Raw genomic sequence first — 144,179 nt, forward strand, 5'->3', positions numbered from 1 at the left:
CATTATTATTTTTCAGTTTCCAAAATATTTTTTTTTGTTGCTGGTGGTGCACCAGGCCAGCATAGCTACCCCTCTGAAAGTTCTGGGTTGTGTCTAACCAGGTTCTACTCAAAGTAGAATCACTGAAATGATGGACCTGCCTTAGTCATGTCCATCAATTTCACTGGGTCTACTCAAGAGTATGACTAATGTTTTAATCAATTTGTGGTTCTATTTTTCATACAATTATAATACACACTGTGAAGTATCTTGGATTGAAGAGTAGGCCACTAAGCAGGAGAATAAATGAAAACAGGCTAGGGACTAAAATGGCAAAGGGAACTTTTGGGTTAAGGGATTCAAAGCGGCCATTAGCCACCTTGCCTGCTACTCTAGGGCTTATTGATTGCAAACATTAATTTTCCAAATTACAATTTCTGACTAGGGGTGGGGATCCGTTTCCCTTCCACCCCCCAGCTTTTGCAGAGAAACATGTACCTTTTTCAATATTTACAGAAATGCTTAAAATAAAACAAATAGCCAACTCAGCTTTTATGATGCTTTACGGAAAAAGGTTTGCTTTTCATGGCTGCATCTGAAAAAAAAAAAAATCAGTTTGACCAGGAAGAACATTGCAAAGCTGAAATAACTAAAATCCATGAGTTGGTTTTTGTAAACTGGCTATTAGGACAACTTTCTTTCAGCAAAGAAACCAAACAAATTAATTAAGCATTTAAGACCCTGGGTTTTACAAATTGAAGCATTCCAACTCCCCTGTTAAAATTATTCTGTAATATTTTCTTTTTCTTTTTAAATAGAATGCATGAAATATCTTCCAAGCCAAAACTGTCTTTATTATTTGAGGGAATGTAGAAAAGTGGGGCATTTGCCTTTAAGAGTTTCTCCCATTAATGGAAGGGAAAAGAGCAGTGAGATCAACAAGCAAAGTAGCTAAGTACACTGAGGTCATTTGAAAGCTATGAGTTCTATAGCAGCGGTACAAGACAAACCTGTCAGCTTCCATCCCATTAAACAAGCTATGAGCCATGTGTTAGGCACGGCGTGATTATGGGCAAATCTCGACCGAGCTACACCCAAGTGTCTGCTTCTCTATAAATTATTCAATTCCTTTTATGCAAATAATGTTTCAAGGAAGCAACGGGGATCTCTAATGGCTGGGAGAGAAACATCCATTTAGAAGAATTAAAGACTGGGCGAAAGGTACAACCTTTTTATAGGCCAAGGCTTCTGAAAACTCCGCAAAATCGGTACGTTCTGAAAGGTTTTCAGCAGGACACAGGAGTCTACATGAAGTTACAGGTTTTGCTGTCCTTCTCTCCCTTTATCCAAGAGGAAACAAAGGATTGATGCCAGCAGACATCATCCTACTGGTTTTTGAAGACTGGGAGGAAGAGGTTTGTGTGTGTGTGTTTCTCACACACAAATGCACTGCACTGTATCCAGGAAGTTTGGATAGATGGGCTTTCATTTGTGCCGCCGTGAAAAACAAACCGTACTCTTTTCTGAAAAAGTACACCATTCGAATTTCTGAAGAGGGAGGCATTGCAACAGCCACACACACCATGTAATTATTATCTTCTTTAAAAAAAAAAAAATACTTGGGGAAAAATAATAAATAGGACTTAAAACGAGAAAGCAGACACCAAACAGAAAGAGGATTTGAAACAAGAGCTGAAAGCAGAGAGGTAGAACCGGACCAGGAAAACAGAGCTTCACACACAAAATAACCACATCATCTGGGCTTGATCAGGAATTAACGGAGGAAGTATTCCCCCCTGTATGTTCTTCCCTGTCACATCGTATCTGCAGATATTGCTTCGTTCCAAGTCCATACTTTCTGGAAACGGGAAAAACAACAACGAAGCAATGCGCAAGTGTGAATGCAGAGGTAGGGACTCGCGGGGAAGAATTGTGCCAGTGGCGTAGTTGTTTAACCCCTCCCGCAGCCGTCGATTCTTTTCCCGCAGATGCACCCAGCCCCCTCTACTCGACTTCTGATTTCAGAGTCCAGGAGAGAATTAAGTCAACATTGGATATCCTCCACCTCCCTGCCAATTCCCTCCCGCAGTTATCTGGTATCTCTGAACTAAGGTTGGGGACCACATCTTCTCCTTGGTCAGCATCACGTTCCACTCTGAAGGCACTTTGGTATGACTTGTTTATTGAACGTTCATCCCGAATGGTTACCAGGGAGGGTAGAGAATATGGGCTACTTGAAGAGGATTCTGATTTCTGTGCGCGGAGGTTAGATGCTGCTGCAGAGTGGTGCATGCTCTAGTTATCTCCCGCTTGGACTACTGCAATGCGCTCACTCTGAAGGTGATTTGGAAACTGAAGAGCCTAGGACTTGCCGATCAGAAGGTCGGCAGTTCGAATCCCCACGACAGGGTGAGCTCCCATTGCTCGGTCCCTGCTCCTGCCAACCTAGCAGTTTGAAAGCACGTCAAAGTGCAAGTAGATAAATAGGTACCGCTCCGGCGGGAAGGTAAACGGCATTTCGGTGCGCTGCTCTGGTTCGCCAGAAGCGGCTTAGTCATGCTGGCCACATGACACAGAAGCTGTACGCCGGCTCCCTCAGCCAGAAAAGCGAGATGAGCGCCGCAACCCCAGGGTCGGCCATGACTGGACCCAACTGTCAGGGGTCCCTTTACCTTTTTATTAAATAAGAAACATTTCAGCCACAGTGAGGAGAGGTCCGGTAAATGCCACCCCCAGGGATCCCTGGCTGGATCGCAAACACTCCAGCAGTGGTCTCGGGTATGGCTGCACACAGGTTGAACATTTCCTGACGCACCAAGTCAGCTTGGCTGGTTGGTTTGCTCCCTCAAGGATGCTCTACCAATGTTTCCTTTTAAAAGACCACCTCAGCACTCAGCACCCGTAGCCTCGTGAGGGCCAGCAGCTCCAAAGAACCCAACGCAAGCTCTAGCCCATCAGCAGTTGGGTAGTGCAGGGAAAGGCAACCCATTGCTCCCTTCTCCTGATATCGCTGGACCAAAATTCTCATCATCCCTGACCACTGGGCCATGCAGGCTGGGGCTGATGTGAGATGGGAGTCTATAATCTGGAGGGCTGCAGGTTCCCTGCCCCGAAGACAGAGGGTCAACTGGTTAATGGCCACAAAACGGGGCTCTTCAACCTGCCCCCCTATTTCAGATGGCCATCCACATTCCATACACTTTCCTACTATGTGCCAGTGCCATTTCCAACATGGCAACCCCAAAATTTGCCAGCTTCTATGGTTCCACTGTGTTGCCATGCTGTGCCCCCCCTTGTGAGGACTACCCCACCTGATTCCCCCCCAAAAAAATACATATATGCAAGGAACACCTTTCTTCAGTTCCACAGGAAGAGCACTTCTTGTTTTTCTTTTGCATAATGCCAGAGGGTTTAAAGTGTTTGGGGGAAGTTATGTTTGGAGCTGAGTTGGCAGAACATGAGACTCTTAATCTCAGAGTTGCAGGTTTGAGCCCCACATTGGGCAACAGATTCCTGCATTGTTGGGGGTTGGACTTAGAAGGCAGTCCTGTTTAGGGACGCTTTTAATGTCTGATGTTTTATCGCTTTTTTATATTATTTTCATTCATTCTGTTGGGAGCCGCCCAGAGTGTCTGGGGAAACCCAGCCAAATGGGTAGATTATAAATAATATTAATATTAATAATAATAATAATAATAATAATAATAATAATAATAATTATACCCTTGGGGTCCTTTCCAACTCTATATCACCAACTCACATTTTCTGCTCTCCGATTATATTATTTTCATTCATCACTTGTTACAAGGACAGTCTCCCACATGAATTCCATATCCTGAGCCGACGTATTTTAGGAATGGATGTCAACTTCAATTTATTCCTTGCTATTATCTTTTCTCCAAAGCTGCCCCTGCCAACAATGCTTCCATCAGAATACCCTTATGCGACCGTAACAGTTACATCTTGTACTCAACCCCAAGTCTAATTAAAACGGAACAACACCATAAGGTCAGGTTAAGGGGACGAATGCTAGTACGGCTATCCATCCGCAATCCGTCAACAGTTATGTATTAAATCTGGAATAAACATGGGCTCCCATGGAGCCTCATCTTTCCCATTGATAGCTAAGGCACACCCCTGATTTGCAGTACAACAGTGCTGAGGCTAAAACTACACATGGAGGTCAATTGTGTGGTTGTTTTCATAAAGGTATAAATTCCAAATCAGCCTGGGGAGAAGAGTGAAAGTGTCAGAGGAGCTGTTAGATCTGTTTTCCTTCCTGTTGTTTGCCCGTCTCCTCAATATGTTTTTCCGGGGAGCGAAAATATAGGGGAGAAAACATAGTTTCCAGTAGGGGGAAGCGTGGTGCAGAGGTAGCGCTCACGTGACCTCCTGACCACAGAGTCACCGCTGCTTATCGGGAGGGAGAAGGGTCAAGCACCAGGGAGGTTGGCTCACACCAGCAGGAGCACAGGATTAGCTCTGCTGCTCTATCTGCATCACACTGACTTTCCTGCGACTTCTCTGTCTCTAGGTAAGCAGCAGCAATGCAGCTGTCGGGAGGTCAGGTGAGCTTCACCACTTCCATCCAGCCACCGTCTGCTGCTGGTTATTTTCTGACACAGGTGGAAGAGGGAGAGGGAGGTGCTTTTGAGCAGACAAATGAAAGAAAGGGAGAGGGTTAAGCAGCCCCTCTCCCTGCCATTCTTCCAGCTGTTAATGGCCTCCCCGAAGGCTGATTTGCATTCTGGTTGTTGGTTGTTTTTTTATGGGCAGAACTGATTGCACTACCAATAGTCACATGGTAACTGGAGCCTAAGAGTCCCATTTGGTCCAGAGTATCCTACTCAGTCCTGGATCTGAAAAAAAAATCAGGCATGCTTCATCAACCTTAAGAAACTTAAATCAGTTAATTCATTTCAGTCTCTGATCGAAGATATAAAATGTGAAATTATGGAACAAATTCTCCTGGGATGTAACTCAAATTGGGAAAGCAAACATCTGGATACAAATGGAAATCAGTGTCAAAACTAGGGGTCGTTCCTCTTGCAGCTATTTACAATTTGTTCAATCCGAAAGTGCAACTGCACCGTTTCTGAAAGGAAAAGAAAGGAAGTCAAATGAGAAGGGTTATGTTAATTCAAAACAGGGATGCTACAGGAGTTTCTGTGACACAGGTGATGAACAGGTGATTTTATTTATTTATTTGGTACATACTATTTGGTACATCTTGTGTAACTGAAGGCAGTGTGTACAAGGCTCTGACCAGACCCACCTAAACCTCTTTAGCTTATGGAAGATGGTTATATTATGTACCCTCCAATAAAAATAGGCAAATCTGTCTTTTTTTGGATTCCCTGTGTTTCTCATTTTCCTAACCTTAAACTCTGTTTTTCACATTTCCATAACAATCAGTGATTTAAAATGAAATCCTCATGAAAATTCACCAGCATTTTAGTGCAAACTTCTAATAATCACATTTTGGTATGCAGTTTTATCTAATCTGCACATATAATATACAGAGCAATTACCCCTCATATATTTTTTACACACTGGTTGCTTGGAGAACTCCCATCACAAAATCTGGAGAAATGCGAATTTCAAGGGATAGCTGTTTGAGTTCACATATCAATTTGAGATAAATTAGATAATTTATCATTAAAACTCAAACAAAACTACATTTCTTCCCCATCACGAACCACAGACTATGTCCCAAGTTTCCAGAACTTATTGTCTACAAGATCATTCTTGCCATCTACCCATTCAATTTTTATTCCCCCATCTAAGCAACACAGCTTAACAACAACAACAATAAAAATAAACGATGCCAAGGACTGAATTCACTAAGAATTCACTTCATTCCTATCCCACTTTGGACAAGAACTGTTTTCTAATGCACCATGCATGGAGGGGAAAAGGTGGAACCCAGAGCCACTTTTAACATCTCGTATCAATGATCCGAGTGCAAAAATATGGAATTGACACAGTGCCAGATCAATTTGGTGGTTAGAGTGCCAGGCTGATCCAGTTTCACTTAGCATTAGCACTTAGTCATGGAGTTCATTGGGGCAACCTTTGGCTAGTTGCCCTCTCTCAGTCTTACCAACCTCACAGGGTTGTTGTGAGCCTAAAAGAGGAGGAAAAGAACCACACATATCACGCTAAGCCCTTAGAGTAGGGCTTGACTGCAGCCCCCATCATCCCTGGCTGACTGGGGTTGATGGGAGTGAGGTCCATTTAGCCCCCCACCCCATAAAATATTTGAGGGAGCTGGCCCCCCTCAAAGTTGATGGGCATTGCCTTTCAGATGGTGTGCATGTGACTGTGGTCCTGTGATTATGTGGACTGTGGGATACCTGTCGTCCCCCATATTTTATTCAAGTTGGCCCCCCTGGCCACACGTTAGGCAACCTTAACTTAGGAGGACAGACGGGATAAAACCACTAAAACCCAGGCAAAAAATGGAGAGCTATTGTTGGCTCTTTAGAAGTCTTCTTTCCCTGCTGCTACGTGTATTCTGTGTTTGGTCCTTTATTTTCAGCCAGAGGAGTGACATAAGGGAGTCTGCAAAACGTAGCTTACACCAAGAGAAAGAGAAAGAGAAAGAGAAAGACAATGTGTTCAGTCACATACCTGCACTCTACTAGCTGGGTGGCAGGTTTACGTGGTTCGAGAGGGGCCGCTCTGTGGTGCCCCGTGGGCTGGAAGGTTGGCCGAGGCAGCTCTGACTTGCCTGATGGCGACCTCCGCATGGATGCTCCGAGGGTTACACACGCCCTGTGTGGCGTTCTTGGATTTCTTACCTGAAAGCGGAACTGTAAAATTGGCAATTTTCTAACTTAGGGTCGCCATTGTTTTACACCAGAGGTCAGCAACCTAAGGCCCGTGGGCTGGAAGCAGCCCATGAGGGTTGTTTAACTGGCCCATGAGCTGCCCCTGAACCAAGCCGCCAGCTTGGCGAGTCCATGCGCGCTGTGCTAAACCGGTGTGGCATGGCAGGGAGCAGGGACTCGCTTCCACAGCTCCAGAAATTGCTTCTGCGCATGCCCAGACGCTGGAAATCGCATCTGTGCATGTCTGCGGTGCCAGAAATCGCATCTGCGCATGTCCGCGGTGCTGGAAATCACTTCTGTGCATGCCCAGATGCCAGAAATACCATCTGCACATGTCCGCGGTGCTGGAAATCACTTCTGTGCATGCCCAGACGCCAGAAATAGCATCTGCGCATGTCCACGGCGCCAGAAATCACTTCTGTGCATGCCCAGATGCCAGAAATTGCATCTGCGCATGTCCGCAGTGCCGGAAACCACTTCTGTTGACATCTGGGCATGCACAGAAGCGATTTCTGGTGCCGCGGACATGCGCAGACGCGATTTCCAGCATCGCGCTGCACCTGGCCCACGGAGGATCTCTGCAGGAGTGATCCAGCCTATGCCTGGTAAGCCTTGCCGACCCCTGTTTTACACCAAGTGAGATGAGTCAAGTTTATGAAAGGGAAAACAAGGCTGCAGGCAGCTAACTGAACCAGGCTGCTTCTTTGGGTGATTCTGCCTTTAGATGATGTTTGGCTCGGGACAGGTCCCTGGCGCTGGACCTCAACTTGACCTCGACATTGCAACGCATCGTTAAAACTGCAGAACTCCCTCTCACAGGAGGCTGGGATGGCCCCCAACTGGGATGGCTTTAAAAGGGGATTAGACAAATTTATGGTAAGGTAAATGTAAATGACCCCTGGACGGTTAAGTCCAGTCAAAGGCGGCTATGGGGTTGCAGCGCTCATCTCGCTTTCAGGCCGAGGGAGCCAGTGTTTGTCCACAGACAGCTTTCTGGGTCATGTGGCCAGCAGGACTAAACCGCTACAGGTGCAACAGAACACCGTGATGGAAACCAGAGCAGACAGAAACACCGCTTACCTTCCCACTGGAGTGGTACCTATTTATCTACTTGCACTGACATGCTTTCAAACTGCTAGGTTGGCAGGAGCTGGGACAGAGCAATGGGAGCTCACCCCGTCGTGGGGATTCGAACCGCCGACTTCCAATCAGCAAGCCCAAGAGGCTCAGTGGTTTAGACCACAGCGCCACCCATGTCCCTACAAATTCATGGAGGAGAGGGCTATCGCTGGTCCTGATGGCTTTGCTCTGCCTCCACAGTTGGAGGCAGCAATGCTTCTGAATGCCAATTGCTGGAAACTGCAGGGAGAATTTTTCTTGCGCTCTAATCCTGCTGGAAGGATTCTGGTTATCTAGTGTGAAAACAGGATGCTGGACTAGATGGTCCATGGGCCTGATCCAGCAGGCTCTTTTCATGTTCTTAAGTTCATCTAGACTCCCCTTGACATTTCTCGAGGTGCTTATGTATTGGACCAGAGAACTTTTAGGGGACCCTGTTGTGCCATCTTCAACCAACCAAGTGGAAGACCTGAGACTTAACCCAGAGAAAAACAAAGAGCATCATGGACCATTTATGCTCACCTTTGACGGACTCGCTCCCAACCAGCTCATCCACAGAATGAGGGACGATAAAGTCGCCCCCATATAAATAGTTGATACCCGCGTTCAGGTTCACGTTGGCTATCTTCAGGGGACAAGGCTTGGGGAAAGTAGTCTGCAGCACGGGGAATCCACAGTCTATTGGAGAGTTGGCAAGAGGAAAGACCTATATGGTGAGACATCAGGGGTATTAGTAAGTCTTGTCTCTCAGGCTTGGAAATGCCACAAAGAAACAGGGAGGGAAAGTTACTTACCCCAACTACTATGGTCATGTGGGCCCCCCCCAAAAGTTAATCGTTCTACCCGGACACTGAGGTCCAGCGCTGAGGGCCTTTTGGTGGTTCCCTCGCTGCGAGAAGCCAAGTTACAGGCAACCAGGCAGAGGGCCTTCTCGGTAGTGGCACCCGCCCTGTGGAACGCCCTCCCAGCAGATGTCAAAGAGAAGACATCTGAGGGCAGCTCTGTTTAGGGAAGCTTTTAATGTTTGATGAATTACTGTATTTTAATATTTTGTTGGAAGCCGCCCAGAGTGGCTGCGGAAGCCCAGCCAGATGGGCAGGGTATAAATTATTATTATTATTAATATTATTATTATTATCATCCTCCTCCTCCTCCTCCCCTGGGCTAAAAAGGGTTCCTCAGTCCTGCTCTTATTTCAAAGCAGGACACATTTCCATTTGCCTTAGAAAAATATTCTACTATGTGCAAGACTGCCTTTCAATTCAGAAGTTTCCTCCCAGTGTCCAGTATGAGGCTGTGACAATTTTATTTCTGCTGGTTAGCGCACTCACCCATTTCCCCCAAGCTCTCAGTCCAAAGAGATCTGCCTTGACTCCATTTCCCTCCCTTTCACGATTCAATACAGTACAGCCTGCAAAACTACAATCCCCATCAGGCTTTGCTCCTCTCCTCTCTCACAAGATTCCACCGCCAAGGGTCAAGGGCTACGCGTTTGCCTCAATGCCCTCTGTAAAAAATTTTTAAAAAATGCACTTCCCAGCATGTTTCTGCCTTTCCCTGTTGGATTTTCCTGCAAAGTTCAGTGGATTATGTTGGCTTTGCTTTAGCACGAGCTGAAGCCTAACTTAGTCATGCTCATTAATGTTAGTGGGTCTACTCTTGAGTAAAACAAGGTTGCATTGCCACTCCCCAAGTTTCCACCATGCTCTGCCTTTTTGTGAAAGATCACAGGGTGGAATTAAATGTCACACTACGACGGACATCCCACCTGCGCAAGCATTTTGGCTTGCCAGACTGAACAATTCCCCTTCTTCCCGCACTGTGTGCTGTTTTGCAGGCTCCCCCAGTGTTAACAGAGAAATCTGAGGGCTCCCTTGGACAAAAAACAAGGAGACCAGCCAGGAATACCAGAGCAAAACAGCAGCCAGTAGGCTTGGCCTTTATTGAAGACTGTCGCGACAGGACTCCCACTTGCCACCAGGTGAAACAAGTTGGAAGTCCTGAACAAAAGGAGACCCCAACTTTTATTAGCTACTAATCCCCCAAGCTACACCCCTAGAACTACATCACAACTACATCATGACTGCATCATTGACACATCACAAAAAGGAGGGGTTGAGGGAGGAGTTGTGGTGGTAACCTGAGTGTCTTGTCACCTGGCCGGTTCCACCTTTCTCCCTCCCCATGAGTACTTTCCAGAGGACAAAGAGGAGTGTGCAGTATCCTGCCCCCAAAGGGAAGAGCTGATCATTGTCCTTTGTCTCAGTCCGTGCTGAATCCACTCCCATATGCAAGTTCTTTGATGGTCTTCTGTCTGGGACCATCATGGCTGGCATGCCAACTGGGTAGGGGTCCTGAGTACGTCTTGGTACGCTCAAGGGATTATGGCTGCCCTGTATCAAACCTTCCCCCTTTGATAGTCCATTCTTAATGGAGCAAAATAAAAGTGGAATGGTGTAGATCCGATGTACGGTTGATTTTCTACGAATTTATTACAGAGACATCGCGTATGTCGTGTGTGAGTGTGTGTGTCGAGTTTGCACAAACTAAATGATTGGGGGGGGGGTCCTGCAGCACCAGCACAGATTTTTTCTTTGGTGGGGAGGAAGGAGGACGAGGCCCCACTGTGCAAATGGAAGTTCTTATGCTGGGCTTTTGCTGATGGGCCTCTTAAAGTGAATCCCACCTTTAGACTGTGACCAAAAGACCAATGAATTTTAAAATACCGTATTTTTCACTCTATAAGACGCACCAGACCACAAGACGCACCTAGTTTCGAGGAGGAGGAAAACAAGAAAAAAAATATTCTGAATCTCAGAAGCCAGAACAAGAGGGATCGCTGCACTGCGATCCCTCTTGCTGTTCTGGCTTCTGGGATAGCTGCACAGCCTGCATTCGCTCCATAAGACGCACACACATCTCCCCTTACTTTTTAGGAGGGAAAAAGTGAGTCTTACAGAGCAAAAAATACGGTAGTTAAACCTGGTTGAAATACGAACCCTAAAAAACGGGCAGGAGATTTGAGAACTGGTGCATCCCCCTCCCCCAGGTGAGCTCCCCCCAGGATCGCATAAAATTGGTTTGCAAATGAGCTGAGCTATATTTTCCCCCAAGGAGGAAGTAGATTGGCACATTTCTAAACGTCCTCCGCTAATATTTTCTGGGTGCAGCCTCTGCAAGTGGCAAAGCAAAGAGATGAATGGGATCCTTCTGAGCAGGAGGGGCCCTGTTGCATGCAGTTGGTGCTGCCTCCCCAGTCCTCCGCAGCTGTTTCCCTGCTAAGGGAAGCAAGGGTGAGCCACAATTTTTTTTAATGCTCCCCCTTTCCACTGAGCCGAGCATAACTGGGCACCTACAGCTTGCTTCTGGGCCTGAGCCCAAGAAACTACAGATGCATCCCTTTCTGAAACTGCCGCCAGTTTACGTCGATTGTGTTTAACACCAGCGCTTCCTTCTCCGCCTTCGGCTGCAGGGTTTAAAATTCGTTCCCACTCTTGCCGATACCGTTTTTATGTGCTTCTTAATATTCCTAATCGGCCTCGGTCCAGTATATCTGAAGGAGCGTCTCCACCCCCATTGTTCTGCCCGGACACTGAGGTCCAGCGCCGAGGGCCTTCTGGCAGTTCCCTCACTGCGAGAAGCTAAGTTACAGGGAACCAGGCAGAGGGTCTTCTCAGTAGTGGCGCCCTTCCTGTGGAACGCCCTCCCATCAGATGTCAAAGGAATAAACAACTATCTGACTTTTAGAAGACATCTGAATAAATTATTATTATTATTATTATTATTATTATTATTATTATTATTATTATTATTTTTCCACACAGAAGCACGTCCTGCCCGTGACTCATAGAGGTAGGGCTGAAGGAATGAGGATATACAACAGGCCCCATAGAATCGGGGGGGGGGGACTCCCAGTCTATAGAACCTTGGTTCCTGGAGCAGTTTGATGGGACTGCAATACAGTCATACCTTGGTTTGCGAACGGCTTAGTTGTCGAACAAATCGGCTCCCGGACGCCGCAAACCCGGAAGTAAGTGTTCTGGTTTACGAACGTTTTTCGGAAGCCAAACATCCGTTTCTGCTGTCGGCGTTGTTTCCGGGGCCAATCAGAAGCTGTTGGATTTCGAATGGACTTCGTTCTGGACTTCCAGAATGGATTGAGTTCGAGAGCCAAGGTACCACTATACCTGCTAGGACTTCAGCCCAAAGCTTGAATTGGATATGCACTCGGCAATATCTTGCAGGCAGGCAAAGTTTGCAGGAGGTAGAGCAAAAGACCAATATTCTCCCGCATGACGTCACCATGTCCCGCCCCGTTTTACCAGCCCATCCTTGCTTCTCCAAGGGATGCCATAAACTAGGGGTGTCTCCAACTTATAAGAGTCAGGCAGGCCCAGGAAATGCATTCGGCAGTAAAAATTTGCCGTCAGGGAAAGATGTCAATCAAGGCCTGCCGTACCAGTGGATTGATTCAGGGGATTTGGGGAACAATCTGTACATTATTTGGCTCATCATTATAGCGTTTTTACCCTCATGTTGGGGTTTGGATGGGGGCTAATGTTTTGGTTTTCTGCTTCCATTTCCAAAATGTTTCCGGAGCACCTTGGAAGAAAACAAGGCGCTAATTAAGATGCTTTCTCCTGTGCGAAATTTCCTGTGACATTTAACACCAAAAACGTACTTTTCAAAGAGAAACGACAGAAGAGCTTGCTTCTCAACTTTCTAACAAGCACTTAGGAAAGAGCAGCTTTGATGTCGCGAAGGAAACCGAGAAATCGTTTGTTGTTCCACTTCGGTGGCCTAATGAGATAATGCCTCAGTTCTGTTCTAGCTAACGAGGCAGAGCATCTTCACTGAAGCTTTCTGAAAAACCCAGAAATCTCTCTCTCCTAAGAGAGGGGAGGCCTTAGCACTCTTTCGGCAGCTGCACTAATACGGCCATGTTTTTTATTTTTAAGTGATGTCCAACGTATAAAAAGCATAGGTCAGTTTGGAAATAAAGGCATTTACAACGTGCTGCAATCCGCTTCACAGCACTTAGAAGCCTTGTATACAAAGCACCACATCTTCAAGCAGCAAAAAAAACACACACACACGCACCAGTGTTCATTTTTGCAAGGCAGCCCGCTGAGCTCTTGGCTCTACAAAGAGGCAGGAGCTGCTTCTGATACTGTAAACACGGCAAAGATGTCGCCTAATGTGTTTGTCGGACTGGGGCTTGGGGCATCACAAACTGAGCGAGTTTTCACGCAGACTAGAGCAGCCTTCACCAACCGGGTGCCCTCCAGATGTTCTGGATTATAACTCCCATCAGCTCCAGCCAGATTTGGGCGTCGTGGTTGAAAACATTGAGGGCACCAGGTTGACGAAAGCTGGGCTAGAGACTGTGGGTGGACACCCCTAAATTACACCCCTAAAAGGCTACCAATAGTGTTGTAGTCAAATTACATATGCACAAACATGTATCACGGAATGGTACTCCTCCTGCAAAGGAATTGCTAGAATCACAGAATTGTGGAGCTGGAAAGGACCCCAAAGCTTATCTAGTCCAATCCTGTGCAATGAAGGAAGAGGGATGTAAGGCCATTAAGCTCAGAGTCTAAAATAAGGGTGGGAGCCTGTGGTCTTGCAGGCGTCAATGGGCTCCAATTCCTACCAACCTCCAGCCAGCACAGTCAATGCACGGGGCTAACATGATGTGGGGTGTAGCTCAGACCATCACTGGTCTGAAATTAACTGCTTGCATATATACAACTTCTTGTGTACACACACATGCACACCCATAGAAGCTCTGGAAGCACGTTGCAGCGTACTCAGGGACCGACAGTGTAATTATATTGCATGCACTTCCTGACGCGCGTATTGGAATCACAACAGCTTAAAAATCTGGTGTGGTCTTGTTTACATTACACAAGCATACAAACCTCCCGCAGGCAAGTGTGAGGATTTGACCTTACACTGAAAGCGGCAAGGAAAGCTTGTACCGCAAATCGTTCAGTCTTACCTCTCAAAGCCTCACTCGATCGATCGCATAAACCAGTCCGCCATTCTGCCACCCTCCTCTGCCATCCTCCTTTTTCCGAACCCCATCCTTTCCCCAGCCACTTTCAATCTATCCTCCCAAAATCTCTGCCAGAAGTCACTTCTTGGCTGTACCCATCTATATGTCAAGTAAGGTTGATGCATGGAAGTGAGAGCTGGACCATAAAGAAGGCTGATCGCCAAAGAACTGATGCTTTTGAATTATGGTGCTGGAGGAGACTCTTGAGAGTCCCATGGACTGCAAGAAGATCCAACCTCTCCATTCTGAAGGAAATCAGCCCTGAGTGCTCACTGGAAGGACAGATCCTGAAGCTGAGGCTCCAATACTTTGGCCACCTCATGAGAAGAGAAGACTCCCTGGAAAAGACCCTGATGTTGGGGAAGATGGAGGGCACAAGAAGAAGGGGATGACAGAGGACGAAATGGTTGGACAGTGTTCTCGAAGCTACAAACATGAGTTTGACCAAGTTGTGGGAGGCAGTGGAAGACAGGAGTGCCTGGCGTGCTCTGGTCCATGGGGTCACGAAGAGTTGGACACGACTAAACAACAACGAGGTTGGTGGGGACTAATTCGACTGTCCCCCGATATCGAGGGTGGCAGCGGGGATGGTTCACCCAGAATAAAAAGTGAATTGCAAGCATACGTTCAATGTCGTTTGGTGCTGCAGGAAGGTGGTTTTTTTAAAAAAAGAAATAAAGAGAGGAATGAACTGACTTTGCAAGCCCCGTCAGAAAGTGTTATTTTGGTTCTTTGGGTGCACAAGGATTATCGTTCGGGGCAGGTAACAGGACCCAGGGGGTGGGTGATATGTGCCACTTTGGGACTTGACAGTAGCTCAAGGTAGCTGTGCCACTGTGTGGAATTAAAGAGCCCTCGTTACTGAGCTGTCATGGATACCAGCACCCAAACATGGCTGCCCCTGAATGCGACTCAAAAACAGGCTGGATTTTTAAAGAGGAAAAGAAGACACCAAAGGCAATTTCTGAGCTGACAGAATCACACCTGCCTCGGTCAGAGGCCTAAGCAGATCTTAATTATAATAATTGTGCTTTACTTGCTGTTCTAGCAAATGGACTTCAGCCCTTGCCCTCTCTTCTGGAGTGACTGTTACTCCATCCAGCACCTGAAGGTTAGGTAAGTGGAATACGAGGAGCGGGCGGTGGCAAATCTTGCGGGACACCTGGGATGTGGAGAGGAAAGAAGACAGTGGTGAAATCCAGGTGTTAAATCAAGTGCATTTTGCTCACATCCCTTCCAGAGTTTCAGGTTCAGGTTTAGGCCCTACAGTTAGCTAACAGATGTAACATAACACAGCGAAGGCAGATGTAACAAACACAGTGAAGACAGATGTAACACAACACGCCAAAGACAGATGTAACACAACACAGTGAAGACAGATGTAACATACTTAACGGTAAGCACCCATGGAGGGAAATCTTGCTTCTAAACTTGCCATATGCACACGCATATGTCCAAGACAAACTCTGGATCTGCTTTCAGTCTTGTCCCACCCATTGTGCTTTCTAGAAGACATCATTTTAGAAGAGGCACATATACAATTGAATGACTACTGTCTTGCACGCAAAACATTTCCAGGCTTTCTCATGGATATATTTACTGTCAAATGGTATATGACCTGTTTGGGGATACCAAAACACACACACAAAAACCACTGTACTTAACATCATGGAAATGAGTTCCGAATATTCCAGAATGAGATCATAGAATCACAGAACTGTAGAGTTGGAAGGGACCCCAAGGGTCATCTAGTCCAACCCCCTGCAAGGCAGGAATCTCAACTAAAACATGTCAGGCCTCTCTGCGAGCACTTCAGCCTTAAGGCAGCATCCTGCGAAGCACTCACTAAATAGATTGTGCATAGTTAACGAGATGAAGGTAAACCTCAGCTTTACTCACCGGATTTCCATATATCGAGAGTTCTTTAATGCATGGAAGACAATCCAGCTTTTCAAGTTCTGACAACTCCTGTCCCAAGATTAAAAGAGGTTGTATTCAAGAGCCATTGAAAGCTTTCCTGCGGAATGCAAGCACTGACAGTCTTATGCAGGAATCTTCATACAGCTTTGCTATGGAGTCCTTCAGGGATCACTTTGGGTAGGAATGGGGAGCCTGTGCCCCTCCTGCTACTGGAGGACTGCAACTGCCATCAGCCCTAGCCAGCCTGGGGAATGGCCAGGGATGATGGGAGTAGTGGTCCAAAATCTGGAGGGCTGCAGATTTCCCAGTCTATTCAAATCACGACCCCTAATTCCCAGTTGACCATTTGTTGGCTCAATTGTTTCTTGACTGATCTCCCGCTTGGACTACTGCAATGCGCTCTACGTGGGGCTACCTTTGAAGGTGACCCGGAAACTGCAATTAATCCAGAATGCGGCAGCCAGACTGGTGACTGGGAGCGGCCGCCGAGACCATATAACACTGGTCTTGAAAGACCTACACTGGCTCCCAGTACGTTTCCGAGCACAATTCAAAGTGTTGGTGCTGACCTTTAAAGCCCTAAATGACCTCGGTCCAGTATATCTGAAGGAGCGTCTCCACCCCGGACACTGAGGTCCAGCGCCGAGGGCCTTCTGGCGTTTCCCTCACTGAGAGAAGCCAAGTTACAGGGAACCAGGCAGAGGGCCTTCTCGGTAGTGGCACCCTCCCTGTGGAACGCCCTCCCACCAGATGTCAAAGAGAACAACAACTACCAGATTTTAGAAGACACCTGAAGGCAGTCCTGTTTAGGGAAGCTTTTAATGTTTGATGTATTACTGTATTTTAATATTTTTTTGGAAGCCGCCCAGAGTGGCTGGGGAAGCCCAGCCAGATGGGCGGGGTATAAATAATAAATTATTATTATTATTATTATTATTATTATTATCCTAAGAGATAGCGGCACAAGATCCATTGCAATTAGGGATGGAGCAGAAATTTATTCCAGTCCCCATTCAACGGCAAGCCTACCTAATTCACCCTTCCCAAAACAGTGAGTCAATCGAAACACAACCATCCTTTCATATCTGCACTTCTCCAGATTTTTACAGTTCTCCAGCCAAGCGTACCAAATAAAATGCATATACCAAGGTAAAGTATGCAATCAAATGCTCACATAACACAGAAGCATGCATTGCATTAGGAAAAATTCATTTGCAAAAAAGGTGTGTTCTAGCCAAAGCTGGATACAAATATGTGATTGTTAGGAGGAATTTGCTGATGAATCTTCAAGAGGGTTTTTTAAAACAAGAATTTACAAACTGATGCGGAAATTGAAGAACTGCACTTTGGAAAAATGAGAAATGGAGAGAAACCAAAATGGATAGATTTTTCTCTTTCCTAACAGCAAACGACAAGCTGAGTGCAGAATTCAGCACTGGAAACTTTTGCATCCAGCCTTCCCCAAGTTGGTGCCCCCCAGCTGTTGTGGACTGCAGCTCCTACACATCTGGAGGGCACCAGGTTGGGGGAGGCTTGCTCCGCTCTCTCCCACCAGATCCACTGTACCTGAATTCTATTGAGGCCCAGGAAAAGCTTCTGCAGCTTCACCAAGCAATGCAAATTGTTCAGTTCTCTCAGGCGGTTCTCCTCCAGGTGAAGCGCCACTAGGGAGCTCTGCTTAGCAAACGAATTCTCATGGATTGCTTTGAGTCGGTTATGATCGAGCACCAATTCCTGTAGAAGCTGCAGGCCATCAAGCCCCTCGATCTGGCTGATCTCGTTGCCTGCAATGGAAAGAGCAAAGGATGTGGGGTGTAGCAAAAGCAGTCAAGTACAACACTTCCTGTTTGCCCAGAGCGGACACACAGGGGGATGTTACTCCAGCCAGGAGGACTTCCTGTCACACCTGGCCTCCCCCTGCTTGTGACCAGGTAGATGGGCGTGACCCTGTGAGACCCTGTAAAAAGGGCCAGTCACGCAGCCATCCTCCACTTGCTCTGTTGACTTCTTCAACTCTTGATGTATTTTGCTGTCTGCTGGCTTTTAGCCAGCAGCACATGGGCTCATATTCCTACATGGGATGAACCTACTCTCTTTCCTGTAACTACAAGCTAAAGCCTGCCTTCAGGGAACCTACTGTGAAGAACAAGAAACTTCTTGTTATACTTTTAAAGAAGACTGTTGTGTCTTTGTTCTTTTGAAGAGGGAACAAAGGGGATTTACCAGGATCAAACCCAATCTGGACAAGCCAGATTGGATTGCTTAAGTTAAAATTTACCTACGAAAAAGGACTTCGTATTTTTATTTTTAGTTTGTTGTTTATTGTAATGTATTATGAAAAGTCTTAATGAAACCTTATAAAATACAACAGACACAGAAACACACCTATGCACAGTGCTATTTTTCTAGAAAAAGAGGTGCCGGAACTCACTACGAATCCTTGTTCTCTTATATTGGCAATGGCGCCTACCTGAGAGGTGCTGGAACTGAGTTCTGGTGAGTTGTGGCTGGAAAAAAGCCCTGTATATACACACACACACACACACACACACACACACACACACAACCCCACAGATCAACTGGTTTACCTCTGGCCTTGTTTAGAAGTCTGCAGTGGCTTCTGGGAAGCGAATGGGAATTAGTTGGGGATTATATATACTACAAGCTGAGTCTGCAACCAAATGTTGCTGTGCTCCAACTCAGGGTTCCAGCCCACCCCCCAGACCTTCTTACAGACCTTTCTTCCATCTCCCCTCCCCCCAAAAAAGGTATCGTGTGAACACGTGATAATGACTGTTTATACTACTGTTGTTACTTACCCTGTAGGAACAGAAACTTCAGGTTTTTTAGCCTGCTAATCTGCAGCGAGGCCAAACTGGCAATCCCGTTGTAGCCCAGATGGAGAACTTCTAAGCTCTCCATGATGGGAGGCAAGCTTTCATTGGCTCCCATGTCCCTGAAACAACAAGGGGACCGTGTCAGGGGACAGAGGTCAGCTGCCAATGGCCAAGAAAGAAATTTACGTACAGCTTCCCCCGACCCCAATGCACAGAGTTTTGCTAGAGCTTTGCAGCAGGGCTGGGCGAGGACACCATGCTGCTGTTAAAACAGCAGCGCTGGAACCCCCACCATGGACTTCGGGCATTAACATGGAAATCCACTCTTCCCCCAGCAAAATGCCTGACAGGAGGAAAAGTGGAACAGCTGGAAACCGCTGTTTGCTTCTATTTAGTAAAAGTTTCATGACGACCCCTTGGCAACAGCCCTTTGCTGCCAGGGCAAAGTGGAGCAAGACATCAGAATGCAATACTTCTGCCACTCTGCATAGGAAAAGTCAGGGCTCGGCCAAATGGAGGTTACTTCTGAGGTTTCGGCGCACTTCCTTTTTATGGGTCTGGCATGCCAGGTTATCCTGCCAACCTAGCACTTCGAAAGCACATCAAAGTGCAAGTAGATAAATAGGTACCACTCTGGCGGGAAGGTAAACGGCGTTTCCGTGCGCTGCTCTGGTTTGCCAGAAGCGGCTTAGTCATGCTGGCCACAGGACCCGGAAGCTGTACGTCGGCTCCCTTGGCCAATATAGCAAGATGAGCGCCGCAACCCCAGAGTCAGCCACAACTGGACCTAATGGTCAGGGGTCCCTTTACCGTTACCTATGCCAGGTTAAGTTAACTGAGGTCTAGCGCCGAGGGCCTTCTGGCGGTTCCCTCGCTGCGAGAAGCCAAATTACAGGGAACCAGGCAGAGGGCCTTCTCGGTAGTGGCACCCGCCCTGTGGAACGCCCTCACACCAGATGTCAAAGAGAACAACAACTACCAGACTTTTAGAAGACATCTGAAGGCAGCCCTGTTTAGGGAAGCTTTTAATGTTTAATAGGTTATTGTATTTTAGTGTTTTGTTGGAAGCCGCCCAGAGTGGCTGGGGAAACCCAGCCATATGGGTGGAGTATAAATAATAAATTATTTATTATTATTATTATTATTATTATTATTATTATTATTATTATTATTACACAGCAGTGCACCCAGGGGAGTGTTCCTGGGTGCATTATCAGCAGGAAACTACAGCCATTCCTGGCCCCTTGACAGGCGTACCTGGAGAATGCGCGTTTGTTTGCAGACTCACCGGTCATATTCCTACATCACATTTTTAGGTGTTGCAAAAGTTGGGTGCCAACCCTGCTCTCTGCCAAGTGGTGGCAAGAGACTATGAGGTTCCAGGAACTCACCCAGGGTTTTTGTTCCTTTGGGGAACTGAAGACGTAGCAGGGACTATCATAGCTTTAAGAAATACGGGTTATTCACCCATTTACACCTTCAGTCTGCGTGGAAGGAGTCCAAATCACGCCCCTTAAGAGGTGCCACCCGAGGCAGCTGCCTCATCCGGCCTCACGGGCAGACTGTCTGTGCTCTAAAGCACAAAGAGCAAACACTTCCGATGGCCATTGCTATGAGAATACTCATACACAGAAGAGGCCTGAGATGATTACTGAAAGCAGGCTGAAAGGGAGGACTTAATTGCCTTAAGAAGGAAAGGTCGTACTGATACCCCGCGAATCAGACAGTGGAATTAAGCAGTTTTTAATTAACTAAAGGGTTCAAGGACTTAATACCCCGACTGATAAGCCTGATTAAGGTCTTTCGGAGATATCAGACCTGTAAAACCCATGCATATCTTTTGCCAGATGTTTCTGAGAAAAGCACAAAAGCCTCACTGTACACCTGGACCAAACTGACCAGAGGAGGAGGCTGGACAAAGCAGTCTGATTTTCATAGATTAAGCAGATATAAGGGGCTCACGCGTCTGGAACAAAAGGCCGAGATGCAAGAGAGATTCCATTTGTTTTCTCTTCCTGCCTCTGCCAGGAACTTGTCCACAGTATCTCAAGGCCTTCGTTTACCAGTCTGGGTCATTCACACACCAGTTCCACTCCTCTGCACCCCCATCAGAATGTGTCCCAGAAAAGGCTCCAAATGGAGCTGTTGACTAGGGGGACCCAGGGTGTCTGACTTGGGAAGCAGGTAGCCCCCACTGCAAATGCGTAGAACTGGTTCTCCCTCCAGAGACCAACCTCCCGAAGGGGATGTAACAGCTAAAAATTGGCTGCTGTTTCTTTAATGCTAAAAGAACTAAGTCAGCATGAGTCAGTGGCCTACAATGACTCATGCAACCTTTCACCAAATTGTACCTGTATAGATAGAGTGGTCAATGTTAGTGTTGGGTTGGGTTGGCTGGATGGTAGAAAGCTGGTTGCATTTGATGTGTGTAAAAGCTGTCGGTCGTGGTTGTAGAAGACTTTTTAAGAATAAAAGCAGCAATACACTGCAAGAATACTCTTTCTCAAAGACTCTTTTGTGCCAACTAAGGTCTGAGGACTAGGCAAAGGAGTACAAAGGAGGTCAGAACCTTTTCTTTTTCAAACAGGGGAAGCACCATCCATCTGGGTTTCACAAAGCAACGGTGCTTCTAGATCGGCGTCAGAACACCCATCCATCTTCAGCAGCTCCTGCTGGACTTATCTACGACATACCTGTTGCCTTTGGAAGATCCTTGCTGTCCGTAGCCGCTGGATGTCACTTTCTGGTACAGCAGCTGCCTGTTGGTTAAGTGATTTGAAACCTTCTGCCTGGGAAGGATCGACTCGATGTGATTGTAGTTGAGGCAGAGAACCTGCATAAAAGAAGGGAGTCGGAGGATATCAGGTGAATTCAGTTTGGCCATGTAAAAAGGACCCATAATTGACCCTCTGCATTGGGTTGGACCAGATGACCCCTGGCATCTCTTCCAACTCTATAATCTTCTATGATTCTATGACCTAGGATGGGGCAAGTAGCACAAACAGGGAATAAAGACAGATCCACAGTTCTGACCTGCTTAGTCCTAGGATGTCGTGGACTGGTTAGATGCAGAAGAATGGTGAGAGTGACCAGCTGGGGAACCCCCAAGGGAAGAAGGCTCAGAACCCAGGGAGTGGTGGTGGGACAATGATGAGGGGGCAGAGGGAGATGGTCTCCCAGAACCAGAAGAGGCAGGAAAAGGGCGGAGAAGAGACATGCAGGCATAGTCTCCAATTGCTTGGGGGAAATCATGGAGTGGAGGGGACTTGGTAAAGGTAAAGGACTCCTGGACGGTTAAGTCCAGTTGAATTTGACTATAGGGTGTGGCCCTCATCTCCACTTTGAGGCCGAGGGAGCTGGCATTTGTCCACAGACAGAAGCCAGAGCACACAGAAATGCCGTTTATCCTTCTGCCGCAGTGGTACCTATTTATCTATTCACACTGGTATGCTCTTGAACTGCTAGATTGGCAGGAGCTTGGACAATGCAATGGGAGCTCACTCTGTTGCATGGATTCAAACTGCTGACCTTCCGATCAGCAAGCTCAAGAGGCTCAGTGTTTTAGACCACAGTGCCACCCGCATCCCTACAGAGGGGACTTAGGCAGCTGTGAGGAGGTGGGAACCTTCAGCCTCAAGAGCTGCTTAATTAAGCCTGACACTCCTATGCCGATCACGTTTTGGCTAATAAAGAGTTAACTTGCACAGTGTGATTTACTGCTGCCTCACTCCTGACAGCAGCCTTTTGAGCCGGGGTGGGAAACCTGTGGCCCTCTGTATCCCGCTCCCATCATCACTGACCACTGGTCCAGGCTGGATGGAGCTGATGGGAATCCAAGAACGTTTGCAGGGCTGCAGGTTCCCCATCCCTTCTCTAGAACTTCTGAGGCTACTACCCCTGGCTGCTACTATCCTTGACATTGCAAAGCAATGTATGAACTTCACAGCATTCACCCTTATAATAATCTGTGGAGGAGGAGAGAACGAAGACTGAGACGCAGGACTGAAAACTGGGGCATAGTTGTAGTAAATGGTAATAATTTTTTTAAAAGTAAGTCTGAAATAGCCCTCGCACACCCACACCAGGGCCATCTATATCTGCACTCTATTCCCTGCGAATGAGAGGGGAAGAATAGGAAGCATAGATGACTCACTTTGATGTTAGGGAGGTAGACCAGACCACTGAAAGAGGTGAGGTTGTTGTTCTGCAAATTCACGCTGGTGATGTTCTTAAACTGGTCTGCTGGCGCAAGATCCACCATTCTGAGTCAGACAAAGGAAAGAAAGAAGACATTTAGAGAGGGCGGATGGTAAATAAAACTTGATGCTGTTTCCCGCCCTGAGGCATGCTCTAAGGAATCACCAACAGAGCTTTTCTTTCCCTTTTCAAAGCAAATGGAAAACATTTTGGGAATTATAGGGACAGAACTACTTAAATCGTACAGAAATTTATTTATGTGTGCTACTACAGCAGCAAGAATGTTACTTGCCCCAAAATGGAAAGAAGCAGAAGTCCCAACAAAGGAAAAATGGATACAAAAACTTATGGAATATGCAGAAATGGTGAAACTTACCGAAGAATAAGAAATCAAGATAACAAACTTTTTATAAAAGAATGGAAATGGTTTATTGAATATTTACAGATAAACTGCAAACAAATAAACATTATTATACTAACCTGCAGTTATAGCAAGGTAAAGGTAAAGGTACCCCTGCCCGTACGGGCCAGTCGTGACCGACTCTAGGGTTGCGTGCTCATCTCGCTCTAGAGGCCGTGAGCCGGCGCCGTCCGAAGACACTTCCGGGTCACGTGGCCAGCGTGATGAAGCTGCACTGGCAAGCCAGCACCGGTGCCGCACACGGAAACGCCGTTTACCTTCCCGCTATAAAGCGGTCCCTATTTATCTACTTGCACTTAGGGGTGCTTTTGAACTGCTAGGTGGGCAGGAGCTGGGACCGAACGACGGGAGCTCACCCCGCCGCGGGGATTCGAACCACCGACCACCGACCGGCAAGTCCTAGGCACTGAGGTTTTACCCACAGCGCCACCAGCGTCCAGTTATAGCAAGAGTATATATTTAAAGTAGATAAACAAGTGAGCAAATTAAATGAATTTGGATATGCAGAAGATATAAAAAACAATAATAACTTTAAGGAACCGCAGAAAGAGGGGGAAGGAAGTCAAGTTTTAAAATGTTAAAATGACTGTAAAATTAAGGAAAGGTATAAACCTGAAAAGCATAAATAAAAATTAAAAGAGAGAGACAGAGAAAGAAAACATCGGTCTAGGAACATAGGAAGCCTCCATACTCCAGGTCAGACCAATTGGTACAGCTAGTCTTCTCTGACCAGCAGCAGCAGCAGCCACTCTCCAGAATCTCAGACAGAGGCTTTCCATGTCTTCTACTCATTATCTATTTAACTGGAGATGGTGGCGATGGAACCTGGTACCTTCTGTGTGCAAAGGCTGTGCTCCGAAAAATTTCTTGTCACCCTCCCCCACATTGAATTTTTTAATATATTTTTTTTGCCTGCAAAAAATGGTTTGGCTTTATTTCATATTTTTGGGGGGCGGGGAGACAGAGTTGTTGAGCTTTTTTTGGGGGGAGATCACATGCCTTGTGACGACGAGTCTACCTGCCGCCCTACAGCTGAGGCCGGCAGGCGGAGACTTGCATGTGCCAAAGCCACAGCATCTCTCACAAAGTGCTGCACAGCATTTTGTACACCCTACTGGACTACTGCAACACGCTCTACGTGGGGCTACCTTTGAAGGTGACCCAGAAACTGCAATTAATCCAGAATGCGGCAGCTAGACTGGTGACTGGGAGTGGCCGACGGGACCACATAACACCGATTCTGAGAGATCTGCATTGGCTCCCAGTACATTTCCGAGCACAATTCAAAGTGTTGGTGCTGACCTTTAAAGCCCTAAACGGCCTCGGTCCTGTATACCTGAAGGAGCGTCTCCACCCCCATCGTTAAGCCCAGACACTGAGGTCCAGCGCCAAGGGCCTTCTGGCGGTTCCCTCCCTGCGAGAAGTGAGGTTACAGGGAACCAGGCAGAGGGCCTTCTCGGTAGTGGCACCCACCCTGTGGAACACCCTCCCTTCAGATGTGAAGGAAATAAGCAGCTATCCTATCTTTAAAAGACATCTGAAGGCAGCCCTGTTCAGGGAAGTTTTTAATATTTAACGCTGTACTGTCTTTAACACTTGATTGGGAGCAGCCCAGAGTGGCTGGGGAAACTCAGCCAGATATACTCAGCGGGGTATAAATAATAAATTATTATTATTATTATTATTATTATTATTATTATTATTATTATTCTCACCCCCCTCAGAGGTGACACTTGGGGCAGACCGCACCCACCTTGCTCCGCCCCTGTGTGCAAGTCCAGCTTAGACCAGTCCCAACCACTGCGTGTTTCATACACACACAAATCAAGGCACCAGCCCTTTCATTAAAAGCAGCCAGTTCCCAAAAGCCTGCTGGAATAAGGAGGTCTTCTTCACATACCAGTGGAAGGACAGCAAGGAGGGAGCCAGGCTGGCTTCTCTGGGGAGCTCCCCATCCCTAGCCAGGCATGATGGGAGCTGTACTTTTTAAAGGGATTCAAGGACAATTAGTGGTAAGAGCTGATGTGCGGTTTTAGGAACTCTGCTGACAAACAGAGCTGGGCAGCTGCCCACATTCCTTGTCACTTGTGTTAAAATTATTACTGACCTGATCATAGAGGCTGTCCAATTTAATTCTTGCATTTTGCTGAAGTTGGAATGGCCCAGTCTTTCCGCAACCATATCCGCATTAAGTTTGCCCCCAAATAAATCTTTAGCGTTTTCAGTTTCAGCTGCTTCCTGCATTGAGGACATTAATTTGTTTATTTTTAACTGAGAGCCGAAATGAAAGTTAGAAGATTGAAACGGGATGTTGGAAGATTCAGATGAGAAGATGAGATGAGAAGAAAGTCGTTACTCGCAGAGTGTACACAGCACATCTGTATTCCGCTCCTTCCTCCTGGGCCGTGTTCAGAAAGTGGTGTTGGGGGGGTGAGTGTTCAGACCCCTGGCTCTCACTTGTGGGGTGCCTCAGGGTTCTGTTCTCTCCCCCATGCTTTTCAACATTTATATGCAGCCGCTGGGAGAGATCATCAGGGGGTTTGCGCTGGGTGTCCATCAATATGCGGATGATATCCAGCTCTACCTCTCAAATCAGAACCAGTGAAGGCGGTGAAGGTCTGAAGGCGGTTGGAGGATGGATGGCAGCTAACAGATTGAGGTTGAATCCTGACAAGACAGAAGTACTGTTTTTGGGGGACAGGAGGCGGGCAGATGTGGAGGACTCCCTGGTCCTGAAGGGGTAACTGCCCCTGAAGGACCAGGTGTGCAGCCTGGGAGTCATTCTGGACTCACAGCTGTCCATGGAGGCGCAGGTCAATTCTGTGTCCAGGGCAGCTGTCTACCAGCTCTATCTGGTACGCAGGCCAAGACCCTACCTGCCCGCACACTGCCTCGCCAGAGTGGTGCATGCTCTAGTTTTCTCTTGCTTGGACTACTGCAATGCGCTCTGTGTGGGGCTACCTTTGAAGGTGACCTGGAAACTACAACTAATCCAGAATGTGGCAGCTAGATTGGTGACTGGGAGCGGCCGCTGAGACCACATAACAGCGGTCTTGAAAGACCTACATTGGCTCCCAGTACATTTCTGAGCACAATTCAAAGTGTTGGTGCTGATCTTGAAAGCCCTAAACGGCCTCGGTCCAGTATATCTGAAGGAGCGTCTCCACCCCATCGCTCTGCCCAGACACTGAGGTCCAGTGCCAAGGGCCTTCTGGCGGTTCCCTCACTGCGAGAAGCTCAACAATTTTGGGGGTGTCCTGGTTTTTCCTTTTTGAAATATGGCAGCCCTACATTCACCCCAAGGTCCCAATATTCAAGACAATATTCAACAAAGCACAATATTCAACACTGACTCTGTATTCTCTCCTTGGGGCTGGCTGCCTTCCTTGCTTATAAGACATAAAAGTTTTATACATATCCTTTATGTAGAAAAGGAGCTCACCACTGCGGTGCCGTCCAAGGCTTTCAGGGATGGGATATGGAAAATTACAAAGAGGCGGTAGTTATCCTGCTTCCAAACGATCAGGTTTCCATACATGTCCAGGATGACCAGATTGTTGAGACCCTGGAAAAGAAGGCTGGTGTTATCAAGTGTCTGGTTCTCCCACTTTCCACCTTTCCACAGTGTGAACCCTACTAGTAAGGAGATGGATGCTCCAAGCTTAGACCACATGGCTTAAGAAAGCCATCTTTGTGTTTCTATACAATTTAGAAACTAAGTCTTACTGCCTGTGTTTTCTTACTGCCGTATGGAAAAGCACATGAATCTGACCTTTGAAGAGTCTGTAAGCAAACCACTTTTAACCTACCAAACATGTGATTTCTTTCTACGTTAAGGGAAGTAAGGGGAACTTTGGAAGCAACATAGAAGGGGATATCTTTATTGTTGTAACAGCTTATATTTCCAAGCATTACTTTGCTGTATACTTTGTGATTTTAAATCTCTACTGGGGCTCTGTCACCAAAGAGCACTGGCCCCAAACCTGGATCTAGCCATCAGAGAATTCTATTTTTATAACACTACCATATTTTATATTTAACCAAATACCAAAAACAAGAATTTCAAAGAATAGCTGTGTTTCCATTTGAGGGATAACAGACTCAGTGGTTCACAATCCCTTCTCTTTGGCATGAAGCTACACACTCACAAGAGTTTCATTCAGGTAGGTAGCCGTGTTGGTCTGACGGAGTCGAAATATATAAAAAAATTGTCCAGTAGCACCTTAGAGACCAACTCAGTTTGTTATTGGTATAAGCTTTCATGTGCATGCACACTTTTTGAGATACACTGAAACAGAAGTCACCAGACCATTATACAGTGGTACCTCTGGTTACGTACGCTTCAGGTTACATATGCTTCAGGTTACAGACTCCGCTAACCCAGAAATAGTGCTTCAGGTTAAGAACTTTGCTTCAGGATGTGAACAGAAATCGTGCTCCGGCGGTGCGGCGGCAGCAGGAGGCCCCATTAGCTAAAGTGGTGCTTCAGGTTAAGAACAATTTCAGGTTAAGTACGGACCTCCGGAACGAATTAAGTACTTAACCTGAGGTACCACTGTACATAGTGGGAGGGCGGGGTGGGGTTTTTCTCAGGAGGGTAGTAGGAGATGGGTGATTGACTTTCATTCACGCTTTTAAAGTGGCGGTGTCCCCCCCTTTACCTTCAGCTGATATATTTCTTGGTTGGACGAAACGTAGTTGTTGCTTATGTAGAGTTCAATGAGCGCATAGGCTTTTTGCAAGCCCGCCAAAGAAGTGATCCGGTTGTTCTCCAGAGAGAGATAATGGAGGTGAGACAAGTTATCAAAAACATTCCTCTCCAGGCTGGTGAGGTGATTGTTGTTGGCGCTCAACCTCATGAGCTTGCAGAGCTTCGAAATGCCTGGGGAAGGGGAAGCAAGAATGTTTCTGACGAGAGCAGTGACACAAGGGAGAGAGCTTTCTCCGTGGCTGCTCCCATATTATGGAACTCCTTCCCTTAACAACAACAACAACAGTTTGGATTTGATATCCTGCTTTATCACTACCCTAAGGAGTCTCAAAGCGGCTAACATTCTCCTTTCTCTTCCTCCCCAACAACAAACACTCTGTGAGGTGAGTGAGGCTGTGAGCAGCCCAAGGTCACCCAGCAGCTGCATGTGGAGCAGCGGGGAAGCGAACCTGGTTCACCAGATTACGAGTCTACCGCTCTTAACCACTACACCACACTGGCTCACAACAACAACGATGGTGTGCTGGTCCCGGGGGGAAGGTCACCGTTGGCGTAGTCAAAGTCCGGTCCTGGGTCACTAGCCTGGAAACAGTTCACAAGGAGCGGGGCGAGGTCCGAAGCAGGAAGCCAGGCAGGGACAGGAACACTGGAGGGTCAGGTCTGGGTCCGGGCAGGAACAGGTACTCAACAACGACATTGCTCCCGCAACCTGGGACCGGGCTGACTGGCCTTTATCTTCTCTGAGGCCAGGGGCGGTCCCGGCCCCCAGGAGACCCGCCTCTCCTGGCCTTAAGGCGAGCACTCCTCCTGGGAGAAACCAGTTCCCTTCGCCTCTCTGCCCTGAGCGTCTGCAGTTCAGGAGAGGCTGAAGGGTTACTGGGCCCAGGGGGAGACTCACCTGTAGGCACTGAGTCCTCAATCACCTCTGGAGCCAGAGTGGATTCACCTGGTGCCTGCTCCTGAGGATCCGGCACAGGTGCAGGCGCTTCAGAATCAAGGCCCTGCCCCAGTTCAGCCGGCCCTGGAGGCGGGGACTCCTGTGCAGGCTGGGATTCCTCCAGTTCAGCCTCTGAATCGGATTCCCAGGCCATCACAAATGGTGATGAAGGCCAAGTCCTTCCTGTTCAGACAGGTCTTTGAAAAGCAAAGTGCCGATCACTGGGCTGCCGTCAGGGCGAACTATCTTAACTGCTGGTTCTAAATGTATTTTGGTGTATTTTAACTCTTCCTAGAAATGTGGAGTCAGAAGGTGTCCCATGAGTCATCTAGACCAACCCCCTGCAAGGCAAGAATCTCAACTAACCAGAAATATTGCTCTTAACCAGTTTTTCGCTATGCATTTGAGAACAATGTTTTGTAGACGTTGGAAGTCACCTTGAATCCTGGCTTGGGGAAAAGGCGGTACAGTCGTATCTCGGAAGTCGAACGAACCTTTTGGCTCCCGAATGCCGCAAACCCGGAAGTGATTGTTCTTTGGAAACTATCATGGCTTCCGTGGCTTTCGATTGGCTGCAGGAGCTTCCTGCAGCCAATCGGAAGCAGCGCCTTGGTTCCCAAACGTTTTGGAAGTCAAATGGACTTCTGGAACTTTTGGTTTTCTATGGAAGCCGCCCAGAGTGGCTGGGGAAACCCAGCCAGATGGGCGGGGTACAAATAATAAATTATTATTATTATTATTATATGGAACGGATTCCGTTGGACTTCGAGGTACCACCATATATTTAAGTACAGTACAATAAGTAACTAAATAAACCGACGACGACGATTATTTCTCAAGCGGAGGCAGGCAGAGAAAGCAAGGCAAAGGGGCAAAATTGTCTGCCTCCCCCCCCCCGGCAAATTAAATAAATAAATAAATAATAAAAAAACTGGCAACCCAACTGAGCAATAGGCGTGGCTTCCGCGAATTGACCAATCACATCGCAGGGAGCTTGGTTCTGGAAGCTTTTCATCGTTTTCAGCAAATCCGAGAAAAGTTAAGATTTTTTTTAAAATAAGATAAAAAAAAGGTGTGCTCTTTTTAATTTTGCAAAATATTCTCTTTAACCACATGAAAGGTACACCCTGGTGTTAATTATTAAAAATTTAACTAGTTTTAAAATGACTGAAGGTCATAATTTAAAACAACTGTTGTTCCTAGGAAACTGGGAATTAAGTTCACATGTGGCGGCGGTGTAAATATGTACAATTTTTCTAGCAAAGGGTGTTTAAGAAGATAACAGAAAAAGTCCAGAGGTAGCATTATTATCAATTTACCATGGGGTGAAAGGTTCACAGGCTATGAAGGACCTGCTCACAAATTTATTGACAGCTGCACAAATTATTATATGTAGGAAGTGGAAGGGGCAAGCAGAATATAAAATGGAAGAATGGTATAAAGAGGTGTGGGATATAGCTATTAATGATAAATTAACGTGTGCCATTAAGGTAAGATGGGGAATACGCAGGAGAAATGATTTTGAGGAGATATGGAGGGTGTTTGTAGAATTTGTAAAGTGCTAGCTCTAGTTACGGACTCGATCCATTCCGGGGTGCCATTTGCACCCCGAAAAGTCCGCAACTAGAGCACGGCTTCTGTGCATGCGCATGGCGCGATAGAGTGTTTCTGCGCATGCGCGCAGGGCAAAACCTGGAAGTATACATTTCCGGGTTTGCCGCGTTCGTATCCTAAAAAACACAACCAGAGACTGACGTAACAAGAGGTACGATTGTACTGTTAAAACGGAAAGGGGTCAAACAATCGCAAGAGGTGCTGAAATTTTGGGAGGTTGGATAGTTGCAATGGAATGGTCTCGGTGGTGGGGTGCACATTTTTATTCTTATTTATGTATGATTATTACTTTGACAAAGTAAAATGATAATAATAATAATAATAATAATAATAATAATAATAATAATAATGATGTCTCAAAGCCTCACTCGATCGATCGCATAAACCAGTCCGCCATTCTGCCACCCTCCTCTGCCATCCTCCTTCGTCTGAACCCCATCCTTTCCCCAGCCACTTTCAATCCATCCTCCCAAAATCTCTGCCAGAAGTCACTTCTTGGCTGTACCCATCTATATGTCAAGTAAGGTTGATGCATGGAAGTGAGAGCTGGACCATAAAGAAGGCTGATCGCTGAAGAATTGATGCTTTTGAATTATGGTGCTGGAGGAGACTCTTGAGAGTCCCATGGACTGCAAGAAGATCAAACCTCTCCTTTCTGAAGGAAATCAGCCCTGAGTGCTCACTAGAAGGACAGATCCCGAAGCTGAGGCTCCAGTACTTTGGCCACCTCATGAGAAGAGACGACTCCCTGGAAAAGACCCTGATGTTGGGAAAGATGGAGGGCACAAGGAGAAGGGGACGACAGAGGATGAGATGGTTGGATGGTGTTCTTGAAGCTACCAGCATGAGTTTGATCAAACTGCGGGAGGCAGTGGAGGACAGAAGTGCCTGGCGTGCTCTGGTCCAGGGGGTCACCAAGAGGCGGACACGACTAAACGACTAAACAACAACAATAATAATAAACAAACAACTGTTGTTGAGACACTTCATTCCGAATCTGCGAGAAAGAGACAGAGGATGGTTACGGGTGGCTGTCCTGCCCACCCTCTAACTTAAATCCTGGCTACACCCATGGACCCAGAAACAATTCAGAAGCCAGTGCCATCGTGTATCAAGGGCCCTGAACTGAAAGTGTTCTGCACCAGCTGCCCTTTCTAAGCGCCGCTTCTCCAAGGCGGACGATCATGTGACGCCCGTCTCCTCCAGGAAATGGCAAAGCTCTTGCAAAAGCTGCTGCTGTGCAGAAGTACTCCTGGCCCTGGCCTCCTCCCTGGGAGCAGAGCCAAGTCCAGGAACGCCCAAAGCTGTGGATATTCAGAACGGAGCATGCAAAATACCTTACCCTCGAGGGTTGTGATGCAGTTTCCATCTACCGTGAGCTCCTCCAGATTTTGGCAAGTATCCAGCCCTTCTATTTTAGTGAGGTTATTGTTGCTAAAGGACGCCCACCGCAAATTCTCCAGTTTGTCCAAGCCACTGATTCTGCTGAGATGTTGCCCGTCAAGGTCTAACACTGTGATCTGTTAGGGCAGGGGGAGCGGGGGGAGAAAACACAATCATAACTGTATAATTCTGCTCAATCAATGAATTCGGGATTCTAGGTATGAGAGTCATCAGTGCACATGATGTTTGGTGCACAGCCTATCCTACCCTGAACGACAGACAGGAGCATATTTTATCTCGTTGAATTTCACTGAGTCTTTTCTTCTTGTATAAAGCGACTAACAACTGTAATAAATAATAATAGAGTGGTACCTCTGGTTGCGAACAGGATCCGTTCCAGAGGCCCGTTCGCAACATAAGCAGAACGCAACCCGCGTCTGCGCAGCTGCGGGTCGTGATTCGTCACTTCTGCGCATGCGCATATCGTCATTTTGCGCGTCTGCACATGCGGCGAAACCCGGAAGTAACCCTTTCCAGTACTTCTGGGTCGCCGTGGGACGCAACCTGAAAACATTCAACCTGAAGCAAACGCAACACGAGGTACGACTGTAATGATAATAATAATCACTATTTCTATAGTTCAGTTTCTGTGAGTGTGTGTGCACATTGAGCGCTGCATTTTAACAATAATGTACAGAGGCTAATACCTGCCTAAATTCCGACTGATCGCCAACATTTTAAAATTTCTTATTGACACTTTAAAAAAGGATAAACCACAAAACGCAGTCCTGCCGTGCTGAATCATATCTCATTACTTGCTTTCATCTTCACAGTAATGTGGGAATCTAGCTTCCCAGGATTCCCATTTTACAGAGGTGGAGACTGAGGCAGTGAGACTGTGGCTTTCAAAAGATTCTCCCGTGGACAGGTAACTGAGGTGTGTTCTGGACCCATCTCTCTGAAACCCAGTAACTACCTCCCCGAGAACCCACCAGAGGTTTCTCTTTTCGCCTCTTGTTGCAATGCATATATGTTTTCAGCAAAAATGCATCCTTCCCCCGATACGAATCACCTTTGGCACCGATGTCACACAGTGTAATGTTGACACCATGGGCTGAAACGTCCGCCTCTCTTGGCAGCCTCTGTGAATGCGCTTCCCTTAATGTACAAAGAGCAGAACGCTATGCTCATCTGCCCAAATGTGTTCTCCTCTAGCTATGCTATGCGCCGCGCAACAAATCGAACTGACAGAGGAGCTTTTAACCTTTTCTACATGGCAAATTAACATGATTCTGGATGATGGGCCGCAACACAGACTGTGACAGGTCGGGGTGCCTGAGGATCTCCCTGGACTGCCTTGTCCAATGGCCTTATTTTGTGGAACGGACTATGAACGGTGGGTGGTCATTGAGGAGGGAGAATGAGAACTGTGCCCCCGTGCACTATGCTGAAAGGAGCTGGACCTGAGGTTTGTCCAGAGAGCTTGGGAAATGGTTGCCTATCGGTCAGCTTGATGGACCGTTAGCCTGACTGGTCAGAGGAAGGCAGCTCCATTATAACCACAAACTGCTTACTCTGAGATGGAGCCACGGAAGGGATTTTGGAACAGTCTGCTTTTATCTTATCTGTCAAACGCAAACTTTTCCGTTCCACCTGCTTCGTTCCAAAAAATCATTCCCCGTGCCCCCTACCCTTATTCAGAATAGCTGTTTCCACGAGCCACTAAGGTAAGATAACGACCCAATAAAATTCCAAAAAAGTAGCAGCTAACTGCACACTTATTTAATTAAAGCTAGTTCATTTACCGTATTTTTCGCTCCATAAGACACACATTTTTCTTCCTAAAAAGTAAGGGGAAATTTGAGTGCGCCTTATGGAATGAATGGCGCTGCACAGAGAGAGAGAGCTGCGCAGCACCCCTTCAGCGAAGTGGGAGGAGGAACGGAGCCCCTTCTGTTCCTCCTCCTGCTTCGCTGAAGGGGCGCTGCACAGCTCTCCCTCTATGCGCAGCGCCTGTCCTGGAAGCCGAAGGAGGAACAGAAGGGTCTCCTTCTGTTCCTTCTCCAGCTTCGCTGAAGGGGTGCTGCGCAGTTCTCCGAGGGAGAACTGCACAGCGCCCCTTCAGCGATGTGCCTGTCCTGGCTTCTGCCTTAGCCGTGCGCAGCCTCTTCGGGCAGGGGGAGCCTTCATCCCGCTGCCCCGAAGAGGCTTGGCGCGGTTATCTCAGAAGCCAGAACAGCCACACAGTATCCCAGAAGCCAGATCCCTTTTGCTGTTCTGGCTTCTGGGATTCAGAATAATTTTTTCTTATTTTCCTCCTCCCAGAACTAGGTGCGCCTTATGGTCTGGTGCGTCTTTTGGAGCGAAAAATACGGTAATTCAACAAAACCTTATGAACTTCATACAGTGATGCCAGCCTTCCAAAGGTTGACAGTTGTCTACACCTCCAGCAGCCCCCTTGCCTCTAGCACCCCCCTAAATCATCCTACTTAACCCCCTGGGGGGGCAGTATTGCCCACTCTGGGAGCCACAGCGTTAAAGAGACCCAGCTATCTTTTTCTCCTATGGAGTGGAGGAGAATCTGGTTCTAAGAGGCTTCTGCGGGAGAGTCCTCTAGAGTTAGAGAATGGCAATGGGAGTGGCACAGCAGGCCCAGAAGTGGTGGACCCGCTCACAAAATTTCAGGAGATCTGCTTTGACGAGCATGTGGTATTTGATAAGGTTTTCCCCTTACCCGAGAAAGCCAGTTGTTCTGAAACACGTCCACTCTGTTCTTGCTAATCTGGGTCAGGATCACGGCCTGAGGAAGGATGCTCAGTATGCGAAGCCTGTCTTGGTCCGTCCGAGAATTCTCCACCAGAGACGCCTGGAGGAACGAAACCACCAAAATGAAGGAAAGCAGCAGACGAGTGCGCAGTTTCGTAACCCAATCGAATCACCTTTGGAGACATTTTTAAAGCAAATGTGTGAGTGGGGATTTCTCCCCCTCTCCCAACCTTGCTCGAGCAGGCTCATTTTGATCATTTCTGCGTAGGCCAAGCATACTTTCGGCTTTCTATAGAAGAGTTTGGATTTGATATCCCGCGTTATTACTACCCGAAGGAGTCTCAAAGCGGCTAACATTCTCCTTTCCCTTCCTCCCCCACAACAAACACTCTGTGAGGTGAGTGGGGCTGAGAGACTTCAGAGAAGTGTGAGCAGCCCAAGGTCACCCAGGAGCTGCATGCGGAGGAGCGGGGAAGCGAACCCAGTTCACCAGATTATGAGTCCACCGCTCTTAACCACTACACCACACTGGCTTTCCAGTGTGCAAAGCTTGCAAGGTGGATGAAGAAACTCACTGGTGGAGAGACCATCAGCTTAACAGAAAACCAGCTCTGCCTACCTCAAGGGTGGGGAACCTGTGGTTCTCCCAGCTGTCACTGGACTGCAACTCCCATCATCCCTCGCTATTGGCCCCTGCTGGCTGGGACTGATGGGAGATGGGGTCCAATAGCACACGGAGGCTTCCCTACCCAACCAAACTGACAATTGTTCTGACTTCTCCCCCACTCTGTTTATGGACCCTCTAAAACAAAAAGCTGTTCCTGCAGTCTGTGGGTCTGCAGCTCAGAGTATGGGGTGATTGCAGAAATCCTGGTGGACATACGTACAGGACCCAAATGGATCTCCTGCTGCATATCCTTCGCGCATTCTCTCTTGGGAATGCCCACAAAACAAAGTCTGGTCAGAATTGAGTAGACACTTCCAGACTTAACGCTAAATCTTGGCAAATGAGCCGCTCTAGCTGCTAGAGGGCCTTGAAAATTTGTGTCCCGGGCTTCTTTTACTCGTCTACCCATGTACTGTCTGAAACTCAAAGGGCACATGCGTTGTCAAGCGTGAAATATATCGGCATTATTTCCAGTTCTGCTACCCCACTCAGGGCCGTCTTTACCCGGGGGTGCAAGGGGTGCGGGGCACCCAGGCGCCAAATTTGGGGGGGGGGAGCCAGGCGCCTGCCGCTGAAGCCGCCTAAGCTCTTAACTATCTACCTGTTATGAAATAATAAATAATTTTGATGAAGCTAGAAAAACAAAATGCATATATATCTAGGTATTACTGAAATGTATACCTACTGTTTCACTAAAGGACTTTCAACTTTGTGCACTCATTTACCAAACATGTGCTGTGCCAGCGGTGGCGCCTGTCATTCACAACAGCACCGTGCACGTGAAATTTGGGGGTGCTGGGCGGATCTTTGCCCCCTGGCGGCACATAGGCTAAAGACAGCGCTGACCCCACTACGCCTTGCTCCCCTCCCTCTAAAGGTTTGCCCATGAGATGCCCCACTTGGGCCGAGAACCCTTTTTAATGTTGTACTTTAATCTAGTTTTTAAGTTGTGTTTTAATCAATTGTTTTTATACCTGGTGTTAGCCACCCTGAGCCCGGTCTTGGCTGGGGAGGGCGGAGTATAAATAAAATTTATTATTATTATTAATTATTCCTTGCTGCTGCCTTAAATGAGCAAACAAACCCGGGCTGTCTAACCTGCGTGATTTTCGAGTCTGCCATGAACTGGATGGCAGCTGCTGCCTCGTCCTCAGTGATCAGAAGTCCATCAAGGTGAGTCAGAGCCCTCAGCTGGCCAATCACACTCAAGCGTACGGAGGCTGGCTGGGGGGCGGGGGGAGAGAGAAAAACAAGAGTGGGATGACTTTGGACGCAAGCATTCAGTGTTGCGGGATGTATCTTCACTGAAGCAGTCAAGTACAACATTTTCCTGTTGCCTAGAGTGGACACACAGGGGAATGTGGCTCCAGCCAGGGAGGACTTCCTGCCATACCTGTTCTGGAGCCACCTTTCCTTGTGTTTGACCAGGTAGATGGGCATGACCCTAGCTGACTCTGTAAAAGGGCTAGCCATGCCGCCATCTCCCCTTTTTCCATTTTCTCCTTTCAAGCTTCTCTCTTTGTGATGGCCTGGGAATCGGATTCAGAGGCTGAACCTGAGGAATCTCAGCCTGCACAGGTGTCCCCGCCTCCAGGACCGGCTGAGCCGGGGCTGGGACTTGAACCTGAAGGGCCCTCACCTGCGCCGGATCCTCAGGTGCAGGCACCAGGTGAGTCTGCTCTGGCTCCTGAGGGGGTGGAGGACCCATTGCCTGCAGGTGCTCTACTCTCAGCCCCGTCAGAGGAAGATGAGATTGCCTCTGGATCCAGTAACCCTCCAGCCTCTCCTGAGCTGCAGAGGCTCAGGGCAGAGAGGCGGAGGGAACTAAGTTCCCACAGGAGGAGTGCTCGCCTCCAGGCCAGGGGAGGTGAGTCACCTGTGGACCGGGGCTGCCCTATGCCTTGGGGCAGATAAAAGCCAGCCAGCCCCAGTCCCAGGTTGCAGAAGCAACATTGTTGGCAACCTGTTCCTGCCTGCACCCTGTCCTGCTCTTCTGCCAGAGTTCCTGACCTCACCTGACTCATTGCCTTGGACCCCGCTTCAGCCTTGACGGACAGACGCCATACCACACCCTCAACCTCGGACTGGACTCGGACCATGCCGCACGGTAACCCCCCGGGACCAGCACACTCTTGGACCTCCTCTTCTGGCTCTTAGCCAGCTCATGGCTCATCCTTACAGAGGATGGAAACCACAAGGCAGAAGGTCTGAGGCCCAGCTCAGATTTCTTTTCTCTACAAATGTAACTGTAAGCACAAGATAAAGCCTGCCTTCAGATTACTGCTGTGAACTGAATGTAAGGAAACTTTACTCTTACTTTTAAACAAGACTGTCATGCTATTATTATTTTAAGAGGGAAATAAAAGGGGAAACTTACCAAGAACAATCCAGTCTGGACAAGCCAGATTGGATTGCTTAATTTAAACGATTCTAACGAATCCATCAACTTGCTTCCAGGAATCTGCAAGGGAATGTGCTCCTCTGCTTGCTCACTAGCGTGAGTGAGGAGGGATAATATTTAATCCATGTATCCTCTCCTACTTGCCTCAGGATTCCCGCAGGTGGTGGCTCCTACCCCAAAGTACAAGTTATCCCAGGCCCTGCATTGGTCACCTTCCATGGACAGCTTAAGAACATTTGTGTTTACCAAGGCGTAGGGATGGAGGAAATATGCGACGCTGTTTGCATTTTATTGAGAAGCTACCAGATTTAGTCCTGCCTTATGGCTATATTGCTTTTAGTTCTGAGGGCCACCAGGTGGCGCGTTGGAAGATGGCCGACAATAACATCTCTCTGACCCATACGAGGTAATTAAGGGGCTGCTATGGGAAGTAGGCAGCCTTCCCTTCCCCCTAGGATGTAGGGGGATTCTGTCCTGCCAGCGGTGTTCATAATGCACCCCCTGATCCGAGAGATGGGGGTGCCGAACACTTGGCACGAGCCCTCGGTGAAGTCAGCTCTTCCTGACGCCAATTCCAATCAGGTTGCTTCAGCTCGGAATTATAATTGGAAACATACGATTGGAAATGAAGCTGAAGCACATATATCAAGTAAAGCTCGACAGATAAGGCTGCTGAGTAATGGATCTCTGTGACCGGGAGCGACGGATGGATAAGTAAATCTTCTGATGAGTCACCACCAGGAGACTGTATGTTTGGAACAAAGGGGGGGGTGGAGGAAAAACCCTTTTCTTTCTTTGTACGATGTGATAATAATAACCCTCCACCCCAGAAAGAAACAAGATCGTCGCGTTTTTAATAATCATAAGCAGGATTTTAAGAACTGTGTGGGGATGGATTACAACAGGAGAGAAGATTGGTGAACGGTGAGAAAGTGGAAAAATTTTATGACGCAGTTAAAAAATGGCGTCTCGCCAAGACAGGCTTGCCAGAGAAAGAAGGACAGGGGGGAGGAGAATCAGGATTGTTCGAAAGAGAAGGAGTGTTGGAATTGAAAGTTTGACCTGACAGAGCCCCCTGATCTATTTGATTTATTTGGCTAGCCTGGAAAAAATAAAGGACAGACCGAAGATTAATTTTGTTTATGGAAGCGTTGAACAGAGGCCGTCCCGGAGTGATATAGCTTTTGAAGAGTGCAAAACCCACACAGAGACGCCAGCTTTCAGTCTGCTTGTGAGAATCATCAGAGATCGCAAAGAAAGGAATATATGACTACAACAAGATGAGAAAGAAAGTAATAAAGGACTATCCAGATCGAACTGGATAGAACTGACTAATTAATGCAGTAAAATGAGTGATGTCTGGAGTTATCCGGAATTTTGGACTCGTGCGGAGCTTGATGAATGGGTACCCTCAAAAAAATTTAAAATTTGGCTGTATAATTTGGAACTAATGTGATTTGAATAATGTGATGTGATTGGCCTGTTAATAAAAATTATTTTAAAAAAATAATATTGCTTTTAGTTCTTTTATTAGTTCTTATTTATGTTTTGCTGTTTATTCCTCTTTGGCTCATCTTATTGGGAAAGCAACGTATAAACGACTGAGGGTGCAATGAAATTAAGGGCTACTATCTGAACAATAATCTTGGTCATTTGATTGCCCTTTTTGCCCATTGCTGTCTTTTTACTTGTATATATTGCTTGTTTTATGTTGCTATGGCCATTGGCTAATACGAATAAAGTTTCTCCTAATCTTAACGTATAAACGAGGCAACTGAATGGACAGCAAATGAAAGGAACAGCAAATGAAATTCAGCACAGCCTTCTCTAATGCACTACTATAATTAATAATAATAATAATAATAATAATAATAATAATTTATTATTTATACCCCGCCCATCTGGCTGGGTTTCCCCAGCCACTCTGGGCGGCTTCCAACAGAATATTAAAACACAATAACCTATTAAACATTAAAAGCTTCCCTAAACAGGGCCACCTTCAGATGTCTTCTAAAAGTCTGATAGTTGTTGTTCTCTTTGACATCTGGTGGGAGGGCGTTCCATAGGGCGGGTGCCACAACCGAGAAGGCCCTCTGCCTGGTTCCCTGTAACTTGGCTTCTCACAGGGAGGGAACCGCCAGAAGGCCCTCGGCACTGGACCTAAGTGTCCGGGCAGAACGATGGGGGTGGAGACGCAGGAGGGGAAAGTAACTTCTGCAACAGCATCATATCCAACACAGAAGTAGCTGCAGGTTGTGGGGAACCTCTGGCAACATCTGCAGGCCAGAGGCTCCCCATCGCTGCTGTCCTATAACAGCACTCACAGCAGAAACAGGGAATTGTCCTACTAGCGTTAACGAAGAGCAGTGGCAATGGGGCTCACTTGAAAGGTAGCAATGAAGTAAAAAAAAGACCGCTAGTCTTGGTTTTTTTGGTTTCGTTACAAGTTCAGGAGGAGATCTACCTTATGCCATGGATTATGACGGATATCGAGACTGAGCACCATGGGGGTATGTTTCCGTAAGACGCCAATTTCCTCCCCGGCCTTCTTCAGTTGGTTCCAGCTCAAGTCCAAATACTTCAGTTTGTTTAGGCCTCTGATGCCCTCCAGGGTGATCACGTGGTTATGGCTGGCGTCAAAATATTCCAGGTTTGGCTGCAACGGAAGTAAGAAGTGTAAGGATGACTTGAAAAGCAAGCAGCTAAGAAACTACCGTATTTTTTGCTCTATAAGACTCACTTTTTCCCTCCTAAAAAGTAAGGGGAAATGTGTGTGCATCTTATGGAGCAAATGTAGGCTGCACAGCTATCCCAGAAGCCAGAACAGCAAGAGGGATTGCTGCTTTCACTGCGCAGAGATCCCTCTTGCTGTTCTGGCTTCTGAGATTCAGAATATATTTTTTCTTGTTTTCCTCCTCCAAAAACCAGGTGCGTCTTGTGGTCTGGTGCGTCTTATAGAGCGAAAAATACGGTAATTTGTTTGCAGAACAATGTGCATGGTATTACGATTGTATTGGGTGGTTTGACAGTGGAACTGCACTTCTTGGTGCAGAAAGTACTGATCTGAAGTGTAGAGATCTTTCCTATTCTATTCTATTCTAGAGCATAGCTGTTTCCTTTTTTTTAAGGGAAATTCCCTTATTCTGAATAGGATTCCTCGCAAGAAAAGGGAAAAGTTGACAGCTGTGTTCAAGAGGGTTCTGGAAGCTTCTCTGTGTGAAAGAAACAAGCAGAAGGTTGATGATGTTTGGGTTATTCCTTCAGAGAAGCTGAGTACAGCTGGCTTAAACTGGTTCTGTTATCTCTTCTGTCAAGGTCATGGAGACTATAATAATGCCAAAAGGAGCCTGGGTTTCACTTTCTTTTTCTATCTCTTTTCCTTCTGGTGTGGTGTTCTGTATATAGCATGCTTAGTGTTAAGACTTATTATAAGTTATTGCAAATTTAAGTTAAGTCTGCTGCAACTGGATTTTTTACGGACAGGGCCAATCCTGAATGTATTGGATTTGTGACCATTATGCTCATTTGCCTTCAGTGGCAGTAGTAAACTCGGCTGAATGAAATATTAATTGCCTCTGGTCTATTTCTTGGGAATCCTGCAGCAGGTTTAAGTTTTTACTCTGCTAACTATACATCGGATTTCTGCTCTGGATCAATATTGAGTAGAATTTCATGCCACGGTCTCCCTCGGAAAGCAGTAGACTCTCCTTCCTTGGAGGTTTTCAAGCAGATGTTGGAGGCCCATCTGTCAGGGATGCTTGAGCTGAGATTCCTGCATTGCAGGGGGTTCATCTAGATGACCATTGGGGGTCCCTCCCAGCTCTTCAATTCTATGATCTATGAAGTCACATCAAAGGTTTTAAGCAGATAATTATTATATCCAATGATGTCCAAAGACTTGCGTTTCCCCATGAAAAGCTCCCTTCACTCCAGGGCTTTTTCACTTTGTGCCTTAAATTTAATTTTTACGAACATACCCACTCTAATGAGAAAAAATGTAGCCGCGTTACTCTTACCAAGTGGTAAACGTCATCTAAACAGGTGAATTCGTTAAAACTAATAATGAGTTTGCGAAGCCCGGTGAGCTTGGAGATGTCTCGGAGTTTGCTCAGCCTGTTTCCATGCAGGTTCAGAATCTGCGTTGAAAGAGAAGAGGGGATTGGATGATCTTCTGCATGCAAGGCAGCTGCTACCCTGCCACTGAGCCACAACAACATCTGGAGGGTATCAGATTGGGACTGGAAATTTTATTATGGGGTTGGGCTTCTGCATTGGTCCTTTTGCTTTCTTAAAAAAAGAAACAGAAAAAGAAAAAACCCAAGCTCTGCCCCTTTTCAATATAATTGGGACAGTTCCATGTTTAGTCACATCTGGCCCTAAAAGCCTTCCTGGAAAAACTGTCCCCTCTTCACCATTGCAATGGAGAGGCAGTGTAGCCTAGTGGCTAGAGTGGAAGCCGGGAGTTCATACCCCCACTAAGCTCCCTGGGTGACCATGGCTAGTCACTATGTCTTGGCGTAACCTACCTCCCAGGGATGTTGTGAGGATAAAATGGAAGCCGGGGGGCGGGGGGGGGGGGGAGAACCACACATGATTGTTTGAAGAAATGTGAGATATAAACGCAACAATACATTAAAAGACAATGAAGCTACATTCTCTTCTCCTTCCACCTCCACTGCCAGGAGATTCTTCAGTCTGACTCCCTACCACCATGCACCTGTGAAATCCTGACCTGTCTAGAGAGGTGCAAGGAGACTGTGGGGTTTTTTTAAATTTATTCCTTATTGAAGGGGGGGAAAGAATTTTGTACCCAGTATAAAATTAGAAGTGCACAAGGTAAAAAAATAAAGACGTGCAAATAACAATGGTTCAGACACACTCGTGTAAAAAAAAGAGACACATACATACAAATTTATAAGCTTACAAGGTATATATCGTATTTTTCACTCTATAAGATGCACTTTTTCCCTCCTAAAAAGTAAGGGGAAATGTGTGTGCGTCTTATGGGGCGAATGCAGGCTGCACAGCTATCCCAGAAGGCAGAACAGCAAGAGGGATTGTTGCGCAGCGCAAGCAGCGATCCCTCTTGCTGTTCTGACCGCTTCGCTGGAGATGCGCTGAGCAGCTTTCCCTCTCTGCTCAGCGCCCCTTCAGCAAAGCGGGAGGAGAAACGGAGCCCCTTCCATTTCTCCTCCCGCTTTGCTGAAGGGGCGCTGCGCAGAGAGGGAGAGAATATTTTTTTTCTTGTTCTGCTCTAAAACTAGGTGCGTCTTATGGTCGGGTGCGTCTTATAGAGCGAAAAATATGGTAAGTGGTGTAGCAAGACAAAAACAAAAGTCCCCCCAACTTCAGGGAACGGGAGGAGTTTGCGGTCTCCTTTGGAACCAGCACCGTGTCGCTTCGATTCTGCAAGAACACCGAGTAACAGAACCTGCTCACCATTATCTGACTATAGATGTTGGCCTTGGCTACCGCCAGCACCGTCTTTTCATCCAGGCAAACGATTTTGGGCTTGGGCTTAATGATAGGCTTCATGCTTAGAACTTCGTCGTCGCGTTGCAAATCCCGAGAAAGCACAAATCCTGCCGAGTTTCTCCTTCCTTCCTCCCCGGTCACGTTGCTGAGCGACGAGAACAGAGGCTCCACTTTGACCTAGGCAGGAGACCCAGAGCTTTCTCTTTTTGCCACAGCTTGTTACTGCATTTCCTTTGTTTAACTAAACAGATATGTAAACGAGCTAAGCGAGAGTCATAAAGATGCTTCGGTGCAACACCCAGCACGGGGGGCGGGGGGAAGCCTGTGATTCTCCAGGCGCCGTTGGACTATAGCTTTCATCATCCAACATCTAGAGGGCCAAAGGCTCCCAGCTCCTGACTTAGGAGGACCAAAAAAACCAAAAAGCCTGGATCTCCTCTGCACTGGATTTGACCCTTTGCAAATTAGCTTGGGGTCCAACCGCTGAAGTGGGGGTGAGCCCCTTTAATTAAAGGCAGAGCTTGCTAATTGAGAAAGATGTAGCCATGCATAGGTGGTGCAATGAGTGTGTGCTATCTGTTAGAATTCTTGCTCCGTGATTGCAGTCATGGGATTGCTGTCTGTCACATGAGGGTATATGTTTTGACTCCACAAAGTGGGAAGTGATGGAGACAGGATGTTTGTGTTACTGTGTTCCGTGAAGTGGGACTATTGTCCTTTGTTCTTTTTCTCTTTGCTGTCTGATGCTAAAGAGAGAGGGAGCCATATTGCAGTGCTCCGTGTGTGTTTATATGAAAATAAAGTAGATTAGCCAAAATGCTGAGTTGCTGAGGTCTGTTATGCGAACTGCGCAAACTCTGCGGATCCCTAAGTGTGCCAGTGTCGGTTGGCATCGGTCGCTGTGATGTTTGGGCAGAAGAAAGCTTATGAAGCTCCCGAACGTTCGACCAGGAGGGAGGGAACATGCCAGTTGGGCATGTGTTTCTGCCAGGGTCCTACTCAAGTGTAGGCTGAACTCCTGACACTATCTGTCCATTTCAGTTTTGTAGACTTGGAAAGTACCCCCAGTTATCATCTAGTCCAACCCCTTGCAATGCAGGAATCTCGACTCAAGGATCCCTGACAGATGGCCATCCAACCTCTGCTTAACAACCTCCAAGGGAGGAGAGTCCACCACCTTCTGAAGGAGCCTGATCCACGACCAAACAGCTCTTACTGTGGTGTGGCATACATTTCCGTCGTGCGGCCCCTTTAATTGCAGGGGCAAGCTGCCAAGCCTGTACCACAGCTAGCATTGCCACTGTTGCAGTAGCAGCAGCGGCAACAGCAAGCAATGCATCCCTGTGGGACAGATCTGCTGCCCCGTAGATGCTAGCGCCTGAGGCAGCCAGGTCACCTTGCCTCATGAATGGGCCGGCCCTGACTAAATGGCTGCAGCTTCTCAGGATGCATGATAACTCTGTAGGTAAAAGTTTAAAATGGTAAAGGACCCCTGGGCAGTTAAGTCCAGTCCAAGGTGACTATGGGGAGTGGCGCTCATCTCGCATCAGGCCGAGGGAGCCTGTGTTTGTCCACAGACAGCTTTCCGGGTCATGTGGCCAGCAGGACTAAACTGCTTCTGATGCAATGGGACACCGTGATGGAAGTCAGAGTGCACGGAAATGCCATTTCCCTTCCCGCCGCAGTGGTACCTATTTATCTACTTGCACTGGTGTGCTTTCGAACTGCTAGGTTGGCAGGAGCTGGGACAGAGCAACAGGAGATCGCCCCGTCGCAGGGATTCGAACTGCCGACTTCTGATCGGCAAGCCCAGGCACATTTGCTGAGGGGCTACACTAGCCCCTCCGCGCTGAAGGCATTGCTAGGGAGCAGGAAGCGCGTACCAACGTGATGTACTCAAACTCTACGATGTACTCGGGCAGAACCAGCTCGTGATCGAACACAAACCACTCGCACTGTCGCAGGTTGCAGTCGCAGTTCTTGTAGTCGAGGGAAGAGCAGACTTCTGAAGCTGAAAGGCAAGAACAGGAATGGCGGATTCTCTTACAGATTCCCCACCCCTCCGGTTACTGAAGTTTTGAAATTGTAAGAACAGGAGACATTTCCAGAAGGAAAATAAGAAAGAGAGGAGAGAAGGAGAGCCCGCAGGATCAGGCCAATGGCCCACCTAGTCCAGCATCCTCTTCTCACAGTGGCCAACCAGGTGCCCAGGGGAAACCCACAAGAAAAGTTCCTGAGCACAAGAGCAATACTATCCTGTGGTTTCCAGCTGCCTCCAGCTCCACCATAGCTAGAAGCCATCAGTAGACCTCTGCCCCACACTCCACTTAGATGAGCTGCCTCCCTGGGTGGACAGACCCTATTTGCCCCTGCACAGCATGTGCAGAAACCACCTTCTCATTGTTTATTAGATTGATATGCCGCCCTTCGTTGTAAGATCTCAGGACGGTTCACCGAATAAAAGACAGGATGAAAATGAGGAAGTCGTTAAAAACAAAGCAACAACAAACAAACCTATGGTCATGTAAAGCATCCTCAATAAACACACGAGAAGTAACCGACTGTGTTGTTAGATAAATATGATATACAGTGGTACCTCGGGTACATATGCTTCAGGTTACGGACTCCACTAACCCAGAAATATTACCTCGGGTTAAGAACTTTGCTTTAGGATGAGAAAAGAAATTGTGCAGCAGCAGCACAGCGGCAGTGGGAGGCCCCATTAGCTAAAGTGGTGCTTCAGGTTAAGAACAGTTTCAGGTTAAGAACGGACCTCCGGAACGAATTAAGTTCTTAACCCGAGGTACCACTGTAACTCATAAAGTTCAACAACCAAACAAAGCAGAAGACCCAGTGGATCAGATCATTTTCTAGTCAGTTCATGCATAAGGTCCACCCGTGTAATGGTGTCTATTCCACCTGTCTGTTCATAAAGTCCAAAGAATCCACATGAAAGGTTGTTACAGTTCCACAAAATCCTTTCACAGAGTCTAGGCAAGGATTTCCAGAATATTTTCCTTGTTTTGCCATCCTGGGCTTCTTCAGTGTGATTATACCCCCCTTTTTGCCAAACGACGCACTAAGTCACTAAAAGATATATTGGTGCATATGGATTTAAAACCAACACCCATACAACGTATGTTGTCTGGTCCTCCACGTGGTTTCTTTAAATGTGGGCACTGTAACTCCTGCAAATACGCTCTGCAGGTAAAAGAGTTTAACAACAAAGAAGGTTTTAAGTTCTGATCTGATCCACTGGGTCTTCTGCTTTATTTGGTTGTTGAACTTTATGAGTTACTTCTGTTGAAATTTGATACAATAAAAAGTATACCTTATTTATTAAGAACACAGCCGGTTACATCTTGTTAAAAACAAAGCAGCAAAAACAGTAACCTACCCACCTCCCTTCCTGCAGAAACATTTAGAAAGGCTGTAGAGCGTTAATCAGCCAAAGGCCTGGTTGAAGAGGAAAGTTTCCGCCTGGTACCTAAAGGTGTATAATGAAGGTGCCAGGCGAGTCTCCCTGGGGAGAGCATCCCACAAACGGGGAGCCACTGCGGAGGAGGCCAGTTTTCCCGTTGCCCATTGCAGCCTGTCTTTGCATGCAGGGGGAGCCCCTAACTCACTGAGGATTTAAGACCAATCGAAGTCATTTCCTGGGGTGTGGCTGCTGCTGCATGCTGACAGCTTCTGAGAGCCACAGGTGAGAGCTGAGTGCAGGGTAGAGACCAAAGATGGAAAAACTATACAACATGCCTCCCACCAGAGGTCCTACCCCTCCCTTAACACACCCCAAAAACCCCATACCACGTATGCTTTCGAGAAAAATAGAATTGTAGAGTCCAGTCCAACCCCCTGCAATACAGGAATATGCAGCTGCCCCGTGTGGGGATCGAACCTGCAACCTTGGCGTCATCAGCACCATGCTCTAGGCAACCTAGCTATCCAGGCTGCCCCAGGAGGGTCAGCACTTGTCACAAGAGCTCTGCTGGAACAGGACAAAGGCTCATCTAGTCCAGCAATTCGTTCTAAATAAGGTTACCAGACGTCCCTGTTTCCCGGGGAAGATCCCGGATTTACAAATCAGTCCCCTGACAAAATCCTATCATTCCTACTGAAGTTGAAAAGTGTCCCCGGATTCACTGAAAAAAAATCTGGTAACCTTATTCTAACATTCACCAGCCAAACGCCCATGGGAAGCGTGCAAGGGAAGCTCAGGCGCAACAGCCCTTTTGCCCCGCTTGGGATTCCCTGTGGCTCATATTCAGAGGCATATCTCCTCCGACAGCGGAGGCAGAACATCGCCACCATCGCTGTGAGCTACGCCATCCCAAGCGCTTACTTCCATCTTCCCGCTTTCTCTGTACTAGGGCAGATCACGGCTTTTGGAGCACACCAAAGCAGTAAAAAAGAATGCAAAGGTTTCAAATAAATGCAGAGGCTCCATGTGTGAGGCTGGAGCTCCCTCTAGCGGCTACTCGCTGCCTTGCTACTTTCTTCCGGTAGCAGTGGGTGGGCGGAAATATCTGCTCTCTCCTGAGCTTTTTCTAGGCCCTGTCTCGCCTTCTGCACCAGAGTCCTCAGACAAATGGAGACTTCCATTCTTTGCGGCGTTTGGGGGTGTGTCCAAATAGCTTACAAAAGCTGACTTATTGGAACACATCTGAAACAGACTGGATGGTCAAAACACATCTATAGCCAGTTGTTCTGCAAGAACTGGAAATCATAGAATTGTAGAGCGGGTCATCTGGTCCAGCCCCCTGCAATACAAGAATCTCAGCTAAATAACCTCCTACACCTGGTTTACTGGTAGTACATGTGAAAAGGACCACAAGCTTGACATGAGTCAACAGTGTGATGCAGCAGCAAAAAAAGCTAATGCTATTCTAGGCTGCATCCATGGAAGTCTAGTGTCCAGATCAAGGGAAGTAATAGTAACACTCTGTTCTGCCTTGGTCAGACAACACCTAGAATACTGTGTCCAATTCAGGGAACCCCAATTTAAGAAGGATGTTGACAAGCTGGAAGGTGTGCAGAGGACGGCAGCCAAGATGATCTAGGGTCTGGAAACCAAGCCTGATGAGGAATGGTTGAAGGAGCTGGGTATGTTTAGCCTGGAAAAGAGGAGGCCGAGAGGAGATACGACAGCCATCTTCAAATATCTCAAGGGCTGTCACATGCAAGATGGAGCAAGCTTGTTTTCTCCTGCTCTGGAGGATAGGATCCAAACCAATGGATTCAAGTTCTAAGAAAGGCATAACTTTCTGACAGTACAGAATGGACTCCTTCGGGAGGTGGTGGATTCTCCTTCCTTGTGTGGGAATGTTCAGGCATGCAGGAGAGGATATATTGTCTGATTATATCCTTTTCCAACTTGTGTTAACAAGTCCCACAATTTAGCAGAGTAACATTCCCCTTTTTAAACTTGCAGCGGATGCGCTTGCTCAGGCTCGCTAAAGCCTCTATAATAACTGTTCTGGTATTTCCCCCTTATTCTCTCATAAAAGATAAGACATGACACAGTCTTCTACAAAAGTATAAAAAGAGTTTACTCACATATCATTCTGTTCACAATAGGATCCCAGAAGGCAGACTTAGCTTAGAAAAGTAACATACACTTGGAAACTATTCCATAAGAAGACAGTCCCTTTGTCCTCTCTTGTCTGGAAGCCAAGAGGACATCTTTGGCTAACCAGATGTTGCTTCTTCGATGCATGTAGTAAAAAAAGAGAGATGGCTGCCCTGCCCTGTGCTTTTGTCATTACCTGCACAGGTGAGGCCACGCCCACCTCTAGTCACATGCAGAGGAAGTCTGTCCCAACCCAGAAGGAAACAGGAAGTTTACCTGCTGGCTGGACAAACGTTCCTCCCCATGTGTAAACATGTTCACTCTAGGAATGTTGTACTTGACTGCTCTTGTGTTTCACATCCCACACCTTGGAGGTTTTAAAATAGAGGTTGGGTAGCTATCTGCCCTGGATGATTTGGCTGAGATTCCTGTATTGCAGCGGGTTGGACTCGATGACCCCTGAGGGTCCCTTAATCCTATGATCTCCTTACTTGTACTACTGTGCATTGTCCTTTTGTATATGTTTGGTTGTTGAGGTACATCACACCTAGGTGGTTATATATTGTCGATTCCATATGACCCGAGACATCACCTTGCCAACAAAGGTCCGTATAGTTAAAGCTATGGTTTTCCCAGTAGTGATGTATGGAAGTGAGAACTGGACCATCAAGAAGGCTGAACACCGAAGAATTGATGCTTTTGAATTATGGTGCTGGAGGAGACTCTTGAGAGTCCCATGGACTGCAAGATCAAACCTCTCCATTCTGAAGGAAATCAGCCCTGAGTGCTCACTGGAAGGACGGATCCTGAAGCTGAGGCTCCAATACTTTGGCCACCTCATGAGAAGAGAAGACTCCCTGGAAAAGACCCTGATGCTGGGAAAGATGGAGGGCACAAGGAGAAGGGGACGACAGAGGACGAGATGGTGGGACAGTGTTATTGAAGCTACCAGCATGAGTCTGACCAAACTGAGGGAGGCAGTGGAAGACAGGAGTGCCTGGTGTGCTCTGGTCCATGGGGTCACGAAGAGTCGGACACGACTAAACGACTAAACAACAAATTGGGTACTGTTACATTTTAAAAAATAATAAAAATCCCAGGATCAAATTTCCCCAATGAAATCCCAGGAGTATGATATGACCAACTCCAGTTGGAGACACTAACTTACACTTGGGTTTCTCTTGCTGGTCCACAGCCCCACTGCTGGCTGTACTACAGGGGCTGTTCTGGGAGGACTTGCCAGACCTGTAGACGGAATTGATGTTGGGATAGCTGGCCTGGACGATTGGCTCTCCGTCATGAGCCGGGGCGCTGTGTCCAAGGAAGACTTTTGCGACGATGAGTTTCCCTGAGAAAGGAGAAGAGAAGAGAAGGTATCACTTACAAGAACACAAGGCATCAAAACCCCAGAGGAGTGTCCCAAACGAAGGAAGCAAAATGAACCAAGCAGCACACACAATGGGTGACCGTTCTTGCCCGGATCTGCCCACGCATTAAGGACATCATCAGAGGTCATTCCCCTGGGTGCCATCCAAACAGAGATGAAGGGGGTGTCAAGATTTTCCTTTGGAGGCGCCATGACTCGCTGTCCTACAAAATGCCGAATTTCACCCCTCGCAGAACACGTTTTTGCATGTTGTTCTCACTAACGTGCGTGTTTTTTGTGTACTTTAAAATAAATAAATAAGTGATTTGCCCACCACTCTGAAAGCCTTTTCAGCTGAACAAGAGGGATTAAAAATGGCTTATGTAAATAGCTAGCTAACTAACTAAATATACTAAACAAATAAATAATATACCCATTTTTGTATTCATTCGTTGGAACATTGCATAGCAGCCTTTGATGGATGTATGGATTTTGAAACAGATTTTGAATCATTGGTATGAGAAGGGTGAATTTGGTATAATCATAGAATTGCAGAAGTTGGAAAGTCCACCCCCCCCTGCAATGCAGGACTATGCAGCTGCCCCATACAGGGATCGAACCTGCAACCTTGGGCATGATCAGCACCATGCTCTAACCAGCTGAGCTACAGGTCTGCATAAAAAAACCCCAGACTGAATGAATTTCTTCTTTGTCTCCAGTGCAAGCTGCTTTCCTCTCTGACAGTTCCTCACCTTGTCACAGCAATATTATTTGGATTCCAGTCTCATCTACGACTGGTCTGCCCCGCAGAGGACCTTAATAGTTTAGAGGTCCAGGGCCCTAAGGAAGTCAGATTATCCTCCACCATGGACAGGACCTTCTCAGTGATGGCTCCGACCTGGTGGAATGCTCTGTCCCATGAGACCAGGGCCCTGCAGGATTTAACTTCCTTCCGCAGGGCCTGTAAGACAGAGCTATTCTGCCTGGTTTTCAATTTGAACTTAGCCTGATCTTTTATTCCCCTTCCTTCCCTCCCCCTCCCCCTTTTATGAAGATTACCCGCTCTGGGATCCCACAGCTAATTCTCCCCTGGTCTCCTCGCTGGCCCAAAGAGGACTAATTTACCCAGCTAGCCCTGGTTATCATCTAATGTTTATTGGATGCATTTTCCCCCTAAATTGATTTTTGAATTGATGGTTATTCACGTTTTATGCTGTTTTTTGTTGCATCAATTAAGTATTTTAAATTTGTTGTTAGCTGCCCTGAGCCTGGTTTTCTGAACCGGGAAGGGCGGGGTATAAATAAAATATTATTATTATTATTATTATTATTAGGGACGCGGGTGGCGCTGTGGGTAAAACCTCAGTGCCTAGGACTTGCTGATCGTATGGTCGGCGGTTCGAATCCCCACGGCGGGGTGAGCTCCCGTCGTTCGGTCCCAGCTCCTGCCCACCTAGCAGTTCGAAAGCACGTCAAAGTGCAAGTAGATAAATAGGGACCGCTTTAAAGCGGGAAGGTAAACGGCGTTTCCGTGTGCTGCGCTGGTGCTGGCTCGCCAGAGCAGCTTCGTCATGCTGGCCACGTGACCCGGAAGTGTCTTCGGACGGTGCCGGCTCCCGGCCTCTTGAGCGAGATGAGCGCGCAACCCTAGAGTCGGACACGACTGGCCCGTACGGGCAGGGGTACCTTTACCTTTATTCTTATTATTGCGAACACCCCCACTTCCACTAGCAGAAAGCATGGCCTTAAAACTTCACATCCTGCTGGACCACCCCGCTAGCACCCAAGGCTCTGTCCCTCTTGCCACAACCCGCTGCATTTATTGCAAGGCCGCTGCGGCTTTTCCAGCTGAAAATGCTTTTTTTTGTGTGATGAGGGCTCTAAAAATTATTCATGGGTGCTTAGAGCAACCTCTCTATATTTACCACGCCTGAATGTATCCTCGGAGTCCCCCTTGCTTCTGGCTTGCTTTTGCAAATATTCAATTCTTGGACATTCGCAGATACTGAGACTGTTGGAGAGCTGGACACCTCCTTCGCTTCCAGGCTGCAAAGAGCAACAAAGCAAGTCTGAGTAGGTAGATCAGATTGACCCTTAAATGCTCTCCCAACATTTAACTACAACAAACCCCTTCCTTCCCATGGAAAGCTGCCATGCTAAGCAAAACACTTCCAGCTCAGCTCTCCCTTATCTCTCTTGGCTATTTTTCTGAGTCATGCAGAGTGACGAAGCGGTTTCACCCTTGAAGATGATGAAGTAGACTCCGCACTCAAGACTTTGAAGACAACTCTTCGCTTGCAGGATGGCAACTATTGCAAGCAATATCGTTGCTGTTGTTGTTTAGCCGTTTAGTCGTGTCCGACTCTTCGTGACCCCATGGACCAGAGCACGCCAGGCACTCCTGTCTTTCACTGCCTCCTGCAGTTTGGTCAAACTCATGCTGGTAGCTTTGAGAACACTGTCCCACCATCTCGTCCTCTGTCGTCCCCTTCTCCTTGTGCCCTCCATCTTTCCCAACATCAGGGTCTTTTCCAGGGAGTCTTCTCTTCTCATGAGGTGGCCAAAGTATTGGAGCCTCAGCTTCAGGATCCGTCCTTCCAGTGAGCACTCAGGGCTGATTTCCTTCAGAATGGATAGGTTTGATCTTCTTGCAGTCCATGGGACTCTCAAGAGTCTCCTCCAGCACCATAATTCAAAAGCATCAATTCTTCGGCGATCAGCCTTCTTTATGATCCAGCAGTATCATACATATGTACTAAGTCCAGTGCAATGCATTTCACTCTCTTGAGCCCAAAAGAGGGTCTTCTTGCTTCTAAAACTCCACTGAAGCAATCCATAAATTGTAGCTTGTCTGTCCTCTCCAACTCCTCTGGGTGGCGGGTTCTTGGAGTCTCCACAGTCGGAAAAACAATGGCAAGTCCCAACCTTCCTACCACTAACTAAGACACAGACATGCTCACTTTTAACAAAGGCAATGATTCAGCGTTACTGTGACCTTAAACTGGAGTCCCAAGATTTTGCAGCCGTTACACTCCATTCCATTGCATAGGTTTTCTTTTCACCCGGTACAATTTATTCTTTATAAAATGCATTTTCTACAAATACAGTACAAGTACTAACAGCATTCTAGAAAATGAGAACATCAGGCTGGGCCAGCCCAGGACACTTTGCCACTTCAGGCGAGACAGAAAATGCCAGACCCCTGTCATGGCTGCTGCCTCCGGTTCGATCAGCTGCAGAGGACGCAGGAGTGACAGGGAGCGTCCAAGAGTGAAGGATTAGTTACAGATAGGTAGCCGTGTTGGTCTGCCATAGTCAAAACAAAAAAAAAAATTTCCTTCCAGTAGCACCTTAAAGACCAACTAAGTTCGTTCTTGGTATGAGCTTTCGTGTGCATGCACACTTCTTCAGATACACTGAAACAGAAGTTGCCAGATCCTTCTATATAGTGAGAAGGTGGGGAGGGGTATTACTCAGAAGGGTGGTGGGAATGGGTGATTGGCAGATAGCTGTGATGAGCCTGTTGACGACTCTTAACGACTGCAATAGGTCTTATAGGAAAAAGCAAGGGGTGAGAAGGTGAAAAATGGCTTTGTCATGTATAATGAGATAAGAATCCAATGTCTTTGTTCAGACCAGGTCTCTCCATGGTTTTAAGTTTGGTAATGAGTGAAGGAGACAGACACATTGGCAGTGATTGGCGGCAGAGGAGGCTGGATCTGCTGCCTGAGGCAACCACCTCACCTTGCCTCCTGAAATATACTCGGAGTCGAGAGTGGATTTCATGCTCTTTATTCAGCTCATAGTGGTGAGGAGGAATGAAAGTCCCCTCAAAGTATCTGCTTTATATACATTATTTACACAATGGGCTGCACGTGATTGGCTAATTCCGGAATTCTCCTGTAGGCCAATCAGGTTGTGGATTCACTTCCATCTGGAGCCGGATTGGGTGGCTCCTGCAGACCAATCATACTGCTGCATTGTTCTAGGACCAATCAGACTGCTGCATTTTGGGTCCTATTCAACTCAGTACATAACAGCTGACTTCAGTGGAGGCGCTGGCGGAGGAAGAGGAGTGCAGGGAGAGCACACCGCCTCCGGCAGCGCAATACCGGTGGAGTGCCATTGTGGCTGCCCCCCCTGCCCACGCTGAGTGCCATGCCCCAGGACATGCGCCAGCCCCACCCTGCCTGCTCTCCGCCCCCCGGTGCCAGAGCATGAAGCTCCACCACTGAGTGGAGGCGTTTTGTTTCTCTTTTTTCTTAAGAAATAAAAAGTAGACTTCAATCCTAAGGTTCCCTCGCTTGCACGATGAAGTGGTACAGTCTGTAGAAGGCTGTAGTACGGAACTTTTCTGAAGACGAAGACGCTAATTCAGACCAAACACTCTGAAGCCAGAGAGACACAAGAGGTCTCAATTTAAACTTCCGGTTACCAAGAAGAACAAACTTTAATAAAGAATGGGGAAAGAATTATAATTTATCTTGGAGACCACTGTAAGCAGATGCCAACCTTAGCAGGATTGCAGTAACACTTGTAATGTAGCAAGCACTATGGAGACAGTGATGTTATATAAAATACAGATTACTGGGAAAGGTGCAGTAGAAAAGGTTTAATTAAAAGGACACACGGAGGGGAGGTGGGAAGTCCAGAGATTCGGAGGAATCTGTAAACGTGGATGTGAATGGGCGGGGAATAAATAATAAGTTGTTGTTGCTGCTGCTGTTATATACTTGTAAAATCAAACAAAAACTACTTCAAAAAATAAAAAATAAAATAAACTTCTGGTTACCTTTTTTACCCCCCAGGTATCACGGAATAACCCCACCACTTGGCCTTCCATCATACATGTCATCTCTTTCATCAGTACCACACCGACTTGCATTTATTCGTGCAAGGTTCAATGCCTTTCCATCGAACCTGCTGAACCACAGATTTTCCAAGGGTTTGGTGTCTCCGCTATGCGTGTGTGACGGGGAAACTGTTGAATCTCTTTCACATATAATGTTCAACTGTCCCCTACATAGCATAGCCAGGGCTAAATTCCTGGGTCCTGCTTTACTGCGCTTGGTTGGCAGGCCTGTTGAGTCACACGCCGCACTGCTTTTGCAGGATACAGATCCTTCTGTAACTCTGCAGGTGGCGAGATTTCTGAATGCGGTTATCTCACACTCAAAAACCACCAAAAAACAACAACAACATCAAAACTAATCGGACTGTTATGATGAGAGTGCATGTCGGAGTTCGTCTTCAGTTTTCCTTTTCTGTGATCCATCCCTTGGAGCTCTCCTGGCCCCAAGCTGTCACTTGGCTCTGCTCAATGACCCACCCTTGCATCGTGGTGTTCACCTTCTGCTGTCGGATATATCTGTTTTTATGTCTCTGTGTTTTTATGTTTGTACATTTTTTATGGGCTAATAGCCGTAAATAAATAAATAAATAAATAAATAAATAAAATACCTTTTTTACTTCCTGGAAACCGTCCTCTAGGATTTGAACCAACTGCTGTTTCTTCAAGGGTACGTCTGGGGGAGATACATAGAAGAGATATTCCAACATCTTCCTGTAGTTTCTAGATTGGGAAGGTGGGAATAAGAGGGGGGGGGAGAACACCTCTAGTACTGGGCACAAGAATGCTCAGGGGCGTTTGCATATGATTTGCATATCAAATGAATGCTTTCGGGAAATTAACAAAGAAGGTGGATGGTGTCCCAGCAGCATTGCACTTGCAACCAACATACTTTTTGAAAACAAAGTTTTACAAGAGAGGGGCAAACAGGCATGAGATATGGAACTTTCTGCTAAAGCGCCTGCTCGTGAGACAACCTCCCCCACTCTCCTGTCTCCAGCTGTGGTCTAAACCACTGAGCCTCTTGGGCTTGCCAATCGGAAGGTCGGCAGTTCGAATCCCCGCGACGGGGTGAGCTCCCGTTGCTCTGTTCCAGCTCCTGCCAACCTAGCAGTTCAAAAGCACACCAGTGCAAGTAGATAAATAGGTAATAGGGGTCCATCTTTAGTATCTAGTTTCCTCTTTGTTCCCTAACTATGGTGAGGAAAGAAGTGTGCTGTGAGTTTTGCACATTCCCTGTCCCCATCTGTCATGTGCAAGTCCGTCCTCCTTTCCTTGGTTCGCTTTAAACCAAGGCAGAACATTAATTTGTGGTGTAACATTAACACTAACCAGATTTCCCTGTAGCCAAAGGATGCAAACCAACTTTGAACTCCAGTTTAAAAACTCTGGTTAATACAAGGACACCTCACCTTTGGTCAGAATTCACTATCTTGCTGTCTTACTCATCTATAATTAAAAGGAAAAGGAAAACCCACTTACAAGAACTCATTTAAATCTTCTTTGTCCAGAAAGTGTTGAAACTTCTCTTCAAATTTCAGCCTCAGAATCCGGTTGTGCACCCTAATGACGCGATTCACTTTCACTCCTGTGATGCCATGGGTTTTGAAGTCCAAGGCGCAAAATCGGGATAGAATCAATTCATAGCAGGAATTAAACCTGTGTTTAAGAAAACAGAGGACTTTGAGGCTGTTGACGGCTGAGGTATGTGCATCAATTGTGCACTGCAATACAAATTTTTTAAAATGTCAGTTTGTATGTCAGTGGATGGCAAAACAGAAGAAAGACTTGTACACAATAAGCCAATTGCGACGGAACAGAAAATACTGGATGAAATTGCAAATTAACATTGGAATAGATTGAGGCACAATAGTGAATGGTTTTGATGACTGAATTACACGTTGTTTTGTGATGTGCTGTAATTGTGCTGCATTTTGATGTATCTTGATTTATTTTGATAGATTTCTGATTGTCATTTTAAGAGGATTTGTAGGAAGCAATTTCACAAACAGAAATAAAAATGAATGAGTTAAGAATGTGGGCTTTGTGGTTCATTCTGTCTATTCCTCCCATCTGTAGCAGAATTGTTTTTGGGTGTTTCTGGATCTTTAAATTACTTTATCTTCTCTGTGTGTACTTAGAGACTTCTGTGGAAATATGAAGAGGTGTAAGAATTAACCTTTTAAGAATGTATATCAAGGTTTCAAAATACAGTATCTCAAAACAGCTGTACCAGGCATCGCTGGGGGAGCCCTCTTCAAAACGGGTGTTCCCCACTGTTTCCAGTTCAGTCAGCAAAAACTGCACAGCCAAACTACTGGCTTTCTTCTTCTTCTTGACTTCTCCCTGATAAACGGCTTCAACTCTGCAACAAAAAGAGCAGGATCTGTCTTGGTTGGAAGGACCACAATAAATACCAGCTGGTCCTAAAAGATCTACATTGGCTCCTGGTAAATTTCTGAGAACCATTCAAAGTGTTGGTGCTGACCTTTGAAGCCCTAAATGGCTTTGGCCCTGTATACCTGAAGGAGCTTTTGAATTGTGGTGCTGGAGGAGACTCTTGAGAGTCCCATGGACTGCAAGAAGATCCAACCTATCCATTCTGAAGGAAATCAGCCCTGAGTGCTCACTGGAAGGACAGATCCTGAAGCTGAGGCTCCAATACTTTGGCCACCTCATGAGAAGAGAAGACTCCCTGGAAAAGACCCTGATGATGGGAAAGATGGAGGACGCAAGGAGAAGGGGAAGACAGAGGACGAGATGGTTGGACAGTGTTCTCGAAGCTACCAGCATGAGTTTGACCAAACTGCGGGAGGCAGTGGAAGACAGGAGTGCCTGGCCTGCTCTGGTCCATGGGGTCATGAAGACTTGGACACGACTAAACAACAACAACAACCTGAAGGAGCGTCTCCACCCGCATCATCCAGCCCAGTACACTGAGGTCCAGCTCCGAGGGTCTTCTGGTGGTTCCCTCATTGTGAGAAGCGAAGTTACAGGGAACCAGGCAGAGGGCCTTCTCGGTAGTGGCACCCACCCTGTGGAACGTGCTCCCATCAGATGTCAAGGAAATAAACAACTATCTGACTATTAGAAGATATCTGAAGGGAGCCCTGTATAGGAAAGTTTTTAATGCTCGGTGGTTAGTTGTGTTTTTAGATGACACGCAGATTTGCATAATGCTTGAAGCCATTTCATAAGAGGCAAGAAAAGTGAAGGAGGAGCTGAGGGAGGATTAAGGGGGAAGAGAAACCCCACCGTGCATTTCACCCCAGGTGTGGGCAGTGAGCACAAGACCTCCAAACCCAAAGCCTACTCAAACAGCCCTTGAACATTTCCTGAAATGCACGTACTCCTCTAGCTTTTTGCTCCAGAAATTCACTCTCCTTTTGAGGGCCTCCAGCTTATGCAGAAACCACTGCTCAAGGCTCGATTCCTCTGAGGCCTCATCCGGACTCTCAGCTTCCTCATCGGATTTTTCGCAGCCTAAGTTTTGGCTCGAAATAGCTTTGCTCGCCTGTATCTTGCCAGAGGCCTGCAGTTCCACCAGTTCACGTTCCAGCTGTTGGAAAAGGAAATGATGAAAAGAAGTACATGAAAATGCTGAAATCTTTAGGGCTGCACTACACTTTACGTTAAACAGGTCTTTTATTTTATTTTATTTTATTTTATTTAAAACCGTACAAAGCACTGAACGCTTTGGTGTTTGTTTGTTTTTCTTTCAGAAGCAGCAACTGCACATTGGCTCAACCCAGATTGGGACCAAAACACATGTCTCCACAAAATTCTCCATTGAAAAGTCTGCTCTTGTTTTCTCTCTGAAACAAACAGTACCTTTGAGAGCAAATAGCAAACTGGAGGTGGGGGGAGATCTGTGGGGGGAAGTGTTGGAAGGAAAGAGTTAACACTGCCTCCTTCTTGCACTGTTGTCTTCTTCTGGATTGGAGCCCCCGCTGGCTGGTTTTTTCCAGAACTATCAGGTGGCCAATGCTAAGCACGCATCTTTTAAAAAAGATAGTGTGCTTAACATAATGTGCAGTTTGGCCTTTGATTTCCCAAGACCAAAGACTGAGCAGCTTTCAGAAGAACCACAAAGCCCATCTCTTTGAGATGGCCTTCGTATTTGAGAAAAGGTGGGGAAATTTCAGTGGACTGGCTCAAATGTTCATTCTGGGGTGGGTGGGTGATGCTTTTGTTCAACCGCCCTAACAACTAGGCAGGAACTGACAGGGTCAGAGCCAATTGGAGACAAAATCTGTTTACTGTGCAATCAACTGTATTTCCAGTGCTGGGTTTTCAATCTCACAACATGACCCAAAACTTTGTAGATACAGTCATACCTTGGGTTACAGATGCTTCAGGTTGCGCATTTTCGGGATATGAACGCACTGAAACCTGGAAGTACCAGAACAGGTTACTTCCAGGTTTCAGCACTCGTGCATGCGCAGAAGCACTAAATCGCGCTTTGCGCATGCGCAGAAATGCCGAATTGCAACCCATGCCTGCACAGACGCGGTACTGCAGGTTGCGGATGCTGCGGGTTGTGAAAGTGCCTCCCGCACGGATCATGTTCGCAACCCAAGCGTCCACTGTACTGTTTGATACTGGTTTCTCAAACCAGTGTCACACCACTTGGGAGCCCTAAAATTTCTAACCAGCGCAAACAGCTTCGCACAGGTTAAAGGCACCCCCTGCTCTGTCACTTCTCCCTGGGGTGCACACAAACAGAAACTTAACTGAAACCTTGCTGACCTGAACGGGGGTGGGGGGAGGTCTGTGAAATGCATGGCTGGGGTGCAGGGGGGAGACCCCTGCCCCCTAAGGCAGCAATGTGAGCACACCTAAAATCCAAGCACACTGCAACTGAAACCACCAGTCCCAGAAGCAGGGCCCAACCCAAACGCACTTGGCTGACGCTGCCAAGGGCCGTGCTTACGTTCTTGATGTTGTAGCTGAAATGCTTTATGCGGTCTTCCGGAAGCTTCTGCAGCTTGTGCTTCCTCTCTTTTAGCTTCTCGAGCTCCTCATTAAGCTGCCGCTGGGCGCTCTTGATGCGCATGTTGTAGAACATGACCTTTTTCATCACCATGGTCTTCAAAAGATAAAAGAGGATCCAAACGGGGGGAATGTGAAGGGAACAGTCATTGCGCTATGTCACAAAAACACCCATGGCAACCAAGATAACAATAATAATAATAATAATAATAATAATAATAATAATAATAATAATAATAATAATTATTATTATTATTATTATTATTATTATTATTATTATTTATACCTCGCCCATCTGGCCGGGTTTCCCCAGCCACTCTGGGTGGCTTCCAACAGAATATCAAAATATAATAGTCTATTAAACATTAAAAGCTTCCCCAGGCAGGGCTGCCTTCAGATGTCTTCTAAAAGTCTGGTAGTTGTTTTTCTCTTTGACATCTGGTGGGAGGGCGTTCCACAGGGTGGGTGCCACTACCGAGAAGGCCCTCTGCTTGGTTCCCTGTAACTTGGCTTCTCGCAGCGAGGGAACCGCCAGAAGGCCCTTGGCACTGGACCTCAGTGTCTGGGCAGAATGATGGGGGTGGAGACGCTCCTTCAGGTATACTGGGCCAAGGCCGTTTAGGGCTTTAAAGGTCAGCACTAACACTTTGAATTGTGCTCAGAAACGTACTGGGAGCCAGTGTAGGTCTTTCAAGACCAGTGTTACGTGGTCTCGGCGGCCACTCCCAGTCACCAGTCTTGCTGCCGCATTCTGGATTAGTTGTAGTTTCCAAGTTACCTTCAAAGGTAGCCCCACATAGAGCGCATTGCAGTAATCCAAACGGGAGATAACTAGAGCATGTACCACTCTGGTGAGACAGTCCGCGGGCAGGTAGGGTCTCAGCCTGCGTACCAGATGGAGCTGGCAGACAGCTGCCCTGGACACAGATCATCAAGGTTCTGGGAACCAAGCCTGATGAGGAACGGTTGAGAGAGTTGGGTGTGTTTAGCTTGGAGAAGAGACTGGGAGAAAATAGGACAGCCATCTTCAAATACTTAAAGGGCTGTCATATGGAAGATGGAGCGAGCTTGCTTTCTCCTGCTCTGAAGGCTAGGAGACTCAAATTAATGGATTCAAGTTACGAGAAAGGGAATTCTGACTTAAACAGCAAGAGCAGCTTGACAGTGAAATGGACTCCTTCAAAAGGTGGTGGACTCTCCTTCCTTGGAGGTTTTTAAGTAGAGGTTAGATGGCCATCTGTCATGGGTGCTTTAGTTGAGATTCCTGAATTGCGGGGGGTTGCACTAGATGACCCTCAGAGGCTCTGCCAACTCTACAGTTCTATGATTCAACTGCATTTAAGTAGGCCCCTAGAACTGCAGTCCTGCCCAAGCATGACAGGCCATGGAGTGGCGTTTCGCAGGAAGGCAGAAGAAGGCTTCCCGCTTCTCCACCACCGCAAGACTGAGTTTGCCATTGTCACACTCAGAGGTGCAGTGAGGTGAGATAGATAGATATAATTTTTATAAAATTTTCTGTTTTACAATTTAAATTTTACAATTTTTACATCCTTAAGAGATCAGTGACTTCCCTTTTTCTCTTTCCATGGTTCATTTTACGTATCTTATATCCCTGCATATTTTACAAAAACTGTACCAGTCGGTTTTCCATTATTGCATCCATCAAAACTTTTTTACACTGTTGAATTTATCTTAATGCTGCCAGCATTTTCAGCTATACACAATTATTTCCCATACATTCAAAAACGTTTTCCAATCTTCGTATGTTCTTGTTGCTTGCTTATTCTATATGTTAAGCCTGCAAGTTGTGCATATTCTGTCAACTTAAGTTGCCATTCTTCTTTGGTTGGGACCTCTCTCGTTTTCCATTTTCGGGCTAACGAAACACGGGCCGCAGTTGTACAATATATAAATAACCTTTTCTGACACCTGGGAATTTCAGTCTCCATTATCCCCAACAGAAAGGACTCTTTTTGGGGGGGAAAGTACTTTTAAACTTTTTTTTTTTTTTACAAAAATAAAAAAATGCAAAGACTTATGGTCTTTACACCGTGATGGTCACCATCATGTCAATGGATGGGTTTGAACATCATGGTCAGCCACGGTTGACTGAAAGAATTTTTAACCATTTTTTTCAATTCATTATGGATCATTTCCCAATACTCTTTTACCCTTCTGCTGGTCCACCGCATATGAAAGAATGTTCCCTCCACCTTATTGCATCTCCAGCACTTATCTGATTCAGTCTTACACATCTTAGCAAGCCTACTCGGAGTTAAATGCTATCCATGAATCATTTTTAGGTCGTTTTCCTACAAAGAATAATACGCTATAAATGTCAAGTCACTTTTCCAGAGTTTTCCCCAGAGGTTAAAATCTATATAATGAGGTGATCTTAAGGCTCTAGATGTGAGTTACAGTCTTGCAGCCACCATTGCCCACTTTAGAAGATAATGTACTTCCAGATGTGGCAGGCTAGCCCAGCTGTGTTTGAGATCCCTCCAGCTCATTTTGGTTAGAAGAAGAAGAGGAGGAGGAGGAGTTTGGATTTGATATCCCGCTTTATCACTACCTGAAGGAGTCTCAAAGCGGCTCCTTTCTCCTCCTCCCCCACAACAAACACTCTGTGAGGTGAGTGAGGCTGAGAGACTTCAAGAAGTGTGACTGGCCCAAGGTCACCCAGCAGCTGCATGTGGAGGAGCAGGGAAGCGAACCCAGTTCCGCAGATTACGAGACTACCGCTCTTAACCACTACACCACACTGGCCCTGGAGCTCCACCTCAAAATCCTGCTCTGATGCCACTATCACTGGTGTGGAGGTAACGCTCTGCTTTGCAAAGGCAAACCTTGCACCAAACATGCAACAGTATCTCCAGGAGCGTTACGCCTGCTTTCCGTGACCTTCTTGGCTATAAAACAGGGTTTTCCCCCTGACCTTTTGTCCTCTCACAATTTGTTTGGTAGACATAATGCTTGGCTGGAGCATGACTGGGGACGCAGACGTAATCAAGTATTGGGGGAACATCTGAGGGAAACACCTGCTGACACGTGTATTTGCTAATGCTGGAAATGTGCTTAGATGGCAATACGTTAAGTTCATGGTGGTTTCACTACTGTTTCCAATTGTTGACTTCGGCTAATAAAAGGAGCCTCGACAGAGCTAGTCGGCAGCTTGCTAGCGTGCTTCTGCACAGCTCACCTGCATTCAACCTCCTGTTGTCTCCATTATTCCTACACACTGGTCATACTGGAAGAGCCGCACTTGAGGAGGCCTATCGCTGTGAATCAAAGCAAACTCCCCCCTCCCCAAATCACACAGATGCATTACTGTTGGACATGCCAACCAGGTGATAAAGACATTAGGGAGTCTCCACTGACCTCTGCCAGCTCCTTGATTTGTTTGGAGGATACATCATACGTGTCGAGCCTCTGGAGCTGAGGGATGTGATACAGGACGTGTGTCGCGTAATTGCAAAGAAGGCAAACCGGATTGGGGTCGTACTGGGGGTCATTCAGGCAGAGATCAACTAAACGAGGCAGCCTGGCCAAATTGGTTATTTCCTGTTGAGAAAAGCGGGGACAAACAAGATCGTATCCCTCCTAGCACATCCTATTTCCTGAGATATTCTGGGCGAGATCCAACTATGCCGACTCACTCGCGCGACAGAAATCTGCTTCTCACGCTTCCAACCCCACAAAATCTGCTCAGCGGTGGTGGTGCATAGGGCGTCGTGGGAGGGAGGAGATGTCTTTGCACTTCGTCACAATGAGTTGGATCTCACCCCCTGCGTTTTATCTGCCAGAGAAATCTTGAAGGGGAAAGAGGATTTGGGGGGGGGGACTTCAGCATCAAGGTGGATAAAAATTAATGCTTTTTAAAAAAATAAATCAATAAAATCAGATTTTTTAAAAAAATAAAATTGGATTTTTAAAATAAAATGCTTTTGGAGGAAAAATCTTTCCAAAGATAGTTTTATATTTAAGTTACATTATAGTCCAAATGCTATTCATCAGGAAATAAGGATTTGATAAAGTTTTTCACATGTGCTGAAACTCAGTCTAATTTTTTTTAAAAAAATTTAAATTGTTTAACCACATCAGTTAATAAACATGGATACATATGCTATAATGTTATTGCTTTAGTTAAATTAATTGTTTAAATTGTTATGAAGGATTATTTTTCTCCTTCCAATAAAGTACAGCAGAAAAGTTGTCAAAATATAAACAGTTAACTTATTAAACCTCACAATAATTTCATAATTATCAGTCTATGTATTTCTAATAGTATAACCAAATCAGTAATTTTTGATTACTACTCTGAAAATTTATTATTCCAAAAATGAAACCTTCATCTGGTTGTAAATATTAAGATTACACCAGCAAGAATGAGTCTTTCTGTAAAAATAAATAAAAGGTAAAGGTAAAGGTACCCCTGCCCGTACGGGCCAGTCTTGACAGACTCTAGGGTTGTGCGCTCATCTCACTCTATAGGCCGGGAGCCAGCGCTGTCCGCAGACACTTCCGGGTCACGTGGCCAGCGTGACAAGCTGCATCTGGTGAGCCAGCGCAGCACACGGAACGCCGTTTACCTTCCCGCTGGTAAGCGGTCCCTATTTATCTACTTGCACCCGGGGGTGCTTTCGAACTGCTAGGTTGGCAGGCGCTGGGACCGAACGACGGGAGCGCACCCCGCCGCGGGGATTCGAACCGCCGACCATGCGATCGGCAAGTCCTAGGCGCTGAGGTTTTACCCACAGCGCCACCCGCGTCCCTAAAAATAAATAAATAATGATTTGAATCAACTCTTACTGACTAGTGATTTAAATCATGATTTAAATCAATTTGATTTAAATCAAATCCACCCTGTTCAGCATTAAACCTTTTAAACCAACTTTGTCACGGAGCTACCACACTGGTGTGGTGCAGTGTATTATCCACCCTGTTCAGCATTAAACCTTTTAAACCAGCTTTGTCACGGAGCTACCACACTGGTGTGGTGCAGTGTATTAAAAACAGAAGGTTCCACGTTAAATCCCTGGCATCTCCAGTTGGGACCCAGGAAAGCGGGTGCCAATCAACGTGAACTGGTACATAGTCAATAGCCCCTTGCTGGGCCTATTGGCAGGATCGCTTCAGTCCATGGCAGCCAAGGGAAGTATCAGGACTTGATCCAGCAAGCAGGTCTTGAGGTGCTGACCTGCAGGATGTCACCTGCATTGACGGATGAAAGATAGAGGCCATGTTGTTGTATACCTGAAGGAGCGTCTCAATCCCCATCGTTCTGCCCAGACACTGAGGACCAGCGCTGAGGGCCTTCTGGCGGTTCCCTCCCTGTGAGAAGCCAAGTTACAGGGAACCAGGCAGAGGGCCTTCTTGGTAGTGGCACCCGCCCTGTGGAACGCCCTCCCACCAGATGTCAAGGCAATAAACAACTATTTTACTTTTAAAAGATAAGTGAAGGTGGTCCTGTTTAGGGAAGTTTTTTATGTCTGATGTTGTATTGTTTTTAATATTCGGTTGGAAGCTGCCCAGAGTGGCTGGGGAAAGCCAGCCAGATGGGCAGAGTACAAATAATAAATTATTATTATATTATTATATCTGAAGGCAGCCCTGTTTAGGGAAGTTTGTAATGACTGATGTTTTAATGTATTTTTTATTTCTTGTTGGAAACCGCCCAGAGTGGCTGGGGAAACCCAGCCAGACGGGTGGGGTATAAGTAATAAATTATTATAATATTATTATTATTGTTGTTGTTGTTGTTGTCATCCATTTGTCTCTCGAGACAACGGAGTACATCTCCAGTGGTGAAGTCAAACCTCTGCGTTAGCAGCAGCGAAGTGACACACCCTGGACACATGCCTGGGCAGTGTGTATGGAGGTCCTGGGCTACCCAGGCGACAAGGCCCTCTTGGCCTGGCTGAGTTGGTCCAAAGGAAAGCAGAGCAAGATGTTTGACACCACCTTGGCTGCAGGAGTACAAGGCACCATCCAACCGTCTTAGGGGCTCCACTCTGGATTTGCGTATGTTTACATTTTAGCCCTTTCTTCTCTCAAAGGTGTCTCACAAGGCAGTGGCATTTTAGGATCAGAGTTTCCCTTCTCCTAGATGGGCTCCCTTCCCAGATGGACGACCCCTACCTGCCCCTCACTTCCCTCTACAGCACGTGCAGAAACTGCCTTCTTGACTGATGGACCCACTATTGGTCTTGTCTGCTCAATCTGCCTGAGCCTGTCTTCACAGGTAGGGGAAATCCCTAATTCACCAAGGGTTTGAGATCCATCAGCTTCCCTCACCTTGGTTAGGCAGCCAGTTGGAGCCATTTCCTGGGGTGGGGCTGCCATTGCATGCTGACAGCTTCTAGGAGCTACAGGTGAGACCTCAGTGCAGGGTAGTTTTATAGCGGCCATGGCAAACTTAATACAGTGGTACCTCGGGTTAAGAACTTAATTCGTTCTGGAGGTCTGTTCTTAACCTGAAACTGTTCTTAACCTGAAGCACCACTTTAGCTAATGGGGCCTCCCGCTGCCGTGCGATTTCTGTTCTCATCCTGAAGCAAAGTTCTTAACCTGAGGTACTATTTCTGGGTTAGCGGAGTCTGTAACCTTAAGTGTCTGTAACCTGAAGCGTCTTTAACCCGAGGTACCACTGTATTAGCAACCTTGATGGTACCCGATTGCCTTTAAATGTTTTAGGTACTCCAAATATTTGTAGATTTTTTTTTAACGGCTAAAATATCTTTTGATTTTACTTTAAATTTTATTTTTTAGTTTAGATTTTATTTTTTAGTTTAAATTTTATTTTTTGAACATGTTGATGTTTGCTGCCCTGGGCTCTTTCGGGAGGAAGGCGCAGGACAGAAATGGCATACATGCAGTACATAAATAAATAAAGTAAGTAGGCAGGGATTTAGCCTGAGCACCATGAGCCCTGGCAGCCAGAATCCAGCACAGACCTTAAAGGATGATATTCGGTTGCCAGACAGATTTAATTTTTCTATATTTGCACTGGGATCCAAGCAATATCCTAAAAAAGAAGAAGAAGAAAATCACGTGTGACAGTGATTGTTCCTGTTTCTGCACTCTCTTCCTAGCTGCATTCCAAGGACTCCCGGCCAATTGTAATATGGGCAGATCTACACCATCCATTCAAAGTACATTCACCACCAATGGCTTCCCCCAAAGAATCCTGGGAATTGTAGTCTGTCAAGGGGGTTGGACTCGATGGCCCTTGTGGTCTCTTCCAACTGTATGATTCTATGATTCTAAGGATGCTGGGCACTGTAGCTTCGCGAGCATGGAACTACAGTTCCCATGATTCTTTAGGAGAAGAGAGGCACTTTAACTGTAGGGTTTAGATCTGCCCTACGGAAGGGTCTGTGCTGATGCACTGGAACAATACCTATCATATTGGCCTGAATATAAACTGCACTTTTTTCCAAATTCGGGCCCTGAAAAGTTAAAGTGCGGCTTATATTTGCGACATTACTGCTCCACCAGCCCGCCCGCTGCTCCCAAGCCTCCCCTGGCACCGGCTTGGGGTGGTAGTGCTGGGAAATAAGCCTTGAATTTTAAAGGTGCAGTTTATTTGCAGGTGCAGCTTATATTCAGGCCACTCTGGTATCAGGTGCATGCCTGATGTATGTGCGACTCCCGCATCCTGCGCCGGGAAGAGTAGCTATGTTTGCCCATGTTGCCGCATGGCAAACGAGTCTTGTTGCAGATTAGGTAAAGGTAAAGGGACCCCTGACCATTAGGTCCAGTCGTGACCGACTCTGGGGTTGCGGCGCTCATCTCACTTTATTGGCCGAGGGAGCCGCCGTACAGCTTCCGGGTCATGTGGCCAGCATGACTAAGCCGCTTCTGGCGAACCAGAGCAGCGCACGGAAATGCCGTTTACCTTCCCGCCGGAGTGGTACCTATTTATCTACTTGCACTTTGACGTGCTTTCAAACTGCTAGGTTGGCAGGAGCTGGGACCGAGCAACGGGAGCTCACCCCGTCGCAGGGATTCGAACCGCTGACCTTCTGATCAGCAAGTCCTAGGCTCTGTGGTTTAACCCACAGCGCCACCCGCGTCCCTTGTTGTAGATTAAAGACTCACAAATTATTACATAAAGCTTTCGTGGACCAGAATCCTCTACATTGGATGTATTTTTTTATTTGATTCATTTATTTACTGAATTCATATACCACCCTATACCTGCAGGTCTCAGGGTGGTTCACAGGGTGCATTTAAGTGCACTCCTCAGTACCTGCAGCCGAGGATCACACCATATTGCCATATAAAGTGGACTCTCATCCATCAAATGTCTTATGCCATAAGGCAGTTGTGAGTCTTCAAGGGGCCACCAAGACCAGGGCAGAACAACCCACAGACACTTCCGAAGCCCCGACAGGTGCAAAGCAGAAGGAGTGTGAAGCATGCAACTTTCTTTTCATATCCAGTTTGAGAAACAACGTCCCTCACATTATTTCCGCTGGGACGGAGAATGCACCAGTTTCTCATTCTTCTAAGGCAGGGGTAGGGAGCTAGGTGTTGTTGAACTAAAACTCCCATCATCTGGCCAATTTGACTAGAGCCGATGAGAGACAGGAGTCCAGCAATGTTTGGTAAGAAGAATTCAGAAGAGTATTACGCAGAGCCCTTTAAAGACCATATACACTAAAACAAAGCCATTTCCCATCCCTGGGGAGATGACGTTAAGGGCTGGGAGCAAGCCCTCCCCACACGCATGGGGCAGGATAGCCCCTGCACTATTGGTTGGTCTTTGGCCGCTTCAACCCAAGGCTGTCCAATCCAAACGCTTCGGGGGCGTGGTGCGGGCTATTTAAACTGCCCACAGCCGAGGACATGTTCCTTTTCTCCCTGTTCGGTCAGTTCTCCCCCCGCCCCTCCCTTAGGTTAGGCTCTTTATCTCCTGACCTTGCTACGGACTTCAGTTGGTTGCCTGTTTTTTAACAGAGGCCTGGCAGGAATTTTTTCCACTTGGCAAATTAGCATCGGCCATTTGGTTTTTCGCCTACCTCGTAGCAATTCGTCACAAATTTTGTCAGGTTTGGCGGTCAGGCATTGGAGTATTCGGCTGAAGGGGAGGGGAGGTAGTGGCCATCACTCACCCCTCCTATTTCAAGGGTATTCCGTTAAAGGAATCTGAGGGGCGTGGTCCCGTCCAAAGCCCCAGACGGGGGGGGGGGGGGCTAGGGCCATGGCACGACCCCTAGCGGTGACCCTGGGGGAGTTCCTAGTTGATGTGCATCGGCAGGGCTCACCCTTCAGATGGTCAACTCTTTCAACACTCCTGCAGATGGGCAGGAGTCAGATATAGTCTTGTGGTTTCCAATGCCTAAGCCAATACCACTCACATTCTGTAACCAATAAAGCTGTGGCCTTTTCTGTCCATTAACCTAAAATACTGTTTCATGTGTCTTTATTCCACTTCCCAGGAGGGTCTGGAACTGTGGGATGTGAAACACAAGAGCAGTCTAGTACAACATTCCGAGAGTGAACATGTTTACACATGGGGAGGGATGTTTGTCCAGCCAGCAGGTAAACTTCCTGTTTCCTTCTGGGCTGGGACAGACTTCCTCTGCATGTGACTTCCAGCCAAGAGAGGACAAAGGGACTGTCTTCTTAAGAGATAGATTCCAAGTGTATTTTACTTCATTAAGCTAAGTCTGCCTTCTGGGATCTGATTGTGAACAGAATGTGAGTAAACTCTTTTTATTTATACTTTTGTAAAAGACTGTGTCGTCTCTTCTATTTTATGAGGGAATAAGGGGAAAATACCAGAATAGTTATTATAGAGGCTTTAGCGAGCCTGGGCAAACGCTGCTGTTGCAAAGCTTAAAATAAAGGGGAATGTGTTACTCTGCTGAAATTGGGGAACTTGTTAACACAAGTTGCATAAGGATATAATCAGACAATATATCCTCTCCTGCATCCCTGAACATTCCCACAGGAACCTTGCCCGACAAAGAAAGGCACATGCATTCCATCTTTAGTCTTAGCATCAAATCTCGGTGCAGAAACTGCTGAATGGGCTTTGGAGAGTCCCCAGTCTCTTCTTGCCTTTGCCTCAATGGCTCTAGAGCACAGCAGTTTTCCTCTTCTCCCCCAGTATCATTTAGAAAACTGCCCACATTCCCTCCCCAAGACTTGTCCTCTATACTTTCAGCTGTGCAGATACGTGTCTCAACATTTTAAAAGCATCACCTACCAATCTTGCCAATTAAATTCCCCGCGAGATTGACATCCTTCAACTTCTGCAGCGTACTCAGCCCCTGTAAACATTTGTAAGGAACAGACTTCAGGGTCACGGAATACCTCAAAGCTTTAATAAATGTAGGGTTATTCCTGTCGGGTGACTGTGCTGATCACAGAATGATGAGGTTTTTAATCAATCAAGTTTAGTTCTTCAGACATGACATGTGCCAACTTACGTTAGCAGAACAAACGCTTTTGGAAATGTTAAGATCAAACTGCACATCTAATAATATGCTGTGATAAATACATTCTGTGGCACTTCAAAAACTAGCAAGTGGGCTCCAGCCCAGAAACGCTTATCGATAACAAATCTCTTAAGTCTTTACGGTGCCACATAACTCTTTGATAACAACTTTCAGAGGGAAAACAAAGAGTTTAGGTGGTTCTCTACCTCTTCACTAGTGCTCAACAATCTTGGGCAGTTTCTTGGGCTTAAATTTGGTCTAATGGCTTTCCTTAAAAGATTCCTGGGTGTGAGAATCCTCAGTTATAGGCCCATAGTCTGCCCCTGCTACTGAACCACAGTTCACTGGGTTCTCTGGAAAGACAGAATGCCAATTTAAAAAAAATCAGCTGAACGGCACAATCGTATATATGTCTACCCAGAAGCAAAGGTAAAGGACCCCTGGATAGTTAAGTCCAGTCAAAGGCAACTATGCGGTTGCAGCGCTCATCTTGCTTTCAGGCCGAGGGAGCCGGTGTTTGTCCACAGACAGCTTTCTGGGTCCTGTGGCCAGCAGGACTAAACCGCTTCTGGTGCAACAGAACACCAAGACCAGAGCAGCGCACGGAAACACCGTTTACCTTCCCGCCAGAGCAGTACCTATTTAGCTACTTGCACTTTTGGTGTGCTTTCGAATTGCTAGGTTTACAGGAGCTGGGACCAAGCAACGGGAGCTCACCCCGTCACGGGGATTCAAACCGCCGACCTTCTGATTGGCAAGCCCAAGAGGCTCAGTGGTTTCAACTGTTCTGTGTCTAGCCAAGATTGCATTGCTATGCAGGGACCATATGCAGCTGTCACATGCTTTGCTCAGCAAGTTCCAGATCATTTAGCACATCTACAATTGAAATTAAGCTTCTCAACACTACCTGGGCAAACAGGACACAGCAGATGAATGTTGGCTGGGCCATCCCTGTACTAATGAATTTAATTTATTGGATTTATATCCCTTCTTTTTGTCCAAGGAGCTCAAGATGGTGTGCATTAGGGCTGGGTGATTTCTCTATATATCGTCCAAAACTGGTTTGAAGTCCATATCGTGATATTAGTTTCATAATTTTTGACCTGGAAATATATGGTGTGGGCAAGTCGGTAAGTGTGCTATGCAAATATCACAATGTGGGGGAAACCGTGAAGCCAACCAAAGCCTCTACAGAGCTCCATCCTTATATCAGACATTGTGATTTATCAGTATATCACGATGTTTAGCTGGTGATCTATCGCGAAGTTGAAAAGCACGTATAGCCCAGCCCTGCTCTTCGCCTTTATGTACCGTATTTTCGCTCTATAGGATGCACTTTTTCCCCTCCAAAAATTAAGGGGAAGTGTGTTCGTCCTATAGAGCGAATGCAGGCTCCTTAGCTTCAGCGATAGCAACGCAAAGCCTCCGAAGCGCAGCGGGAGCACAGCGCGAGTTTCCGCTGCGCTCCGGAGGCTTCGCGTTGCTTTCGCTGAAGCCGGGAGAGCAAGACTCTCCCGGCTTCAGCAGAGAGGGAGAGCTGCGCAGAGCCCCTTCAGCCAAGCGGGAGGAGAAATGGAAGGGGCTCCGTTTCTCCTGCCGCTTCGCTGAAGGGGCACTGAGCAAAGAGGGGGAGAATTTTTTTTCCTTGTTCTCCCCCTCTAAAACAAGGTGCGTCCTATGGTCTGGTGCATCCTATAGAGCGAAAAATATGGTAATTCCATCCTTATTTCAGACATTGTGATATATCGATATATCATGATGTTCAGCTGGTGATATATTGTGGTGTTGAAAGCCAGGTATCGCCCAGCCCTAGTGTGCGGGGTTCCCTCCTTCTTCATTTAATCCTTACAACCCTGTGAGGTAGGACTAGAGGCAGTGACTGGCCCAAGGTCACTCCGTGAGCTTCATAGCCAAGTAGGGATTTGAACGCTGGTCTCCCTGGCCCTGGTCCAAACTCTAAATATTCCACTGCACTGGCTCTCAAGGACACCTGTTCGAAGGCGCTTATGGCATCACTGTGATAACATGCACAAATTGTCCTGCCCCAACCAGAAGAGTCAGACAGGAATGAATGGCCAAAACAAACAAAACCTCAGGCTCACCTCTATTTCTCTAATCTGGTTCCCATTAAGCCAAACAACTTCCAGCTTTGTTAGCTTCTCCAGATTCTCAATCGTTGAAATCATGTTGCAATAGAGGTAAAGCTTTTGCAACAAAGCACATCTTTGCAAGCCATCGATCTTCTGAAAAGAAGGGAGCGTGCGTCAGTTTTAAGCACCAGCCGAAAAAGGGAGAAAAGTGCACGCTTGAGTAAAATTACCTTGTCTGGGGAAATCCCACCAATTGCAGGCCCACAAAAGATGTTCCAGCCAGCCAATCAGACATGTTCTTTTCCAGGAAACTCAGTTCCCTTACCCCTTTCACCCCCTCAGCCCACCCCCTGCACACACTCCTGGACTTCAAAATGAGAGGAAAGCCAGTTGGTCAAGGGTCCATCCACCCTTCCTTGCCCACTGGAAAATAAAAGGCTAAAATAAAAGCCTATTAAGCCCACTTACTGTCAAGCAGCATTCGGCCACCCATAGCTCTTTAAGTACCAGGCAGTACTGCAGGTCAGAAATCTCTTGGATGGCCTGTCTGACGAGAACCAGCCTCGTTAAATTGGGGAAATGCGACAGGCCTACTATTCTGGGGTAGCCAGAGAAAAACATCTCCAGGCTCCTCACCGAAGATCCCTCTAGGTCAATTCTGTCATAAGACAGTCCATTACAGGTACACTGGAAGAAAAGAGAGAGACACAACCACTGTTATTGACCTCCTTCTTGATGAGAAGGAGAAGTCAAGCACATGCCAAAATGTGTCATTGATGTCATTGGCTATGTTTAATAATAATAATAATAATAATAATAATAATAATAATAATAATATTTATTTATACCCCGCCCTCCCCAGCCAGAACCAGGCTCAGGGCAGCTAACACCAATAAAATTACAATAAAACATAATAGAAAAAGAAAAAACAGTTAAAATACGGGTTAAGATACAATTTTAAATGTGGATGTCAAGGAGATAAAGAACCATACAACTTTTAGAAGACATCTGAAGGCAGCCCTGTATCAGGAAGTTTTAGTTTGAGCCAAAAGGGCGCTTCTCATGTTTCTTAGACGAAGGTCAAAGTACCCTGGACCTCAATCACATTCAGAAAAGAAACACAGTCAAATAAAATATGATCAACTGTACAATCAATTACAATAATAAATCAAAGAGTTACCAGCTCTTTAACTATTTCATCGGAAGGAATCTGGTTTTGATTATCACTTTGGATCATCTTCTGAGCATTGCAGCTTAATGGTCATAGCACAGGATCTAGACAAGAGAACAGCAAAATAATTATCTGCTGAGAAACCAGACACATAAATGTCAGAATAAATGGGAAAGACAGTGTTCAACAATGAACACTTCCAGAGCCATCACCTTGATAGGCCCACATGAAACAGGCTACAGAACCAAGAGAAAAATTATGTATTTTAGATACATAATTAGATAACACAAAAGTGGGGATAAGGGGGAGAATCTCCCCTTCCCTCCTGCCCCATCCGATTTTGCGCCAGTTCATGTGTTCTCAGCTCCAGTTTCAGATCCTGTGATTCAAAGACAGCGGGGAATCAGTGTGGAAGAATAACTGGGAGGGGAACGGAATGGTTGCGGCTCAAACTTCCACAAGTCCTGTGGTTCTGCTTCACCCGAGTGCACATGGGGCATGATCTCCAGGCATCCTACAAGTGTCAGAGAGGACCAAGCAGCTACCTTTCTACATGCAGGGAGCTCTGTTCATGTGGAGAGTTGATTCCCAGCTTTCCCATTCCCGGGGTGGTGAAGGTGGTATAGGGCGAGGATGGGGAGCAGAAGGACCATGTAGTATATATTGCCACACCACTCCTATTTACATATGGAGAGAGGAGCCTCTGGGGCAGAGGAAGCTGGGCCAGCTTTCTGCAAGCACCAAACAGATGAACCATTTCCACTGAATCTCCTGGTATTTCTACATTTACTTGGAAAGAGCTGCAGGGCCACTCAAATTGGATCAGGCAGAGGTAGGAGGGGGCGGTGATAACCTTTCCATCCTATTCTATTTCCTCAGTCTAAGGTCACAAATGCACCACACATTTAAAGCACATGGCTCCCCCCTCCGTTTTTTAAATAGTAATCCATATAAAAAGGTAAAGGGACCCCTGACCATTAGGTCCAGTCGTGACCGACTCTGGGGTTGCGCGCTCATCTCGCTCTATAGGCCGAGGGAGCCGGCGTACAGCTTCCGGGTCATGTGGCCAGCATGACTAAGCTGCTTCTGGCAAACCAGAGCAGCGCACGGAAACGCTGTTTACCTTCCCGCCAGAGCGGTACCTATTTATGTACTTGCACTTTGACATGCTTTCGAACTGCTAGGTTGGCAGGAGCAGGGACCAAACAACGGGAGCTCACTCCGCTGCGGGGATTCGAACCGCTGACCTTCTGATCGGCAAGTCCTAGGCTTTGTGGTTTAACCCACAGCGCCACCCGCGTCCCTAGTAATCCATATAAACAATAGTTAAAATAAATGAATATGCAAGACTCCATAGCAACCTCCAACCTCTGGAATTCTCCACCTCATAAAGTGCATCTGCCTCTTCCATTGCTGTATTTTCATACAGCTTTTCCCAATAACTAGGCTATTATGTGTATCCTCCTCACCGTTAAATATTTATATGTGTGTGCGCATAGATGGAGATTTTGATTATTTGCATTGTGTTTTACTGTTTTTTCATTATATTCCAAGTATTCACAACTTTGGGGACCATGGGGAACAAAAAGCAGCATAAGAATAAATAAAGATTTAATGAAAATCAGGAGCGAATTCAAACACAGGGGGTTGGACTAGATTACCCTTGGGCTCCATTCCAGTTCTACAATTCTCTGACTCTAAGGTGTCAGACATACCTCTTTGGGGAGGGAGTTGCACAGTTTAGGAGCTGCCACAGAGAAGGCCCTATATTTCCTTCCAGTTTGCTTCCAGTGGATTCGAAGACACTGTGAAACACATAGTACAGCGTCCAAGGATGTGAGATGCAAAATTCCTCACTGAAATGTCCCACACAAAATCACCTGGTGACCTCAGGCACACAACTATTTTCCCTTGCCCCCCCCAACAAAGAAATCTGCAATACAGAAACAACAGTGACACACCCAAAAGGCTGTATGTTGTCACTATTATTAATAATGCTAAAATCTGCAGTATATGGCAAACCTGGGAAGAACTTTAAAACAACAATATTCCAAAAGAACTCCCATTAAACAATCCAAAACAAAGGAGCATTCCTTAACAATATATTATGATTCCACACTTACAATCACTGACACAGGTCACAATCTCCATTCATTCCGTCCCCTTCCGCCTCCTTTCAACCACCTCAAACCTGAGGGTTTTGTTTTATATTTTAGAAGGCCATTACAAATTCTTTTAAGCAGCAAACTAAATCCCATCTTGGCTGCGAATCCTGGAAAACCTGCTCCCTGCCTTGGGTACTTTTTGATGTGTTTTTTTCTCTTTTTGTACCTTTATTTTTAAATCTGTTACGATTTACATGGAAATGGTTCCGTTTGGTTGCGTGCTTTTCAATGCGTTTTATTTATTGTTTATTACTACTTACGCTTGTATTTATGTAAAGCTTTCTGTGCGGTGTACGCCACCTTAAGCACAATTGCAACCATGGAAAGGCAGCGAGAGAAATAAAATGAGATATGGACGCAGGTGTGGAAATCTGGTTTCAGGGGACACTAAAAAAAAACACCTTCCCCCCCAAAGTGCAGCAAAAATGTCCACCTTCTTTTCTACAACAGCTGCAATCCTAACCCCACTTACCTGGGAGTAACCTCCACTGAAATCAATAGGGCTTGCCTCCGAGTAGACATTTTAAAGTTTGTTTTACTGATTTATTACATCTGTACGCTGCCCTTCATCGGAAGTTCACAACACATAAAGAAAACAGGAAAATTGCAGCGCAGCAAAAGCAAAACAAGCCAGTAAACCCACAATGGCCAGGACTGTGCTGAAGCCCCTCGGTTTTTGTGTGTGTTTTTTTTTTAAAAGAAACAGTGGGCTAAAGCGGGGTAACTAATCCGGGGTAAGAGACTTCATGCATGCTCTCCTAAGTTGTGTGGAGAAGCAACCCCTCTTTGCACAGGGCAAGGAAGAGGATGTACAACGCAGCTACCCCATGGGAAGGGGAAATAGAAAGAGGGTAACAGCGAGGTCAGTCCCTTCTCTCTCTCGGGCGGGGTGCCAGATATGGGGGAGGAAGGAGGCGCAAGGCAGTTGCCTAGCAACGGCAGGTAACCCATTCCTCCTCCCTGGCGGCCACTCACCTACCTGGAGCCCAGAGAGATGCTGGCTGAAGCCAGGCCGGGCTGTGTATCGTGAGCGGGCCCTACCGTCGCCTAGGCAACGCTCCTCCTCTCTCCCCGCCCGCTGCCTAGCAGCAGCCAACCAGCGTCGACAGGCAGGCAGGGGCGTGTGTGGCGTCACAGGGTTCCACGCACAGACTGGAAGGAATGAATGGAGCGGCGGGGAGGAGCTTCCATTCAACCTCGCTCGCCGCGCTCGCCCGAAAGGGCGCGGTCATACCTGAGTCCGATGGGACAGGTGTTCCGGGGCGGGCGGGTGGGTTTGAAGGTCTGGAGCAGGTTCATTAGGAAGGAAAGGCAGGCAGGTTGCAATGGGGGTTGTTTGTTTCGTGTTTTGCTCACGGGTAAAATAAAAATAATTATTTACGATACGATAGGATAATCTTTATTGTCATTGTCCCATACAGAACAATGAAATTGAAAAAATCTACATCATACATTCGAAAACCAACAAGCCTGCTATCCCAGCCTCGTTAGCCCCCTAAAAACTCTGATACCACATAATTAAATACAATATACTCCCATAGATACTACCTTATACTGCGTTTAAAACCAAAATCGCATTTGGATAGAAACTGTTTCTCAGGCGACTAGTCCTAGTCTTTATAACCCTGTACCTTCTTCCAGAAGGCAGAAGCTGAAAGAGATCATGTCCGGGGTGCGCACTATTCTGCGCTGTCTCTTCAGCTTTCTTATGACACCTGGAGGCATAGATTTGATCCAAGGTGGGAAGAGTGCACCCAATTATTCTTTCCGCAGTCTTTACAGCCCTGGACAGCATTGTTTTTCCCCTGACCGTGCAGCTCCCAAACCACACACACAGACCGTAAGTTAATACACTCTCAGCAGTACAATGGTAAAATGCCATCAACAGGTCCTTTGAGATTATTTTTCCAGAGGATTCTCAGAGAATATAACCTCTGCTGTGCTCTCTTCATCAGGTCTTTACTGTTTTCTCCCCAGGTTAGGTCATCTCTCAACTCCATTCCCAGAAATCGAAACACCGAGACCTGTTCCACACACTTTCCCTCAGTAATAAGTGGCTGAATATTCAATTTACATTTCCTAAAGTCCACAATAATCTCTTTTGTTTTCTTTAAGTTAAGGAGTAAGTTGTTTTTCCTGCGCCACTCCCCCAACTGCTCAACTTACTTCCTACAGGCCGCCTCCCCCTCTCCAGCTGTGATTAAACCAACCACCGTTGTATCATCTGCAAACTTGATGATCTTATTTAGTATATTATTATTTGTTTATACACTGTCTTTCCCCCCTATGGGACTTAAGGCAGCTTCTAGACAAAAGCAAGACTCGCTAAAAACAGCCATAAAAAAACAAAAAAACAAATACTTGGGCTTGCCGATCAGAAGGTTGGCGGTTCGAATCCCCGCGACGGGGTGAGCTCCCGTTGCTCAGTCCCAGCTCCTGCCAACCTACCAGTTCGAAAGCACATCGAAGTACAAGTAGATAAATAGGTACCACTCCGGCGGGAAGGTAAACAGTGTTTCCGTGCACTGCTCTGGTTCACCAGAAGCGGACGTGCACTGCTCTGTCTGCGGACAAACATCGGCTCCCTCGGCCAGTAAAGCAAGATGAGTGCCGCAATCCCAGAGTCATCTGCAACTAGACTTAACTGTCAGGGGTCCTTTACCTTTTTTTACTTCGATAAAATCTCAGGCAGCCTTTGGCAATTTCCCCCCATTTTATTTTTGTTGCATAAAATTGGTGGTTAAGAATAAACCACAAAACTCTAAAGTGGTTTACAAAGAGGATAAAGTGATAAGAACTGAAGCCAGCAGCGGCAGCCTTTGCCAGCCTTGCACCTTCCATACTGCCTCTGACAGTCACAGATAGCCTTATTCTCCTCCATGAATTTGTGCCATCCTCTTTTACAGGTGTCCAGGTTGGTGCTCATCACTGCCTGCCATGGGAGCAAATTCCATTCTTAAAATACTTCTTCACACAGCACACATTTAATTCTGTCTGTCCTGAATCTTGCAACATCCTGCTTCATGAGATGGTCCTGAATTGCAGCACAGTGGTACCTTGGTTCTCGAACGCCTTGGTACTCAAACAACTTGGAACCCAAAAACTACAAACCCAGAAGTGTTAAGGTTTGTGAACTTTTTTTCTGAAGCCGAACAGGCTCCATTTTGAGTTTTATGCTTCCGATTTGAGTGCCACACTTCCATTTTGAGTGTTACGCTGAGGTCTGTCTCTTTTTGCTGTTTATTTTGCGTTTTTGTTTTTGCAGCTTTTTTGTTTTGTTTTTGTGACTGTGTGGAACCCAGTTCAGCTACTGAATGATTGATTGTGTGAGTGCAGTACATTGTTTATTGCTTTCCTTTGATGGATCAGTGGTCTTGTTAGATAGTAAAATTCAAGTTAAATTGCTGTTTTAGGGGTTGTTTCTAAAAGTCTGGAATGGATTAATCCATGTTGCATTAATTTCTATGGGAAAGTGTACCTTGGTTTTGGAACGCTTTGGTTTTGGAATGGACTTCCAGAACGGATTGAGAGTCAAGGTACCACTGTATTATGAAGAAGAAAAATGTCTCTCTACCCACTTTATTCACCCCATGCAACATCTTACACACCTCTATCATGTCCCCTTTTATACATCTCCTCCCCCCCACCATTAAAAGGTCCCAGCTGCTACGACCTTTCCTCACTTCATCCCCTTGATCGATTTTGGTTGCCCTTTCCTGAATCTTTTCCAACTCCACAATATCCTTTCCGAGGCAAGTTCTGGTCACTTAGGTGTAAGCATGTCCTGCTTAAGTCCATAGGGTTTACTCTGAGTAAGTGTGCATGGGTTTGGGCTGGTGGGAGTTGCTTTCCAAAGTATCTGGAGGGCACTAGCTTGGGGAAGTCTGTTCAGGTGAAAGGACATGCTCCTCAGGAGTTCTTCCTCCCTTCAGATGTGAGAAGCGAAGCTAACCCACACATTGCCTGGCAGTACTTTGACACATCGCCAGGTGTCACTGTTATGCACATATTGCATCTCCGGTCCATTTCCGTGATTTGCCTTGCAAGTTCCTCTATCCCTTATCAGCATATCCTCTATTGTGCTGGTACTAAATTTGATGTTGCTGTTGTTTAGTCGTTTAGTCGTGTCCGACTCTTCGTGACCCCATGGACCAGAGCACGCCAGGCACGCCTGTCTTCCACTGCCTCCCGCAGTTTGGTCAAACTCATGCTGGTAGCTTCGAGAACACTGTCCAACCATCTCGTCCTCTCCTGTCCCCTTCTCCTTGTGCCCTCCATCTTTCCCAACATCAGGGTCTTTTCCGGGGTCTTCTCATGAGGTGGCCAAAGTATTGGAGCCTCAGCTTCAGGGTCTGTCCTTCCAGTGAGCACTCAGGGCTGATTTCCTTCAGAATGGAGAAGTTTGATCTTCTTGCAGTCCATGGGACTCTCAAGAGTCTCCTCCAGCACCATAATTCAAAAGCATCAATTCTTCGGCGATCAGCCTTCTTTATGGTCCAGCTCTCACTTCCATACATCACTACTGGGAAAACCATAGCTTTTACTATACGGACCTTTGTTGGCAAGGTGATGTCTCTGCTTTTTAAGATGCTGTCTAGTAAATTAGAGGTGCACAACCAATGCTTTGCCTTAGCATGCACTGTTCATGTGCTCCCAGCCATAAAATCATAGGGTTCGAAGGGACCCCGAAGGCCATCTAGTCCAACCCCCTGCAATGCGGGAATCTCAGCTAACACAGCCACGACAGATGGCCATTCAACTTCTGCCTAAAAGCCTCCAAGGAAGGAGAGTCCACAACCTCCCATGGTAGACCATTCCACTCTGTTATTATATTATTATAATTCCAATGTTCCTCTTTATTATCCCACTGCTCCACACTTTTATTATATTATAACAAACTAATAATAACATCCTTTTTCGTGTCACACAGGGCCCCAGAATGGGGCTAGATCACATAGCTGCCAACTCCCTAGGGTCTGAGCCAACTCCCTAGGGGTCGAGGTCCCTTCGCCCCCCCAATAGAATATTTGAGGGGACTGCCCCCCCCGTTGATGGGCATTGCCATTCAAACAGTGTGTGTGCACTGTCATGTGATCAATTGTGCTTACTTCCCCCCGCCCCTGGCAATATTTTATTCAAGTTGGCACCCCTGCTAGATCAAGAGCATGGGTAGGCAAACTTAAGACCCAATCACCTTCTAAATCCGGCCCACGGATGGTCCGGGAATCAGCGTGTTTTTACATGAGTAGAATGTGTCCTTTTATTGAAAATGCATCTCTGGGTTATCTGTGGGGCCTGCCTGGTGTTTTTACAAAAGTAGAATTGTGCTTTTATTTAAAATGCATCTCTGGGTTATTTGTGGGGCATAGGAATTTGTTCATTCCCCCCCAGCCCCAAATATAGTCCAGCCCCCCACAAGGTCTAAGGGACAGTGGACTGGCCCCCTGCTGAAAAGGTTTGCTTACCCCTAATCAAGAGCATTGTGGGCAATTAAAAGATCCAGCCACCTAGTGCTAAGCAAGGGGAAAAAGACAAACTTTTATGGTGAAGTGATGGCAGCCAAAGCAGGCGTCTGCAGTAGACCCCACGAGGACAAAGAGATCCTCAGAGCTGCCCAGGGTTCCAGAAGCTGGTGTTGTCCCGGGGCAGAAGCATCATTCCTCACCCCTATATGAGAGGCCACACCTGCCAATATTCCCCCTCCTATGCAGCTGTTAAAGGTATAGGGAACCTGTCCACTTTGCATCTGGTCATTCCTGGGGCGTCGCTGTGCTAGCATTGTGCTGGCCTGGGGCTGATGGGAGTTGAGGTCCAAAATAAGTGGAGGGCACCAGGTTGGCAAAGGTTGGTGCAGATGAATGAGACAACGGTGGGAATCAACATGTTCCATACAGTTTTGGCTTACCCGTTTCAGGGGGGTGGACTAGATGGCCCTTGGGATCCTTTCCAATGCTACAATTCTTTTAAATTTTATTTTAAACGAAATTTTATTAAAACTTTTTCATAATACCATATGATAAAAGAGACTGATCTTAATAAAAACGGAGAATGAAAGAGAAAAGAAAACACCAAGAGGAAAGGAAATAAATAGAAGAAAACAAAAATAAAAGGGATTTCTGATTTTTCCATCTGTCGGCTGCATAAAAGAAATTATTCAAAATATTCTCTCTAGAATGACACCCAACTGTTATTCTTTTTGTTAGGGAATATTTTCCCAAATAGATTAATTTGTTTTCCTTTTTGCACAAAAAATCCAAATGGGGTTACAATTCTATGATTCTGTGGTGCATCGCATCTTGGGCAAAGATAATTTGGGGTTAGCTTTCTTAATACTGTACTATTTTATCTCAGAATTGTTTTCTGCAGCTAAAAAAACCTACGATAAAGTAAAATACAGAAATTCTGCTATCTATCCTTTGAAACCCTTTCATGTATCCAGGGGGTACGTGTACCACACTTTGGGGAACAGTGCTGCAACGGATTAGCCCGAACTGAAAAGATGGCTCAGATCTTAGCGGGCTCTTAGAATAAATCAAGGTGCAAATCAGTCACTGATTTTGGCCTGCTGTTAAGAGCATGCAAATTCAAAACACAGCTCAGTGTTATATAGGGGCTCAGAGACACAGTGGCACACTGTCAGAAGAAAACAGCAGTAAGACAGTAAGCCCTGCCAGCATTATAAATGCTCGCTTCCATCAATGGAAGATGCTTCATCCATTAAGTTCCACTCTGCATTAGTCCGGGGAAGAAGCAAGCTCATCACCGTAATTTAGTTTAGGTCTCCATTTCAGGGATGCTACCAGTGCAGCTGTTTCAAAACAAGACTTATGTTGATCCCAAATGACCACTGCATTTTGCAAAAAAATTTTTTGAAATTTTTATTAGATATTTCAACACAGTAATTTTAACAAAAATACATCATCCACATTGTTTTTCCCCTCCATTTTTTCCCTCCCCCCCCAAACAGAAAACCCAACTTCCCTCAGCTCATTTCTCTGGTTTCTCAACACATCTTTCTGTCTGCATATTGTAAAATTGTAAAGATCCTCAAATTATCTATCTATTAATTACAGTGAAGAGTTTGTGAATGTTTATTCAAAACCTGCCAAAGAGTCCAATTCATTTTGTTGCTGCTTTAAGTATTTCGTAAAAGGTCCCCATTCATCTTTAAAATCACAGTTATCCTTGTCACGTAGTTTGTGTGTCAGTTTTGCCAATTCCGCATAGTCCATCAGTTTTTCTTGCCACAGTTCTTTCATCGGGATTTCCTCATTCTTCCATCCTTGTGCTATTAAGACTCTTGCCGCCGTTGTTGCATACATTAAAATATTTTTTAATTTATTTGGCAGGTCTTTTCCCACAATCCCTAATAAGAAAGCTTCGGGCTTTTCCCACAAATGTTAAATGAAACATTTTCTTTAACTCATTATATATCATTTCCCAGAACGTTTTAATTTTACTACAATCCCACCCAAAATGACCACTGCATTTTGAACCAGTTGAAATTTCTGGGTCGTCTTCAAGGGCAGCCCCATGCAGAGTGCATTGCAATAACCCAGTTCAGTGACCCATGCACTCCCTTTTTGCACAGCTGACCACAGGAACAAACTGCAAGCTCTCCTGCTTCTTGACGTAGATATTCAGGTCCTGTGAGCCAGGGCACTGGCTGCAAAAAAGGTTAACTTTGTACGCCACTTAGAGTTTGAGGGTTGTTTTTTTTTGTTAATTTTGTCTGTACATTGATTAAACAAATTAAAAGGGTCAGGGTAAGGAGGCCAAGACAGCTTCCCTTAAAAATGCACGGCTTGGAAAATATTTGGGCTTTCTTATTTCCTCCCTGTTCAGAGTCCCCTTTGGCAGGTCTCCATTTCTTTTGAAGATGAAACAAGAAGAGGCCGCCTGGTGTGGGACTCTGCAATCAGGTTTCTCCGACGAAACAGGATCTTAATTGACTTGTCTGTGCAGGGAAGAAAGATCCAGCTATAACCAGGCCTCCTCGCAGCGGCTTTCTTCCTGCTATCATGGTATCCACTAACACCGTTTACGGTAAAAGGTTGCTGCAAGATGGTTGCAGAGTGGTCTGCAGAATTGATTGCTTTTTGGCTGGGCTACAAAATCGGTACATAGTGGGGGAACGAAGGAGGCAGATGGAATAGGAAGTTCAGGAGCTGGAATGGAAAACCTACGCAGAGCGACATTTTGCAAGAGTCGGGCTGGGAATATTTATCCAGAGACTTCTGTGCCCCTCTGATTTATCACACGGGTTACACCGCAGGGAACCTGTTGCTCTCCAGATGTTGTTGAACCCCATCTCTCAATAGCCCCGCCAAGCATGGCTGATGGTCAGGGATGATGGGAGTTGGAGATCAGCAATATCTGGAGGGCCACAGGTTCCCCAGCCCTGCCTTAGGTCATTCAAAACAAATGTGGTGGTTCCTCAACAGCCAAAATAGCCAAGTACATTCTCAAATATTCTGTTTCCAGCACCAGCCTAGGCATTCCTCTGTCATTGATTTACAACATCTAATATCCAAATATATACTGCCTCTGTACATGGATGTTCCATGCAGCTACTCATCGTTAATAGTTCTTGACAACCCTATCCTCCACAAATGTGTTGAATCCCTTTTAAAAGCCACCTTAGCTGGTGGCCAAATAATTTTGAGAGGTTTTTAAAAAAAAAGTTTGATCAGGCTAAAGAAACTTCTCGGAGCAGTTTTTCCCATCCCCAAAGAGTTCCTTTTGCAGTGCCTTCCTCTTGTTCTCCTTTGTTGCTCATCATTTGCTCACTTCTTACTGGAGTCTATGTTAGGGTTGCTATATTTCAAAAAGTGAAAATCCGGACACAAGCTTTATTCCCAGCGATTTCTGCCAGGACGCTGGTCACATGTTTACTGGCTATGTCTGGGAAATTCCGGACGTATAGCCACCTTACCATACCAAAGCACTATATAAAATGCTCTGATCCCTGCCAAGATATCTGATCAGCTAATTTGGTATGCTAGAGGAGACTTCCTTAGCAAAGAGGTGATGGCCAAAAACTTTGATGCCTTTAAAAGATTAGTCAAATTCGTGACAGATAAGGCCATCAGTAGCTACTAGCCACCTGGCTGTCTTCTCCTGCTCTGGAGGTTAGGATTTGAACCCATGGCTTCAAGTTACAAAAAAGGAAATGCTGACTAAACATCAGGAAGAACTTTCTGACAGTAAGAACTGTTTGAGAGTGGAATGGACACACATGCGAGGTTGTGGACTCTCCTTCCTTGGAGATTTTAAAGTGGAGGTTGGGTGTCCATCTGTCCTGGATGCTTTGGCTGAGATTCCTGCATTGCAGGGAGTTGGACTAGATGACCCTTGTGGTTCCCTTCCAACTCTACAATTTTACGATTCTACGATTCTATGATTCTCCCAGATTGCTCATCATTCCCTCCTAGCTCCCTTGCCCTTTCTGCCCTCTTGGGTGGAATCTACACACATATTAAAAAAACGCTGTGAAAATGCTTTAAAAAAAAAAGTTTTGAAAAATACATTGAATTTGGAATAGCTCACTATCGCCATCTAGTGTCATGTTTGTATATTGTACTTCCCAACACATTTAAAGCGTTTTATTTGCAGCTGTATAGCTGAGTCCTTGGTCACTCACTTTCTATGCAGCTTCTCGGGTACCAGTCTGAGCTTTGAGAAACACATAGAGCTGGGACAGAGTTCCACTCTCGCAACTTCCTCCTTCTCCTCTTCAAGGAAGTGAAAAAGTTAACCAACCTCAGCACCCCTTGACAAATGGGGCAAGCAAGCCTAGAGGTGGGCTCAGAGGTTTCGCATGTGCCAGGAGATGTTCTCAAGGGCCCCCTTGAGCCCACAAGTACCATGTTGGTGATGCAAGGATGGCAGTTATAACTATCCTGCTGTTCCTCTCAGGAATTTGGAGCAGCCTCGGTCTGCTCTGCCATCCAGACAACTTAGATGATCTTACCTGCTTTAGAACAGGGCAATGTGACTTTGAAGCAACTATTTTATGACCTACCTCACAAGAAGCAATAGAAACAGCCACCCCCGTTCTCTTAAAATAACTTGAGAAGGAGCTAACATAGCACAATGCCAAACTCTTATTAAATAAGCGATCTCCAGCCTGGGACATTCATCCCCTTGCAGTAGGATACGCAATCTAATCCGCAATCTAATCCCAAACGAGAGGACATGAGATCAGGATGATTGGTGTAAATGGCTTAATTATTTGTTGCCGTTTGTTTTGGCTGGCTGAGACGCCAAACCATATTGCACTGCCAGAATGTTGGTTTTGCTACCAGTTCTGTGAGTGGGAGAGGTATCCGGACAATCTCATATCTAGGTCCAATTCACATCTTTTTTGTTTTTTTGGAATGTGAATTCTACATAAAGGGAACAGTAGCCAAAATGACCAGACAAGTGTGCAATAGGCTTGGAATCATGTGGCAGCCAAAGCAAAAATCCAGGCAACAATGTTGTTGTTTTTCTGGAGAACAACTCCCTCATCTGAACAAACATGAATTGATTTTTTTTTAAAAAGGGAAATTTCATAAGCTGCTGCCCAGATTGCTTTTCCATCAACCAATCAACCCCTCCCCATCCCCTTCTGCTCTTTGCATCACGAAGTCTGCCTCCATCTGCATTGCTTCAAAAGCAAATCACCATCATTATTTCACCTGCATGCTGCGTTCACATAGTTAAACCATGTTCAACATGCTCAGCAAAATGACACTATTTGCTCTAACTCTTTCAAAAATAAAACAAAATGTCAATGAACAATAAATCTTGAAAACACATCAGTAAACGTATAATAAACATTGTAAGTCAAAAGAAGGTCTTATAATAAAAATACAAAAATATAATCCTAATAGTAGCAAAAAAGAATGCATCTTCAAAACTGAATCTTGACTCCAACAAAACTCTTAAAACAACACCCCACCCCAATAGTCTCTAGATATCCCGAGCAGGAGGTCTTAATCTCAGGGGCATAGTGTGGGGGGTGGGGATGCCCTAGGTATACAATATTGAGGGGGGGTGTTGGTGCAAAAACTGAGTCCTGTTTATACAGAAAATAAAATCTCTGCACCCTTCCTATAATTCTGAAGGAAAATGTCACCACTCCACTGCTTGAGCAGCCAGCCATTTCTTCACGGGGAGTGTGGATTCCTTTGTTGGAAAGGGAACCTGACACTATCTACTCAGACGTAAGTCCCACTGTATTCAATGGAGCTTACTCACAAGTAACTGGGTAAAGACTGGGAAGCCTTACATTGCAATCCTATGCATTTTTACTCAGAATCAAGTCCTGCTGAGTTCAATATGATTTATTCTCTGGTATGTTCCTGGTCATTCTCACAGTTTCCATTATATTCTTATTCTGATTATATCCTGCCTTTTCCCCCCTGACAGGGATTCAAGGAAGATTACAGCTAAAATGTTATTTCATTCCATTTATCTGTGGAAGGTGTTGTGCATGATCCCTTCCCTCACACATTTTTTTTCCTTTACAACAATCCTGTGAGGTAGGTTAAGCAGAGAGGTTGCAATTGGCTCAATGGGTCCCTATTTTCATCTGAGAAATGTTGGAGGGTATGTTCCCTTGCTGCAAGAAGTAAAGTTACAGGGAACCAGGCAGAGGGCCTTATCAGCAGTGGCGTCCTCCACGTAGAACATCCTCCCATCAGATGACAAGGATATTAAGAACTACACAGCTTTTAGAAGACATCTGACAGCAGCCCTGCATTGGGAAGTTTTTAATGTTTGATGTTTTATTATGGTTTTATATTTTGCTGGAAGCTGCCCAGAGCGGCTGGGGAAACCCAGCCAAATGGGTGGGGAATAATTACAACAACAACAACAACATAAGGCAGCTTCCTTCAACAGAGAGAGCCACTTCCTTCTTCAGCTCTTCCCCCAAGAAGCAGCAGTGAAAGTGAGTTGATGCAGAACACCAGCATCAGAATTAGACCATAGCACAATAGAAGAGCACATGCTTAGCATGCAGAATGTCGCAGGTTCAATCCTGGACACCTCCAGGCAGGGCTAGAAAAGACCCCATCTAAAATTTTGCATAGCTACCAAATCAGTATATTGAGCTAAGTGGAACAATGGTCAGCATAAGACCACTTCTTTCAGTTTTTGGGCAGGAGTTCCTGTATACCTTTTAAACATTTCCAAAAAAGACTATTTGGAAAGTATGCTCTGTCTGGTTTGACCATTATCTCTGGAGACAAAGTAGGAGTGTGCCTTTGGGGGTGAAGTCAAACTGTTGGAAGGTTGCAGCACCTGCTGTGGCTGTAGAGACTGATGTGGGAGAGACATGTTTCGTTGCAGGTGGGGCAGATGAATCCATTCGCAACTAAGATGGAAACGAGTGCCAAACTTGTGCTGTATTCCACTACAGTTCCAGAATTGGTTTTCACATCGCTTAAATATAACACAGAACTTAACAGCTGGGGGAAAGTCATGAAAATGCAAAAATCTGCCCTGTGCATGCCACCTGTAATGGAATAAACCCGCCTCTAACACGCTACTATTGCCTCAAGAGAGTGTTGTTGAACACCCAAGCAAACAAGCATAAGAACCACCCAAGAAGCGTGTGCTGGATCCGGCCAACGGCCCATCTAGCAGTCCAGCACCCTGTTTCCCCAGATGCCCCCACTGGGAAACCAGCAAGGGGGACTGGAGCGCGGGACCACCTCTCCCCAACTGTGGTTTCCAGAAACGCGCATCCAGAGGGGCATTGCTGCCTCTTCCAACCGTGGGGGCAGCGCACACACCACCACCATAAACTGGGCGCTCCCACCTCCTTGGAACTTGCCAGTCCTCTTTTAAGGACACCCAAGTTTGGTGGCCATCACTGCCCGGATCTGGAGGCACCCCTTTTCCTTTGCGCGCGTGCGTGCGCCTTTTTCCCGGCCTCCTCCTTGCCTTCCTGTTCCTCCATTTTCCTCCTTTAACTCGTCGCAGGTATTGCTCAGGGAGTGGAAGCAGTTAAAGGGGCCAGGCAGGCAGGCAAGGCAGGCAGGCTGCTCCCCCCCCCTCCAGCCGCCCTGTGATATGCCAACCACAGGGTGACGCAAAGGCTGGCAGACTCCAGCTCCACAAGCCATTTGCACCTGCGTAAGAGGCGCAAGCGGAGCTCCTCGCGCTGCAGCCGCCCCGAGAGAGGCTCCCCGCGGCCGCCGCCCTTTCTCCCTCCTGCTGCCGCCGCCTCCTTTCCTCGCCCATCCTCCGACCCACGGAGAGAGCCCAGCCGGGATGTCTTCGCCGCCGGGTCGCCCCAGCTCCTCCGGGGAGCACTGGGTTGGCGACGGCGCCGAGGACGAGAGCGCGGCCGCCGGAGCTCCGGCGAGGCGCGGCGATGGCGAAGGCGCAGGGGCAGCGGCGTTCGGCTTCTCCAAGGAACCCCCGCCCGTTTCCATGGCGACTGCATCCACAGGTAAAAAGGAAAGGCGAGGTACCCAGAGATGCTCCACAAAGGGCCTTCGCCACGTTGCGGCGCGCCTCTCGCGGCAGCTTTGGCCGCCTGGAGGTGGTCCTGGCCGGATTCCTGGGGGGTTTCAAGGGCGGTGGGAAATCAAGGCCGTTGGAGATGGAAAAGGGACCAGGCTTCCTTCCAAAGTTCCACAAGGCTCATCCTTATATGCGCTGTTTGGCCTGTTCTGTGGAGTTTACGTGCGGGGCTATGGGGGAGCATTTCAGCCGGAAATGTAATGTTTTCTCACCCTCCCCCCATCCTTCATACACACACCCTCGACTGTATGTAAATCCTCTGGCCAGGCAGAAGTCATTGCCCAGACCTTGGGGTCAGCTTGCATCATAATCTTCCCCTTAGTGTGTGTCTCTCTCTAATAAATTCCAGCGTCCATCCTTGATTAATTTTTCTGTGAGGCTGGTTGAAGAGGGCCTTTGGGACACTCTCTTCTCCCTTGGGGTGGCAGCACATCTGGTTTTAAATGCTCTTCGATGCTCTTAAATGTTTTTCGATGCCCTTAATTTTTAAAAACATGTTTCCATTTTAGTTGTACTGTTTTTGCTATTTTCTTGGAGCCCTTTTGGAGGAAGAGCAAGATAGAAAACTAACAAAATGAAATAAACATCGGTTTGCATTTACAGTAGATGCAGCCAGTACTTTCACTTTCAACAAGCTAATCCCCCACTCCCTTTTTTGGGGGGGTGGTAGGTTGGAGATAGTAGTTATTTTCAGGACTCTCTCTGTGTGTGCCCACACTGTTTGTGGAATTGAAGAGGCTTCAGCTTCTGAGATAATAGTTTTGGGGGCGGGTGGAGGTTGGAAAAAAAGGATTTTTCCATCCCTTCATCTCCTGCGACTGAAGAGGTTGCCTGCTCTACTTTTAATTCCCACCTGCCAAGGAACAGATCTGTGTCCCCGTTATGCAATCTTGCAGTATTAAACTTGTGTGGAACAAGTTTGGGAGTGGGAGTGGATGGGGGAAAAGATGGGTCCCAGTTATGCAACAGGACACCCAGTTGCTGTCTGTAGCAGGAGCAGCTGCATTGGGGCTGGGCTCTCCTCCCTCTCTGATCTCCTGGGTTTCCTCCTGCACAAGCTGCCCTGTGCAGGATACTGTCCAGGGTTATTTGCTCCTTGCTGTGCTGTATGTGTGTGTGTGGTGCAGGCGCAACACATTATTTTTGAACAGTTCCCACCACCACACACACTGACTTTGCCGTGTCTGCTCTTTTGTTGTGAAATAGAACCTAAATGCCTTTGCGTCGACGCGGGTAAATGTTCAGCCTTTTGCGTAGGCTTTGAACCAAAATGCAAGCTGCCAAACCAACCTGCTTTTCTGTGCGCCATGGATTCAGAATTAATAATGTTTTTGTTTTCAGACCTTTTCACTGGTAAAAAAGTGGCTTTGCATGGAAAAAGAAAGGCAAATGTTGAGGAATACACTGTGCATGTGTGAGTGCAAAAGGGGAAGGATGGATTTCCCTGAGGGTTATAATTTCAAGGGGGGATACACTCCCCCAATCCCAAGAAATCTGCTGCGTAGTCCCTTATGTCAAGAAAGCTGAGCCAGTCTCAAGGGACAGACATTCTCAGGAACAAAGAAGAGTAGTTTTTCTAATGCAACCATCCATTTCTACTATGTTTTTTTTTAAAAAACAATATATTGCCTAATTTAAAAATGAGTGCATTCATCCATCTCATTCAAACTTTCTAAAAGGATTGCAGGAAATCAGTAGTTAAACAAGGCTGGGAAGGGGGCACTGGAAAGAGATTTCTTTTACATTTCTTTTGGAATCCTCTCCAAAGCTCCCCCCCTTTTTTTTGAAAGAAAGAAAAGCAACGCCTTTACTTTTATGCTGGCTAAATCTGGAAGCCTGAGAAGAAAGAGGCAGGGCTGGTGATTTTCTGATGCTTCCTTCATGCGGCTGGACTAGAGTTCAAAAGAGCTGACAAAAGCATAATGGCTTGATTGTTCGTTGTGTTGGTTTCTTATTTGATAACGAGCGGGGTGGGGGGGAGGTGTTTGTGGGAAATGGGGATAGGGATGTTATTTCCCAAATGCAGCAGGACCCGGTATCATTGCATCTGAAAACACACACTCCATATTTCCCATTTGCTTGGAAATAAGTACCACTGAAACCGGCAAGGTCTACCTTAGAATCAGGGTGTTGATTCGGCAGATGGGCACTCCTGTTGCTTCCTGTCGCTGGAGGAAGTGCTTGTGTTTACCTTTCCTTTAGTCCATGAAATAAATGGCCTTTTATTCCAGTGTTTCACATGCAGCCAGTAGTATCATATTGTGGACTTTCGGGGCTTTGAAAATGGACTGGGTCTGCTGTTCACGAAGTGATCTGCTGCGTCCCTTACTCACGTGTGTGACTGAACCCCAAAGCAGCGTACGTGTACAGACACGATCCAAATCATGTTTATTGGGAAGTAAGCCCCGCAGACTTCAACGATGCTTGCTTTTCCAGTTCAAGGTTGCAGCCTTAGTAAAATAGATTATTTCACTGGGGGGTAGGGAGAGAGAGAGAATCGGCGGAGCTGACTGTCACAAGAACTTACTTTGTGTAACATAGCAGATAGAATGGACTGTGCTGCCTGTATATTTTGCATGCTTTCATTTTGGCTGTTCTGCTGATATTTAGCATTGGTATAAAGTGTGCTGTGTACATGAAATGCTTAGCATCAAAGATTCAGCCCCCTGGTGCACCTGCATGGGGGTGCATCCGAAATTGGCATCCCCTGGGATGCCGGTTCTCCTTCACGCCTGCTGTAGCATCTAAGAGCACTCCCTGTGGGCATGCAATATCACCATTATTATGTGTGTGGTTCTGTGTGGTTGTTTGCTGCTTACAGAGGTCAAGGAACTCTTGCTGTGAAATTCTCACCGTTGCGATTAGGCTGCATCCAACTAAGTCATATTCAAAAGTAGACCCGTTGAAATCAGTGGACTGAAGTTAGTCATGACTTGGGTACCACTCAGCGTCATTTCTCGATTTATATGCTGCTTGATGCCCAAGTAGACTTCTAAGTGGTCTTCAAAATATAGTGGTACCTCGGGTTAAGAACTTAATTCGTTCTGGAGGTCCGTTCTTAACCTGAAACTGTTCTTAACCTGAGGTACCACTTTAGCTAATGGGGTCTCCCGCTGCCACCACCACACAATTCCTGTTCTCATCCTGAAGCAAAGTTCTTAACCCAAGGTACTATTTCAGGGTTAGCGGAGTCTGTAACCTGAAGTGTCTGTAACCCGAGGTACCACTGTAATAGATTTGTTAGTCTTTAAGGCACTGTGGGTTAAACCACAGAGCCTAGGACTTGCCGATCAGAAGGTGGGCGGTTCGAATCCCCGTGACGGGATGAGCTCCCGTTACTTGGTCCCTGCTCCTGCCAACCTAGCAGTTCAAAAGCATGTCAAAGTGCAAGTAGATAAATAGGTACTGCTCTGGCGGGAAGGTAAATGGCGTTTCCGTGCGCTGCTCTGGTTCGCCAGAAACGGCTTAGTCATGCTGGCCACATGACCCAGAAGCTGTACGCCGGCTCCCTCAACCAATAAAGCGAGATGAGCGCTGCAACCCCAGAGTCGGCCACAACTGGACCTAATGGTCAGGGGTCCCTTTACCTTTAAGGCACCACAAGACTCTTCCTTGTCACGAGGCAGAACATTTTAAGGCTGCGGTCCTGGGAGCGAGTCCCATTGAATTCAGTGGGGCTTCTGAGTAGGTATGTATAGGATTCCACTGTATGGTTACTTTATGGACTCTGGGGCTCTCCCTTCCTGGGTTCTGTACCTTTTAAACCAGACAGCCTTTCAGATAGAGGACACTGTCAAATATCCTGACAGCCCTCCAGTGCAGCCTTGCAGGAAGCCAGCGACTGATACTAAATTTGCATAAATCAGCACATGCAATTCGGTATATGCACTGGTTCAATTTTGCCAGGGTGTGTATTTACTGAAATTCATTAGGAGTAAAATGGGTTTATGTGAGGAAGGGGAGCAGCAAGCGCTGCAGTGTTAGACTCGCCCCCTCCCACTACACATTTATTCTGCTACTATCCTGAGCTCTGTGATGGGCATTGCATCGCAAACCAGAGGGAACATTTGATTTAATGCGTAGGCGCTTAAATATTTCAGTCGAGAATCTGAGCTGTGAAAAGTCGGGAGAGTTCGCACCTGTTCTTTCCGTATGGCCCGTTGCAAAAATGGTTAAGAGTGCATCTCATCCTAACAGCCGTCTAATTTAAACGCACAGCAAAACATCACGGCCTCTGTCAGATGCCTGGCCCCTTTCTCAGAGAGTGGCAGTTTGGCTTGCCAAAAATCATTGTTAATAATAATATAATGAAATTGTTTTTTGGTTTGGTGGGAAGGCGAAGAATAAGATGCAGTCTGAGGCAGATCCAGTAAATTCATGAAGATTATTCACCAGCAAGAGCGATGCTGGAGCGTGTTCTCTGTGTTCATGCCACTCAGCACGCCATCTGGACCTAGGTTCTGTTATTTATTTTTATACAGGGATGGTTAAAAACAATGTTGCCATAAATATTAATGCTGTTCCCTGGAATTCATTTCCTGGCGCAAATTCGTAAGGACTTCCAGTGTCTCTGGACTGACACATCCAAGGCTTTCCACAACCTTCTTGGTTTCTGAACAGCAACAGAACTTTATTCAGCTTTTTGCAACTTTTGTAACAGGCAGCAAAGAACACGTTCCTGGCCTCAAAACAATGACAACAACTATTTTCTTATTTATATGCCCCCCCATCTGACTGGGTTGGTCCAGCCACTCTGGGCAGCTGCCAGCAAAATATAAAAAACATAGTGAAACATCACACATTTAAAATTTCCCCATACAGGGCTGCCTTCAGATGTCTTCTAAAAGTCAGGTAGTTGTTTATTTCCTTGACATCTGGTGGGAGGGTGTTACACAGGGAGGGCGCCACCACCGAGAAGGCCCTCTGCCTGGTTCCCTGTACCTTCACTTCTTGTAGGTAGGGAACCACCAAAAGGACTTCGGAGCTGGACCTCAGTGCCCGTCATTGCGAAATGATGATGATGATAAATAATAATAATATATTTAATTTATATACTTCCCTATACCCAGAGGTCTCGGGGTGGTTCACAGAATAATTTCAAAATATAAAACCACAAAATACATAATCAAAATAAAAACAGCAACCCAATACCCCCCCAAACCACATTTTAAATATACAGCGGTTAATTTGCTACCATGTGACAATGAGAGTGTGGATCATATCCCATGATATGAACAAGCCTTTCTCCGCCCCCTTTTTGAAAGTCATCTCTTTTTATTATTTTTAATAATACTTTTATTAAGTTTTCATTTTTACAATATATAAATACTTCCTCCTTTTTCACTTTTATGCTTCTGTGAGCTAGTCGACTCCCCCCCCCCCCCCGCCCGGTCTCAGGGTTACTTTAATTTTTTATTTTCTCATCGCATTCCCCTTTCTTCCTGATTACGTTACACCATTTTCCATTACGCATTTTAAAGAATATGTAAAAAGGTAGCGTTATCGTTACAAGTCTTCTTAAGTCAGTCCTGCTAGCGCTGTTAATTGTTTACCATTGTCCTTCAGATATTGCATAAATTTACCCCAGTGTTTCTGGAAAGCTTGATCACACTGATTTTCCCAATCAGCTTCGCCAGCTCTGCATATTCTATCATCTTCGTCTGCCGCCCTTCAATTGTTGGTAATTCCTGTTGCTTCTATTTCTGGGCTAATAAAGTCCTTGCTGCTGTAGTTGCATACCTGAATAATTTCTGGTCTCTCTTAGGCATGGGCAGGCAACCTAAGGCCCAGGGGCCGGATCCGACCCAATCGCCTTCTAAATCCGGCCTGCGGATGGTCCATGAATCAGCATGTTTTTACATGAGTAGAATGTGTCCTTTTATTTAAAACGCATCTCTGGGTTATTTGTGGGGCCTGCCTGGTGTTTTTGCATGAGTAGAATGTGTGCTTTTATTTAAAATGCACCTCTGGGTTATTTGTGGAGGCATAGGAATTTGTTCATATTCCCCCCCCCCCCAAAAAAAAGTCCGGCCCACCACAAGGTCTGAGGGACAGTGGACCGGCCCCCGGCTGCGAGTCTTAGGGATCGATATGAACAAACCTTTCGACCAGTGTGCATGTCCCGCATTGCTCCTTCCTCAGGGGCAGGAACAGCACAGGGTCCCACCCCCAGCTCCCAAAACAATGTGCATAGTATTTTACGCTATGCTTTTTAGTGTAGTATTTTATACTATACACTAAGAGATTTTGATTATTGGGCGGTATATAAATCCTGTTAAATAAATAAATAGTTCCGGAAACCAATCTAGTTAACAATTTTAGCTGTTTGTTGCTGTACGTTGTTTTAAGAGCTCTGGTTTTCATTGTTCTTATCTGTCACAGTTTATCTTAAGCCTCTCTTTCAGAGACTTCCCACCCGTAAGGCGACTTACAGACATAAGAAATAATATTACTAAAATAATAATTTTGACCCCTGTCGTAGGAAACCCCACGGGTCCCGCTCCTGGCTGTAAAAATACAACAATGCTTAAAGTGGCAAAATTGACCGGAAAGCCCGGGAACCAAGAAGACAAAAACTTTAATAAAGAATGGGATTTTTTAAATATAACTTATCTAGGAGACCACTGTTGGCAGATGAAACCATTAGCAGTGTTATGTACTGAAGTTCTCACCCTGGGCCAGCAGAGGGATACTGTAGATAGTTTTCACTCAGGTCCACATATGCAAATAAGGAATTGAAAGTGACGTTCAGTGATTGGATAGTTACAGAAGGTGGTTACTGTTGCGTTCTAGTGGAGCTCTGTAGAAGCAGGCTGGCAGAACCCTTCAGTTCAGTTCTGTTCTGGCCTGTAAATAAACAAGAGCTGTTTGAAGAATCGCTGTGTCATCTGATATGTTCACCCACAACTTAACAAGCAGGATTCTAATAACACTTGTAATGTAGCAAGTACCATGGACAATATGGAGAGAGATATAATACGGATTATGAAATAATATGCAGTTGAAAAGGTTGACAATAGGACCCACGGAGGGGAGGGTGGGAAGTCTCGAGATTCATATAAATCTCTAAATGGGGATATGTATTTTGTATTGTTAAAATTCGACACCCGTAAAATCAAATAAAAATTATTCCCAAAAGAAATAAAATGCTTAATTGAATAACTAACCATTTCTTACCTGTTGCAACATGCAAAACCCGAAACGTCCGCCTCCCTCAGCTTAATGAGAAGGTTTTGCTGTGCTCAACCGTGCAACCCAGGGCATGTTTACTCAGAAGTAATTGCTGCTGAATTCAGTGGGGCTTCCTTCCAACCTGGCATGCACAGGACCTTAGAAAGCCCAGGGCTGTCACGTTAGTGATGCTCTGGACATGCAAACCGCTGCAGACAATCTCCATGGGGACTTAAGCTATAGCTCGTGTTCCCTCCCACCCCTGGCCCATGTAGGAAGGCTTAATTTATCATTTTACAACAATACCGTTATTATCCACAGCCCCTCCAGAGATTCCTTAATCCTGGCTCAATAGCAAGCTGCTGTGTCAGCGGCAACTCTGTAAAATTCAGTATGGCAAAGGAAGGCGCCGTAGAACATTGAATTTCTGTGCAGAAATTTCCAGGTTCAAACCCCGTCATTGCCAAACAGCACTGGAACATCCTCCGGCCTGAAGCCCTGAAGACCCTCTCCCAGTTGGTGTTGGCAGTATGGAACTAGATACCGGTAATTATTTATTAAAATGGTATACCTCCCCTTTCTCCGTAGAGCTCAGGACAGTTCAAAGCATCTACCATATTTTTCGCTCTATAAGACGCACCAGACCACAAGACACACCTAGTTTTTGGAGGAGGAAAAAAAAATTCTGAATCCCAGAAGCCAGAACAGCACTGCGCAGCGAAAGCAGCAATCCCACTTGCTGTTCTGGCTTCTGGGATAGCTGCACAGCCTGCATTCGCTCCATAAGATGCACACACATTTCCCCTTACTTTTTAGGAGGGAAAAAGTGAGTCTTATAGAGCAAAAAATACATTTATTTACCGTGTTTTCCACCAAGAAGCTCAAGGTGGTGTTGTACATGATTTTCCTCCTCCCCAGTTTATCCTTGGGCTAAGAGATGGCGGCTGGTCCAAGGTTACCCAATGAGCTTCATGGCTGAGTGGGAATTCGAACCCTGGTCTCCCAGGTCATAGTCCAACATTCAGTCCATTAGGCCACACTGGCTCTTGTAAAAATACAAGGTAAAAACACAAAATATGTAATTTTATAGAAATTTATTTATGTATACTACAGCAGTAAGAATGCTACTTGCCCCAAAGTGGAAAGATGCAGAATTCCCAGCAAAGGAAGAATGGCTACAAAAACTTATGGAATATGTGGAAATGGAAAAACTTACCGGAAGAATAAGAAATCAAGATAACAAACTTTTTATAAAACAATAGAAATAGTTTATTGAATATTTACAGGTAAATTGCAAACAGATAAAAACATTAGCAGCATTATTGTAACAACCTGCAGTTTCATAAGAGTATATATTTAAAGTAGATAATTAAATGAATTTGGATATGCAGAAGATATTAAATAATAACTTTAAGGAACCGCAGAAAGGGGGGGGGAAGGAAGTCAAACTTTGAAATGTTGATTGTAAAACTAATGAAATGTATAAACTTGAAAAGTATAAATAAAAGCTTTTAAAAAGACAAAAAGACAGTGGAACCTTGGTTCTCAAACTTAATCCGTTCCGGGAGTCCGTTCGACTTGCGGAACTGTTCGAAAACCAAGGCGCAGCTTCCGATTGGCTGCAGGAACTTCCTGCACTCAAGTGGAAGCCACGTCGAAAAACATTCACAAACCAGAACACTCACTTCCAGGTTTGCAGCGTTCGGGAGCCGATTTGTTCAGGAGCCAAGCCGTTTGACTACCAAGGTACCACTGTACATAGTAAAATAGATGGAGTGATGGCATTCCTTGTTTCCTGGGCTCCCACGAAAGGGCTTCCTATTAAACCGCAGAAATAATAGGCTCTATTTGTCTTCTTTTGGTAACTTCCTTTTGCATCATGCTGTTTGGTCTAATCTAACTTAAGCAGTGTCCAATATTCTAGCAATGGGTGGGTAGGTTTGGGCTGAATACAAGGTGAATATGAATATATCATGTTTAGGGAAGTTTTTAATCAGGCATCCCCAAACTCGGCCCTCCAGATGTTTTGGGACTACAATTCCCATCATCTCTGACCACTGGTCCTGTTAGCTAGGGATGATGGGAGTTGTAGTCCCAGAACATCTGGACGGCCAAGTTTGGGGACGCCTGTTTTTAATGTTTGAATTTTTATTGTGTTTCTAATGTTCCGTTGAAATGTGGGCGGGGTAGAAATTAATAATAATAATAATAATAATAATAATAATAATAATAAATAATTACTGTAGTTTTCCATGTATAAGACTAGGTTTCCCCCCCTAAAAAATATTGTCAAAAATTGGGGGCATCTTATACACGGATACATCTCCCCCCATTTTCTTAAATCTGAGTCTCCAAAAATAGGGGGGTGTCTTATACATGGGGGCATCTTATAGACGGAAAAATACGGTATATAGCATTGGGGGTAGTGCAGGGGGCAGGGAGAGGGAGAGAGCAATAGTGAAGAATTTCAAGTTTTGATTCCAGGGTTTGCATGAGATGCAGCAGTTACCCGGGGAGACAACAGGACGCGTTTCCAGGAGCAGCTTTTTTCATCTTTTAAAGGCTTGAAAGCAACATCTATTCCCACCCTCCACCCCACAGACTAAACATAGCCACGCTGTTTGGTTTTTTGGCATACTGCTTGCTTGTTGCTGCAAATGAGTTTAGTCATTTTCCTTTAGGGAGGGTGACACAGAAGGAAATGGGTTTGGTTTCTGCCTTCCTTACTCCACCTGCTGCTCTCCAAATCTTTGGACCACAATTCAAATCCAGTTGCAGCACAATCGCAGCAGAGAAGGAATTGCTCCCAGCCTTTGGTTTTATGTGGGGAGGGTTGCTACTCACGGCAGCAAAGGATGCACAGGCAGATGTAGGGAGACCGGCAGGCACCTGCGAAGCTGAATTAACAATTCCCTGTTATCCAGGTCAGCAGCCCCAGTCCCCTTGTCTGCCAAGATTATCTGCCAGGATAATCTTTGCAGTGCCTCTGTGCAGGGGTGGGAGGAAAGAGACACTGTGGGGGTCAAAGCACACAGAGGAATAATTGCATCCTCAGCCTGCAGCTGTAGCCATCAAGTTTGGGAGGCGGACCTCCTGAGTAGAGGAATCGGAAGCAAAGCAGGATGGGATACATGGACCTTTTAATATTTGCACAGAATTTTAAAAGGTGCATCTTCTCCCCTCCTTTCGCCCTGACATATGTCAAGCTGCACCTGCAGAAATGCACCACTGTTAAGTACACAGAATGCTTTTCCATCCAATTATAATATACGTGGATTGTTAGTATCTTGATAGATCTGCCGATCATCAATGAAACACTGGGGGTGGTTTGTTTTTGTGTAACATGAATGAACACTGTGGTCATCACACTGTCTTTCCTTCTCTCTTTGCACTGAGTGCTCTAATGTTATATTCTCCTTTCATAGAAACTGTGGTTTGCCATTACACCTGAAATCAGTAAACTGTGGTTTGCGTGAGCTATGAAAACCTGGATTGTAGACCAGGGTCTGCTCTACATTAAGCTTTATTTTACTGCTATTATCACTTCTTACCTCTTACAACAGACATTGCACTCACCCATACTTAACGTTGCTGCTTCTACTTTCATAGAAACTATGGTTTGCCATTACATCTGACATCAACAAGCTGGTTTGTGTGAATTGCCACCCTTTCCCCAACCTTCCTCTACCCCACCTTTGACCTTGCAGTGGATCTGTGGGAAGGAAGTTTAATCCTCCGATTTATTGACCCAAAGGACATATTAATGATGGCCATATTAACTGCTGTTTCTCGGATGCTTCTTCTCAGTGTGCGCTTGTGCACCTACCCAGCAGCTGACATGCTCGCCCGATAGTAGATGGCGCGCGGGGGGGGGGGGGGGAATGAGGCATGTGGCGAGAAAAGCCATCAGAGGTGGCAGCTAATACACAGGGGGAAGATCAGCAATGTCAGGGGACATGTGGAATGGCACTTGGAAAGATAGCCAGCTTCCTGTGCCTTTACCTGCAATAGTGAGCTAGATGCATCGGCAGTCTGACCCAGTATAAGACAATAGTTTCCAATGGGCCGCTCCAGATTCATGGTGGTTTTCTGTGTGTGGTTGTATTCTGCAACGTGTTGCTGATGCAAGAAATGGTGGAGTTATGCTGGATTATCCACAACCATTCCACTTTATTTGTCGTTCTGCAACGCTTCTCCAGTTTTACAGCGTCGTTGCCATCTGGAGAGGAACTCTTGTGCGCCAGAAGTGGGACAAATCCCCTCCTCCAAACATGGGTTGCATGGAAAGTTACAGGATTTCAACAAGAAGTTCTGGGGTGTGTACCAGTTGGACACAAAGCTGTATGCCTCCCTCGGGAGTTTGTGGACTCTCCTTCCTTGGAGGTTTTGAAGCAGAGGTTGGACGGCCATCTGTCATGGATGCTTTTGTTGAGATTCATCTGCATTGCAGGGGGTTGGACTAGATGACCCTCGGGGTCTTATGAGCACCAGGTAAAGGTCTTTCTTTTCACCCAAACATTTTAAATAGCTCACATAGTCTGATCCTCTCAGTTTGCAAATATGAGAGGCTTTGAGATTGCTGTGATTCTTGTTTACCTTGTATTTAGGTTGGGTTTCGATTTTATGGCCCGTTCTGCATTTTGATTTGTTGCTGATACCAGTTTATTATAAGCTGCTCAGAGGACTTTGTGTCACGAGCTGGCGTGTGGATCTAGCTAATAAATAAATAAAGCAATACAATATTGCTTATGTATGCCACAGCTCAGAATAGGGATGCAAACTCTAGTGAGCTCCCATGAGCATATCGCCCTACTGTGCGAGATTTGATTCACCGCAGCTCATCAGACTTCTCCAATTGCTTTAAAATGTTTTAATGGAGACTTAATGTTATCTTGTTTTGCTTTCTTCCGAGCTTGTAAAACCAAACAGCTCATGAAAATGTGAGATACTAAGAAATAATACCCAGCATTATCTCTCTCCCCCCTCTTTCTAGAGCTAACAGCCCCATAGAAGTTATTTTTAGTATCTGCTCCAGTAAATAACTCTGCTTTATTTGATCAGGTATATTTACCCAACAGTGCTGTTCCATGTACAGTAATGAACTGACAGGCATGTAGATAAAACATAGGTTGCCTCTGTTACCAGCCCATTGGGCATCATACAACATCAAAGAGATAAACCATCCCTTTGGTGTTGTGGTTTAAAATGTAGCGTGAATACTTAAAACTCTCCAGATAAGAACACAAGAGGATCTGCCTAATTTCAGCAGTGCAGACTTGTCTTTCTAGCCTGATGATAGGAAATCTGTGGTTTTCCTGCAGTTGTTGTCGGACTACATATCCCATCGGGATATGGTCAGGGGTCCCTTTACCTTTTTACATATCCCATCAGCTCCTGCCATTGCAGCCAGTGATCAGGGATGATGGGAACTGTAGTACATCAGTGTCTGACTGGAGGGACACAGGTTCCTTATCCCCCGTGTAGACAACACTCAGCTAGATGGATCAGTGGTCTGGCTTGGTCAAACCTCGGTTCGCGAACTGCTCCATTTTTAAACATTTTGGCTCCCAAATGCTGAAAACCCAGAAGTACATGCTCCGGTTTTCGAACATTTTTTTGGAAGCCAAATGTCTGACGCGGCTTCCGCTTGAGTGCAGGAAGCTCTTGCAACCAATCGGAAGCCGTGCCTCGGTTGTTGAATGTTTTGGAAGCCGAACAGGCTTCCGGAACGGATTATGTTCGACAACCGAGATTTGACTGTATAAGGCAGCTGACTGTGTTTGTATGTTAACACTTTCCTGCCCAAACTGCCTCTTCTGTATACAGTGGTACCTCGGGCTACATACACTTCAGGTTACATACGCTTCAGGTTACAGACTCCGCTAACCCAGAAATAGTACCTCAGGTTAAGAACTTTGCTTCAGGATGAGAACAGAAATCGTGCTCCGGCGGAGCAGCGGCAGCAGGAGGCCGCATTAGCTAAAGTGGTGCTTCAGGTTAAGAACAGTTTCAGGTTAAGAATGGACCTCCGGAACGAATTAAGTACGTAACCAGAGGTACCACTGTAGCTATCCAAGGTTGACAAGCCTTGTTTTACAATGCATCACACACACACACACACACACACACTGCCATAAGCATGGGATTTCTCTCTGCGTGTTTTGTTTCCTGAGCAAGGTTCCTGTCATTGGACACTAAGAGTGAATGAAGCCATTAGGTGTTTCCAACATGGCGGATGCTTGGCGCATTAGACGTGACAGAAAAGTTCCCAATAAAAAAAGGGGGGGGGAAATGTCACACATTGTTTTTTGCCACTAATTTGACCTCCCTGTCAGGGCAGTGGGAGGTAGGCTATTTCAACACTGGGGCAGGGCTTTCCCCCCCCAGCTGGAACTTTCTGGAACTCAGTTCTCTCAGGTGTGCGCCATTCTAAGAGAACAAGGGAGGCGTACAATGTGAGCACCACTTTTCCTAGAAAAATAGCACTGCATTGGGGGATGCGTGTGGGCCCAGATTAGGATTGTATTTCCAGAATAGGAAATGTGCCAGGGCAATGCTTTGGCCTGACTGTCCCTCGGGCTAACCCATTGTTGTTATTTATTGAATTTGTTAGTTGCTTTACCTTGCTCAGCACAACCCAAAGCAACTTAGAAAGAAAGAAAGAAAGAAAGAAAGAAAGAAAGAGAAAGGCAATCTTTTCCCTACTCCTCACATAGCTGCATTAAAACCAAGGTGGGGAAATTAATTCATGAAGAACATCTCACCCACTTCTAAAGCACCACACACATGGGTTTGTTGTTGTTGTTTAGTCGTTTAGTTGTGTCCGACTCTTTGTGACCCCCTGGACCAGAGCACGCCAGGCACTCCTGTCTTCCATTGCCTCCTGCAGTTTGGTCAGATTCATGCTGGTAGCTTCGAGAACACTGTCCAGCCATCTCGTCCTCTGTCGTCCCCTTCTCCTTGTGCCATCCATCTTTCCCAGCATTAGGGTAGTTAAAGGCTAAAGGCCTAGTTTTATAGAGGCAAGTTTTTGCCCGGCACCTGACCTACCAGGGAGTGGAAGAGTGTGAATTCCATCCTGTGATGTAGATAGATAGATAGAAGATAGATAGATAATGCAGTCATAGTGTGGGAGCACTCACAATGTGCCCTCTATGTTGTGGCTGTGTACGCAGTTTCATTTATTTAGGGAACCATTTCATCCTAGCAGCCCAGATCTTTACCTATCCTGACCCCACAGGCCAATTTTGACCTATAAAAGTTGACCCACAGGGATTCCTTTCTGGGAACACTCTGCAAAGCCACACCAAGCGCAATTGAAGTCCCTGCTCAAAAACTCTGGCACCAGCTCATCATCCAGTAACGTGAGATGATTGATGGGTGAGTTTGGGTTTTTTTGGACCCCCTGGCAGAGTGCTCTGAAACCACTTACAACCATTCTTGAACTTTGGCGCCCTTCCTCTTGCAACAGAAACCGACCAACACACACGTCTAATGTTAAGCTCTGGAGATGATATTCCTCAGACGGCAGCCTCTTGGACGAGATCGGCCTTCGCAGCTCTGCTGTGGGGCTCTCGCCATGGTGACACAGCTGTTGCTCAGAAATCAATGAAGCTCTCGTCAATCACAATTCTGTGTCTGGTGTTGCAGCACGTTGCTGTGCTGGTGAGGCAGCCCCCCATCTGAGCTGTGTGCGCACCGATGCTCGCAAGATGTTGACTGCTGCGATTCAGTATTGCCATTTTCACTTCAGCTGCCAAGAAGCGAAGGGAGGTCAACTCCAAGGGCAACAGAATTGAGTCCAAGGTTGGCAGAGGGCAGAGCTTCTTGTTCCAAATCACATTAGGAAACTGCAACTAATCCAGAATGCTGCACTTATACTGGTGACTGGGAGCGGCCAATGGGACCATGTTACACCGGTCCTAAAGGATCTTCACTTGCTCCCAGTACATTTCTGAGCACAATTCAGAATGTTGGTGCTGACCTTTAAAGCCCTAAATGGCCTCGGCTTCTCTACTCCCATCATTTAGCCCGGATACTGAGGTCCAGACCCAAGGGTCTTCTGGCGGTTCCCTTACTGCAAGAAGTGAGGTTACAGGGAACCAGGCAGAGAGCCTTTTCAGTAGTGGCACCCTCTCTGTAGAATGCCCTCCCATCAGATGTCAATCAGATAAAGAACTACAGTGGTACCTCGGGTTACATACACTTCAGGTTACATACGCTTCAGGTTACCGACTCCGCTAACCCAGAAATAGTGCTTCAGGTTAAGAACTTTGCTTCAGGATGAGAACAGAAATCATGCGGCGGCAGCACGGCAGCAGCAGGAGGTCCCATTAGCTAAAGTGGTGCTTCAGGTTAAGAACAATTTCAGGTTAAGTACGGACCTCTGGAACGAATTAAGTACTTAACCTGAGGTACCACTGTACACAACTTCTAGAAGACATCTGAAGGCAGCGGCTGTATCGGGAAGTTTTTAATGTTTGACGTTTTATGATATTTTTTATATTCTGCTGGAAGCCACCCATAGTGACTGGGGAAACCCCAGCCAGATGGGTGGGGTATAAATAATAAAATTATTACTATTTAATAGTTATTATTATTATTTATTCTTATTAAGAGGGAAGGGGGGTTATTGGGTTGTTCTTGTTTTTATTTTTATTATGTGTTTCGTGTTTTCATATTGTGATTTTATATTGAGAACTGCCCTGAGACCTGCGGGTATAGGGCAGCGGGTACAAATTTTAATAATAATAATAATAATTAATTATTTGCCACCAGCAATGGCCACCACGTGTCACGTTCCTCCATTCGCTGCAGATGTTGTTGGCTTTCAGCTCCAATCATCTCTGACCATTGGTCATGCTGGCTGGGGCTGATGGGACGATGTCTGGAAGACACCAGCGCTCTCCTCAGCCGAGCAGTTTAAAGACGTGGCGGGAGGAACAAGAGCTTGTTTCTCTTCGCTGGTGTGAGGGACCAACTGCGATGGCGGTTTCATTCAGCGGTATATTGCTGGTGAAACCACCGTGGCTTCTGAGTCCCTTTGCCTCCAGCACCCGGTTGCAGCTTGTTTCTCGATATATCGCCCAGGCCTATCAGGAATGATGGGAGTTGTAGTCTAGTAAAATCTGGAGGCCACAATATTGGTAAACATCAGTGCAGGGATTGGGGAAGAGGGGATGGAGATATTATGGGTAAATAAAACAAGAGTCTTTCGCTATTATCCAGAATTCTTCAGGAAATATTTTAAAAACTAGTTAGCTTGTTAATTAATGCATTTGTTTCAACCAGAGATAATTGTCACAAAAGGATCATTGCAAATCAAGCAAGGGATTAAAAATATGCACAAATTAATCTTAATAAAAAACCGAAACAAAACACTTTCCTGACCGCTTATACCAGGTGCGATATGGGCAGTGCTATTTTTCCTTAAAAAATTTTTTTTTGCAGAAGCCACTGCTATGGCATCGGTAACCATTTTTTTCCACATCAGCCCAGATCCTTGGAAAGTCTGTAAGCCCCAGTAGGCTATTACGAAACTCTCTCCCCTGTGGTCCCTCAACATAGCCAGCTGTTTTTCATACTAATCAGCTTTAAGATGCTAAACAGTTGGGGTGAGATAATGTGGAATGGTGGGGAAGGGTCTGTTACGTTGGGCTTATAAATCCTATCATGGACAATCAGGGTAAATAAAACTGATACCCCATTGCTCTCTGGTGGAATATAATTGCTATGCAGAATTAGCTAGGGAAGTAGATTGATTGATTGATAGGTTTATGTGTATATATATATGGGAGCCATATCTATATCTATGTCATCTATATCTGTATCTGGACATTGTTGTTTTTGTCCTTAATAGGTCCTTGGAAGCATTTCCCCCTTGCTAATCCTATTGATTTACTCTTCACTAAATATAATCTGCAGCCTTGTTTATTTGCTCAAAATAGAATTCTTCTGAGCATCAGTGTCCCCCGAGGAATGCAGAACGAAAATGGGGAGGAGGGAAAGTCCATATTAATCATAAATAAAGCATAAAACATAATGTTTAGCATTGTAATAGGGAAATCACATAAATGTTTAAGGAGGATGTTTGCAGCATCCTTGACAATGGAATACTGACTAGGGTTTGGGTTTTTTTTTTTAAATAAAAATAAAAATTTCAGTGTTACGTTTCACAATGGGGGTTCTCTCCTCTAAACCCCTCTCCAAAATGCCAGAGCACCCTTGCTTCGGAGTAGCCTGGTGGGACTTTTGTTCTCAGAACCTGTATCATTGCAGGATCCTTCTATGGGCTTCTTCTACCTTCTTGTGCTCTGAATGGTTCCTTCTCTTCTGCTTTGGTCAGTCCACACTTGAAATACTGCGTCCAGTTCTGGGCACCACAGTTTAAGAAGGATATTGACAAGCTAGAATGTGTGCAGTAGAGGGCGACCAGAATGATCAATGGTCTGGAAACCAAGCCTGATGAGGAACGGTTGATGGAGTTGGGGGTGTTTAGCCAGGAAAAGAGAGACTGAGAGGAGATGTGATAGACATCTTCAAATACCCTAAGAGCTGCCACCAGAAGGATGGAGCACGCTTGTTTTCTTCTCTGGAGGGCAGGACTTGAACCAATGGATTCAAGTTACAAGGAAGGAGATTCTGACTAAATATCAGGGGAAACTTCCTAAGCTGTTTGACAGTGGAACAGACTCCCTCGGAAGGCAGTGGACTCTCTCTCCTTCCTTGGGAGGTTTTTAAGCAGAAATCGGATGGTTATCTGTCGTGGAAGCTGCAGCTGAGATTCCTGCAATGCAGGAGGTGGAATAGATGACTCTTGGTATTGTTGTAAACAAAAATTGCCCTTTTCCCTTATGGGGTATCCAAGAGCCCATATAGAGTCCTTACATATGTTCCCTATTGGTAGGAGAGAGGCCAACCAGAGAATATTGAGAAGCAAAGCAGCTAGTAAGCTTGATCTTTATTGATCTGTTGCAACAGGGTGCTCCCCTCACCCGCAGGAGAGAGGAGAGACCCAGAAAAATGGCATGCAAGGCCTTATAAAGACTTTTGAAATTCCCATCCTGTAGATCAAGACCACCCCCAGAAACATCATACATACATCGCAGAAGGGGTGTAACCTAAGACCACCCCTCAGATACATCACACCTACATCACAGAAAAGGCGGTCTAAAACAGAAATTTGAATATTGTTTTTCTCCTGTTGTTGTTTATCTCCTGTCTGGCAGGTTACTTAATTGGATTGCCTGGGGAGCCTGGACATTCTTTTGTAGTGATAAATACTTATTTCCTCGGCCAGGTCCCAGGCTCACACCCTGTTCATATCTTAAATGTGCCCTTAAGACAGGATTTGTGAGGAAAGAGACAATGGGGAGGTTTCCCACTTTGACCTTGCAGAGAAAACATTTGGTCAGTTTAGGAATCAAAATGGTTCCAGGTTGGCCTTCCTGTGCTGATCTATGTATGTGCTTGGTTGGTACACTTGTGAACATTACCATATATCTAAGACCATAATATTCCTATCACAGTATCCCTTCCAACTCTACAATTCTTTGATTCTCCTGTGGGGGGGGGGGAGTGAAGGAGTTGCACGGTTTGGAAAGGAAGCGGTCCCGTTTCTCATTTGTTCTGCCTGACACTGCTGCCTCCCCCAGCTGAGATCCCTGTTAAATAAAAACCTAGGCTAAAAGATTTGCTCTGTCACCAGTGCCTCCTCTTCTCCAGTAGGATGGAGGGAAGCAGCACTGGTCAGCCCTAGCAACAGCGCTTCGCGGAGGCTATTATTATGCCCCAAACATAGGAAACCGTCTCATGCCAGCCCAGACTAATTGCTCAGCTATCCCGGTACAGTCTGCTCTGTCTGACAGCCTCTCTCTCCAGGGTTTCAGGCAGAGATTAATCGTTTGCATTACTCGCCACCCGAGATGTTTTAAACGGGAGATGCCAGGGAACGAACTTTAGGACATTTCGCATGCAAAGCATGCCCTCCGCCGCCGAGCGACTGCCTCTCCCGCCTCCTTGGCTATCTGAAAAAGCACTGGCGCTGTGTTCGAGAATGTGCAAGGGATATTTAATTGATTAATCAGTGCATCAGTAAATAAATCCCAGAGATAAATGGTGCTTTGGAACCGGTTCCTGTAAGTTGCAGTGGCGACAGGGACAAATTCGCGGAGGAGTGGCTACTAGGCATGATGGCTATCTTCTGGCCCCCACCCCCGTCAGAGGCTGAATGTCCCACTATACTGCTTGCTGGGGATCTCTAAGTGGAGACAGCACTGTTGCATTCACAGGTATCTGGCTGGCTGCTGTGCAAATAGGACACTGGAGTAGATGGGAACATAAGGAGAGCGAGATTTAATGCTGGCCACCAGGCAATGGCTTTTTCCACCTGCCTTGCCCCACCTTCCAGCCCTAGGAGCCTTCTGAACAGAGGTGCTGCCAGAGGCGTCACGTGCACAGGCAACTCCCCGTATGCGCAGGGGTCCTGGCCCCTGTGCATGTCGGCGGAGAGCGCATGAGCCCCATGCATGATGCCCCATTTTGGGGCCACTTCTGGGTCTGTAGCTATGAGAGAGAGAGAGAGAGAGAGTTTGTGCACATCAAGCAGACACACTTAAAATCGTCGCTGCTTGTATGTGTCTTCGGATGAACTGAGTGGAAGATTATGAGTTATGGGGTGGAAAGAGAGAGAGAGCATGTGGATTCAACAGTGCTTAGTTTGCTCTGGGTTGCTGGTTTGTTAATGTTGCTGTTATGTACTGAAGTTCTCACCCTGGGCCAGCAGGGGGATACTGTAGATAGTTATGCAAATGAAGGATCGAAAAGTGACGTTCAGTGATTGGATAGTTTTAGAAAATGGCAACAGTTACATTGTTCTGGAGCTCTATATAAGATGCTGACTGAGCTCCTCAGTTCAGTTCTGTTCCAGCTTACAATAAAGAGCTGCTTTGGAAGAATCGCTGCGTTGTCTGATATGTTCGCCCACAACTTAACAGTTGCTACTACCGTTTTGTGGATTATGAGTGCTGTACTTTCCTGTGAATCTTATCGCATGACTTCTGTTGTGGTTCTGCTGTTTAGCTTTGTTCTTTTCAGTCGATCTGTTAATAGTGTTTCACGGAATACCGTTGTTTTGCTGATTTGCAATGGTTTTACTGATGATCTGTTAAAGGTTCTACGCGATTTACGTTGTATTTGTGGTGTTCTATTATGTTATTGTTATTTGTTGTTTCTGAGCTGCTTTGTGAAATATTCATTCATTGAGGGAAGTTTTTAATGTGTGACATTTTAGTGTATTTTTGGTCTCTGTGGAAGCCGCCCAGAGTGGCTGGGGAAACCCAGCCAGATGGGCGGGGTACAAATAAATAATAATAATAATAATAATAATAATAATAATAATAATAATAATAATTCATTCATTCAAAGAACTGAATGCTACAACAGGCCAATGGGCCGTCTAGGTCACAATCCTGTTCTCACAGTGGCCTGTGGGAAGCCTGCAAGTGAGAGTCAGGCACAAGAGAACTCTCCCCTGTTCTGTGGGCCAAACGGGATGCATACCGGACTTTACCGGACCCATGGGGTGGAGGGCCTTCCCCACCCCCACTGCAGTATCCCATGCTGTTCATTCCCAAGTTTCTCCTGGCCCCCAGGACCAGAATTCCCCAAAACCTGGAGAGGGGAGGGAGAGTTGGGCAAGCCCTGGTCTGCTCAGGAAAAGGAAGATAAGGACATAAGGCAGGGGTCGGCAAAAATGTTTAGCCGCGGGCCGGTCCGCTGTCCCTCAGACCTTGTGGCGGGCCAGAGAAGTGGCACGGGGGGGGGGGGGCTGGAAGAAGAGGTGAGGGGGGCAAGTAGTCCTCCTCCCCACCCCCAGCCGCTGCACTTACCTTCCCAAGGGCTGCCGCCACCACCGCCACTGCCTCTTCTCGTGGGTAACACACACCACAATTGCCTCATTACGTAAATCATGTTCGGAATACCACAAAACACACGTAACTGGCTGTAAAGTAACATAACGTTATATATAATAAAACTGTAATCTAATTGTCATATCAAAAAATTGCAAAGCACTGTTCCTGATGGCCGTAACATATCATATTACTATTAACCTTCTATATGTTTTTATTGTCATAAAGGCCAAGGATAGTCAAGTCCAAAGATTGTCAAGTCTAACAGTTACACCGTGGGTAGGCAGAGGGAGCTCGTCCGCTCCGCTCTCTGGCCTACAGGAGCACCAGGGCTCGGTGGCCGCCCCCAGTCACCAGTCTAGCTGCCACATTCTGGATTAATTGCAGTTTCCGGGTCACCTTCAAAGGTAGCCCCACATAGAGTGCATTGCAGTAGTCCAAGCGAGAGATAACCAGAGCATGCACCGCTCTGGCGAGACGTAAGGAGAGCCGGATTAGGCCCCAATGGCCCATTTAGCCCAGCAACCTCACAGCAGCCTACCAGAGACCCGTGGGGAACTAGCGGGCAGGATCCAAACGCAAGATCACTTCCAACCTCCTGCATTTTCCAGCAACTGGGATTCAGGCGGGTCCTGCCTCTACATGGGGATACAATGCGTAGCCTCCATCAGGACTAGTAGCTTTGGATAGCTCAGTTTGCTAGAGCGTGGTGCTGATAATGCCAAGGGTGTAGGTTCAATCCCTGGGTGGGCTCATATTCCTGCATTGCAAGGGGTTGTCTCTCAGGATCCCTCCCAACTATGAATTGGTCTATTTTTCTTCTAAGGGCATCCAAGTTGGTGGCCATCGCTGGCTCTGGTAGGAGCCGGGAGACAACCCTACCTGTTGCTCGATCATATTTTTTATTTATTGCATCCAAGGAGCTCAAGGGGTGTGTGCATGGTTCTCCCCCCTCCCCATTTAATCCCTAAAACAAACAACAACCTTGTGAAGGTAGGGTTAGGCTGAGAGGCAGCCACTGGCCTGAGGCCACGCAGTGAGCTGCTTGGCCGAGGGGGGGATTCGAACCCTGATCTCCCGATCCCTAGCCCAATACTCTAACCACTGTGCCACACTGGCTCTCATGTATATCCAAATATGCATGCTGCTGTTTCTTCTCTAATATCAGTGTACTGGAAGAAGCAAAGATCACCAGTGTTGAAGCAGTGGTTCGTTGAACTGGTCATGTTGCTCAGATGCCTGATCATCGTCTTCCAAAGCAACTACTCTGATCATAAAAATGGAAAGCGTAATGCTGGTGGTCAACAAAGGAGGTTTAAAGACTGTCTCAAGGCAAATATTGAAAAACGTAGTATAAACACTGACAACTGGGAAACACTGGCCTGCGAGCACTCCAACCGGAGAACAGCCTTTACCAAGGTGTCATGGACTTTGAAGACACATGAACTCAGCATGCAAGGGAGAAAGGTGCTAGGAGGAAGGCACGCTTGGCAAATCCACACCGTGATCAACTTCCGCCCGGAAACCTATGTCCCCTCTATGGAAGGACGTATGGATCCAGAATTGGCCTCCACAGTCACTTTACGGACTCACTGTTAAAGCCGTGTTCATGGAAGACAATCTTACTCGGCTACGAGTGATCGCCAAAGAAGAAGAAGAACGCGTCCCTGTCTGGCTGTCTCTTTTCAAGCAGAGACCAAAACCTTAAAAAAAAACCAAAACAAATTCTTTGTGCTTTATTTGGCTCGAAGGCACGGCAAGCAGAGCAGGCTTCGCTGCGTCCTGTATATCATTTCACAGAGTTCTGGCAGCCGCCATCCTCCCTGACCTGCCACACGCGGCGATTAATCTGCATCTGACCTTTCTTTTAATCTGCAAATTGGGAATCTGTTCCACGCAGCCCTTCATTATGAAACAAAATAATAAAAAATAATAAGATGAGAGCCAGCCCACCCCCCCGTCTGCACAATAATCTCACTAGCTTGCTGGGAAGGGAGCTGAAAGCGTGGAACCAGGCTGGCACTCGGAGAGGAGAGGAGCTGGGGGAAAACCATGGCCGTGCTCAATTCTACATATGAACCCCTTTTAGCTGTCTGCTTGTTTATAAAACTCCTAGCACCCGTCTTCCTTCCAAAGGAGCCCAAGGCAACCAACACCCAAGGATGGAGGGGACGTAGGTTTGTTGTTGTTTAGTCATTTAATCGTGTCTGACTCTTCGTTACCCCCTGGACCAGAGCACACCAGGCACTCCTGTCTTCCACTGTCTCCCGCAGTTTGTGGTCAAACTCATGCTGGTAGCTTCGAGAACACCATCCAACCATCTTGTCCTCTGTCGTCCCCTTCTCCTCGTGCCCTCCATCTTTCCCAACATCAGGGTCTTTTCCAGGGAGTCTTCTCTTCTCATGAGGTGGCCAAAGTATTGTAGCCTCAGCTTCACGATTTGTCCTTCCAGTGAGCACTCAGGGCTGATTTCCTTAAGAATGGATGGGTTTGATCTTCTTGCAGTCCATGGGACTCTCAAGAGTCTCCTCCAGCACCATAATTCAAAAGCATCCATTCTTCGGCGATCAGCCTTCTTTATGGTCCAGCTCTCACTTCCATACGTCACTACTGGGAAAACCATAGCTTTTACTATACGGACCCTAAGGCAACCAACACCCAGGGAGGGAGGGGACGTAGGATAGGGTTGCCATATTTCAAAAACTGAAAATCCAGACAAAGTTGAAGTTCTAAAGCTATTTTTAAGGAAATTCACCAAAAAATTGACACTTCCAACATGGGTTGCCATATGCCTGGGTTTCCTCGGACATTGTTACTGGTTTTGGAAATTCCACCTGACGAATTAATCCCGGTCGTATGGCAGCCCTACCATAGATAGCTCAGTGTTAGGGCGTCTGCTTTGCATTCAGAAGGCCCCCGATTCCTGTATTGCAGAGGGTTGGACTAATTGACCTTTGGGGATCCCCTCCAGTTCTACAGTTCTGTGACTCTAACCCCTGGCATTTCCAGATAGGGCTAGGAAAGACTCCCTTTTCTGAAACCTTGGAGAGCCCCTGACTCCACATAAATGATCGCTCCCTCTGTTTGTATATTCCTGGTTAAACGATAACAATCAAAAATAAATTTAAGGGAATATTTAGAACATTTAAAAAACACAATTATAACATAAGAACATCTCAAAACATGGCAGCCCCTCTCCCCACATTCTGAGGGGCAGGTTTGCAGAAACTTGCAGCAGACCAGAGCTAAGGAAAGTGTTGATTGGCTAGCACCAATCATGTACTGCAAAAATTTGGCATGCACGTCTTCTCAGGGCAGGGAGGGTGATCCTGATCTCTTCCGTGCAAAGTGGAATGGATTCCCTTGCATGGTGATGGACTCTCCTTCCTTGCAGGTTTCTAAGCAGCGATTGGATGGCCGTCTGTCATAGATGCTTTAGCTGAGATTCCTGCATTTCATGGGGTTGTACCTTCTCCTGGAGTGAATTGCCTTTTTTTGTTTTGTTATTTGCCCGAACCACAGTTTATTCATTTATTTAAACCCCTTTTTCTGTAAAATCCCACTCTTAAAAAAGTATCCGAAAGAGGCTTTCAGATGCCAGCAGTATGACAGTCTCTGCCCCCAGGCGTGCAGTTCAAAAAGACATGGCACAAAAGGAAGAAAGGTTTGGAGGGAAACAAACTCACACACTGCTCCTTAATTAAACAGTCCTTGTAATGGCCAGCTGGAATGGAAAGATTTTGAGGAGAGGAGGAGCCAGAAACCACTATTTTCCTAGCATACTCTGCATTGATGTGAGGCACTGCAATATTATTATTATTATTATTATTATTATTAATAATAATAATAATACCCCGCCCACCTGGCTGGGTTTCCCCAGCCATTCTGGGCGGCCCCCAACAGAATATTAAAAACACAATAAAACATCAAACATTAAAAACTTCCCAAAGCAGGGCTTATGCCAATCTGCTCTGTGCTTAAACTGTGTTTCCTAAGCAGCTTCCGAACTGTGGATGTAAAATTTTGGTTAGTTTGGGAAGCCGGTCAGCCATCCCAAAGGGTAGTGTCATTTCTGACACATCCCTTAACTGCCCTAAGGTGAGAGTGGGGGAATTCGAACTCTCTCCAGGGAAAAGAGGTACTGCAGGGAACAGACGTGCAGTCTTGCGGCTCGCTCCTGTGCTCTGAACCGAGCTTAAAGGAGACGCATTAGGTCTGCCACAGCCCATATACTCCAGAGACAGATTTGCCAGAGCGGCGTCGGTGTGAACCTGCGTTTCTCAAAGCATATTCTCCAGTCTGAACACAAGAGATACCAGAGGAAGCAAAAGGGCAAAAACAAAAGCCTCGACAAGCTTCTGGCGCATGAGTGGATGTTCTGCAGGAACGGAGAAAATTAAGTTTATTGGGCTGTCTGGGGGCCGGGATGTGCGCATTCTGTTGCCAGGAGAGCACTTTTCTGTAGGTGAAGGTTCAGTGAAGTGTGGGCTCCATTTACCCGTCAGAAGAGATCAGCTTGACAGAGCGATCTGCTCAAGGAAAGTTGGAGGGACGACACGGTCTTGCCAGCCAGTTGCCGTTATAGCTTGTGCAATATTTATGCCCCTGTTCCTGTAAGAGGCGAGGTTTCTTATTGTTTTCTTCTCATTTTTCGTATGTCAGTGGGAATAAATATACTCCTCTTTTATATTGGCTCTCAATCTGTTCCCTTTCATAGCTGGAGGTTTCCTTATTGTTGCCCGGATAAAAACAGCTGACACCTCGGCGCAAAGTTATGTGCCTTTTTAAATGCACCAGGACAAAATAGCCATCCTTGGGGAATTGCAAAAGGGCGATTGGAGAGGCTGGGTGGGAATCTCTCCGCACAGCCCTGAATCACGCTCTTTCTGCTGTCGAAATGGGTGCCTTCGTCTAACAAGCCCACTTTTTATTACACTTTTTAAACAGCAAGAATCTAGGCCTCGGGAATGAGGAGGAAAATCTTGGTGGGGGGGGGGGAGGGACAACAACTCCCAGCAGCTAACCAGTTTCTGATAAGGATTTAGGACCAAATATGTACAAGGATAAGGGACACGGGGGGCGCTGTGGGTTAAACCACAGAGCCTAGGACTTGCCGATCAGAAGGTCGGCGGTTCGAATCCCCACAATGACGGGGTGAGCTCCCGTTGCTCGGTCCCAGCTCCTGCCAACCTAGCAGTCGAAAGCACGTCAAAGGGCAAGTAGATAAATAGGTACCGCTCTGGCGGGAAGGTGAACGGCGTTTCCGTGCACTGCTCTGGTTCGCCAGAAGCGGCTTAGTCATGCTGGCCACATGACCCGGAAGCTGTACGCCGGCTCCCTCAGCCAATAAAGTGAGATGAGCGCCGCAACCCCAGAGTCGGTCATGACTGGACCTAATGGTCAGGGGTCCCTTTACCTATGTACAAGGATGAAATCGACTTTGGGGTTTTTTTGCCCCATTTTGATGCCCCAAACCTGCTCCTGTCAAAGCAAGCTCAGGAAGGGGTGGTGGTGGTTGAAGCTGCCTAAAGCAGTGAGGAATCATAGAATTGTAGAGTTGGAAGGGACCCCCAAAGGTCATCTAGTCCAACCCCCTGAGAGGCAGGAATCTCAACTAAAGCACCCATGACAGATGGAAGAACAAGACAAATGGAATGTAGAAAGTCCAGAGGTAGAGAAAGAAATACTGCGCCTTTCACATATGTCAGCAATAGAATTTTAGGATCACAGACCAATTTCAGTCTTTTTAGGGTTTTATTAGGAATGAATGGATCTCTCCGATTTGGTTTTTCTACGTTAGTTGCTTTTCCAACCTTAGATTCAGTTCTCTAGCCTTTCCACAGCAATTTGCACCAAGGAAAAATCCTCATGAAAATTTTGTGTGATTTCCCCCCCTCGCCCGATAAATACATTTTTGTATACAATTTTGACATTTCCCCCAAGCAATTTGCCCGTACATGATGCAGTTTTGTGTGTTAATTTCACCAATACATGCCTATTTTAATACAGACTTTCTGCACACTCTTTGATTTGAGAACTGCATTGCAAACATTAAGAGAGATGGGAATTCTCAAGGATAATTCTGTTTTGGTTAAAAAAAAATGCAGATTAGGAAGTTCCTTATTAAAATGCAAACAAAATGGAATTTCTTCTCCAATAATATATGCTGTTGCAGGTGTACCAGCAATGATTAAATCCCTCCTCTTCCTGTTCACATTTCCAGCACTCATCATCAGTATTTCCATAGATATTGGATATTTGATTTAAGGATTAATATTAAAATGATTTCCCCTGAGAAATATATTTTTTGTTGTTAACCTATGTATCTGTCTCTCTTTGGGTGTGTTTACATGTCATACTGGTGGAAATTTGTAGGGGAGAATCTGTGGGTTAGCGGAAACCTGCCATTTCCCTTTTTCTAGTGCTCTTCTTCAGCCACCTTTTCGTTAACATCAAAAGGGAGAAATAAGTTGGGAGTAGGAACCAATATTTCTTACGGGTTGGGGATAAGAAACCAGTAATTGCAAAAGATGAAGGAATTCCTCTTTTATATGCCAGCAGCAGATAGGTTGGTCTACTGGAAAACCAGCAAATTAGCGAAAGAAAGGTCAATAAAATGATGAGATGGCCACCCTGTTTAAGAAAATGTTTTAAAGAAAGGTGTGAAAAAGTAATTTATTTGAAGAGAGGTGGGAATGGTTTAGCTGTTACTGAGATTCCAGTTGTGGTGGTTTTAAGCGAAGGCATGTTTTCTTTTCTTTAATATTGTTGGAATCTGCCTGTCTCGTGACACAATGGAGTGCATTTTTCTGCATGTTCTAGGCAGGGCTGTCTTAAGCATATGCAGCGCTGGGGTGCAAAGATCCACCCGGCGCCCCCCGCCCCCAGGTTGCCCAGTCCCAGGCGCGCAGGAGGGCAGAGCCGGCCGACCGCCTCAGCGTTTCGCTGGCTCGGTCGCCCCCGAACTCGCGGCGCAGAGCCATCCGCAGCAGAAGAGCTCCTTACGGGGTCTTCGCTGCGGGATCCCATTCACCCAGTGCTATACCAGCTGCACTGGCTCCCAGTGGAGTACAGGATCGGGTTTAAGGTGCTGGTTTTAACCTTTAACGCCCTATACGGCCTAGGACCCTCGTACCTACAGGACCGCCTCCCCTGGTATGTCCCATGGAGGACCTTAAGGTCTTCAAACAAAAGCATCTTGGAGGTCCCGGGCCACAGGGAGGTTAGGCTGGCCTCAACCAGAGCCAGGGCTTTTTCGGCTGTGGCCCCGATTTGGTGGAACGCTCTGTCACAAGAGACTAGGGCCCTTGACATCTTTCCGCAGGGCCTGCAAGACAGAGCTGTTCCAACAGGCTTTGGCCAAGCCACAGCCTGACCCCCTCCTTTGGCAATCCTCACAGAACTCTAGCCCAATGGTTGCCATTAATCTGATTTGAATTAATTTTATAATGAAAAGATTTTAGAATGTGGTATTTATTTTACTGTTGTTAGCCGCTCTGAGCCCGGCTTTGGCTGGGGAGGACGGGATATAAATAAAATTTATTATTATTATTATTATTAAGAGCCCGCCATGGCGCTCCGGCCGACGGGCGGGCTCTTCCCCGGACTCAACTCTCGGGCCCCGGACTTTTGGCCTGGTGCCCCTGAAGGCCGGTGCCTTTGTGCCCTGCACCCCTAGCGCCTATGGGTAAGATGGCCCTGGTTCTAGGAGACCGGGGTGGGGTGGGGTGGGAGGGAACTGATTGCATCAGGAGGGGGGAAACTCTGGCTTCTTCCGCATCCTGCCTCTCTGCCTCCTGGGGCCACCCCTTTCCAGCTCCCGCTTCTGCCTCTGAGTCTGGACTGCTCTCTGCCGCAGCCTCTTCCTGCTCACTAAACCCTGTCGCCGCCTCTTCTGCTTCCTTCTCTTCCCAGTCTGCCCTCTCTTCTCCCTCTGACCACTTGTCATCGTCCCACCACCAATCCCCTGGCTCTGAGAATTCTTCCCTTGGGGGTTCCCCAGCCGGTGCCTCCCCCCACTCCCTCTGCATCCAGTCGGTCCATATATATAATATATATAATAATATATTTTTATTTATACCCCGCCCTTCCCGGTTCAAAAACCAGGCTCAGGGTGGCTAACAACAATTTTAAAACACTTAATTGTAAAAGCAGCATAAAATACAGTATAAAAACATGAATGACAATAAAATTCAAAGTTCAGAAATCAGTTTAGGGGAAATCCATCTAATAAGCATCCATGGCAGAGATGGGGGAGCCTGCAATGGATGGATTCTCCCGTCTTGTCCTGGAGATGCCGGGAATTGAACCCGAAGCCTTCTGCATTCAAAGCAGATGCTCTACTCCTGGGATGCAGCCGCTTCATATTGATTGACCGGAACCAGGGTGGATAAAAATCAATGTGTTTTTTTAAAAAATAAATAAATAAAATAATGAATTTTTTTTAATTTAAATCAGATTTTTTTATTTAAATGCTTTTGGAGGAAATATCTTTCTAAAGATAGTTTTTTATTTAGGTTACATTATAGTCCAAAGGCTATTCACCAGGAAATAAGGATTTGTTTTAAGTTTTTCATGTGTGCTAAAACTCAGTCTAAGTTTTTTTTTTAAAAAAACAACAACGTTTAACCACATCAGGTAGCAAACATGGATACATATGCTATAATGTTGGCAGCTTCCAACAAAATATTCTTCTAAAAGTCTGGTAGTTTTTTCTCTCTTTGACATCTGGTGGGAGGGCGTTCCACAGGGCTGGTGCCACTACCGAGAAGGCCCTCTGCCTGGTTCCCTGTAACTTGGCTTCTCACAGTGAGGGAACCGCCAGAAGGCCCTCGGCACTGGACCTCAGTGTCCGGGCTGAACAATGGGGGTGGAGACGCTCCTTCAGGTATCCTGGGCTGAGGCCATTTGGGCTTTAAAGGTCAACACCAACACTTTGAATTGTGCTCGGAAACATACTGGGAGCCAGTGTAGGTCTTTCAAGTGACAAGGATGCTTTATTTGAGATTCCTGCATTGTAGGAGGTTTGGCTACGATTCTTTGATTCTTGAGACATGAACGCATATTTCTCTGGCTTGTGCTCATCTGTGAATTCTGCATGGCAGGTGATGTATAAATAGCTCCAAAGGGGCTGGAAACTCATGTGTTCTTTTCAGAGCATAAAACTGAGTCACTTGAAAGCCACCTACCACAGGATACTTAAAAGAGCCTCTTAATTACCACGAGCCCAAAATTCATCACTAAGGGGGAGGCAGGGCTTTCAGGCGTTGAGCTCCGGGTGCTGGTTTCAAATGGCGGAACGGCAAGCGTGCAGCGACAGAGAGGCTTTTCCCTTCTCCTTCTGGGGCAGGGAGAGGAGGGGATCCTCGATGGAGTAGTTCGATTCCTGCAAATATATTCACACTCAGCACGTACTGACTTTGCTTGCCTTTGCAGAAGAACGGAGGGCATAAAATAGTAATTAGGCTTGCGTGCATTTACGTGGCGCAACTCTCAGTTGCTCAGAGAGTGGTCCATGTATGAAGCTGAGAGAGGGTGTGTCCCCCCCCCCCAGGCTGCCTAATGTGTTTCTGTGCAAGATGAGACTTGGGGGGGGGGGAGTGTCTCCCAGGATTTCCTTGGTTTGGGCTGCCATCAGTATGCTGATGACACCCAACTCTATATGTTGATGGATGGCTATCCTGACACGGGGTCCTCGCTGCGGGATCACATTCACCTGGTGCTATACCAGCTGCACTGGCTCCTGGTGGAGTACAGGATCAGGTTTAAGGTGCTGGTTTTAACCTTTAAAGCCCTATACAGCCTAGGACCCTCGTACCTACGGGACCGCGCCTCCTGGTATGTCTCACGGAGGACCTTACGGGCTTCAAACAAAAACACCTTGGAGGTCCCAGGCCACAGGGAGGTTAGGCTGGCCTCAACCAGAGCCAGCGCTTTTTCGGCTGTGGCCCCGATCTGGTGGAAAGCTCTATCACAAGAGACTAGGGCCCTGCGGGACTTGACATCTTTCCGCAGGGCTTGCAAGACAGAGCTGTTCCACCAGACCCCCTCCTTCTGTAATCCTCACAGAACTCTAGCCCAATGGTTGCCATTAATTTGATTTTGAACTGATTTTAAAATGAATTGATTTTAGAATGCTGTGTTACTTTTATTGTTGTTAGCCGCTCTGAGCCCTGCTTCGGCTGGGGAGGGCGGGATATAAATAAAATTTTATTATTTTATTATTATTATTTATTGTGCATTTGTAATGGTTTGTGCTAATGATTCACACCACCACATTTTCAGTAGGCCTCAAATGGGACATTGTTTATAGAGTACTCTATACCCAGTGATGCACTTACCGTATTTTTTGCTCCATAAGACTCACTTTTCCCCTCCTAAAAAGTAAGGGGAAATGTGTGTGCGTCTTATGGAGCGAATGCAGGCTGCGCAGCTATCCCGGAAGCCAGAACAGCAAGAGGGATTGCTGCTTTCACCGCGCAGTGATCTCTCTTGCTGTTCTGGCTTCTGAGATTCAGAATATTTTTTTTCTTGTTTTCCTCCTCCAAAAACTAGGTGCGTCTTGTGGTCTGGTGCGTCTTATAGAGCGAAAAATACGGTAATTTGCACTCGAAACTGGGCTTTTAGTGTTGCAACTCCAGTCCCCTGGAATGCATTGCCAGCCGAAATTAGGCAGGTGTCCCCAGGCTCCCTACTGAAGAAGTTTTTCCCTGAAGTGTGACTCTGCCATTCATGAAATATAATTGTAGAGTTGGAAGGCAACCAAGGGTTATCTAGTCCAATGCAGTAATTGCAGCTAAGGAATCGCATCCAAACTCCTGTTTACAAATCTCCAATGAAGGAGAGTCCACTACTATCTGGCTTGTTTTTAGAGTTATATTTTGTCTTATACTTTGATTGTCTCCAGCTGTGATGTGGCTTATAACTTGGTAGGATAAATAATCTTCTGTATATTTTGGGAAGTTTGATGGTTTGCCTGTCCTCTCTGCATTTAAAAAAAGGTAAAGGGACCCCTGACCATTAGGTCCAGTCGTGGCTGACTCTCTGGCGCTCATCTTGCTTTATTGGCCGAGGGAGCCGGCGTACAGCTTCCGGGTCATGTGGCCAGCATGACTAAGCCGCTTCTGGCGAACCAGAGCAGCGCACGGAAACGCCGTTTACCTTCCCGCCGGAGCGGTACCTATTTATCTACTTGCACTTTGATGTGCTTTCAAACTGCTAGGTCGATAGGAGCAGGGACCGAGCAACGGGAGCTCACCCCGTCATGGGGATTCGAACCGCCAACCTTCTGATTGGCAAGTCTGTGGTTTAACCCACAGCGCCACTCTGCATTTAGACGCTGCTTAATTTCCATGTTGGTTCCCGAGATGAAGTAGCAGCTTTTTGTGTGTGTCCAAGTTTGAATACAGTTGGCTGCTGTTTCGAATCAAGGCAGAGGGCTGAACTTTTCAAAACTGCCCTGATTTTAACCAGATTTTAAGATACCGTAGGCAAAGTCTGCTTGATGACTCCTGAGATGAAGGATCAGGTTTTCTTCTATATTCAGATACAATTGGATGCTATTGTGAATCCAGGAGGTGGGCTGAACCTTTTCAAAACAGCAGTGATATTAACCACTGGTTCCAAAGCTGCTCCGGTTTTCGGGTTTCTTAGAATTCCCAAGCATTTCCAGGCACTTTCCACTGGTCAATAAATAAATGCATGTTTATGGTGCATCAGGGTACAGTCTTGGAGTCCCCACCTCTGGTTTAAAATGTGTGCAAAGGGGGATATACAAAGCATCGTTCAAGAAGAAATAACCATGATGTAATGGACTCTGGTAGGGAGAGAGCTCTTCATCGCTGCACCCCCCTGTCATCTTTGCTAGGGTGCCCAAAGCTTTATGGTTTGAATTCCAAGACTTGTCTCCCACTCGGAATCTTGATGCCCATGTCTTGTCAGTGTTAACGGAGAAATCCGAGGGCTCCCTTGGACAAAAAGCAAAGACGCCAACCAGGACAATTGGAGCAAAACAGCAGCCAGTAGGCTTGGTCTTTGTTGAGACTGTCGCGACAGGACTCGAACTCACTACAGGATGAAGCAAGATGGAAGCCCTGAACAAAAGAAGACCCCAACTTTTATTAGCTACTAATCCCCCATGCTACACCCCTAAGACTACATCATAACTACGTCATGACTTTGATAGTCCTTCCTTCATGGTGTAAAATAAAAGTGGAACGGTACAGATCCGATGTACGGCTGATTTTCTATGACTTTACAGTGGTACCTCAGGTTACATACACTTCAGGTTACATATGCTTCAGGTTACAGACTCCGCTAACCCAGAAATAGTGCTTCAGGTTAAGAACTTTGCTTCAGGATGAGAACAGAAATCGTGCTCCAGCAGCGCAGCAGCAGCAGGAGGCCCCATTAGCTAAAGTGGTGCTTCAGGTTAAGAACAGTTTCAGGTTAAGTACGGACCTCCAGAACGAATTAAGTACTTAAGCTGACGTACCACTGTATAACAGAAGCGTCACGTATGTCGTGTGTGTGTGTGTGTGTGTCGTGTTTGTACAACTGAATGATTGGGGGGGGGGGGGAGTTCCTGCAACATTTAGCACCTGATCCTGGTGCAGCGAGTGGGCAAGGAAATAAAGGAATATATATATGAGGGAAATCACAGAACGGCCCATTTGAAGCAACAGCAGCACTGCTGCCCAAAGGCCTTTGCTGGGGATTATTTGTTGCACATCTATTTTAGCTACATAATCACTCTTTGCAATGTGGGCTCTTAAATGATTAATTATGGTGGGGAGGGAGGGGAGAGAGAGAGAGAGATTTGGGAAAAGAGACGACTCCGCTGAAGTCTGTTTGCTCAGCAAACCGCCGTGTGTTTTATTAGGCAATGGCTGCTTGCTCTGCCAGCCCTTTGCTTTTCTGGGAAGCAAGGCAGGCTGGTGGTGAAATTTGCCATGCAGAAGAGAAAGGTGGGGATGGGGGAAATGGCTTCTTCCCCCCATTATGAAACAACAATGCAAGACAATTAACAGCAAAAGGCAGTGGATTTCAAACTTGAGAGAGATCCTGTTCATTACTGGGGGACCTTGCGGCAGTCTCAATGTGGCCTGCTTCAAAGGGTTCATGGAACCATAGAATCGTTGGAAAGGGACCCAGGGGTCATCTAGTCCAACCCTCTAAAATGCAGATTATGTCAACTCAAGCATCCCTGACAGTTGGCCATCCAACCTCTGCTTAAAAACCTCCCAAGGAAAGACGGTGCGCCACCTCCTGTGGGAGTCTGTTCCACTGCCGAACATCTCTTACTGTCAGACAATTCTTCCTTACAGTCTGAAATGCTACGACACGCAAGGAAAAGCGGGCAGGGAAGGAAGAGGAAGAATCAAAACTCAGCCACCAGTTTCTAAACAGTTCCTATAATGACCAGCTGGCCCAGCTCAGGGGCAGGAGGTGCCTGACGGAACACAAAACCAGACAGTAAAATTGTAATAAGTTAGAAACAAGTTAAAAGCAGAGAGAAAGAGAGAGAGAGAGAGAGAGAGAGAGCACTTCAATTGTGACTGTTATGGGATGTGTGTGTGCTCTTAATTGCCTGCCTAGGCCTGGCAGAACAGAAATGCTTTCAGCAGGTGTTAAAAAGCTTTGCGATTATACAATAATAATAACTAGGGATCCATTGCAGGAGTGAGTGCAGCTCTCCCATGTGCTGCCTTTCAACTAGAGCTGCTATTTTCGGCGCATATACATGGTCAACTGATTTGGAGTGCTCCAGTACCTTCTCTCCGAACGATTTAAGTCATGTTTCCCATGAAGTTGTGTTGTATGTAAAAGAACTTGCACACCGTTCTCTTGAAACCTTGTGTTTTCAGTGCTCCTAAATGCTTAGCTTATTATTTATGGTGGTGAAAAAGTTCCCCTTTCATGCTCACTGTTAAGTTGTGGGTGAACATATTAGACGACACAGCGATTCTTCAAACAGCTCTTGTTTATTCACAGGCCAGAACAGAACTGAACTGAAGGGTTCAGCCAACCTGCTTATATAGAGCTCCAGTACAATGCAACAGTAACCATTTTCTGTAACTATCCAATCACTGAACGTCACTTTTGATCCCTTATTTGCATATGTGGACCTGAACTATCTACAATATCCCCCTGCTGGCCCAGGGTGAGAACTTCAGTACACTCACTGAGCGACTCTAGGATTCTGGAGACAGGGAACTCCGCTGAGGAAAGGGGTCATTTTATTTTTATTCTTTGATCACTCATAGGCGAGTAAGATTGTCTTCTATGAACACGGTCTGTCCGTAAGTGACCATGGAGGCCACTTCTGGATCCACATGTCCTTCCACAGTGGGGACATAGGTTTCTGGGCGGGAGTTGATCACGGTTAGGGTTTGCCAAATGTGCTTTCCTCTTAGCACATTTCTCCCTTTCGTCCTGAGTTTGAGCGTCTTCAAAGCCCATGACACTTTTGGTAAAGGCTGTTCTCCAATTGCTAGCAGGCTAGTATTTCCCAGTTGTCGGTGTTTATACAACATTTTTAAAGATTTGCCTTGTAGTCAAACCTTGGTTGTCAAACGTAATCTGTTCCGGAAGCCAGTTTGGCTTCCGAAACGTTCAACAACCGAGGCGCAGCTTCCGATTGGTTGCAAGAGCTTCTTGCACCAGGCAGAAGCCACATCAGACGTTTGGCTTCCAAAAAACGTTAAAAAACCGGAGCATTTGCTTCTGGGTTTTCAGCGTTCGGGAGCCGAAACGTTCAAAAACAGAGCCGTTCAAGAACCGAGGTTTGACTGTGCCAGTATTTCACTTTCCATTCTTAAGTTGGAAAATGTCAATCACTTTTCCTACCTGGGCAGTTATATTTCCACAAGGGCTGACATTGATGCCAAAATCCAGCGTCGTCTAAGGAAAAGGTAACAGGACTTTGACTCCTGCGACCTCAGACCACTACCTTTTTGCCTGGATGCAACCAGAGCAAATGTAAATAATCCCTTCCGTGTTCTTTGTTTGGGATTACCTTTTCCTTCTGCTGCTTTGCAGTTCTTCTGTGGGCTTTTGCCTGGGAGGCTAGAACCTGCACAGAACCTCGTGGCAGATTGCAGAGCCACGCCAGCGCTAAGGGCTTCCCTTTTCCCTTGGCTTCCTCCGAGACGCCTCTTGCAAAAGCTGAGTGAGCAGCAGGCCCTCATTACGGCAAGGCACATTTTTGACAACACAGCAATAGCCCCCAGTGCCTGCAAGAAGGAGCTCATTAAAACAGTATGGGATTGAGTCAGTTAGGAGCATGGGATTGAGTCAGCAGGCATTAACAGGAGGCTGTTAACAATTCCGATTTGGAAAATAATCATTTAGCATGGAAGTTTGCAATCAAATCTGATACTTAAGTATGGCGGGGTTTGTTAAACATCCAGCAGGCTATCTGTTTACATAGACAGCTTCTAGCGGCTCTGATGCACTGATCTCCTGCAGATGAAAGCAATAGCGTCCAGGATGTGTGTCTGTATTTTATCAAAGAAGTGCAGTATGAAGGTTGTTGCCACCCTGTACCCTAGGATAATGGGGGGCGCGGGTGGCGCTGTGGGTTAAACCACAGAGCCTAGGACTTGCCGATCAGAAGGTAGGTGGTTCGAATCCTCGTGACGGGGTGAGCTCCCGTTGCTCGGTCCCTGCTCCTGCCAAGCTAGCAGTTCTAAAGCACGTCAAAGTGCAAGTAGATAAATAGGTACCACTCCGGCGGGAAGGTAAACGGCATTTCCGTGAGCTGCTCTGGTTCGCCAGAAGCGGCTTAGTCATGCTGGCCACATGACCGGCTCCCTCGGCCAATAAAGTGAGATGAGTGCTGCAACCCCAGAGTCGGTCACGACTGGACCTAATGGTCAGGGGTCCCTTTACCTTTTTACCCTGGGATAAAGGGACTTGATTCTGTGTATGGGGCTGCATTGCCATTTAATCAATCGTCCATCAGAGCAAGGGGTGAAAACTACTGATCGATGAAAAAGATAGGGTACCATATTTTGTTTAAAAGGAAGTTGCAGAATGATTTCCAAAAGCCTGTTGGTAGCGGAGCAAGCTGGAAAGTGTGCAGAGGAGGGCAACCAAGATGATCAAGGGCCTGGAAGCCAAGCCTGATGAGGAACGGTTGAGGGAATCGGGTTTGTTTCCCTGCTGCAGGAAGAGAGGAGCAAACTGGGAGAGCTCGAGCTTGTGTACAGACTAATTTGCTTACCTGTTTTTTATGGTTTAGTGCCGCATTCAAATGTGGCCAACGCTTTTGAAAAAGCATTTGATTTTGTTGCGGGGAAACTGTAAAACAGTCTCTATTATCTGCAAAGGGAATGGAATGCCTTTTCTACAATCACCTGCTGCAACACATGTGTGCATCATTTAAAAACACTTTTATTCATGTGAAAGTTTACTGAATAGGTTAATATTCTAATCAGCTGAGCTTTCTTTAGCTGGTTGAGAGCCATATATACCGTATATAATCTTGCAACCAGCTAGCGATGATCGCCTGTGGTGAGTAATAGTCGCCACCAGGCAGGTAGCTTCTACAAGAGCTGCTTCGCTTTTCGCTTTTCTATGTGCCATAATTAAAGTAACGCCGTAGCCTGTGCTCCTCAAATACTAATGCTTTGTGCAGTTGTGTATTTATTCGGAGGATTTTCATCCTGCCTTTCAATCGATGATCTTCAAGGTGGCTTACAGTAACTTGTGGCCAGTCGGTCTTTCCCACACATACGTGAGCCCCAAATCCACACACAGCCTAGTAGCCCCACCGGAGGAAGCCGTTGTGATGTCCTCCAAAAGTTGTTGAACTGAAACTTCCATCAGCCCCTGCCAAAATGGCCAGGGATCAGGGACGATGAGAATTATTCCGATGCAGCAGGGGCGGTGAGATCCTCCGACCAATGCACAATGGATGGTCGGTGTTTATTATCCTTCGAGGCTCTAAAGTATAAGCCCCTTAGGGACCATAAGGTAAAGGGTAAAGGGACCCCTGACCATTAGGTCCAGTCGTGGCCGACTCTGGGGTTGTGGCACTCATCTCCCTTTATTGGCCAATGGAGCCGGCGTACAGCTTCCAGGTCATGTGGCCAGCATGACTAAGCCGCTTCTGGCGAACCAGAGCAGCGCACGGAAACGCTGTTGACCTTCCCGCCAGAGCGGTACCTATTTATCTACTTGCACTTTGACATGTTTTCGAACTGCTAGGTTGGCAGGAGCTGGGACCGAACAACGGGAGCTCACCCTGTCGGGGGGATTCGAACCGCCGGCCTTCTGATCGGCAAGTCCTAGGCTCTGTGGTTTAACCCACAGCGCCACCCGCGTCCCTCTTAGGGACCATAAGGGCTTGCAAAACCTGCTTTCATTGTCCCAGACATCAGTGCTTGTGCGAAAAGCCCTGTTGGTTTGTTATTTTGAAATCCTCCTGCCCACTTTGGACCCTTGGCCAGTCCTGGTTGACACAGGTTGACACAGGTTGACACAGGGAGCTTTTTCCTTCACCCCAGCCCCCTGGAATTCTGCTTTCCTTTGTGCAGATGAATTGCAGCGACACAACTTGCAAATAAGCCAGCGATGATGTGGGGAGCTTGGCACGCCGCAGCGCCAGGGAAAATGCAGAGTCGATGTTTGCTCTGCAACTTTCTCCTCCCGCCTGTGGGTGCTGTTTGGAGAGAGGCTCTTTTCGGAGTCTGCGTGGGGATGCTGTTGCCATCCAAACGGGAGGCCTGGCAAAACAGAGACAAAGAGAAGCGCTAGCAGAGGCGGGAACTAGAATGTGTCCAGGGTGGGGAGGGGGGATGTGCTGTTAAAATTATTGTTGGCAGGGAGACTCTTTGGCTTCTGAGTTGCTTCCATGCAGATTAACAAGCAATACATTATAGAGAGAGGGGAGGGAAGGAGGGAGGGAGAGACCTTTGAAGCTGAGAGGGCAACTTTTTGGTTTCCCAAGGGTTTCCTGCCGTGCTGTCTGCTGTTCAGCACAGTCTTTGGAATCCCGCAGCCAAGAAGAAGAGCTGCCTTTGTGCCGAACTGGGCAGCGTCAAATCTCCTCCCGGCACAGAATTGTCGCCCTTGGATATTGGGTTTTGAGTGTCACAAATAAGGGTGTGTGTGTGAATAAATATTTTCAGCAATGTGTGTATTTGTGTGCACAGTTGAGAGATTTTTGTATACAGTGGTCATTTGGAGAACTGCATCATTACAAATTTCAGAGAAATTCAGATTGTTTGTGGAGAAGAAACCTGAACTAGATAGTTTCTCAAATGCAAAGAAAATCACGATAATACAGTGGTACCTCAGGTTACAGACGCTTCAGGTTACAGACTCTGCTAACCCAGAAATATTACCTCGGGTTAAGAACTTTGCTTCAGGATGAGAACAGAAATCGGGCAGCGGCAGCAGCAGGAGGCCCCATTAGCTAAAGTGGTGCTTCAGGTTAAGAACAATTTCAGGTTAAGAACAGAGCTCCAGAACGAATTAAGTTCTTAACCCGAACTACCACTGTAAACTGCATTATGCCCAATAATAATAAATAATAAATTTATTACCGTATTTTTCGCTCTATAACACGCACTTTTTTGCTCCTAGAAAGTAAGGGGAAATGCCTGTGCGTGTTATGGAGCGAATGCACTGGACTGGAGCCCTGGCTGCCGTCAGTCAAGCAAAGCGTCTGTCCCGCTTTGCGCGGCTCTCGCTTTGCTTGCTTTAAAGCAACCTACGGAGGAGCCGGGGAGGAGGGAGTGAAGGAGAGCCATGGCAGCAAAGCGGGAAGCAGCCGCTTACACGGGAGGAGGGACAGACGGGAGCCATAGCGAGCCGGAAGGAGGCAGGCGGTTAAACGCCAGCAGGCGCTTTTAAAAGCGTTCCGTAGTCAGCAACAGCTGCTGCAGCCTCAGCTAGCAAAGGTCTCTCTCTAAACGGAGCAACGTTTGCTCTAAACGGAGCAATGAGGCTGCAGAGGGACGGCAGGGCACAGGAGGGGTTGGATTGGGAAGGGAAAAGATTAAGCAACCAGCAGCAAAAAAAAACCCAACCTCGAGCTCTGAGCCACGAACGCAGTGAAAACCAGGAAGTAAAAAAAAAAGGCTGGGGAAGGCAAGTGATGAGGGAGAGGGGAAAACTATGCAAATCCCCCCCCCCTCAGCTGATCCGCTGGGGACGGGAGCTGGAGTGTGCTTTTTTACTTCTGCAGCTTGTTTTCAGGCAGGATAGATTTGAGCATCGTCTGGGTCCTAGTGCCCTTACCGCTTTTTTGTGCTCCATTCTATTGCTGCTGGTGGCTGCTTATCTCTCAAACTGAACCTGATACCAGTAGCCACGTGTACAAACAAAGTAGAAGGCTGCAAGCAGGAGCGCTTTTACACAGCTAATGGCGAATCCCCTGCAATCCAAGTCCTCCTCACTTGCTCAAATCTATTCTGCCTCAAAACAAGAAGCGGAAGGAAGAGGCGGCAAACTGTTAAATGGAAAAAAACCCCAGGCACAGGGCAAATACCTTATGTATACCTTTAAAGCAACAGTGCTCTTTCCCTCCCTCCTCCCCACTTAGCTCGCCGAAAAGCTCCTTCTCCACCCACCCCACGCGTGTTCCTTGTCCCTTGAGTGCTTTTCCTTCCCTCCCCACTTAAAACGTGGTTACAAAGCACGGATCCACATGGATCCTCAGGATTTTTGCACTGGGTCACCCCAAATTCACCATCAGATCACATAGCATGTCCATGGCTGCAGCCAGCACCAAAAAACACACACGCACCCACTGTTTCATGGGGCCGCAATGGCGCAAAAACATGGTTACAAAGCATGGATCCACATGGATTCTCAGGATTTTTGCATTGGGCTACCCCAAACTCACCGTCAGATCACGTGTCTGTGGCCACAGCATGAACCACAAAAATCATACATCCACTGTTTCGTTTAGAATATTTTTTTCTTGTTTTCCTCCTCTAAAAATTACGTGCGTGTTATGGTCAGGTGCGTGTTATAGAGCGAAAAATACGGTAAATAGAAAAGTAAATCAAATTCTGCCCCCATCCCTACCAGGAATTATGATAAGCCTCACCCTTATGATCTAAAATGGATTATTTCCTGACTGAAGGAAATTTATTAGCCAGGGGACAGGCTTCATTCATTTTCAGATGAAGCAGAATGGCAAACTCTTGGTCCCACGCAATGATTTGAAACCCAGAGATAGATAGACTTCTGACTGCAGCGCAGGAGCTGCATCTGTTCACTTATAAATGAACCTCTCTGAGCTTCCTGCTTTATTAATCATAAAATGGCTTGGGAAGCCTCTTTGCAAACACTGCGTACCTTCTCCTCCTCGGGCACTCAGTTCACGTTCATTTATCCTTGGCACCGCGCTGGTAAAAACACTTAATCCATGGCCATATTTGCCTCCCTTTGCTTTGAAGCTCAAAGAGCATGTTGTTTAATCAATAAATGAGAAAATGGAGGAGAGGAGAGATCAGGCATTATTTGCAACTGGGACCCGTGGTCTTGATCCTGTGCCTCTTCTCAGTTGAGATGTGTGCGTGTGTTCCCCAGGCAGGATGAGGGAGAGGGAAGGGTTGTAGCCACAAGCTGCACCTGATATGCAGGTATCCTGCTCTTGAACATGGATGTTCCATTCAGGTGTCATGGCTAACAACTATTGCCAGCCCTCCCCTCCATCTGCCCAATCCTCTTTCAAAGCCATCCAAAAGCCCCACTGGTGGCCACCACAACCTTTGGTAGCAAATTCTGTTAAGCGCAAACACTGGTTCTTTGTATGGCCTTCCCATCAGCACCTGGTTGCTGATTTTGTTCGTGTGTGTGTGTGTGTGTTTTTACAAAAGCATGGATAATAATAATAATAATAATAATAATAATAATAATTTATTTATTAAATGTGTGAGGGATAGGATCATGTACAACACCTTCCACAGATAAATGGAATGAAATAAGATTTTAGCTGTAGTAATAATAATAATAATAATAATAATAATAATAATAATTTATTTATTTATACCCCGCCAATCTGGCTGAGTTTCCCAGCCACTCTGGGCGGCTCCCAATCAAGTGTTAAAAACAGTACAGCGTTAAATATTAAAAACTTCCCTGAACAGGGCTGCCTTCAGATGTCTTTTAAAGATAGGATAGCTGCTTATTTCCTTCACATCTGAAGGGAAGGTGTTCCACAGGGTGGGCACCACTACCGAGAAGGCCCTCTGTCTGGTTCCCTGTAACCTCACTTCTTGCAATGAGGGAACCGCCAGAAGGCCCTCGGAGCTGGATCTCAGTGTCCGGGCTGAACGGTGGGGGTGGAGACGCTCCTTCAGGTATACAGGACCGAGCCCGTTTAGGGCTTTTAAGGTCAGCACCAACACTTTGAATGGTGCTCGGAAACGTACTGGGAGCCAATGCAGATCTCTCAGAACCGGTAGCAAATTATGTATTAATACATAAATAAAATAAATATCATGTAACAAACTCACTTCTCCATGTGCACATCCTTACGTGGCCGAAACAGCGCTACCTGTGCACAGGAGGGAGATAACAGCAGGCTTGAGGCGTGTGGGGTGACAACAGAAAACCAAGAGGGGGGAATGGAATGTATAGTGGTACCTCTGGATGCGAACTGGATCCGTTCCGGAGCCCTATTCGCATCCTGATTAGAACATAACACATGACTGCACGTGCGCGTGTCGTGTTTCGCTACTTCCACGCACGACGTCATTTTGAGCGTCTGCGCGAGCGGCGAAACCTGGAAGTAACGTGCTGTGTTACTTATGGGGCGCCGCGGAGCGTAACCTGAAAACGCTCAACCTGAAGCCTATTTAACCCGAGGTATGACTGTAGTGTTTTAGAAGACGACTTGGGTGGCTGGAACAGAAACAGTCTACACTGCAACATTTTGTTGCAGTCCCCAACTGTGTTCTTTTTGAGCGATCGTGTCTGTAAAAGATTCGGCTGCTCAATAAAACCTGACTGGCTAAAAATGAGGTTAGCAGGTGCCAAGGTTGAGATAATGCTTCTTCCTTTAGCAGCACTGTGGAAGAGAGAATTTCAGCCGCTGCCACTTCTCTCATCTCCTGTTACACTAGTTAGTTACACAGGTCCAGACCCCTCTCCTGCCAGCTACATCAGTCCTGTCCTCTTAGTGTCTCGATCACCTGCCTCAAGATCTCTATCCATCCAGGAAGCTTGAAATACCGGAAAGATGTTTTCACATTTTAGGGCATGGGTAGGCAAACTAAGGCCCGGGGGCCAGATTCGGCCCAATCGCCTTCTAAATCTGGACCGAAGACGGTCCTGGAATCAGCATGTTTTTACATGAGTAGAATGTCTGCTTGTATTTAAAATGCATCTCTGGGTTTTTTGTGGGGCATAGGAATTTGTTCACGCCCCCCCATATAGTCCGGACCCCCACAAGGTCTGAGGGTCAGTGGACCGGCCCCCTGCTGAAAAAGTTTGCTGACCCCTGTTTTAGGGTGTTTCATTCCCTTTCTGTGACACCAAACCCCAAAGATGGATTTGACTAATGAGTTCTTCTGATGCTTGCAATCGATCCTGAACAGATCTGGATGCTTGAAGTGCACTCTGAGAGAGGAAGCAAAGAATTGATCCATTGCTTTTTTTTTTTAATGATATTTATTGGAATTTTCAAAATGTTACAAAATAAAATAGAGACAAAGAAAAATACAAAATAAAAATAATTAACAAATTAAAAAGGAAAAAAGACAAACCCCTCCCACCATATAGATACAGATTCAAACAAAAAAAAAGAAGAAAAAAAATACAAAAATACATCACAAACAATTAAAAACATTAAAAAACAAATTCATTATTTCCAAATCCTCAACTGTCATTACCTTCTTTCTTAGACCTCCCCCTCCTCCCTTTCTTTGTATCCTAGTTGTTAATTATCCCAGCAAATCCTTTCCATATTTCATAATATTCTGTCATTACATTACCCTAAACTGTTTTAGTCTTATCTTTCTATAATAAGATAAATCTTAAAGCTTAAAACTTAAATCTTGTCCTTACCAGCTTCTCATAACCATAACATTCTTTCATAATTCTTTAAACATTTTTGCTAAAGCCAAGTAATTTCATTCCAACATTTTTCTAATGTTCATCAATTTTATAAAACAGTTCTAATGGTAGAGAAAAGAAATACAAACAAGTCCAATCTTCATCCAACGTCCCTTCCTCCTGGTTCCGGGTTTTGTCAGTCCTTATTATCACGTCGATCTAGCTTATTAACCTGGCAACCTTGTATCCGAGGCCCTCAAGTCTCTTCCATGTCCCTTCCACAGTTCTTCTTCATATTTGTCGCTGTATTTTCCCTTGTCTCCTGCTCGTGATAGCTCCAGCTTGACAATATTTGTAGCCCTTCTCGACAGATCAGCCCCTTTTCCATATTCAACACTAAATTCCATATGGTATTTAACAGCATGTTTCAAAAACCCTCCAAGATTAAGAGCCCCCACAATCCCAAACATCTCACGGCCCATTGCCATATTTGAAAAGTCCAGACATCTCAGCATAGGGGGGTCAATCCAGCCCCCCCATTTCCAAGCCAAACCAAACTTTTTCTTTCCAAATCTGGCTTTTTCCAAGTTCATTTGTCAAGTCCAAAAACTCATATTCCTGTTGGGCCTGTTCTGTCAAAACACACTCCTGATTTAATTCCTGAGTGGGCTCCACATATTTTCCCACTGCCTGTTCAAAGTTTCCCACTGCCTGTTCCAAATTTCTAGTTGAGGTCGCCATCCAATTCACCTTTTCATGTAATTGTTCCAGTAGGGCATTTATTTTATAAAAGACACACAACAAGGTTTCTGAATACATTGTCCTGCAAGGTCAAATGCCTGTTCCCACGATTGTAATCTATAACAGCTGCCGGCTCCCTGGAGTTGGTTACAGTTTCACAGTCTCCCTCTAGGGGGAAAACTTCTATTTGTTCTTGCAACAGAGTTTCCCTTTTTAAGATACTTTGCAATACTTATTCCTTTCAAATGCGAAGAGGAACAATGGAATCACTATGTTTCTCTTCTTTTCACTATCTGTCAAAAACACTTATTTCTGGTCAATGAATTTCAAACGTCGGTCCTGACACCCCCGCTCCAGTATCAGGACGGAGGAAAGTTACTTTACTTTAAACTCACTTTAAACAGTCTAAAAATGATCCTCCCCCTTCTCCTGCTGTCAAAGGGGGGGTTCCACAATTATAGATGATGGAATCCAGTCCTTTAAAGACGATTTTCTTAGCTCTAGTTTATGTTGTCTTTGCTTTATTCTGTTTACAAAAGAACGGAAGGCTGACTTCCTGTTTAGACCTTCCCGTTCCGTACCAAATTAAAATAGGTATTTTAAGATCCAATTCTTTTCTGCTTGCTAGTCCTTGTTTGATGTCCAATTGTTCAAAATCTAAGTACTCACGGGTGCTTGTTTTAAAGTCCAAATTGTCCCAGGAAAGAGGCAGCGCTCTCCGGCAACGGCTATGCGGCTTCGCTCCACAGAAATAGCCGATGACTCTCAGCACCGCGCCACTTCCCCCTCTTCACTTTGGAGCCCGTTAGTGGGTTCCTTAGCGAGTTGGGGGGGGCGCTAAAGGTGCCCGCCGAGTCCCATGGTCACAGGCTTCATCCGCCTGTGATTTTTGAAAGGGTCCCCGCTTCGCCGTAGCGGAGAAGACCCGTTTCCCGCGGAGCTATTCCCTCCAGTTCAGAGGGAGTCCGCCATTGCCGGTGGCGCCACCCCGGAAGTCCAAAGAATTGATCCATTGCAGGCTTCCTCCTCCATATTAGATTGTGGATGCAAACAGCATCTGTGTAGAAGATTCTGCTGGTCACAGGTGTCTCTGACAACCCCTCTCTGGTGCCCAAGACAGATTATCTCCCTTTAAAGAAGGTGCCCACTGTTCGCTGCTTTATTCCTCAGCTCCTCCATCAGTGTGTGCCCCTCTACACCATCTATAACCCTGGAGGGCCACTGCCAGTCAGTGCAAACAGTGCTGAGCTAGATGGACCAATTGGTCTGACTCAGGGCCATGGATTCGAGCCCCGTGTTGAGCAAAAATATTCCTGCATTGCAGGGTTGGACTAGACCAGGCACCGCCATACTCAGCCCTCCAGGTGTTTTGGGACTACAACTCCCATCATCCCTAGCTAACAGGACCAGTGGTCAGGGATGATGGGAGTTGTAGTCCCAAAACACCTGGAGGGCCGAGTTTGGTGATGCCTGGACTGGACGAATCCTGATGGTCCCTTCCAGCTCTGTGATTCTGTGGGTCAGTGTCAGTATAATACTGCTCCCTCCGTACATTTCAGTTTGCTGCTGCTGCTGCTGCTCTGAATTTTAGCCAAATTGCCCCTGCCCATCTGTTTAGGATTAAGGATGACAATAGAACAGAGTGTTAATAAATGAAATGGAGTAGCACGCCTTGAAAATAGCAATTAAAACAAATAATGCAGCCAGGAAATATTATACTTTCTTCAGCGCAGGGGGAGTGACGGTTGATTCTTACAAAATAGCAGTCTTGATAACCATCATATTCCATGAGCGTCCCTCCTCTGTGCAATAGAAATTTATTTAAAAAGCAAGAAAACAAAAAGATTATAATTCTTTACTGGATCTGCTCCAACCTTGGCCCTGAGCATTCTTCTGGATGAAGGTCATTTCTTGATGCAAGGTCACTTATATTTATTCATTGTTGTCGGAGCATCTCTCCCTATTTCATTGGCGGAACTGTTACCGAACTGACTTACGGTACTTTATTTATTTGCAATAGTCGCCCGCTTGGCTCGTGGTAGGCAAAGCCAGGTTCTTGCTAGAGAAAGCAACTGAGCGGCAGGAAACACCATGGATTCCTCCGTGCTTCCCTACTGGGACCTGAGCTTTGTTTTCTAGGTCACTGATGGCTGAGCTTGACACATTCCTTCCCTTCTATGTTTGCGAGCAGATGAGGCAGCTCTCGGTGTGTCATCGGAGTGCATCGCCCGCTCACGGCAGTCTGCTGTGAGGAGGACAGGGCACAACTAACGCTTTTGCAGGAGGTTCCTGGTACTCCAGACCTCACAGGGAGGGAAAGACGAGGGGAGTCCAGCACAGAGCTACAGACAGCACCTTCAAACAGGGGGCTGTCCTCTGACATAAATACATAAGAAGAGCCCTGGACCATGGGTAGGCAAACTAAGGCCCGGGGGCCGGATCCGGCCCAATCGCCTTCTAAATCTGACCCACAGACGGTCTGGGAATCAGCGTATTTTTCAACAGTGTAAATAAGTTTTGATGGGTGTGATAATGGAATACTGAATGGTTTAATTTATGTAAAATATGCAAGGATTTATGATGCGCAGAATGAACCATGGAAAGAGAAGAAGGGAAGTTATTGATATTTTTAGGATGTTTAAATGAGTACAGTGGTGCCTCGCAAGACGAAATTAATCTGTTCTGCGAGTCTCTTCGTCTTGCGTTTTTTTCGTCTTGCGAAGCACGGCTATTAGTGGCTATTAACGGCTTAGCGGCTTTAAGAAAAAGGAAACAAACTCGCAAGAACTCGCAAGATGTTTCGTCTTGCGAAGCAAGCCCATAGGGAAATTCGTCTTGCAGAACGACTCAAAAAACGGAAAACTCTTTCGTCTTGCGCATTTTTCGTCTTGCGAGGCATTCGTCTTGCGAGGTACCACTGTATTCTAAATTGTAAAACAGAAAATTTAATAAAAATTAGGGAGGGAGAGAAGCCACCACCTCCTGAGGGAGACGGTGCCACTGTCGAAACAGCTCTTACTGTCAGAGATTAAGATTCTCATGCTCTACCGACTGAGCTGCTTAGACAGGATAATTCCCAGCATTACCTGGAAATGCTGGGGTTTATACCTGGAACCTACTGCCTGCAAAACAGATGCTCAACCAGCTTTGGTCCCATAGTATCTCCCAAACTATTCTAAAGGGTCTCTCAGCCCTCTGGACCAAATTTCGGGAGGAGGGTTCTCCTGTGAAATCTCCCATTCCAATCTCTGAGAGACGATGCCTTCCTCGCTTATTTTGATTTCCAGCCTCCCTAGCCTAATTTCCTTTCCTTGGCTGCATTCCTGACAGCGCAGCCTTCCACCTTCTGAGACGGTGACTAATTCCCTTCCTTCATTTATATCGACACCTTCGGGGCATTATAAACTGTGCTCTCATTGCCCTGGAGTCTTCCCCCAGCGTAGCTATAAATGAATCTGCCTAAGTGTGTCCCTCTGTGGCTTATTCTCACACAATTGTACTATATTAAGTGTACGCGTGTGGTTTTTCTATCTCGGTAGGGTTTTTATTCTTACGCAGCACACTTTGGGATTAATAATAGCGCATGCATCAAGGTGCTTCCATCACCAACAATGCCCCCCCCCCCAGCCCTCACGCTGTACTGCTGATCCCAAATCTTTGCACCCCCCCTCCAAATGCTGCAAACGCAATTGCATGTTCCAAACTAAGCTGAGTCAGGCATCCCAGTATACATATCTATATATCTATATTTATATTTATTTGTATACAGTCAGACCTTGGTTCTCAAATGGCTCCATTTTCGAACGTTTTGGCTCTCGAATGCGGAAAACCTGGAGTAAATGCTCCGGTTTTCAAACATTTTTTGGAACTCGAACGTCCAACGCGGCTTCAGAAGCCGTGCCTCCATTGTCAAACGTTTTGGAAGTTGGAACTGTCTTCCTGAATGGATTATGTTTGACAACCGAGGTTTGACTGTACCACTGTACATTTTAAAAGGGTGTCAATCAGTCAAAGGCCTGGTTAAATAGGAATCTCCAGAGTGGTGCATGCTCTAGTTATCTCTCGCTTGGACTACTGCAATGCGCTCTATGTGGGGCTACCTTTGAAGGTGACCCAGAAACTACAACTAATCCAGAATGCGGCAGCTAGACTGGTGACTGGGAGCGGCTGCCAAGACCATATAACACCGGTCTTGAAAGACCTACATTGGCTCCCAGTATGTTTCCGAGCACAATTCAAAGTGTTGGAGCTGACCTTTAAAGCCCTAAATGGCCTCAGTCCAGTATATCTGAAGGAGCGTCTCCACCCCCATCGTTCTCTCCGGACACGGAGGTCCAGCGCCAAGGGCCTTCTGGTGGTTCCCTCACTGAGAGAAGCCAAGTTACAGGGAACCAGGCAGAGGGCCTTCTCGGTAGTGGTACCCGCCCTGTGGAACGCCCTCCCACCAGATGTCAAAGAGAAAAACAACTACCAGACTTTTAGAAGACATCTGAAGGCAGCCCTGTTTAGGGAAGCTTTTAATGTTTAATAGGTTATTGTATTTTAATATTATGTTGGAAACCCAGACAGATGGGTGGGGTATAAATAAATAAATTGTTATTATTATTTTTATTATTATGTTTTTGCCTAGCACCCTAAAGTTGTATAATGAAGGTGCCAGCTGAACCTCCCTGGGGAGACCATCCCATAAACAGGGAGCCACTGCAGAAAAGACCTGTCCTCTTGTTGCCACTATCTGGACCTCTCATGGAAGAGGCATATGAAGAAGGAGAGCCTTAGATGATTATCTCAGGTGCCCGGATAGTGGGGAAGCTCCACCCCCTCCAGCTGAGGGCCACATTCATTTCTGGGCAACTCTCCAAGGGCCACTGCTAGTGGTGTGAAAAACTAGAGGTGCAAGATGCAAAATGCCAATTTTGCAGCCAGCTGGTTTCTCTCTGCCTTCCATCTTGATAATAGGGCGTTGGCAGAATTCAAGCCAGGCAAAAATACTCTTTGTGCAAAGTGGTGTCATTGAGTGGTATGGCCTGGAGAGAATTTGAGAGCCTCATTTGGCTCCCAAACCCGAGGTTCCCCACGACTGAGCCGTGGAATTGCATTCTTCGTCTGCAATAATTGTGTTCACATTACTAACCTGCTGTTTCCAAATTCCGTTAGCATCAGTAATAGCAGTTCTTTGTTCGTCCTCATGCTCTACACAATTCTGTCCCTCCTCTTTGGCTGGGGGGGGGGGGCTGATTATATGCATGGTAGCGATTCGGCTTACTTGCAGAACATTGGTGTGCAAAGGGGAGGTGTGGACAGCTGTATTCTCTGGCCACTGTGCTAAGCTGAGCAGTCTAAAAATAGGAGCCCCAAGTGGCAACAAATTTAGTATCTAGGCCAAAAACTCTTGCCGACTGCTTCGTATTTTAATTGCCTCCTCACAACCTGCAGTGGCCCAAATTGTTGCAACGTTGCAGCTAATAGCGTACGTGCCAAATTCCTCCTCCCGCTCGCTCATGTGTTTAGGTGGCCTCATCTACTACAGATGAGTCCCTTACCTTTCCCACCCCGACCTGGCCACAGTGATCCATGCGACGGTCATCTCCAGGCTTGACTACTGTAATTCGCTCTACGCGGGGCTGCCCTTGAAGCTGTCCCAGAAGCTCCAGCGGGTACAGAATGCTGCAGCGAGGCTCCTCACGGGGTCTCTGCCATGGGAGCATATTCACTCAGTGCTTTTCAAACTGCACTGGCTCCTGGTAGAGTACAGGGTCAGATTTAAGGTGCTGCTTTTGACCTTTAAAGCCCTTCACGGCCTAGGACCCTCGTACCTACGGGACCGCCTCTCCCGGTATGCCCCACAGAGAGCCTCAAGGTCCATAAATAGCAACACCCTAGTGGTCCTGGGGCGTAAGGAAGTTAGATTGGCTTCAACCAGAGCCAGGGCCTTTTCAACTCTGGCCCCGGCCTGGTGGAACGCTCTGCCTCATGAGACCAGGGCCCTGCAGGATCTGATTTCTTTCCGCAGGGCCTGTAAGACAGAGTTGTTCCGCCTGGCCTTTGGCTTGGAGCCAATTTGATTCCCTCCCTCTCTTTCTTTTTTCCTTTCCTTCTCCTCCTGCGATGAGGCTACATTTTAATAATGTTTCAATATTTTAATGTTGTATTTTAATTTTGTTTTTAAGTTGTAATCATTCAACTTGTTTTTATTATTGCTTGTAAGCCGCTCTGAGCCCGGCCTTGGCTGGGGAGGGCGGGGTATAAATAAAAATTATTATTATTATTATTATTACAGAAAATGTTCCTTTCCTACTCAAATGCATGTTTTGCTATTTGATTTGTAGCTGCCCGTATCCATGGAGCTTAACCAAATCAACCCCTTTCACATCATCATTACAAGCTCATTCATTGTTGGTGTTTTGGTCTTGGACTGAGGCTACTGCTGTTCAGCCTCCGTAATCAGTAGCCTTGGCCAAGCTAGTTTTTCTGAGACTCGGTTCTTACCTGTGAAATGGGCACAAGAGCGGCCTAACTGTGTAAGCCTGTTGCAGTCAAAGCAACAGAGTTTCTCATGGCACTCTAAAGGCTAACAAATTTGTCAAGCCGTGAGCTTCCTTGCATCTGACTCTAGTGCGCAAAAGCTGCAGTTGCAAAGAATGTCGTAGTTGGGTTTTTAAGGCGTCACGAGACTTCTTGCTCTTTCTGCCTCAGAAAGTAGTTGTGAGTATCTGTGGTGAAATATAATCCCTGATAGAGAGGCAATGCACAGTTAAGACACCAAACATTAAAAACTTCCCTATACAGGGCTGCCTTCAGATGTCTTCTAAAAATTAAATAGTTGTTTATTTCCTTGACATCTGATGGGAGGGTGCCACCACCGAGAAGGCCCTCTGCCTGGTTCCTTGTAACCTTGCAGTGAGGGAACTGCCATAAGGCCCTCAGAACTGGACCTCAGTGTCTGGGCTGAATGATGGGGCTGGAGACGCTCCTTCAGGTATGCAGGGCCAAAGTCATTTAGGGCTTTTCATCATCCTCATTCTCATCATTCTCATTATGGAATAAGACATCCCTATTTTCATTGGATAGATGTTAGAGAGTATGCAATTCATTGGATGCTAAGACTAGACACCCACTCTGTTCCATTCCAAACATAGGAGAGGTGCAAAGAGTTTCTCTCTCTGAGCAAAATTTGGCATTGGCTCTACTAGGATCTTTTCCCCCCATTATATAAATACAGTAATAAAAGGGGTGGCATACCTGCACCATCTTGTGGTTCTGTCTCTTATCCTGGAGATGTGGCAGCCATTTTGTGCCCTTCCACACCTCACAGCAGCCATTTTGTGACAGGCGCCCATGACACTTCCTCAAAACTCCAAAGGTGTCCATTGGTCCAAAAATGTTGGCGACACCTGTCCAGGTGAGGGGCGGAAGGTGAAACTAGGACCAGCGCAAGAAAAATCTGCCTTAGAGCCGTGGAGTGGTGCCTTTTAGACGATAAAAGAGTTACCATTAACCTACGGCAGCCTCTGGCCTCCATTAAATATCATTCATAGGAGAATTTGGCAAGGAAATTTCTCAACTCTCCTTTTAAAAAAAGTTTACGGCTTCACATTTTAATAGAAGGTAAGAGAGGAGCACTTTGGGGGATGGGATTGGGAGGGAGCAGGCCAGGTCTCCCCTTTTATCCCAGTCCCCCCAAAAATTGGACTTCTGTGATAAAGAGAGTGAAAGAGAAACGCACCGGAAAATGTGGTATAACACCTGCTTTGGCACAATGCTGTCTAACCTCCCCACAAACATATGAGAACAAATGCACATTAAATAGCCAGCACCATCTCATCAGGATGAATAAACAGGTTGCCCAGAAGCTCCTTGAGTTGGCAGCCTGCTTGTTGTCAACTCAGAGGGAAGAGAGATGTGTTCAAGGCCCAGGTCTTCTAGCCGCTGATTTTCAGTGGTCTCAATCCCATGGATTTCAACGAGACATACAGTACGTGCCAAGATTTCTAGCAGTGAAGGTTTGCATGCCACACACTGATTCAACTAAGTTTTACTCAGAGTAGACCTGTTGAAATTGGCCGACCTAAGACATAGGCTGCAATACCTAACCCCACTCGCCTGGGAGTAAGAACCACTGAATTCAATGGGACTTACTTGGGAATAGAAGTGATTAGGTTTGCAGCCGTAAGTCACGTCCGTGAATTTCAGTGGGTCTTCTGTAGGTAAAACCACCCGCTTTCCCTGACTCTCCCTATTTTTATTTATTTACTTAGTTGCTTATTTGTGCTGATGTGTTTATATAGTCTCAAAGAATTGTATAGGTGGAAGGGAACCCAAGGGTCATCTAGTCCAACCCCCTGCAATGCAGGAATCTCTTTATTTTAATGATTATTTTTTCTGTTTTTAGCTTGTTTTATGTTATCTGTAATAAATTATCATCATCATCTGTGTAAGCTTCCTTGAGACCTGGAGTGGGGAAAAGGCAGGATATAAATAAATAATAGTAATAGTAATAATAACGTTTGCCCCGAAGAGATCTGAAGATGGATTACAATTTTTTATATATATTAAAAAATCATTCAAATATTGCCCGGAGCTTTCTAATCCAGTTTTCCTTTCCACCCACAACAATCCTTGCAGATTACCTCAGGGTTTGAAGCAGCATTGAATAAGGAAATGCATGCATGCAAATTCTCATAACGGACCCCGGAATCCTGGTTCGCAGCAAGTTTTATGAATGTTGCCACCGCAGCTTCCCTGCTTCGCTCTTCAGCTGACTCTGTAATGCTTTAAGATTCCCACTCCTGAGGGGAAATGTACCTGTTAAAGCCTCCATTTCAAAACGGGCAATCCTTCTCATGTTATTACCGCTTCCATTTATTTCTTTTATTTGCAGCAGCCCGTTAAAAATCTGCACTTTGCTCGTGGTAAAGGATGTGGCGTGGCTGTAGGAATCTATTTTGTTTTTCAGGCGTGATGGCAAGCTGTTGCCCCTGACCTATTTTAATAACGAACACTCCTGGAAATTACAGGCTCTGGTGAAAAGCTTTAGTGAATAACGGCTATGCTGTCCAAGATGCTCCGTGGAAGACCGGTTGTTGTTTTGGCGCAGGCGCTCTGTATTTGATGGTGCGCAGTAGACCGTGACCATGGCTATGCATGCTCTTGTGTTTTTAGGAGGAAACAGTAACACTTGCGTTTTGATGCCCATGTAATGCAGATCCTGTGCCAAGAAAAGGCACGTTCTGCAATGCGAATTCTGCGTGGGGCTGCCCTTAAGAATGTTTTGGACGCTTTGGCCAGTGCTGAGTGAGAGCCGAGCATAGCAGGAATGTGTATGCCTTGTGCATCTCCAGGGGCGACCTGGAGGGAGGGGAAGAGAGGTGTTTGTAAAGAGTTTGAAAAGTTATAACCCCCCCCAAAACCCACCCCTCAAGGCAGGGCTGGATTTAGGTTTGAGGAGGCCCTAAGCTACTGAAGATAATGGGGCCCTTTATATGTCCAGCTGTCCTTTGTCAACAACAAATTGTCGCTTTTTGGTGTGTTGAATATATGCTATATGCTATATATGCTATATGATATATATGCTATATGCTATATGAATATATGCTATATGATCTCCTGCCAACCTAGCAGTTTGAAAGCATGGCAAAGTGCAAGTAGATAAATAGGTACCGCTCTGGCAGGAAGATAAACGGCGTTTCCGTGCGCTGCTCTGGTTCGCCAGAAGCGGCTTAGTCATGCTGGCCACATGACCCGGAAGCCGTACGCCGGCTCCCTTGGCCAGTAAAGAGAGATGAGCATTTTTAGGGGGTTTTGAATGTTTTATGTAGTTTTTCAATTTCATTGTTCTGCATTGGGACAA

At 46.3% G+C, this 144,179-nt stretch overlaps 2 protein-coding genes across 6 annotated transcripts in view; one reads left to right on the plus strand and one right to left on the minus strand.

The window, feature by feature from the left end:
- Nucleotides 1-4,870: 4,870 nt before the first annotated feature.
- On the minus strand, nt 4,871-77,029 carry LRRC9 (leucine rich repeat containing 9). 3 transcript variants are annotated; one of them, XM_083610122.1, is made up of 34 exons: nt 76,951-77,012; nt 75,522-75,611; nt 73,816-73,910; nt 73,104-73,322; nt 72,648-72,788; nt 70,314-70,377; nt 67,051-67,121; nt 63,476-63,658; nt 60,039-60,194; nt 58,456-58,664; nt 57,339-57,470; nt 56,588-56,764; nt 55,717-55,828; nt 52,182-52,302; nt 50,059-50,238; nt 45,205-45,332; nt 43,286-43,498; nt 41,863-41,982; nt 40,311-40,502; nt 36,544-36,669; nt 34,747-34,878; nt 31,972-32,149; nt 28,029-28,249; nt 26,810-26,932; nt 25,475-25,605; nt 22,903-23,011; nt 21,443-21,582; nt 18,732-18,868; nt 17,479-17,696; nt 15,892-15,960; nt 15,029-15,154; nt 8,454-8,637; nt 6,619-6,794; nt 4,871-5,074 (listed from the first exon to the last, which is right to left on the minus strand). In XM_083610122.1, the coding sequence occupies exons 3-33, from the start codon at nt 73,870-73,872 to the stop codon at nt 6,640-6,642; spliced, it is 4,524 nt and encodes a 1,507-aa protein (XP_083466248.1). In that variant the 5' UTR covers nt 73,873-73,910; nt 75,522-75,611; nt 76,951-77,012; the 3' UTR covers nt 4,871-5,074; nt 6,619-6,639. The 3 variants fall into 3 exon arrangements, with proteins under 3 accessions (XP_083466248.1, XP_083466247.1, XP_083466249.1); XM_083610121.1 differs by having other exon boundaries at nt 6,613-6,794; XM_083610123.1 differs by lacking the exon at nt 75,522-75,611 and having other exon boundaries at nt 6,613-6,794; nt 76,951-77,029.
- An 11,881-nt stretch (nt 77,030-88,910) lies between these two features.
- RTN1 (reticulon 1) overlaps nt 88,911-144,179 on the plus strand; it is a 137,073-nt gene continuing 81,804 nt past the window's right edge. For 2 of the 3 annotated variants that reach the window (XM_083613654.1, XM_083613655.1), the window contains exon 1: nt 88,919-89,418. In XM_083613654.1, the coding sequence (XP_083469780.1) occupies nt 89,238-89,418 (181 nt within the window). In that variant the 5' untranslated portion in view covers nt 88,919-89,237. Of the gene's footprint in view, nt 89,419-144,179 lie in introns of all 3 variants that reach the window. The other variant, XM_083613653.1, reaches the window with a different exon arrangement.

This window comes from Podarcis filfolensis, assembly GCF_964270895.1.
Source record: "Podarcis filfolensis genome assembly, chromosome: 1".
Classification (NCBI taxonomy): Eukaryota; Metazoa; Chordata; class Lepidosauria; order Squamata; family Lacertidae; genus Podarcis; species Podarcis filfolensis.

Bases quoted from the DNA above. Each gene is read 5' to 3' on its own strand.
- LRRC9 (XM_083610123.1), bottom strand. From the start codon at position 73,872: ATGATCCAAAGTGATAATCAAAACCAGATTCCTTCCGATGAAATAGTT. The intron at 36,670-40,310 runs GTAGATCTCCTC...CCCGCCCCCCAG, and splicing joins GTCATAATCCATGGCATAAG to CCAGCCTCCGTACGCTTGAG. The intron at 25,606-26,809 runs GTGAGCTCCTTT...TCCTCAATGCAG, and splicing joins CCTTGGACGGCACCGCAGTG to GAAGCAGCTGAAACTGAAAA.